The 144,179-nt window shown below is 42.7% G+C and overlaps 3 protein-coding genes across 20 annotated transcripts in view; 2 read left to right on the top strand and 1 right to left on the bottom strand.

Moving 5' to 3' along the window:
* The window catches only part of atp8b4 (ATPase phospholipid transporting 8B4), a 291,004-nt gene extending 279,672 nt beyond the window's left edge, over window positions 1-11,332 (top strand). For all 11 annotated transcript variants that reach the window (XM_041175215.1, XM_041175219.1, XM_041175217.1 and 8 more), the window contains 3 exons: window positions 5,239-5,377; window positions 5,900-6,030; window positions 9,748-11,332. In XM_041175215.1, coding sequence (XP_041031149.1) covers window positions 5,239-5,377; window positions 5,900-6,030; window positions 9,748-10,026 — 549 coding nt within the window. In that variant the 3' untranslated portion in view covers window positions 10,027-11,332. The remainder of the gene's footprint in view (window positions 1-5,238; window positions 5,378-5,899; window positions 6,031-9,747) is intronic.
* Window positions 11,333-34,442: 23,110 nt separating this feature from the next.
* LOC121269935 (NAD(P) transhydrogenase, mitochondrial-like) lies at window positions 34,443-115,398 on the top strand. 3 transcript variants are annotated; one of them, XM_041175086.1, is made up of 22 exons: window positions 34,443-34,634; window positions 39,226-39,418; window positions 51,114-51,343; window positions 57,505-57,722; window positions 59,419-59,506; window positions 61,740-61,828; window positions 62,488-62,675; window positions 71,403-71,536; window positions 71,666-71,857; window positions 74,598-74,751; window positions 76,350-76,511; window positions 77,457-77,567; window positions 78,447-78,592; window positions 80,219-80,414; window positions 88,301-88,534; window positions 89,949-90,109; window positions 91,137-91,316; window positions 92,184-92,343; window positions 94,059-94,140; window positions 94,979-95,097; window positions 99,614-99,729; window positions 115,125-115,398. In XM_041175086.1, the coding sequence occupies exons 2-22, from the start codon at window positions 39,280-39,282 to the stop codon at window positions 115,269-115,271; spliced, it is 3,246 nt and encodes a 1,081-aa protein (XP_041031020.1). In that variant the 5' UTR covers window positions 34,443-34,634; window positions 39,226-39,279; the 3' UTR covers window positions 115,272-115,398. The 3 variants fall into 3 exon arrangements, with proteins under 3 accessions (XP_041031020.1, XP_041031021.1, XP_041031023.1); XM_041175087.1 differs by having other exon boundaries at window positions 34,444-34,630; XM_041175089.1 differs by having other exon boundaries at window positions 34,444-34,634; window positions 39,253-39,418.
* A 19,298-nt stretch (window positions 115,399-134,696) lies between these two features.
* Window positions 134,697-144,179, bottom strand: part of dtwd1 (DTW domain containing 1) — a 12,977-nt gene continuing 3,494 nt past the window's right edge. For 3 of the 6 annotated variants that reach the window (XM_041175305.1, XM_041175309.1, XM_041175308.1), the window contains exons 2-5: window positions 140,861-141,174; window positions 139,689-139,832; window positions 139,011-139,326; window positions 134,697-136,374 (exon numbers count right to left, since the gene is read on the bottom strand). In XM_041175305.1, coding sequence (XP_041031239.1) covers window positions 136,142-136,374; window positions 139,011-139,326; window positions 139,689-139,832; window positions 140,861-141,148 — 981 coding nt within the window. In that variant the 5' untranslated portion in view covers window positions 141,149-141,174 and the 3' untranslated portion in view covers window positions 134,697-136,141. Of the gene's footprint in view, window positions 136,375-139,010; window positions 139,327-139,688; window positions 139,833-140,860; window positions 141,176-142,968; window positions 143,104-143,651; window positions 143,736-144,179 lie in introns of those variants that run through there. The other 3 variants (XM_041175306.1, XM_041175310.1, XM_041175307.1) reach the window with 3 other exon arrangements.

Raw genomic sequence — 144,179 nt, 5'->3', positions numbered from 1 at the left:
TCTTCACCTTACAAATACAAAATGAGGTTATTTTTACATTGGTTCCTTTAGAGACAGTTGGATGCTTACAGCTGCTTTCGATCTCACATTGCTTCTGCTCTACACACACAAAACCATTGTTTTGTTATAGCTAGCACAGCCCATTGAATGTAAATTCTCATTGTATCACCAGCTACTTTGAAGTCCACCTAACAATAAAACCCATTTCATAGTACCAATTTTATTAGTAATATAAACATATTGCTTGGTCTCTACTAGCTAGGTGCCAGAATTCACTCCACTTCTTCAATGCTGTATTCAAAAAATGCAAATACACTCTACTTCTCTGTTTACATCTCAAAACTAGTACACATCAAAGCACCCAGACTAGCTGGCTTTAATCCAGTTAAGGCACACTCACAGACTAAACCTCTATTTTAAAAGAAAAATATTTTCCAATAATTTTATATACATTAATAGCTTCATGACAGGCTCCCTGGGTGCATTTTACCTCCACCTGCTCCTCAAGCTAGTGTGAACGGACCTCACCACTATGTTCCGACATTCTAGCTGAAGATCTAACACCCACCAAGGTGCTGGTTCCTGGTTCAGAAGACACAGGTGCATGTGAAGCCCGGCGGCCCTCTGATGTCAGAGGTCCTCTTCGAAGTCCTCTAAACAAGTGCATGTAGCAAATCCAAGGGAGAAGAACAACATATCATTAGTTTAAATCATCACATTGTCACTGTGCATGCCAGGCACCCTGGTGAGAAATATGGAGGTCTGCATTATAGTGCCATCATCTTTCAATGATCAATGGGGAATCCAGTTTTGAGGGTCCCATTAATGATGAGACTACACAAGAATATTTGCATTATTTGAAACCCTCGCCTCTGCGCGCTGCACTCTCACCTTCGTCTCACACCCCAGTCTCTCCGCGGCCAGCTGACCGAGGTGCGTGGTGCCTCTCCAGCTCCACAGCGCCCTGCTCAAATCTGGATAAGATTAGGAGGTTTGGAGGTCTCCGCCTGTCTGCGACCTTTCAATGTTGTTGTGGGTCGCCTTCTCCTGAAAGGACAGAGGAGCATGGATTAATCCACTCTCTCCCTACAGCGCCATTTGCAACCTGGCCAACCCCACCTGAGGAGAACCTTGCAGGGCACATCCAGGTCGTGGCCCTCGAGCCCAAGAGGCGCTCAGTCCAAGCAGCCAGGGCTCACCCCCTTGGCCAACTCCGGCATCATTGACAGTTGGCACTCAGACTCTAACACCCCTGAGCTCCACAGGACGATGGCCAGCCCATAACACTTCAACACCCTGATCCACGCCAACACGGTACTCACCCATCCCGAGCACAGCAGGTCATTAAACCTTTTGCGGCACTGCACCCATGTGCGCTGCACAATGTCGTGGCTGCTAACTTGCGCTGCCACCTCCTCCAAAGCTCTTTTCATTAGGTGCGAAGGCCTCCTCCTCCCATCTATGGGGACAAGGGAGTACCTCCTGGTAGCCCTCTCCTCCAGGAGGACCGCAAGGCATTCGTTCCAAAAGCAGGGTCTGAGTGCCCACTCGACTTGCTCTCCCACCTGGTACCTTGAGGCCGTAACGTTGGTCTTTGGAATGCTGCAAATATGTTCTTCCCTGGCAGCCTTCAAGGAGCTGCATGCACTGTTTATAAACCACCCGCTGGGTCGCCATTGGACCCGGCAGCCAACAGGCCCCTCCCCCCACCCAGCCCTTCCTGACCATTGGGAAGACGCGTTTCATGCTGGACGGGCCTTAATTGAAATCGCAGTTGTGGGGGGGGTGGGGGGGGGATGTGGGCGGTGGCCTGTTTCCCGATTGGTCGGGGACCCGCCAATCACGTGCACCTGCCAAAGGTAAAATTCAGGCCTTTATTTTTAGAGTTAATAAAATGTCTTATTTGCCTTCTAAATATGTTAAACTTTATAGTCGACTATCATTGCCATTCGACCCCGGCACTGATACATTATACTTACAGAAACTGCTGATTGTAACAGTTTTTTCAGTTGGTTTATGTCGGATTATCTCCTACCGCTTCCTGTTCCCAGGCTGAACCACTTTAGGTATCACAGCATAAATTCTTGGAAATGAATGGCAACTCCTGATCCCATTACTCATACAGCACTCTGTTCCATTGCTCTGTGTATGAAGAATTGACAGGGTGCTGACTTTGTGTACATGTGATTTTCTATTGCAGCAGTTTTAAGTGCCACTTCAAGTTAGACCAGCACACACAACTGTCCATCTCTTGCCCATCTGATTTACCTTCTGTCCACTGTCTGGAGCAGTGGCCCATGTGTCCAACCTGCAAGTGATATTTCTGTATATATTCTTATCTGCCATCGCCTGTTACCCTGATCAGAGCTTCGTGGACATAAGCCCCGATTTTAACCTGACCTGCCTGACAGAGATTTCGCTGGGGGAGTAAAACTGAGTGGGGTGTGAAAAGGGTATTTGACACGAACCCACCTGTTCCATCTGAGCGGGTCGGGTTAAATTTGCGGTTGTGGTGTTTGATTTCGTTCATGGAGGGAAAATTTCACTGGGATTCTCCTGCTTGCCTGGCAAGGGGCTCACAGAGCACCTGTCCCAACTCCTTAATCATCCTTAGATGGATGTTATCTCAAACTGGTGCCCTGTCAATTTTGAGCTTCCCTAATCAATACAAAATGACATTCCTAACTATTTATTATTAATTTAATTCAATACTGAGCACCCATTCACCTGGAACATACGCTTCATCTGCAGGAGTACAGTCTGATGTAAAATTGTCATTCAACAGGTCTGTCACAACCTGAAAATCAGTTTGAATCTGCCTTACAGCATCCTTTAATCTGCCTTACAGCATCCTTTAATCTGCTATACAGTCCTTATGGGTCTTTTGACTTCTAACATGATTAAAAAAGCTTTTGCTATACTGCTGTTTTTCCAGTGATCTCTTGGCTAATATTTGTCTCTTTTAAATTGCATGCAATACTTCTTTCTCTTCTCATGTGAATTAAATGTTTTAAGTGTGTAGAATGCCTTCCATTTAAATCAAATTTGAGTCTCAGGGATCAACATTGGAATGCCTGTAACATTCGATTGGCCAGTAAATGTTATGATCAGAGTTGACCAGATAAAGTGTGATAGAAAAGTGTTACTGGAAGTTCCATTAAAACGTAAAGTCTGATTATTTATCTCATTGCTGTTTGTGAATCCATGATGTGTGCAAATTAGCTGTCATGTGTCCTACGTTACAACAATGACAACTCTTCTCAAGGGCAATTAGGGATGGCCAATGATTGTTGGCCTAGCCAGTAATGCCCACATCCTGTAAATGAATTTTAAAAAACTTTAAAAAATCATTGATTGTATAGGGCTTTCAAACATAGAACTCTTTCCCTTTTCTTTGATATAGGAAAATGCATTGATATGTACTTACATATAATTACTATTGACTAGTCAATGTAAAGAACTCTTTGACCAAGTGTAATTTCCATAAACTGATGCTGAAGTATGACCAATGTACTTCAACAGCATCTTGGTTAAACATCAGCACTCTCAAATAGAACTGTAAATGTTACTTTACATCATAAATATGGATCCATATTTTAATAGTAGGTATAGCTCAGCCAGAGTTGAGAAAGACAATGCATGTTGTAACTTAGTTACTTGTTCCCTTTCTCCCCTCACCTAACCCAAAGACGGCCACTGTTCAAAAATCTGGTACAGCGGTGTGTTACATGGCTGCGCATTAAGGACATTGTGCCATTGTTGAACAGTGGTGGTAGAATGTGAAAAGAAGAATGACTGCATGAAATAATACTCATTTGTGCTTTCGAATTAGTCAAAAAATGCAATTTGGTAAGAAACCAGTACAAAATGGATTTCTCCCATGGTGTTCGCCAATCAGGCTAAGTTTGTAACACAATTTGATGACACAACATGTGGGATACAGTGCAAGAACATTATCAGATTAACAGTCCTCCAAAATCCCTCAATGACAGGATGCTACTGCTTTTATTACAACTGGATTTAAATGCAGTGATCCATTTACCGGCAAATGCACAAGGCATTGTGCTAGTGAATTTGTTCAGGACTTAGTAACATTAATCATATATAGAGGATTTCCTAAAAATTTTACAACTCTGCTGTAGAAATATCTAGCATTAATACTTTAATTATAAATATGCATTATCACTATGTATTGTGTCAAGTTATCTATTACCCTGTTTATTACAAGATTAACACTATCTAGTTATTTTTCTAATAGACGTATTGTAGCTGCGTCATCTATCCATTAATTCTTAAAGCTGATCTTTTATAGATTTGTTAAATTTTCTAGTTTCTAATCCTTTACTTTTCTGATGAGCTACACAGTGTGAATAATTAAAATTCTAGCAGTGTACAAAATAAACCACCAAGCCTACTATGAGCTGATTGATATCAAATGAATAAATTATTTAAAAGGTAATATGATTGTCCAGGGTTAGTGCTGTGGAATTGTTACTGAAGAAATTCTGCATTTAGTTTCATTGTTTGCTTTCAAGCTTTTTTCAAATTGAATTCTCTTGGGTTGTAATTCTGGACAGAATTGTAGCATAAAAGATTGATTACATATAAATGGTACTGTGGTGGTTATGCGACTCACCTAGTAATCCAGTGCCTAACAATTCAGAGAACTTGAGTTCAAGTACCCCAATGGTATTTTGAGAATTTTAAATTCAGTATGAAAAAGGTCTGGAAGTTAAAGAAAAAATGTGTGTATCATTAGAAATGATCATGAAGCTTTTAACTTGTAAAAATGCTAACTGATTCACTAATTTTCTTCAGGGAAGAAAATCTGCTGTCTTTATCCAGTCCAGCATATACATGACTCCAGTGCTGCACCAATACTGTTGACTCTTCAACTGCCCTCTGAATTGACCTAGCAATCCACCCAGTTGTATCAAACCACTAGGTAGCATTTTGTGGCAGCCTCTTTGCCACATGGACTGCAACAATTCAAAAACACTACCCAGTTCAGCCTCTCAAGGGAACTAGGATTGGGCTGTAAAATACTGCAGATGCTGGAAATCTGAAATAAAAACAAAAAGTCCTGGAAAAGCTCAGCAGGTCTGGCAGCATCTGTGGAAAGAGAAACAGAGTTAATGTTTTGAGTCCAGAATGACTCTGCTTCGGGTTGGGGAATAAATGCCAACCTCGCCAGTGATGCCCATATCCTGAGTTTGATTTTTCTGATTCTATTTACAGATTGGCCTTGACACCAGCTACTGGACAGCAGTCAATCACTTCTTCATATGGGGGAGTGTGGCTGTCTATTTCTCCATCTTGTTTGCAATGCACAGTAATGGATTGTTCTCAATATTTCCAAGCCAATTTCCTTTTGTAGGTAAGTCCCTGGAACTTTAACTTAATGGGGTCTTGCTGGACCAATGCAGGCACCAATTAATCTGACTAGTGGCTGGCTAAAATATTTTGTCATCACCTGAACATATTAAGTTCTGAAACTTAATGAATTAGACAACAGGAAGCCCCAAGTACCATCTTGGACATTTAGATTTTCCAGTAAACAATTTTGTTTTCTTCTGTTACTAATCAATTTAGTTTGGAACTGGTTTAGATAGTAATTGTTAAATCAGCTCAAGTTGATATTGATAACTTTAATTTAGAAACGGATCTCTTTGATTAAATTTATTTTTGTGCTAATTTTCAAAAATGGAAAATAAGATATTAAAATAACAGCTAAACCTTCATGGAAATATTGATGCAATGCGCTCAGATTATTTCCACTACTACACTATTCATAAGGAACATGTTTACAACTTTATTACAAATATTGAACACAGTTTAACAACAATGCTTCAGATATTTAAGCATGTGAAAGAATATTTTAAAATACTTGTGCCTCCAGGAAATGCTCGGAATTCCCTGGTTCATCTTACAGTGTGGCTTGTCATAATTGTGACCACAGTGCTATGCATCGTGCCAGTGGTGGCAATCAGATTCCTGACGGTACATTTGAAACCAACCTTGAGTGACAAGGTATGTATTCAGTTCTTTATCTTGGATTGTTGTTTCACTGTGCTGTAAGACACAGACCCTTGCATGTACATTGTAACACCAATCTAATTGAGCTTTTTCCAACCTTGAGACTTTATTACTCATTGAATAGCTGTAATATTTTCCCTTTGTTGCTTCATTAATGTTCTGAATGAAAAACATCCTAATACCTATTGGAAGTATTCCTCACCAGTTCAAATTTATGCCCTTTGTTTCTACTTTTTAAATTTAATTTAGAATAATCTTATGTGTTTATCTTATCTAGATATTTAATATTTTGCACAGCTCAGTTGTGTCCCCATTAACTGATTTCTTTCTAGACTTGAGAGCTTAAGTTTCTCTAACTTTCTTCATACCGCGTCTCCTTTGTTGCCTCTCCATGTATTTTTTCCAATGCATGTAATACTTCATTTTTGTGTTGTTGAATTCAACGCCCTAAAGTGTAGTCTCTCTGGTGCATCGCAAAGGCATGGAATGACTTCTGTCGACTTGCATTATATTGTTCTAGCTGGTTATCTTTTCTCTACCTTCTAGTCTGCTATTATACCCAGGTCCCTTTCTCTCTCTCTCATAACTCAATGTGTTTCATTGTAAATGGTTACCAGCGATGCTTTACATCCCATACGTATGAGTTTGTATTTATCAATGTTAAATTACATTTGCCTTGATACCACCAATCTAAATCCCTTGGCAACTCTATTAATGAGGGAACAGCTTGGTAACCTCAAGCTTCCTAGGCAACTACATCCAGCAAACTCCAACAGATAAGATTGCAATAACATTGACTATACAAACTCCTGCTTTCATTCTGATGGTTCTGCCTGTTTATCAGGAATGTGGAGAGCTGAAGACCAGTAGGCCACCACCAATAGTAATGCAGATGGCCAGCAATTCTTTTATGCCAGGATAGCTGGGCCAGTTTTCATAATGGCGATACCATTGTGGTAAAACCTGGAAAAGAGGGAAACGGCCTGGAAAGCCAGCCTACTGGGACAGGCCAGTAACAGAAACCTTGATGTGTCTAAGTCTCCATTTTAAGCTGTAAACTGCATCAATTTGCTAGTCCCTTGCCGTCCTTTCATCTGAAGTGCATATCCACATAACTAAAGCACACCTGTACAGCTGACTTTTAAAACAGGGTTCCATAAAGTGCCCAAAAAGCTGAGAAAAGAGTCAACAGGACAGATTTAATGGCTGGAATTCGCCGCCCCCTTCAGCCGGCAGGAATTTCCAGTCCTGCCAAAGTGAACGGAAGTTTGAAAGGCGACCAGCCTCTCTCAGGGGTACAACGTCCAGCCTCTCGCCGGGGCACAATGTCCAGCCTCTCGCCGGGGCACAATGTCCAGCCTCTCGCCGGGGCACAATGTCCAGCCTCTCGCCGGGGTACAATGTCCAGCCTCTCGCAGGGGCACAATGTCCAGCCTCTCGCAGGGGCACAATGTCCAGCCTCTCGCAGGGGCACAACGTCCAGTCTCTCTCCGGGGCACAATGTCCGGCCTCTCGCCGGGGCACAATGTCCAGCCTCTCACAGGGGCACAATGTCCAGCCTCTCGCAGGGGCACAATGTCCAGCCTCTCGCAGGGGTACAATGTCCAGCCTCTCGCAGGGGCACAATGTCCAGCTTCTCGCAGGGGTACAATGTCCAGCCTCTCGCAGGGGCACAATGTCCAGCTTCTCGCAGGGGCACAACGTCCAGTCTCTCTCCGGGGCACAATGTCCAGCCTCTCGCAGGGGCACAACATCCAGCCTCTCGCAGGGGCACAATGTCCAGCCTCTCGCAGGGGCACAATGTCCAGCCTCTCGCAGGGGCACAATGTCCAGCCTCTCGCAGGGGCACAATGTCCCGCCTCTCGCCGCGGCACAATGTCCAGCCTCTCGCAAGGGCACAATGTCCAGCCTCTCGCAGGGGCACAATGTCCCGCCTCTCGCCGCGGCACAATGTCCAGCCTCTCGCAGGGGCACAATGTCCAGTCTCTCGCAAGGGCACAACGTCCAGCCTCTCGCTGGGGCACAACATCCAGCCTCTCGCAGGGGCACATTGTCCAGCCTCTCGCAGGGGCACAATGTCCCGCCTCTCGCCGCGGCACAATGTCCAGCCTCTCGCAGAGGTACAATGTCCCGCCTCTCGCCGCGGCACAATGTCCAGCCTCTCGCAGGGGTACAATGTCCCGCCTCTCGCCGTGGCACAATGTCCAGCCTCTCGCAGGGGCACAATGTCCAGCCTCTCGCAGGGGCACAACATCCAGCCTCTCACCAGGGCACAATGTCCAGCCTCTCACCGGGGCACAACGTCCAGCCTCTCGCAGGGGCACAACATCCAGCCTCTCACCAGGGCACAATGTCCAGCCTCTCGCAGGGGTACAATGTCCGGCCTCTCGCAGGGGCACAATGTCCCGCCTCTCGCCGCGGCACAATGTCCAGCCTCTCGCAGGGGCACAATGTCCAGCCTCTCGCAGGGGTACAATGTCCAGCCTCTCGCAGGGGCACAACGTCCAGCCTCTCGCAGGGGCACAACATCCAGCCTCTCGCCGGGGCACAATGTCCAGCCTCTCGCAGGGGCACAACATCCAGCCTCTCGCCGGGGCACAATGTCCAGCCTCTCGCCGGGGTACAATGTCCCTCATCGCCAGGGTACAACATGCCACCCTGGAAAATCCCAGCACATGTTTCGGGTTTCACCATGGCTATAGAATGAAGTAAAGCTGTTTTCCCCCCAAAATATACTGCATCCATAAAATTTGTAGAATTCCATTACATAACAGCTCAAATTTGATAATAGATAAAGTGCTATACAGATTAATTCCTTTCAGTACAGTAGATGAGGCGCTTCACTACACTTGCCATTACAGGTTATATTCATGATGTAAAATTACGTTTCATGTCAAACGTCCTCTGGTGCATGTATTCTGAGAGGTTTCACATAGTTCCCAGATCCTTGGTATTCTATGGTGGGAGGGGCTTAGACACTTGCCTTACCCACTGACCCTCTGCAATGTCTGCCCCAAGCTTTCATGCCTCTCTCAGTACATCGTTCTGGACCATGGAATGTGCCAGAGTGCAATATTCAGCTGGTGACAGCCCTCTGCACTGGAAGACCAACAGGTTTCAGGCAGACCAAAGAGCACTTTCAATCGAGTGGATGTTTGTCTTGGTGTGCAAACCTGGGAACAGCCCAAAGAGCATAGAGTCCTGCGTTATGGAGCTGCTCGGGATAAACCTCGACAGAAATCACTGCGTTTCTCTTCAGACCTACTTTGCGAAGGCACATTACAGAAGGAGGTCAGCAACAGTCTCTTCCCCACGGCAATCGCCTCAGGCTTGATGTGACTGTGAGCATGCAGGAAGGTTCTGCCAGGAAAGCAGAATGAGTGCATTTTAGTATTCATATGTGGATCTCAGTTTCCCCCAATTTGCAATTGGACTGCAGTCTCTTGGTTGTCCCACTCTTAGTAACGATCCAAGTGCTTCATTGTTTCATTCAGTAGAGAAAAGGCATTATCCATGGTATTTTTCTGGAAAATGTTTTGTCCAAATTTTGAAAAGACCCTTCAATTATTAAAATAAATTTCAAGCATGTTTATAAACAATTTCCCAGAAATCCATACAGACTAATGGAAAACCCTGACTAAAAATTGTTTCCAAATATAAAGCCACCTGTTTTGTATTGTGCTTCTAAAAATGATTATGTTTTGTTCTCAGGTACGATACATGCAACTTGCCAGAAGAAAACAGAAGCCAGTGCAGCACCATATGCGGCGTGTAAACCGCACCAGCTCAAGAAGATCAGGCTATGCATTTGCTCATCAAGAGGGCTTTGGTGAGCTCATTACCTCGGGAAGGAACATGCGCTTCAGTAAACCAGCACCAGTGGTAACCGGAAAGTCGATGCCGAGCAGCACCAGTTGGATTGAAAATTTAAGGAAGAAAACAACGGACACAGTAAATAGCTTTGGCAGTGAGAAGAATATTAAACTGTAGAGCAATCGATTTTCGGAAGGAAAGACGCTTTTACTCGCTTAAAAGTTGGCCATAGTTTGCACTGTGCTGTATGTCAACAAAGCTTGAATCACCACTACTTGCTGAAGAGTCACAAAGTAATGCACTCTTGTTTCTGAGCTGTTACATATCAGTTTTGTAATGTTGGACATCTATGTCGGACTCTTTGATGCCAGGCAGCAAGTAAGAAAGAATTTCCACTTACAGTTTCTGTAGATTTGGTAAAAATGTCAGCTTCGATTGAAGTTGAGCATTTTGAGGCACTTGTCAGCCTATTGGCTGATGTCCCTGTTACATAACAAGTTTGTACGTCTAAGCTGTAAATATTTTTTAAGCCTTTGAAAACATTTTTATAATGCAAGAGAGCAACAGTTGCATTGTTTAATGCTGCTCAACTTAAATGGACCTATACAAACAAGATTATAGAACTACATGGGCAGAGCAGCTGTACATAATATGGTTCATTTCTTTCACTAGAGGGACCCAATTATATTGTATTCTGTCTAAGAATGTTATACTGTGGTCCTGTAGCTATGGCCTCATTGAGGAATAAGTGCCTTTGGGTTTTCCTTTCACAAGGAAACAACTTTTTTATTTGAATGGATGTATTTTATGATTTTGAAAACAACACACTGCATTTACAAACACTTTCAGCTTTAATGGTTCTCTGTAACTTCACTTTCTGATTGTCTTTCTCCAGTGAAGTACAACAGCTAACCTTGTATGAATTGTTACATTTGCAATATGTTTTCTACAAAATAACTCCTCTTCATACAGTTATTCTTTATATATCAATGGGATTAGCACTATTTTTCCATGGGGGAACATCAAAGGGACAAAGTCTGTTTTAAGACTTGTGGACACCATAAGCACATCACTTGGCTTCATCTCTGTTCAAATGTGTTTTTAGTACCTCTAACTCCCAGCAATGTTTCTCTGTTTATTTCTCATGAAAGTAAGCTTTCCTCACTTTACTGGGGCTTTGCTGCGCATGTATTGGCTGCCTCATTTTCTCCAGTACAACACTGACCACACTTCATAAGTTTTTTATCAGCTGTGAAAAGCTTTGAGATGTTCTTGATGTTGTGAAAGGCTTTATGTGAGTTGCAAGTTATTTCTATTTTTTGTACATGTAGCCCATTTTTTGGCATTTCATTTCCTGCGGCAAACTTCAGCAAACATTGTTAAAATGTCTGCAAAATACTGTGGGGATGCAGGAAAAACTCAGCAGGTCTAGCATCATCTGTGGAGAGAGAAACAGAGTTAACATTTCAAGTCCGTATGAAAAAGTCATATGGACTGGAAACGTTAACTCTGTTTCTCTCTCTGCAGGTCTGGCAGCAGCTGTGGAGATTTTCCAGCGTTTTCTGTTTTTATATCTTTAAAATATCTCCTTTCTTTAGCATAACTGCCTATTCATATTTGTTACATTAAAAATGCTCAGCGTCCCTGGATTCCAACAGTACTGTGCCTGTAATGTTACGTGGCTTAAGTGCATGTAGGCACACAATGCAATACTGCGACAGCATTTTCAGTGGACAAAGTAAGAAACAAGAAGATTACTCCCCCACTCCTCCCTATTTCCATAAAATAAAAATTCTATCCCCTGTTGACCTGGCCAGTGGCCACCCTTCAATGAAGTAGCACTTTCACCATGGAGCAGAAAACATGTCACATTCGCCAACCTCCCAACAGCAATGAGTTACTCCTATCCCAGCACGTGCAACCTTCTCTGTGGCCTACTGAGAACAAAACAGTCCTCTCAGCCTTTCCACAGGGAGGACAAATCCCACCTTCCAGTCCCATTCCCACTGAGGGCAAACAATACTTTCCTTCCCCCCATTAAAGAAAACTTTAGCTGCTTATGTGTATTCAAGAAGATGGTTCACAACCACCTTCTCTAGGGCGATTAAGGATGAGCAATAAATGCTGGCCCTGCCAGCAATGCACGCATCCTGTGACCGAATTTTTTGAAGGAAATTTGCCTTTCTGACGGGCGTACAATCTTAAATGTTATTGCTAGAACTGTTTCAACATTCTGACAGGTATAATGTAAATAACTGAGAGACTGGGAAACCATCCTGGAAAGAAGGATGCCTTTGATAACTTGACATAGAAAAGATTTGACCTTTTGAGTCCGAGGCTAAACATTGAGTTGTTCTTATTGGATGAAGCTTTTGTGACATTTACCTTTAGTAAGCCTAACCTCTTCAGTTTTGTTGTTGGCATTCCTTTAAACCAATATTTAGTTGCGCATCTCCAATTATCTGGTTTCCATGGTTTTTCAATTTTTAGTATTTTCTGGGTCTTTGAAGGAACCCAAGCTACTCTTCAATGGCTAATGGGACTCTATAACGTTTTTGGATGCTTGCCACTGAATTCCCTTATAATTAACCTCAAGCAGACCATGGTCGGAATTTTCCAGCCCCTCATGCCAGTGGGATCTTCTATTCCCACCGATGTGAACGGAAAATTCAATGGCTTGCCGGGCCCACTGCGGGGGAGGGGGGGTGAGTGCTGGAAAATTCCAGCCTAAGTTTGGGGAAACACCCCACACATGATAAATCAATGTCAACTAAAAAAGATTCCATGTGTTTCTATGTTTAGAGAAAGGGTATATTCGAAGATAGAAATTACATTTAGGTGCAATGGTGAACTATACAAAGCATTAAATTAAACCGATGTAGCCTGTGGCCAGAACTTCACAGGCTCCTTGAGGAGTGCCTCACAATAGCACATAACTTGATTCTCCTGGAATTGAGAATAGAAGCCATTTTTCTGATAGTGGGTTCCAGGCTTTTCATGAAGCCATTGCAATTAATATCATTTTGTTTCTTGATTTCTTGAACACTTTTCCAATCCTGGAACAGTCAGCTACCAGGGACATATGACTTGAATGGTGCTCCCGAAACACATTTGTCTGTTCCTAATGCAGCTTGTCCTGTTATCTATCGCTTTGACTGCACATGAGCTGGCTATCACTTTGTACCAAGACTGATATGTACTATGACTCTTTTCACCCCAGGGACGTCCCAAATCTTTTTTCCACAAATTTTGTAAGTGGTGATACCAATTCAAACAATTAAGAGAGACTCGATTCTTGAACCTTGTCTGTTGTGTGTGAATCAGCTTCATGGTCTCTTCCACAGGACAAGTATGCCATTGAGATTAAAGAGGAAAGATTCTTTTGTAACTCATTATTGAACCCAGCAGCCTTTAATGAATCAAATCCTACCATATATCCTATTAATTAAGAGGAACTAATCCTTTGAACTATGACTAATAAACCTGTCTTGTTTATAATGCAAGATTTCTAACCTACATTTACTGATATTTAATTATGCATTATAATCCTTCATCATATTAATGCAGGTAAATCAACAATTTATAGTAGATTATAGGATAAATTCAACACAAACTGTGCAAAAGATTTAAAATGTGCTATCATGGATTTATGATATCTAAAATCTAATTATATTAGTTCCTTCTCATTCTACCACACATTTGCCTTATATATTATCCTAATAGGTTGTGTTAACTATTTATTTTGTAAAGGAAATTATACTTCATCCCTGTTCCATTATCCTTCACTCAGCAGAGTATTAATGTAGTTGTCTAGTGGGGAAGTTGGATTGACATCATCAGTTTAAAATACTGCCCTGTAGTATCACTACAATTACTGCATAAATTCACTATTCCATGCTGCACAGGAGCAGCAACCCCGAGTGGCTGAAAGTTAATATACTTGGAATGATGTAATTTTGAGGCTCCTTAGTGAAATTAAATCACTTCAAACCTTATTTGTCATTTGATGCCACTTCTTAGATCATTTTGTTCTGTTCTCTAAATTGTATATATTTTTAATATATTCTTGCAAATTCTGTGTTTGGTACCTTAAGTCACTGCTGTACCTAAGTGCATTAGATTCTATCCCACTGGAGCACTTTGTACTTAAGGCACAATGATTTGGGTTGATATCCCCATTTCATTTCATGTTCCTTGATACCTATGAAATGACTTTTCCAGCAGCTAATACCCACGATTGGTGCCTTAGCAGCTGATCTAGCAGGCAAGATCTCAAAGGCTGGGAGCAGAGTCTCAATTTTTTTTTTTGCAGTGCTATGAAGAATCAACTTGAGATTCTGGAAGAATATCCTCAATTTCCAGCAGTCCCACCCTATTCAATTAGAAAATGATATCAAGTGCTCAGTGTGGTGTACCAAATGTGAGGTTTTATAAGATTGTTATGTTTTGGGATTGTGTCTTTAATTTAGGGTAAAATGGAGGAATGAAGGGGGTCGTGTGACCTGTTCTGAATTCTGCTGACACCAAATCTGGGTGGATTGATTGTTGAAGATTAAAGGGAGCCCAGGTTGTTTTACTGGGAAGCAGGTGTAAGGTGTTCAAACTTATGGACAATGACAGAAACATCTATGCTGACAGTAGATGGACTGTTAGTCCAAAGTCCAAAGGATGTGTTAGGAATGTCAGGTTATAAACTGTTATACTTTAAACTAGCTATTAAATTCAGAGATAGAACAGCGTTGGGCATCTAAGGTTAACTAATCAATATGTCTACCTGGGTACAAGACCCATGTGATTCACATTGCCATGGAGATGGGCCTTGAGAGAAGAAGGGTGCATAGGAAGCAATAGTAGCATTGAATTACAAGGTTTTCCTAAATAAAGATTCGTGAATTTCACAGACAGGTAAGTCTGCCAGGATCCAAGAGAGAGGGAGAAAGAGAGAGCAGTCTCTGTAGTTTACCAAGGAGGTGGGAGCTTGCGCACAGATTGAAAAGACCAAATTCAGGAAGATTTAAAACAAGGCTTGAAGATTCACCTAGCTTGAACTAGAGGAAGAATTTCCAGGAAAACTTCATCGTGAAAGACAGTTCTGGGGTTAAAGGTTACCAGGCTGGGAAAGGAAAAGAATAGAATTAAACACTCGAGTTAAGAATCACTTTGGACTGGTTCCAGAAGAATTGAATTTCTCCTTAAGGGTGGTGTAGAGTATAACTGTGGAGTAGGTTTTTTGATTGTGTTAAAAGATAAAGGGGTAAGTTCTGTTCTGTACTTTTATAGTAGGCAACTTGTAGTTTATAGTGTTCAGTCAATGTTACTTTTAGTTGGCTTGTTACAGTAAAAATCTTAAAATCTGAAAATTCGACTCATCCTTTCAGCTATTCACTGGTAGTTTGAAATTCTTTTCAAAAGTTATTGGTCCCTACAGTGATCATAACAGTGGGAAAGACCATACCAAAGATAAGCAATCCAACAGTTTCATGGTCTGATGGGATGTTCACAAAGAAACAAAAATTAGCTTTGATGATCTTATCTCTCCTAAGAGATCTGGATGGAAATAATGCAACCAATTGTATACAGCAAGGTTATGGTAACAGTATTGAGAGACTAAACTAGATATTTTGTTTTATTGATATTGATTGGGGGATAAATGCTGGCTAGGGTACTGGAAGAACTCCCTGCTTTTCTCAGAATAGTGCCAAGGAATGCTTATGTCCATCTGCAAAAACATACAAGACTTTGACTGAGCATCTCATATGAAAGTTGGTATCTCCAACATTGCAGCCTTCCCTCAGTTCTGCGTTCAAATATCAGCCTAGATTATGTGCTTAAATCTGGGAGAGAAACTTGAAGCCACAACTTTCTGACTCGAATGTTGTCACTTCATCGAGACTGATACATATTCATATAAATCAGTTTATGTTTTCTATCCCCATGTATCTTGGACATTAGTTTCCACTCAATTATATCGTAACTGCATAAAATCAAATTTGACTAGCATTTCAAATTGACTTACAAAAAATACAGGAATGTCACAATTATGCATAAAGCTAAATAGTTATGGGAAATTTAATCAGCGTCTTTTCAGCTCCCATCTGCCTGGGTTCAAATATAATACAATTCGAAGGGAGAAAAGTCTTCCCTCTTTGACAGAAGTTAAGGGCTTAAAATTATATCAATCTCTCATGTTCTGTGTCTTACTCACATATTCTCACTATCTCCAAAAAGCACAATAATCAGCACTAATTACACATAAAATTTTACAGTTACCTAGCTCACTCAAAAAGCACAAAACATTGCATTTAAATATTCATGTATAGAAATAATTCATATGTGGTTCATTGTTCATATATTGTCAAGATTGTTACTCAACAAAGCATGAGAATATATATATTTACTAATTTATAAAAAAGATTCATTTTTATTTTCAATATTTAGTCAATTGCTTTTGTCTTTCCTCTTGCAGCATAAACATCAGAAATATACTTTTGAAGTCAGAAATATTAGAAGCCCAAATGTGACTTCTATTATGAAAATTCATGCTTAAAGCAAATGGTTAAGAATTGTGTCTCTGTGCAATAGCAAGGTGTACATTGTGTAAAGATGCATGTTTGAATACCAAAGAGTTTTAGCTCTTTATCTGTAAAATGAAGAAAATGTGTTTACATCTGTAATGTATAATTCCATCATTATATATTTGTTTATTGGAAAATTATGAAGCATCAGCGCAGTTTATAAACATTTTTTCTGGCCACTTGTGTCTTCTGCTGTAAATATATTTTACTATTTAAAACTAAGTGAATGTGAAAGGAATGAACATTTTTGAATGTCTAAATCTGGTTTTGTGTGGTTTTGATTATAAACCAAATTTTCAAATCAGCAGCATATTTAAAATCTCATAATAATTGCACCTCCCTTCCCACCTATATTAAAGAAGAAATTCCTTCCTCCTCAATCTTAGCAGATTTAATACTAACTTTCAAAAGGGAATTGAATATTTACTTGAAGAGTAAACATTTGCAGGGCTATTGGGAAAGAGCAAAGGAGTGGGACTAAATAGCTCTTTCAAACAGCCGATGCAGGCCCAATGGATCAGATGGGCTTTTTCTGTGCTGTAACGTTCTATGATTTATATCTGATTAGTTTCAAGGTATTTACCACAGGCATTTCAGCTCACTGAAACTTTAGTTTAATATTTAGTATAATAGTAGCAGAAGACAACAATTCGAAGCACATACCTTTTGATGACACCTTTGCTGTCAAATGCATTGTGAAGCTAATGTTTCTGAAATAAAGTTTGTTTCAATTCTTTGCTATTTTGGAATTCTATTATATGACAAATCTACTGTAGAAAAGACAGGGATAGGAAATGGCTGTTTGACATATCAAACTTCAACTATCCTAAAGGGTGGTGAACCTGAGCAATTCTGTATCACAGAGGCTGGGGAGGCCAAGTCACTGAATATGTTTAAGAAGGAAATAGATTTCTAGACATTAAAGGCATCAAGGGGTATGGGGAGAGGGCGGGAGTAAGGTGTTGAGAAAGAGGATCAGCCATGATCATATTGAAAGGCGGAGCAGGCTTGAAGGACGAATGAAATACTCCTGCTCCTAGGTTTCTATCAAAGCACTGAAGTGCACTTTGAATATTTCCACTAATGATCTGCATTGATAAATATTACATAACATTGGTGCCACTTCGGTGAAGCAGTCCCTCGTTAATTGCTCTCTTTCTAGCCGGTGAAATTTAAGCAGCTATGATCCTTCCTCCAAGTATTTTTATAATTGTGATCAATTGTATTCCTGTCCTCCATGCTTTCTCCTCTGTATGGATTTCGCTGTTGTGGCAAACTCAAGGCACTAAGGTCCCTTTCTAAGTCACCCTGTGCTCATTCTGTTGCATTTGTTTTATAAATGTGTCATGTTTTAGACCTAATTGCATGATTTATTAATCATCTTTTATATTTATTTGTTCACAGGATGTGGGCATTGCTGGCAAGGCCAGCATTTATTGCACTCGCACTGCTGCAGTCCATGTGGTGTAGGTACACTCACAGATGTTAGGAAGGGAGTTCCAGAATTTTGATCAAGCTACAGTGAAGGAATGGTGATATGCTTCCAAGTCATCTGCCACTTGTACAACTAATCTCTTTAAAATCTGTGCAACCCTTATTTGTAATATTCTTGATATAGTTAACTAATTTTACAAATATCAGACAAAGGATTCCTTAGTTAACATTGATTCAGTCAACATTTTGTTATGATGTTTCTGATACAATAGCTAACATATATATCCCTTTAGCATTGCGATATCGTTATAACATTGTTTGCCAGCAGGGTACAATGAAAATAATTTAAATTTATTGATGAAATCAGACTAACTCTTTATTGAACTGAATGATCACAGAGATTTTAAGATGCAATATTTAAATAATGAATTACCATCAGTGAATGACTGATTCTATTATGTTTATATATTCAGTCTGTAAGTAAAAGGAATTTTCTCCAAACCAGACTGAGGCCCTGACAGGGATAAACACACAAACAACAACCTATTTTATTTCTTATTTCTTTTATAGTTAGAGAAATGTCCAAAAGAATCTAATTCCAGTTTTTACATTTGTTGTAATGGGAACATCTGATTCGCTTAACATTGTTTTGCTTAAATTGCACTTTGCAGGAACACAACTACGACTTTGAGTGGCGAAAAGCTGTACATAGATATTTGATGTACTTAGACACAATGGAAAAACAAGCACCGATCTCTGCAGAGTTCTAATCAATGCTGTCCCCAATCTCACATTGCAACTGTCATAAATGCTCTCTTTCCTGTTACAAATCTAACATGCAAAATCCTGTCAACGACTTTCTGTACAGATTATCAATGATATCATTGGGAATGGACTTATTTATAGGAATTAATGCAAGTACAACCCAAAATGGAAAAATAAAGAATGTTGCAAGCTGAGTGTAATGGAAGGACACTGCTGATCAATCTCGAAAGAAAGCTGACTGGCAGCAGCTCACACTTTCCCTTTAACTGTAGATTCACTCAAAATTTGTCTCAAATTTAAAAGCTCAAAATTTGATACAGTGTGAAGCAGCACTGTTTTTAAAAATGTTATAATTGTAACATTTCACTGCTTCAGCTTTCTGCCCTTAAGATACTTTGCTTGGGGTACAGTTCCCTCTACTAACTCCTGTGCTTATGCATCAACGCTTCCTTTCAGGCAAGAGAGATAAGAAAACATTTTTCTCCACCTGTTGCCAAGGCACTTTTTACCTTGGGCGAAATTGTGTTGGATTATTTCTACTGGTCGATAATATAGCAACAAAAGGGCACATATAAAGGTAAGTTTTGAAAATGAGTTATTACAGAGTTGCTGCAATGTGGAATTCTCTGTCTTAAACCATCACTGAAGCAGAGAGCGGAATTTTCCATGCCCACCGGCGTCGGCTGTTATGGCGGGCATGAGCAGGGAACATGGCAAGAAGGCCAAAAATCGGTTTCACGACGTCGTGAAACCAGTTTGCGATCGTCTCCTCCGCCTGGCAATGGCGGGCCACGTTTCCATTGGACATGAGGAACTTCATTGTAATACATCTGCGTACCGTCATAAGCCCAGCTTGCCAGAATCATCCCCCTCCCCAGACTGGATCATCTGAGCACCTTGGCGTGATTGCATGCTGACGTGTTTCAAAACAGCATTTATAAGGCGTGCAGCTAGTGAGCTGCACTGAACTCAGTGGTAGACGCACAGTCACACTGCACAGCGCCTGTGAGGGTCGCCTGTTGGACTTCCAAGGTTGAGGCGCCGCGCATTCGGGCGAGAGCACAGGCAAGTCATGTTTTCCCGGCTGGCTGTCAGTGCGGTGCCAGGGCAAGGGCTGCATTGTCTGTTGAGGTGAGTTGCAGGGGCAAAGGCTGCATTGTTGATGGTAGTGCACAAGCACATGCAGGGTGTTGTGGGATGGGGGAGAGTGATGTGGCCACGCATTAGGGAAACCTTGTATAAAGCGACCATACCTCCGCAGCTGAGACAGTCTGGAGCAGCCACATTGACATGCTTGGAATGGGGCCTCTAGCTTATCTGCCCACTCAAGCTACACAGAGGCATGAAAGAGCCACCAAATGCTCGAGAACTTCTCAGCCCTTAGGTGCCGACTGCAAACTAATTCGCATTTTAGTGGACTGCAGAACAGTTGGATGACTGCGCACGTTGTACAATCTCCTTGCGAAAGCTGGCCATGGAGTAGTCGCTGGTGGAGGCACTCACAGCTTCCTGCAATGTTATCGTTCAGGCTTGGACCAGCCTCCTGCATGATTCAGGCTAACTGTGCAGGTTAGGAGAACGCCTGCGCCTGAGCTCAGAGCACAGCCTGCAGACCAGTGGGTGAAGCTGCCACCAATCGGTCAGGTGGCGTGGGAGAGAGTTGTGGGGGGGTCTCAGGTAGCCATGCAGCACACTAACCTCTAGCCGGCCAAGTGGTTGCCAGCACTCTCTGGGATGCATTATGGGGCCTTTAGGCTTCACCAAGAGAGGTTCTTAGCACACCCAAGCTAACCCACACGTCTCTGTCTATCATCCTGCAGGACGAGTACATCAGGAGCATGGAGCCTGGTGAACTAGCTGTGTGCCTCATGGCTTACAGAGAGCAGAGACGAAGGAGAAGAGAGCGACGGAGGCTCCTGGCTGGGCAGAGGGAGGAGCAGCACCCTCAGGAAGAAGGGCCAGCTGGAGCTCACACACATGTCGCTGAAGAGCCAAGTGAGCCGTCGCTGGTTGGTGACTAGCTAGACTCAGGGACTATAGATGGTGCCTTCCGTTCTGCAGATGACTGAGAACCAGAGAGAATGCCGGAACTCTGTGGTGCCTGCCCCTGACATTCTGGCAGCAATGACAGCACATGTCCAGGGAACTGGTTGGTCACATCTGCCTCCTGCTGCAGGATTTGGCACCAGAAGGACATGGAGGGCATCCACTGCCAGTGGCTGTGAAAGTGACAGCGGCACTGACTTTTTACACCAGAGGCTCCTTTCAGGTCTCCACAGGTGACCTCTGTGGGATATCACAAGCCTCCACCCATAAATGCATCCAGGAGGTCACGGACACCATCTTCGCGAGGGCAACACAACTTTGTGCATTTTGCCCGGGATCAGGAAAGCCAGGATGCAAAAGCTCTGGGATTTGTCCAGATCTCAGGTGCAGGGTGCCATCAACTGCACTCACATGGTGCTCAGACCTCTGTGGAAACAAGCGGTCAACTATGTCAGCTGCAAGAGCTTCCACTCGCTGAATGTTCAGCTGGTGTGCGACCACCACAATTGCATCCTGCAGGTCTGCACACAGCTTCCAGGGAGTGTCCGTGACTCCTACATCCTTAGCAGGTCCCAGATCCCTGATGTCTTCCTGGATCCACAGAGGCTGCAGGGTTGGCTCCTGGGGGACAAGGGCTACCCACAGAGGACAGGGCTGATGGCACCCATGTGGCAGCCTCAGACTGCAGCAGCGAAGATACAACAAGGCTCATGCTGCAACTCACACCTTGGTGGAGCAAACCATCGGGATGCTGAAAATGAGGTTCTGGTGCTCGGTGGAGCCCTGCAACATGGTCCCCAGAGGGTGTCACCCTTCGTCATCACCTGCTGTGCCTTTACAACCTGGTGCTGCAACGGGGAGAGGAGCTGGCTGAGGAGGAGATGGAGGAGATGCACGTCTCCTCCGATGAGGAGGACATTAACGGGGATGAGGGTGAGGAGGTCCTTGGAGGCGAGGATGACCTCGATGCAGCCATCGCACTGGCCAGACAAGGCAGGTGTGCTCGGGGGACCCTCATAGCTGCTAGATTTGTGGAGGGTGATGACATCATGTAATAAGGAGACATCATGGATCGTCATATTGCATCCAGTCTGACTGATGGCAGTGCATATACCCTCTGTGATAAGGTTCCTGTCACAGAAACGAAGCAGAGGCCCTAATAGTCGTTTGATTCCAGGAGAATGATGATGACAACATGCAGTGAGGACACTCCCCAGATCTTCACATTCCCTCTGAGAATGCCTGACTCCTGTCTGGCTGAGGGCAGCTCACTTGCGCTTTGTGATCAGGGTCACATCGAGGAGACGCAGCTGCATAACTTTAAAAGCACCTGATCCTTTTTCAGCCTTCAGCTGGTCACAGATGCTGAAGAGATGAGGGGCCAGCCCCACCTCAAAGATGCTGAGAGCCACACAGAGAGAATGCCGGAGCTCTGTGGTGCCTGCCCCTGACATTCTGACAGCAATGACCAGCACCATCGAGGTGCAGGCATCAGTAATGTGTTCAGCGAATGTGAGGCCGGACCATCATTTTGGTCTGAAGGCTGCACAAATCACAGGGAAGAGGCCCCAGGCTGAGACACCTGCCTTTATCTTGTGCAAAAACCAAGTTTCACACCTGAGTGACACGAACACTGCTCACCAGAACAAGGAGCCACAGGCAAGGAGACATTCTTGGGATAAAAACATCTGTCGAAGGGTCATGAGGACTCGAAACATCAACTCTTTTTTTCTCTGCCGATGCTGCCAGACCTGCTGAGTTTTTCCAGGTAATTCTGTTTTTGTTTTAGACATTCTTGGGAGTTGTGTACAAATGATTAACCCCCTGTGCCCAGGCCGAGCAATTGACATCTCCTCGATTGCTCTCATCTGAGGCTTGTTGCTGTTCCAGTTGCAGCCTGAGAGTAGGGAGATAGGGTGCTCTGGCTGTCCCAGACCCCCCCGCCCCACTCGACACCCAAGACCACCGAACCCCTGAAGACACCGGCTCGGGGGAAATACAAACATCCGGCCCCGGCTTTGGCTCTGAGCGGGTTCCCAGGGCTGGCGGGGGTGAGGCGCTTGACCCCGAGCCGGTGGTATTGTTAAAGAGGGTGGAGCGTCCGGGAGAGCTGGACAAGGTGGAGGAGGCCTCGCAATTGGAGGTCTCCCCACCCCCCAGCCTACCTCAGGAAGAGACGTCACCCCTCGGAGGAGGAGGGCAACAGCCCAGCTGAAGGGGTTGGGTGTGGCCCCTGCCCCGGTGAAGAGGTGGTGGCATCCCCGCCTTTGAAGTCCTCGCTCTGCCCTCTGGGGGAATCCCAAACCCCTGTAACCCCTATCCCCACGGTTCCCCCCCTTAAGCTTGCTGCAGTCCCGAGCTGGGGTCCCTGAGGGTACCTCCCTTGAGGAGGTGCCCCCCCACAGACCCACTTAATACCCCCGAGATATTATCTGGCCTGTCGGGGGACTGCAGCACCCCCTTTTTAAATTTGTTATCCGGGTCATTGGGTGGCAGTGGTGAAGAAAGCCTTCCTGCTCCCTCCCAACCTTTCGCACCAGGCGTCCTTGTTTTAGGGCAGGAGCGTCCAGACTCAACCGCCTTTACATTTCGAGGGTGTACCGTTGGCATCTGTGCGATGGGTGCCATGCACGGACCACTGTCTGGTGTGGGCAGAGCTCGCTCCGTTCTGCGCTCGGACAGGGTCCGCATTCTGGTCCTTTAACAACCCGCTGCTGGAGGACGAGCAGTTCCTGGACTCGTTCCGTCGTTTCTGGGCCGGCTGGAGAAGGAAGCAGGGAGGCTTCCCCTCCTTGAGGCTCTGGTGGGACGTGGGCAAGAGTCACATCCATGTTTTCTGTCAGGAGTACGCGAAGGGGTCGACAAAGAGACGCAAATCCAGGGTCGAGGAGTTGGAGAAGGAGGTGCTCGACCTGGAGACAGGTCTCTGTCAGCCCGACTCAGACCTGGCCCTGCTGTCAGTGTACGATGTGAGGAAGGGCGCGCTGCAGGACCTAGAGACACGTCTCCGTCTTCTTCTACTCGCTGGAAAAAAGGCACGGGGTCCGTAAGCAGCTCTTTACGCTGCTGGCCGACGACGGATCCCTTGTCTCGAACCTGGAGGGCATCAGGGCCATCGCCCGAGATTACTACATTGCCCTGTTCTCTCGATCCGTCCAGCGAGGGCGCTTGCAGAGTTTTGTGGGAGGACCTGCAGCAGGTCGGCCCGGAGTGCGCCGGAAAGCTCGACTCCCCTATAAGTCTGGGGGAGCTGACCGGCGCACTCGACGGTCTCTCCAGGGGCAAATCCCCGGGGCTGGACAGGCTGACCATGGAGTTCTTCAGGGATGTCACGGGGGGGTGGGGGGGGTGTCCTGGGGGAGAGCATCGTTACCGGGGAGATGCCCCTTTCGTGGCGCAGGGCCGTAATTGCTCTGCTGCCGAAGAAGGGGGATTTCCGTCTTCTTAAAAACTGGCGCCCGGTCTCCCTCCTCAGCATGGACTATAAAATCTTTGCCCAAGCCACGTCTTCCGGGCTCGGCACCGTGCTGGACCACATGATCCATCCTGACCAGTTCTACACCGTCCCGGGCTGCACCATCTTTGATAACATCCATCTGGTCTGATACATCATCCATCATTCCCAGAGGGCTGGTCTGTCGAGCGCCTTCCTGTCTCTTGATCAGGAGAAGGCGTTCGACAGGGTGGATCACCAATATTTATTCGGGACTCTGCGAGCAGTTGGAGGCGGGACGCATTTTGTCGCCCGGATCCGACTTGTGTACACCGCCGCGGAGTGTCTAGTGAAGGTTAACGGGTCCCTGACGGCGCCCCTTCGCTTTGGGAGAGGGGTACGTCAGGGCTGCCCCCTGTCTGGCCAGTTGTATTCTATTTGCCTGGAGCCTTTCCTGCGCCTCTTGTGGAGGAGGTTGTCGGGATTGGTTCTGCGTGGGCCGGGCATCGGGGTGGTCCTTTCCGCTTACGCCGATGATGTGCTCCTAATGTTCACCAACCCAGCTGACCTGCGGAGGATGCGCGAGTGCCAGGAGGTCTACTCTGCCGCTTCTTCTGCCAGGATCAACTGGGGTAAATGTTCTGGACTCCTGGTCGGTCAGTGGCAGATGGATCCCCTACCCGAGGAGCTCAGGCCTTTCACCTGGAGCAGGACCAGCCTCCTCTACCTGGGGGTCCATCTCTGCCCCGCTGAGGAATCCTGGCCGGCGAACTGGCAGGAACTGGAGACGAAAGTCACCGCTCGCCTGGGGTGCTGGACAGGACCGCTCCGAGTGCTGTCTTACCGGGGTCGGGTTCTGGTCAAAAACCAGCTGATCGCCGCCATGCTGTGGTACTGGCTGGTCACTTTGACCCCTCCCCCGGACTTGGTCACAAAAATCCAGAGAATGCGCGTCGACTTCTTCTGGGACAAAAGATTGCACTGGGTCACTGCTGAGGTTCTGAGTCTCCCACTTAGGGAGGGTGGTCAGGCGCTAGTGTGCCTACACACCGAGGTGGCGACTTTCCACCTTCAGACCCTGCAGCAATACCTCTACGTCGAGCCCCCTCCAAGGTGGTGTTGCCTTGACGACGTATTTCTTCTGTCAGGTGCACGGCCTGAATTATGACATGCAGCTCCTGTTTATAGAGCAGAGGGGCCTCGGTGGGGGGCCCTCTACAGAGGTGTCCTCCCGCTTTCCATCGGGGACCTGGGGTGGAGGGGGTTGCACGCAGCAGTCCCCTGTAATCGTAGGATGTGTCGGTTCCCGGACTCCCAGGATACCTGCCCTTTTTGAGGACTTGTGGAGTCCGTGCACCATGTTTATATCGGGTATTGTTGGCTGCACTCCCTTTTCAGTTATTTAAAAAAAACATTTGTTCCTATTTTGTTTGCATTTCAGCCCCACGCTCCTGATCTACGGACGCCCGGTGCGGAGGGGGGGCCGGGAGGGAGGAGGACCTCCTCATGAACCTGCTCCTGGGCCTGGCCAAGTTGGCGATCGAGGGGGTCGTCTGACCAGACTGTCTGCCCCTCTTCCGTGGCTATGTTCATGGCTGGGTGTCCCTGGAGAGGAAGCACGCAGTGTCTGCTGGTACCATCGAGGCCTTCTGTACTCAGTGGGCACCGTGGGGACTGGGGTGTTTTATTGACCCCATTAATCACATTTTGACTTAATGTTGGTAAGTTTCCTTTGCATTTTGACTTTTGTTTTTGCAGTTTCCCTTTAAGGGGCTGCTTTTTACTTTGTCCCCTGATTTGTTAATTTAGTTTATTTGTTTTGTAACAAAAAGATTTACACCTTCTTCACCTTCCTAACCCTGCCGCTGCATCTTGGTGTTCCCTGGACATCCACAGTGTAGACAGAGGCAGCCTGCTGACTGCTATGACCTTGACAGGCGACCTCTGGAGAGCTGAGATCTGGAGGGCCCCAGCCTGCTTTCGGGGTCCTGCTGTCTGGCAGTGGCACCCTCCTCGGCCTGTGGTACTGGGGCTGCTGGGGCTACAGGAAGAGGGGATTCAGATGGGCCAGACACTCCCGGAATCACCTTGGTGGATGGCCCTGCAGTATGGACCTGCTGATCCTCCTCATTTTGGGTGCCTGAAGGCCCCTGGCTGACTCCTTAAGGAGAAAGGAGAGATGGAGTGAGGTTGAGCTGCCCTGCACCCCTCTCATGTTGATACTGCTGGAGGCCAACTATAGCGTCAGCGATGGAGTTCAGCCCACGCAGCAGTGCAGGACCGATGTCCTGGACCAAGGTCTCCATGGCAGCTGCTATCGTACCAGTGTTGACATGCCAGCACTATTGCCTCAGACTGAAAGCGGATGGACTCTTCCATCATGCCTTGAAACCTGAGAAGTGCAGCGGACATCCCTTCCTGATGTTCCCGAGCTTGCCTTTGTAGCTCCATGAACGAGTCCAGAGGCTCATCATCTGACTTGGACTCAGCTAATTTCTGGCCTCCAGCAGTTCTCTTGAGTGCCAGAAACCTCAGAGGTCCCTGCCACCACCTATGTGGATCAGACAGCGCGATGTGCTCACCAGGTTGTGATCCTGAGGCTACTCTAGAACTAGTTCTCACCAAGGTGTGTTTATCTGCATTGGTGGAGGATGTGGGTGAGCGCTGTGACAGGTCTTCAGTGAGGGTACCAGCAGATTCCTGTTCTAAGGTGTCTTCGGTGCTTGAACCAAGGACTTGGGTTGTGGACTCCCTCTGCTGTTTCCAAGATCTACCTGCAAAAGCAAGGAGAGATAATTAGTGCATGGCAGTGGCCTGTGAAACAGGACACATCACTCACAGCATGGTTGTCTGATGGATGTTGCACTGCTGGATCCTCACTTGGTTGAGCACTGCTGACCTCACTGTCAGCACAAGAATGGTCCAGATCCTCGTCAGTCAGCTGGATGATTCTATTTTCAAAGTCCATGAGGACCTTGATGTCGGGCATTCCTCCACCAGTCTGCAACCTCTCCCTCTTGTTGTGTGCCAGCTTATCTTGCATGAATTCAGGTAGAGTGTACACAGGATGCCTGCCAGGCCAAATGATAAATGCGCTTGGCGTGTGTGGCTGGTGAGTGGTGCCATGGATGGGGTTGAGGACAATGAAGGTGTGCGTGAGAGTGAATGATGATGTCCTTTGAACTGGCAGTGAGTGAGATCCCTGTGGATGTGTGATGGGTTTGTGAGTGTGTGAGTTGAGAGTGATAAGAAGGGTGACATACTTTGGCAGAACGGAGGAGATCATTCATCCTCTTGCAGCACTGGTTGGCTGTCCTCTTTTGAAGGGCATTGGCATTGACCACTGCTGCCAACGCCTCCCAAGCGGAATTGGTGATGTTGCTGCCCCTCTTGTGGCCAGAGCGGCATTGAAGACATCACAGTGCACCTCCATAGGTCCAAAAGGTGTTCCAGGGATGAGTCACTGAATCGGGGGTGGGGGGGCTGCAGTCTTCTTGTCTCTTGAGGCCATGTCTTATTTGCAGCAGTCCTGGGCTAGAAACACTGAGCAGTGTGCATGTGACTGCACTTTAAATATGGTGCCCGGCCTGATGAAGCAGCGAGGTGATGGCGTGGCGGGCGAATGACAGTCCTCTTGCCATCGGGGAACATGATTAATGAGATGGAATTGGGATGATGTGACGTGAAAAGCCGCCATTGCGGCCAGCGGGTAAAACATTATTTTTTCCACCCATTACCACACTTAGTGCAAAATTGGGACGATTCCGCCCAAAGTCCATGAATAATTATTTTTCAAAATGGAAATAATAAAGAGCCTGGTGAGAAAGTTAGACTTTGTGGAGAAAGGCAAAAATGAAGATTTGATGTCAGATAGACTGTTTCTGCACTCTAATGGTCTATCATTCTATGACTCATAACTCATGATCACAGCAGCTGTGCAAGAGTTGGCAGTTGGTCCACTAACACATCAAGTTAGTAATTGCTAGTTAAATGTGGAACAAATGTATGTGTTAGCTATCTGATTTAACAACAGAAACCTCTTAGCCCAAGTCCAAGTTGTAAAATTAACAGAGAGATAAAAACAAAAAAACTGCGGATGCTGGAAATCCAAAACAAAAACAGAATTACCTGGAAAAACTCAGCAGGTCTGGCAGCATCGGCGGAGAAGAAAAGAGTTGACGTTTCGAGTCCTCGTGACCCTTCAACAGTTCTGTTGAAGGGTCACGAGGACTCGAAACGTCAACTCTTTTCTTCTCCGCCGATGCTGCCAGACCTGCTGAGTTTTTCTAGGTAATTCTGTTTTTGTTTTGTAAAATTACCAACCTTACTCAGGGGGGGGCACAAAAGATTACTTTTGTGGTGCAGTAAGAATTTGCCTCTTTGTAGTTGAGGTTCAGGTACCTTGTGCGAAGTGCGAAGGGAACTCTGCTTCACAACTGTAGCTGACCAGAAATTATTTGATAATGGAGCGTGCCATTAAGCAGAAAGTGTTCCATTCACCGGCCCTCTGCTTGATGTGCTATAATTTCAGCTAAACAAAATATCTACAACACAGTGGACAAGGGCTGACATTTTAACATGTTATCCATGATTTATGAAACGTACGAAATAAGAAAACATGAGTTAAAACTGCATTTTAGAGCCATTTATGAGGGACCCACATAAACACGTGAGGAAGAAAGGAATATGTTATGCTAATTGAGCCAGACAAAGTGGGAAGAGATGAACATGGGCCAGTTGGGCTGAATAACCTATTTCTATACTCTATATTCTCTGTAACTGATCCATCAGCTGCAAGGAATGAAACATATTGTCATGGCTTAGCTACTGTAAATTAATCAGCATACATTTTAACATGATCAGAACATAATACTCAATGAAAGTTTAACTCTTAACAAAGCAGACACTGCCAATGCAATGAAGATACAATTTAAAGTGTGCATTTTGGGGTGACATGAGCCAGAAGCAACAAAATGGGTTAAATCGATGAAACTTTGACCTGTTAAGCAAGAATAGACATTTAATAGTAACTTAAAATGGATGCTTATTGCTGACTGTTGCCTTAACTAAATGGCACAAATTTGCAATCTAATTTGCAAACATGCCGGGGGGGGGGTGGTGGTGCAGGTGTGATGGTGATGGTGGGGGGTGGGGGGTGGGGGTGGGGGTGCAGGTGTGAAGGTGATGGTGGGGGGTGGGGGTGGAGGCAGGACTGGAAGAAAACACAGAACGAGAAAAAATTAAGGACAATCATTTCACTAAACTGCCAAATTCTCGGCCAATACCCAGTAGAAGCCCACTGACACCCGCAGCCTCTTTGACTATATTTCCTCCTACTCTGTGTGCCGTGTTCAATCACTTTATTCATTCGCCCAGTTTCTCCAGCTCGATCACATCTTTTCTGACGATACTATCTACCACAGCAGTGCTTCCTTGGGCAGAATTTTATATCCCATGAGCGGGCGCGTACCTGACTTGCTCAGACGTGAAATTGCACGAGGTGTTGTCAGGCAAGTGTCTTGACGTCATCTCACACCCGCGCGATATTTCAGTCAGCGGGTGCACATGGGTGTTAGAGTTGCACCCACCATCAATTAAAAGGCCACTTAAGGCCATTAAAAATGCAATTGACCAAGGTTTCACATTGCCAGGGCGAGTTAGCACTCGTCGCACAGGCAAAATGGGCAGGCGAGCAGCTGACGTTTTGTAAAACCTCATCCGAGGGTGAGATAAAAAGGATCGGCAGCATTGCCAGTGTGAGCAGTGAGGAGTATTGCAGATAATTTGCTGCTGGTTGCTTATTGGTACTTGGCAGTTTCATCTCTTTTCAGGGCTTCATTGTTAGCATTTCCAGGCTTCATTTCGGGTATTATTGGTGCCTCCAAGGCCCCCAGAGGATTCTGACTACGTGGACCCTTCCAGGTGCCAGACGGCCTTGTTACCCTGGTAATTAGGATTGTGCTGTTCGCTGGAGGCACCTCCTCTGAGGAGGAAGAGATGGGCAGAAGGGAGAGGAGGCCAGGCGTCCCAGTGCTGCTTCCAGGGCACTGCCCTGGTGGGAGGAGAGGCCCAGGCACAAGGGCCACAGGTAGTCCAAGGTGGAAGGGGCCACAGAAGATGCCACTATCCTGCTGCCAGGGTTTACAGGCAGCAATACAGCTAGCTCAATATTTCCAAGGTGCAATGCCAAAGGAGGCTCCGCCTCTCCAGGGAGACCGTGAACTCCATTTGTCGGATGATTGGGCCTCAGATCAGCTCCAACTGTGTGGGTGGACACCTCATGCCAGTGGCTCTGAAGGTCACAGTGCCCCTCAACTTCTATGCCTCCGGCTCTTTCTAGGGGTCAGTGGGGGATCTTTGTGGAGTGTCACAATCAGCTGTCTACAGCTGCGTCAAGCTGGTGACTGAAGCTCTGTTCAGGTAAGTAATGACATTTATTCATTTCCGTTTGGATGAGGCCTGCCAGGCTGAGTGAGCCAGAGGGTTTGCAGCGATTGCTGGGTTCCCCTGTATATAGGGCACAGTCAACTGCACACATGTGGCCATCAAGGCACCAGTGGGTCAGCCGGGTGCCTTCGTTAACAGGAAGGCATTCCACTCCATGAACGTCCAGATAGTTTGTGACTACAGAACGCAGATTCTGTGTCTGTGCAAGGTACCCCAGCAACTCTCATGACACTTATATCCTCAGATACCCTCAGGTGCTGAGGCTCTCCAGTGTTCCAGCCTGACTGGATGGATGGCTGCTGGGTGACAAGATCTATCCATTGAAAAGGTGATTTATGATGCCTCTCCGCCACCCAAGAACAGAAGCAGAGCATCGTTACAAAAGGAGTCATGTCCCCAAAGGGTGGTGATAGAGAGGACCATAGATCTTCTGAAGATACACTTCCGATGCCTGGACCGTTCAGGGGGAGCTCTCCAATACCCATCAGAGTGGGTGTCACTGATAGTGGGTGCTTGCTGCGCTCTCCACAATCTAGCACAGGCAAGGGGGGACCCACTGGAGGAAGGGGATCTTGAGGCAGCTCCACAGGCCACTAAGGATGAATTCAGTGGTGAGTAGGAAGAGGAGCACGGTGAGCAGAGCACTGAGGGTGTGGAGGCAGACCTCAGTAACATCCAGGGAGGCAGGGATACCTAGGACGCCTTGATCCAGTGCTCCTTCAGCTCAGCTGCCAAAGATCTGCTTCCACCTCATGCCAGCACTGCCGCCTCCAACCTGGATGTCTGAAATGACTCTTTCCTTTGAACCCAAAGTCCACCCAGTGCCTGTGCAATAAAGTTTAGAGCCACTCACGTCCAGCATTAGATACTGACGTACCCGGCACTGAAAAAAAAAAGTGAAGCATACTCGGGCCATTAAGACAAAACGAAATTTATATAATTTTGACACTCACAACAAATGAACATTACCATATCTGGTGTTAATGCCCACACCGGTAAACATACTAACAAGACATGGCAGAACAGGAGATCACCTGTAAACAGTCCCCCTTGTGCTCATGATGCTGTAAACTTACGTTTACGAGTGCTGCATCTTGATGCACCTCATCCCCGTCCCCTCCCCTCGCTGGCAATGGTATTGGAGGCAGCGCGCTGACTCTGCTGTCTTGTTGACCTTGATGACCTTAGTGGTCATCCTCTGGTCAGTGGAGCCTGTGCTGGCCCCACCTGGGAGGGAGCAGCCAGTGCCATAGCTGGCATCTCCCCAGTCACTGCAGCCTCATCGGATGCCACAGTCACTGGCAGAGGGGCGGAGGAGTTGTTGCCATCATCTAGAGCATCCTGAGAGATGCTGGAAGAGATGACAGGCAGCTCATGCACCATGAGTTCGCTGTGGACCTCCCTGCTCACCATTGATGGACAGGCACCTAGCTGGGATACTGGGTTCCTCATCCATCTCCCACACTGGCACTGACCACCTGAGGTCATTAACTGTGTGAGGGTTTGCAGGTCCGAGTGCAACCCCAGAGACTCCTGATTCTGTCCCTGGAGCTGCCTCTCCATGAGAGTCACCACTCTCTCAATGGAGGAGGTAGTGCACTTGGCGATGAGGTGCTTATGACCCACATGGACTCCTCCACAACAGAGACCATGGTACACATGCCCTCATAGATCTTCGCCATATCCTCCCATGGATCCTGTTGGACATCCAGCATCTGCCATCTAATGGACGACTCCAGAGGCTCATCATCTGCCTTCGACTCAACATTGTCCTGGTCTCCAGCAGTCCTCCGACTGCCGGCGCCCTGGGCACTCTCTCACCTGCACCTCAAGCGAGCATGAAATGGCCTCACTGCTATGCACCGACATTCTAGCCGCCAATCTAACACTCACTAAGGTGTTGGTATCTGCACTGGGGCCTGGTCCAGTGAGTGGATGTGACGCAGGTGAATCCAAAGCCCAGCAGTCCTCTGACATCAAGGCTCTTCGGGGTCCTACATATGAATATGTGCTGGCGAATCTAAGGGAGAACAACGACATGCCATTAGTTTAAGTCGTCACACTGTCACTGTGCATGTCAGGTGCCCTGGTGAGACAATGGAGGTCTGCATCATGGTGCCATCATCTTTCAATGATCAGTGCGGACTCCAGGTTTGAGGCTCCCATTATCGATGAGACTACACAAGAATGTTTGCACAATCCGAAACTCTCACCTCTATGCACTGCACTGTTCCCTTTGTCAGAGACCCCTGCCTTTCCAGGACCAGCTGACTGAGGTGGGTAGTGGCTCTCCAGCTCCAAAGTGTTCATTTCAAACCTTGTCATGATTAGGAGGTTTGAGCAGCCTCCATCTGTCCTTGTACTTTCTACGTGGTTATGAAAGGACAGAAGAGCATTGATTAGTCCACTCTGTACATGCAGTACCATTGCAGCCTGGTCAACCCCACCTGAGGAAGACCAGACAGGGCACATCCAAGTCGTGACCCTCGAGCCGCAAGGCACTCAGTCCAAACAGGCACAATCAGCTCCGGCGTCATTGACAGTTGGCACTCAGACTCTAACATCCCTCAGCTCCATGGGGGGACAGCCAGGCCTTAACGCTTCTCCACACTGATCCCATGCCAACACGGTACTCACCCTTGCCGAACGCAGCAGTTCACTGAACCTTTTGCAGCGCTGCACCCCATGTGCGCCTCACACCATCCTGGCAGCTGACCTCGGCTGCCACCTCCTCCCAAGGTTTTTTTGTTCAGGTGTGGTGGCATTCTCCTGCCGTCCCTGGGAATGAGGGTGTCCCACCTGACACCCACCACCTCCAAGAGGACCGCGTGACACTCATCCAAGAAGCGAGGGAGCGGGGCCGAGTGCCCACCCAACCTGCCCTCCTGCCTGCCGCTGGTGAGGCCGTTGCTCCAGACCGAAGAACGATTCCCCCCCCGGCAGCCTCACGGAGCTGCCTCAGCTGGTTTTAAACCGCCCACCGGGTTCCATTGGAGCCGGTGCCCCACCGGCCCCTGCCCGGCCTTTCCCGACCATTTGGAAGACGTGTTTCACGCTGGACGGGCCTCAGCTGACCAGCCAGCGTGAAATCGCAGTCGTGGGCCTGTTTCCCGACCTCTGCCAGGCCCACCGACCGCGTGTGCCCGACGAGGGGAAAACTCAGGCCCAGATCCCCAGCAACGTGGTTGACTCTTAGCTGCCTTCTGAAATGGCCTCGCCAACTATTCAGCTTAAGGCCAATTAAAGGGAATGGACAACACATGTTGGCTCTGCCAGTGATGTCCACATCGCACCAAAGTAAAAGTAAAACCAGACTGCCCCAGGGCAATCACACTGCTGGTCTCGCCGTCAGCAAGCGTGGGCTCAGAACCCCCATCTGGTCCCAAAGCCTGGGAGGAAAATCCATCAATGCAATTTCCCTCTCCAACAGATGCTGCCTGATCTGCTGAACTCCTAGATCTTTGTGTTGACGTTTCGAGTCCTCATGACCCTTCGACATTCTGTCGAAGGGTCACGAGGACTCGAAACGTCAACTCTTTTCTTCTCCGCCGATGCTGCCAGACCTGCTGAGTTTTACCAGGTAATTCTGTTTGTGTTTTGGATGTCCAGCATCCCCAGTTTTTTTGTTTCTATCCAAGATCCTTCCCTGGTTTAACTCTCCATGCCCTTCTGACCAAGTTTGCTTTGACATTGAGAAGCAGGAGTTGATCCAGTCAGTGCAACAGGTTTGGGGGGGTGGGGGGGTGAAAATGGGGGAATGAATGCACCACTGGCTGGAGGTTGCTGCTGAAACCCTAGTGTCTCTCTCTCTCTCTGACACACACACACATACACACATACAAGGCTCGCACTGCTGGGTTCCGCCGCCGACTCGAGCCTTCTTCCTGCCGCAGAATCACATGAGGGTTTATTTGAGGGGAGAGAGAAGCGGTGAGCGGCGTCTGACGTGAGTGAAGGTCACAGGGAGATAGAGAGAGAGAGAGAGAGAAAATCCCTCCCAGTCTCCCGGAAGGTTGTGGATCTGCTGTCCGGCTCAGCTCAGCTCAGCTCGCACCGGCCCGCTCCCACTGAGCTGCGAGCTGTAGGTGGGTTTTTTTTAAAAAAAAATATATTGAATATTATATAAACCCAGACGCGGGTGAATGAGGCGGGAGCGGATGTTTGTGTCTTGTGTATGTGTGTGTGTGTGTGTGTGTGAGAGAGAGAGAGGGAGAGAGGCCGTCCTTACTCTCTCCCCTGTACCCAATGGCCTGATCAATCCAACAGCTGGGCAACTGTGAAGGTTATCGAGGAGTTTCCCTGCAAAATCACTGGATCACTAGATTTAAGCAATTGTAGAAATTTATTTTGCAAAAAGCATCGCATTTCACTGTGCATTTTTCTGTTTCTCTCATTCTGGCCTGTGTTCCTTTGTTTCAGGGCGGATTCTTCCCCCCCCCGCCTTTTCTTTATTTTCTATAATTGCTACTGCTTCATGCTGACCTCAGCACAAAACAACACAGTACCTGCTTTAAAATCAAAATCAACCGAAATCTTTGCATGGAGTAAGGACCAAGCTTTATTGCTTTTTTTTAAAAAAAGTCTCTCCGTTTGCCCTTCCTTGTCCTTTAGTGTCATTGTCGTCCATTGCCCATTAGTCGCTTGTTTGGCCAGGACTGTGTGTTGTGACCCAGTTATACCCTGCTCACTTCGGTCATTTAAACGCCCTGGGAACGCCTGAACTATCGAATGATCATCTGCAAAGCAATACTACTGGAAGAAGCGGCTTCATTCATGCGAGCAAAGGTTATCTGACTCGATTTCCGTCCATGTGTTGGCCACAGGTGGAAAAAACTAGCCGTTTATTTAATTCTTCTGTCTTTTAAAGAAAAAAATAGAGGCAGCTTCTTTCCCATTGATAGTGGCTATCTGGGGCAGATTCCCAGAAAAAGGTTTTTTTTTAAATTCTGGGCATCATTTAAAAGGGAACTAAATTGACATCTCTTGGAAGAGGGATTGGGGTTAGAGAAGTATCAATAGCATTGTTCGGCCTCCACCCTCCCCCTCCCCCTTCCCAGCCCAAATTTTAATGAGAGATCAGCGAAGGAATTTTGCTTCAAAGAACAGTATCATGTGGTGGTGCATAAAGTTCACAAAATAATCACACATGGACTCTGGATAGAGCAGACATGACCCAAATAACCTTCTTGCTTCAGACATTTTGATGTATCCAGGTGTATTGTGACAAAGCTTCCAAGCCAAAGAGAATGAATAAAGTTACAGTTGTTTAAGAAAGTGCAAATATAATCACCTCTGTCAGCAATTAAAACTCTTAATTGCAACTCTGAAGTTTCATATGCCCATCTTCCTCCTTTCCACAAATACCTTAGACACTCCTGAATCTTTAATGATCGCTCTATAGTTTTTCTTGTTTGAAACCACTGCTTTATGATTGTCAGAATTTGTGATAGGTCCTGTCTGTCGTACTGTGCAATCTTGCAATCAGCATCGCATGTGGAGTAATAATCAACTTATTTTTAATAATGTACACATGAGAATGTTCCACTGCATCACTATGCCTGGATATTTCTAACTCCCTGTTTGTGTGAAAGCAGTCACTCCTTCAGAGTCTGGAGGCTCTGAAGCTGCAGAATTTTTTTTGCATCACCCCTGAAACCTGAATAATTCAGCATTTATTTCCAGTGAAGTTTTCACTATTGCGACTAATGAGCTGCTGGTCCACCTTCCCTTTACCCCTCCTTGCCTCAAAACACTTGAAAACAAGATTTCCAACACAGTGAAAATGTAGTGTTCTCTACTATGTTGTCATCGTCACATTCATGCGCTTAGTAAGAACTACACTGAGAGTGGTCAAGCATATGTCACATGAAACTTTATAATTGTCAGCAAGAGCTCATTTTTCAAACTCTCTTGAACTCAAACTCAGGTGCCAGAGGTGAACAAACAGTGTTCTAAACACATTTAGTAAACACAAGGTCAATTTTACTCCCTTGCTCTCCCACATCACCTTAAAAACAGGTCTCATACGTTATTGTGCTCCTCCAGATTTTTCACAAACACTAGTATTAGTGGATAATATGTGCCAAATGAGCCATAAATGTACTTATCTGGGCAGTTTAGCTTGCTGGGTCATTTTCTTCAGCCATTTGTTTGTTACATATCCATGTTAATAATATTTGTCCAGCATTGTAGAAATATATTTCTATAGCAATGCTGTCAATATTGTGACTTGGGCCATATTCATGTTTCATTTTCCCTATACTGATAAATTATAACTAAAACTGCTCACTTGTGATGTGGCAGATGATGTGTGCCAGCTGGACCAAATCCAGGAATGAAATTCGGTTGCAATTTTTGTTTATTACTAGATGTCTCCATTGAATTCAGAAGTAATAAGTTCACCAAGACCTTTAGAGATTTTAAAAGTTAAATTAAAATATTTATTAACAAAATAAATGATTTCAAGCACATACATAGGACTACATTTACTACTATAATACTACATTTACTACTATAATAACTCTTAAAATTCCTAATTAACCTGACCCCAGTTACATTCCCTTTAAGGCAATGGTCCAAAAGTAGATTTTAGATTTTAAACGGGTCCAGCAAGTTAACACAATACCCTGGACAGTGGAATTCCAAATGGCTTGTTTCTAGCTTTAGTTTCAGTAGACAGCAGGTTTATGCACAAATGCTGGAGGCTTCACCAAGGCTTTACACACACCCCTGTTAGATTTTGCATGGCCTTCTGACACATAATCTTTCATTCTCCCTTTTATATGTTTCTCTCCATTTAAGATGTAAATTCTATTGTTCCATACATCTTTGAAACTGTATCTTCCTCATAACATAAAAACTTTCATGCTGCCAATATTGCCAGTAACCTATGGGAAAAATAAATATATTCCTTAGCCTTGCTTATCTGGCTAGTTGTAACCAGACTAAGGTCCCTTTGAAATCCAAATATCCCTTCATTTATCTAAAAAGGCAAATCCCTGTCATCCTTTAATTGCTAAGCCAACATCCATGTTTACTCATTGAGTTAAGGAAGATAACGAGGCAAAATGGAGGATTTGACATTCAAAAATAGGAGAGATAATAGTGTCTAACGGAAGAAGCTCCAATCCAGAAGAGATGAATCATCAGAAAGGATGCAATGATGGATAGAGAAAGTTACTTGCAGTAGCTTTGTAGTAACAGATAGGAATGAGTTTGGGTATAATAATGACTGCAAAGGGCTCTGAGTGATATCTGAGTTAATAGATATGCAAAAATCAATTAGTCTTGGAAATATGATTGTTTAGCTGTATCACAATGTTAAAATTCATTCTCTCACAATCACAGAATCTTTACAGTGCAGGAAGAGGCCTTTGGCCCATCGAGTCTGCACTAGCTCTCTGAAAGAGCGTTCTACCTAGTCCCATATCCTCGCGTTCTCACTGTAACCTTGCACATTCTCTATTTTCAGAAAGCAACCCAATTCCCTTTTGAATACCTCAACTGAACCTGGCTCCACCACTCTCTCTGGAAGCTCGTTCCAGACTCCCAACACCCCTCTGGGTGAAAAAAAAAATTCCTCACATCACATTTACTCCTTTCACCAATTCATTTGAATCTGTGCCCTCTAGTTCTTGATGCTCTCTTGAGTGGGAACAGTTTCTCATTATTTACCCTGTCCATATCGCTCTGGATCTTCAATACCTCCTCTCAACGTTCTCAATTATAATCAGATGCAAATGCAATATCCTTATCTAACTATTTACGACAACTCGCTTTCCCTTCTTTTGAATTCTTGTCTTCTTTCCACATACCTTAGTGTCAGGTCTTTCATTGCTTGCAAATTGCACAATCCGCCCCACAATTGATTATGATCATTTTTTTTCTTTTCCACATGCTGGTTATGCTTTAGTCTTTTAGCTTATTGCACTTTGATTAGGATCAGCTTTTCGATCAATTTAATGATTTATGGACATAACCAACGAGCAAATTCATTGAAATACAAGCAAAATACTGCGGATGCTGGTAATCTGAAACAAAAACAGAAAATGCTGGAAAAACTCAGCATCAGTGGAGAGAAAAACAGAGTTAACGTTTCGAGTCCGTACGACTCTTTTTCAGAGGAGAATGCAGAAGAAGAGTCATACGGTCTTGACGTGAACTGTTTTCCTCTCCATGGATGCTGTTAGACCTGCTGAGTTTTTTCAGCTTTTTCTGTTTTTGTGCAGTGAATTCATTGATCCTGCACTCCCACTGAAAAGCTCTGACTGAAGGGCGCATGGTTTGGAGAAGAGATGCTCTGCTGTTGTAGGCCTATCCCTGACCATGGGATGGTTTGGTGAATTTGTCCATTTTTAACCACAGCAGCAGAATTACAACCTTTAATCTTCAGATGATCAACTTAATCCACCCCATATCGTTAGAACTTTGCACCTTTTCAGTTAAGGAATCTTGACTTTCTCATTGGTTAAAATAAATATTTCCCAACATCCAGCCACCCAACCAGTGCTGGCTGGTGTAAACATTCTATGATATTACAGCACTCTTAATAAAAGCAGCATTGTGATGCCAGATCAAAAAGAATACTGTGTCTGTTAACCATCTGTAGCTGGCTTTATGGGAATGCTGGCTTTCCTGTTATCCACATGTTAAGTTTTCTTTTTCCCTTCTTTCTAGGGTGGCTTGATTTTAATATAAAAATAGAAGAACAATCTTAGCCCGCTATTCATCATGGCCAGTTTATTCCGTGGTGCGATGTGCTGCTCTTTACCGTTGTTTCACAGTGTACCAACTGTGACATTTAAGCGAACGCCTTGCAAACGTTATTTTAGAACTTACCGAGTTTTATGGAACCAGCAAGCAGTTAAAGGTAAACGTTTGTGTTTTTTTATTAGTTCACATGTAGTTTGTATCTCACTTCAATTAAACATGAGGAGCGGGTTGCTTATAGTTACATGTGTTCTTGTTTCCCATCACTTAAAGCCTCCTGACTGTTTTGATATCTTTAACCATCCAGTGGCATTTGGTTTGCTCCCCTTGTGTGCTCATGATATATAACACAAATTTCACTCCATCCTGTTTGTGCAAGCTCATGAAAAGCACAGAGTTTTGCATGCACTAAACAATTAATATAGATGGCTTGATGGATATGGAGAACCACGATTATGTATGCTGACTGAACTGCAGAATCAGCTTGTGCTTTATTTTAATGTCAGTACATGAACAAAAATATGTTTATTTTCTGTTTTAATTTATTGGCATGTAGTCTCCACTTTGTTTTCCATATGGTACTTGCATACAATCAATATTTTAGATGTCAAATAAAGTTGAATGTAATTTCACCATCTTAAAGTTCTTGACTAGCTTTCTTTGTGTCAAAGAGCAGCAGCATTCTTTAAGTTTGACTGTCATGTTCTTGTGCATGTTGTGCTTTCTTGGGCTAAACAGGAAAAGCAATCTTACTGCAGGCCTGACTAATTAGTCAGCCTTTCCTAGGCCCATGTTGGGCAGGGTTCCCAGCAACTGTTTACTAGAATTTGAGACTGCATCCCTGCCAATAAAGGAGTGATATGTGAAACCAGCATGTGTACAGTGAAAGGGGAGCAGCTGAGAGCTGTATATAGTGTTCATATAGAACCTTTGTAAGGAAATAGTCTCTTGTTCCAGGATGTAGAGTAATTACAACATATTGATCAAATTGCATTAAACAGAGATAGTTGCTTGCCTTATTAATTCTATGTTTAAGAGGCAAAATAGAACTGTAGAAGTTTACAAGGATTCATCTCATTGTACCTGTGCCAGCTTTTTGCTAAAGCTAAAATTAATACCCATAGCGCAGAATTTTACGACAGCGGGATTTTACGTTCCTGCTGAAGTCAGTGGGGTTTAGAATGTCTCACCGCATTTTACAGTCCTGTCCCCGCCGAAACAGGGCTGTAAAATTCTGTCAATAGATTTTTTTTTTAATTCATTCTCAGGACATGGCTGGCATCTAATGCCCATTCCTAGTTAACCTAAGGAATGTGGGACAGGACACCTTTCTCTTGTTACGAAATAGAGAGAGTTTAAGTAAGTTATATTGGTATTTGTAGGTGTTAGGAATTAGTTTTAGCTTTAATGTTTAAGCTTGATTTGTATTTCTGATCTGTGTGTTTAGAAAGCTCAAATTGAGTTTTAGTTTCACTTTAAAGAGGTGCCTGCATTTTTTGTGAGAGTTTACGACTGAAGCCAAGCAAACTCAAGGGTAAAAGAAGAGCCAGAGAGGCAGGAACCTCCCACAGGCGCACACACAAGAAGAGAAACAGCAGTTTATTTTGGAAGCTGTTGGAGCTCAGCTGGTTTGGAAGTCAGCTGCCAAACAGAAGCAACCTGAAAGGGACAGATAGCCAGTCCCAAGCTAAAGAAAAACCCCAAAAAATCCACGGGAGTGAAAGAAGGGAAAGTCCAAAGAAGACTTTCTAGTCAAGGGAAGGACAGAAACCTGGGAAAAAGCCCTGTTAAGTGAAGTTAAGAGTGAGGGACAGAGAGAAAGGCTCCATACTTCAGATTTAAAGAGGCAAAAGCTGCAGAAAGCAAATCTAAAGTGAGAACAGCTTGCAAGATGCAAGAAGGTCCAAAGAGACAGCTGAAGGTTGGTAACTCTTTGCTATGGGCATATGAAGCAGTAGTGTTGGTGGCTGAGTTGATGAGAGAGAGTGCGTGGAAGACAGCTTGAATGCATGTGGTGACTCAGGGAAGAAGAACATCAGAGGGAGAGTTTGAAACCCTGGAGGTGAACCCTTGCAGAAGGTAGCTGAGAGAAAGCATCGGTTTGGGACAAGATTCCAAGGCGAGGTCTTGGAGAGTGGAGATGGGAAACCCTTGTATGAGAGATGGAGCTCAGTGAAACTGATTGGCTCATGGTGTGACAAGCGTCTGGGGGGAGTTGAGAGATCCATAGCATCTGGTTGAGGTGGCATCTGTCACTTGGTTTCAGAGTGTGGTGTGTCTGACCACAGGGTGCCAGAGGTTTACATGGACTGTGTATTTACTGTGAACATTAAAGTATAAGATAGCTTTTGTAACTTGTGTTATCCTTACATTCAGATTTGTATCTGTAAAGATATAGTTGTTTGTGAAGGAGTAGTTTAATATAGTTCATCTTTTCTTGTTGAATAAATGTTTATTGTTAAAAGTTCATTAGCTGACTCTGATGACTCTGTCAGCAGCCCCTCCTCACGTATCTAAACCAACAAATTAAAAGTTAGGATCTATCAAGCTGGGTTCCACTCTGGGATCAGGCTTGTCCAGGGGTAACCTCAGCCCTGTCTTCCTCTGCTGCTAAGATTGAAGCAATGTTCCTTTTTAAAAAGATGCAATTGTCAATTCCATGCTGCAGCAAAACTGAACCCTTCTCTTTCTTCCTAGTGATACTTAAAATAGATATCGTTTTTCCATTCACAGCAATAGTATCCAGTTGCAGAATATATTTTAATGTTTCAATGGAAATCCCAACATAGTTCTTAACGTGCAACTATGAGACAAAATATTCATACGCTATAAACATCAGCTGGGTTTTGTTTAAAGTTGTGCTTATTGTGCAGTTGTACATTTTCTTTGTGTAAGTTGTTCATGGGGGCTCCAGACATCAAATAAATTTAAAGTTTTAGCAATTTTAATCTGGCCCAAAGATCACTTAGAAGCCTTGTGTGTCCCATACACTTATGCTAAAAGCAATACTCTGTCAAGCATTGACCAGAGCTGTTGTTGAATACATAAAGTAAATATTGCTTTAACAAAATTAATTCAGTTGTTTACTTATTAATTATATGTTGAAAATGGAAATAAAAGGTGGTGATTTCTGCTTCTGCCCTTGTCAGCCTGCAATTGTCAGGCATTTAATATGGGTGGAAAATAGTGGATTGGTGATCATGTAGAAAAAAAAATTGAATGAACATGTTTTAACACGTACACCAAAGTGTAAATTTACTGTTTATAAAAGTATTGACACTAATTAAGTCCCTGCACTATAAAAAGAAAAACTTTAAATGTTAAAGAATCTGAAGTTGGTGGGATATGAGGAGGCAAATCAACATCTGGGAAAACATAAGGAAAATGTTTGGGATATTACGCTAACCAGCACCCACATAATTTACTTTGTTCATGGATATTTATATGAATTATTTGTAATCTGTCTAACCCCTTTCCTTTTGCTGTCACCCATTATTTGCTTTTATTTTTTTGTCATCATCTGTCAAACATGGTATGTGCTACTGTCGATAGCACTGCAACATAGGAACTAGGAGCAGGAGTCGGACATTCATCCCTTGAACCTGCTCCGCCATTCAATAAGAGCATGGCTGATCTGATTGTAAACTGAACATATTTTGTCTAAAGGGAAGCATCACTCCATGAAACAGACTGGGTCTTCGGTCTCCAGTCTCTTCTATCTTCTGTCATGGAGTATTATCCTGCCCTCTTTCGCTTGACATGATGTTATTTGGCATGCATTGCAAGTTTAAAAGGTGCATTTAAACATCAGTTAGAGTGGAATTTGAACTCATCACCGTCTGGTTAGAAGTCCACAAACATAAAGCTATCAATCCACTCCTGCTTTTATAACTTTATCTATGGTAAAAGTACTGGACCAGTAAGTTGAGAGTTCAAATCCCATGTAAAATATCAGGGGTACAGTGGTTATGTTACTGGAATAGTAATCCAGAAGCCTGGATTTATAACACGGAGAATGAAAGTTCACATTCCACCATGGTGGTTTGAGAATTTGAATTCATATCTTAAAAATCTAAAAATTAAGCAACCTCATCAGTAAGAGTGTCCATAACGCTTTTGGATTTTCTTTTATTCATTCATGGGATGTGGGCACTTATTGCCCACTCCTAGGTGCCCTTGAAAAGGCAATGATGAGCTGCCTTCTTGAACTGCTGCAGTCTAGGGGGTGTAGGTACGCCCACAGTGCTGTTAGAAAGGGAGTTCCAGAATTTTGACCCAGCGACAGTGAAGGAACGGTGATACGTTTCCAAGTCTAGCCTCTGACCTGCTCTTGTAGCCACAGTATTGATATGGCTAGGCCAGTTCAGTTACTGGTCAATAGTAACCTCCAGGATGTTAGTGGGGGATTCAGTGATGGTAATGCCATTGAATGTCAAGGGACGATGATTAGATTCTGTCTTGTTGGAGATGGTCAATGTCTGGCACTTGTGTGGCACGAATGTTACTTGCCACTTGTCAGCCCAAGCCTGGATATTGTCCAGGTCTTGCCTCATTTGGACATGAACTGCTTCAATATTTGTGGAGTCACAAATGGTGCTGAATATTGTGCAATATTTGTGGAGTTATGAATGGTGCTGAACATTGTGCAACCATCAGCAAACATCCTCACTTCTGAACTTTTGACGGAAGGAAGGTAATTGATGAAGCAGCTGGAGATGGTTGGGCCTAGGACACTACCCTAAGGAACTCCTTCACTGATGTCCTGGAACAGAGATGATTGACCTCCAACAACCCACAACCACCTTCCTTTGTGCCAGATATGACTCCAACAAGCGGAGAATTTTCCCTCGATTCGCATTCACTCCTGTTTTGCTCGGGCTTCTAGATACCCCACTCGATTAAATGTGGCCTTGATGTCAAGGGCAATCAATTTTACCATGCCTCTGGAGTTCAGCTCTTTGGTCCATGTTTGAACCAAGGCTGTTGTATAAGTTTGCATGCGCTAATGGTTGACAGAAAGTAAAGGTTGAAAGGCAAGTCACAAGATAATTTGAGTGGTTGAATCTGGATGTGACAGATATTACTGAAGATTTCAGCAACAGGTAGGTAGCGGGGCAATATTACAAATAGAGAAGGTAACGACATTGGAAATACGATTCAAGGTTGAATAGAATGTCAAGTTTGGAAGCATCCTATTTAAGCCTGAGGGAATGGTTGAGAGAGTGGGGGTGATATGGAACCCTTAGCTAGGATACAGAGTTTGCAGTGAAGTTTTCGGGAGACATTGACCTGGATTTTCACTCCTGGATTGAGTGCGCAGTCAGGATGTTTCCTAGCCCCGCACACATGACCTGGAGGCTGAGAAGGGGGTTTTCACTCTTGGGGGAGGGTGGGGCTGCATTAGAAGTTGGGCCCACTGCCCCCTGATTGAGTGTGGAGGCTCCCAGGTGGGGAGGTGAGCTGGATGGAAGGCCTGCCTCTGTGCACCAGTACTTTGATGAAGTTATTGAAAAGATGAACAAAACAGAAAAACAGACCTCAGCCCTCACCCCTCGCACCCCCCCCATACAATCCCCATGCCCCTCTATTCAACCCCTGTGGCCCCTCATTCATCCAATGCTAGCCCATGCATCCCCCCCACCCATCTCATGGCCCTTTATAGCCCCTATGCCCACTCATGTCCCCCAACCCTCACCCTTTGCCCTTACCCCCTCCATGCCAACTCACTTTTTATCTGCCATGGGCAAACCTCAGGAGCCATGCTGACATAGTTATTTATCTATTGATGAATTCACTATATTTTTTTAAACTCTCATTGATTTTTAAAAAAGAGCGTTCAATACTTTGAAATTCCTTCATCAAATCTCTTATGAAACCAAACATTTCTATTCTATAATCACTTGGAGCTGTCAGTCAAAATGCTTGCTTAATAGGCACCATACTGTAATAACGTTAGGTTGTAAAGCCAGTCATATAGCACAAATCCTATGATGATGACCTTCAGAATTATGTCAACAGGTAGAGTGAAATATCAAGCGCTGATTTTTTTTTTAAACTCCACACTTTTTAAAAATTTAAAGCCCGGCATTGTTAAAACCCTTGACAGCTTTGACCCTTTCAATGAGCTATGACAGTTCTTTGATGGCTTGATATTTCCAGTGAGTTTGTGCACTTTTTACACACAATCATGTCTACTTTTAACAATTTCAAAGGGTGCCTTACCTCTGCCTCCCAAAGATGCCCTGGGATTATATCCAAAGGGGTACCTTACCTCTTCAAAAGGGTATCCAAATAAATCCACAAGGTTCAGACCTGCTCCTACTAAGTCTAATCTGCACATGCTGGATTTCAGACACCTATCTCAACAAAATCATACGAGTGGAAGGAGCTACTGATATGGGCAGCTGCATCCATGATCCACAGGTGTGCTATTTAGAACCCAACCCCCCCCAACCCCTGCAAAAATGGCAGAGGCCAGGTTTGGGTTCAGGACTTTCGGATTCAGGCCCCTGCTAGCGTTTTTGTACAGACTGTCCATCTGTGAAAATTCAGGCCAATGGTTTTGGTCATTCCATTGTTTAACTGGAGACTTTTTCAAGAGTGGCTATCGGATGATCAGTCTGACAACGTGGTGGTGGAGAAGAGTTAGAGCTGGGTTTCAGCAGTGTACAGTTGGGCATTGATCTAACACCTGCATATGATCCTGCCACGGAATACCAAGGAGAAGAGGAGGGAAGCCAGTGGTAGAACCTTGGGATAATTCAGAATCAATGTTGTGGGAATGGAAAGAGAAACGTTTGTGGGGGGTACTTTGATTACGTTTTGGATAGGTGAGATTGGAACTAAGTGAGGGTAGTCCGAAATAACTGGACAGTGAGAGGCACTGCAGCAGGATGGTACAATTGACTGTTGACATCCTATCACATCGATACTACTGTTCCGTGGAAAAATAACAACATGCTATTAAGACCATGTCACTTATTTAATCTTCAGCTCCATTGGTGGTGTTATCTAATATTACTTGGTTATTTATATCTCAGCAAACCACTGGGTGGTCTTTCATTTATGCTGCAGCAAACAATCCTCTTCAGTAAACATAAATTGGCATTGTAATAAGTCACTTTTTTGTTGCATCATTTAAAAGATTGGAGTGACCTGATGACACAGCACAGTCGTATACTTGCATGGTGTTCCATAAAGTGGGAGGGTGCAAGGCCACATCCGTGTAATCTCAACTGGGCCTACTTCAGGAAGATGCCAAGTGATGGATGAGGATTCCACACACACAAAGTCAGATACCAAGTCAAATCAGTTTGGCCTAATGATCCTCCCCTGCAGCAAGTTCAAAAACATTACTGAGAACTAAATCCATGTTGCTTTAGAATAAAAGTCCACTTGATCTCATCTTTCCAGGGCACTGTCCCCCTCGCTTTCTTGTTACAGAAACACATTTCTTCAACAATTCCAATCTCCTAGTCTGAGTCACTTGTCCTGATAACCTGTACTGGCTGATCACATATCACCTTCCTGTGTAATGAAATAAACTGTGACACCTGTTCTAAAGTTGTCTTTATCACACCTGTGAACCAATTGTCCCCCTTGTCCCACTGCTCTGGTAGATCCGAAATCATTGATTCGGGTTTACTTCTTCATCCTCTGCATCTCGTACATCTGGAAGGACCTCGCTGAGATATCTTCTCTTGCAGCTGAAGCTGATCAGATTTTCCACATAGTCTGTTCTCTGACACCTGGGGTTAGCCTCATTGCCCTGCCCTACAATCTTTCTAGGATGTCAGTGGGCTCTCTCTCTTGTCACTGATTAGTTTGTAATGGTAGCCAGGACTGCATGCAGTACTCCAGATGTTACCTAACCAGGGACTACACAAGTTAATCATGAACTTTGAGGATTTGAGCCTTGCTGGTTTGACCATATAACATACCATCGTGTTTGCTGCCTTGTATTAATTCAAAATAATGAGTAACAAAATCAGCAAAGCATCAGCAAAATGGAGTGAAAATGTTAGGCAAAACAAAATGTTTTCCTGCAGTTAATGCAGGAAAATCTAGCCAAAATAAAATCATTACTAAAAGATTATGAAAATACAATAATTAAAAGTTTAAATACTGACTTTGGCATAATAAAAGCAATGTATGCTGATAATAGTTAGGGGTAGAGTAAAACATTGGGAATGCTATTTTATCAAGATTATATGATACTCTAGTCATTGTTATGCCAGTTTTCTGGGAGGGAAACAGGAACAAAAATGACCAATTTTGCAGGGTCATGTCCTTTGTCTTAAGGACTTCTGGAGAAATGTCTAATACCAAACTGGCCTCGGGGATAGTCCATCTAAAACAGGTATTATATGCCTTGCATATGCTGACAAGCAGCCAAAAACCTCTTTTAGGATTCCTGTAAGTAAAATTGAGACCCCCCCCCCCCTTGTCCCGAGCGGAGCAGACACTGGGCTTAACCACGCTCAGGTTTTCCTGGTGTGGATGTGGCCTTCAAACAGGCTGTCCGAGAACAGGTGAATTATTTAAAAATTCACTGGGGGCCAGGAGGAGCAGGTACGTTCTTTCCAGGTGCATAGCTCTCCTGACTCCCAGTTGAGTCATGCGCTACCTGCGTGCTCTGGGTCCAAAATAGGCGCAGACAAATTGTCACCCTCTTAATCCTCTGAAAAAGAAAACCGCAAGCAAATGGTTAGAGTAGTAAAAGTAAATTTATGGGTTCTGTGCTAATTTTAGGTTCAGATGATTGAAGAGTGCTCAGATTTGTCACTTACTCTGTCATTATTTAAACCTTTCTATTTGATTACAGCGTCTGTACAAAATGGTGTCCACTCAATCTGAATTGTGGTTACATTGATAACAGTTGATATTATCAAATTTACTATAAGCCATTTACCTAACTTGGCCATGTTGTTGGATCTAATGAATATTTCACAGTTATCCCGTCCACCTTGAAGTTCTGCTCTCTGGGTTACTGGCTTCAACAACTCTTGGATGCTAAAGTATTCCCTGATCCCTCTTTTTCCTTCATTTTTTCTAGGCCTGTCTCTCCATCCAACCTCGTCCACTATCCTGTCTGAGCCTTCCTTTCAGAACCCAAATGAACTGTCCTACCATAATTACCACGTGTTCTCACCTCAGTGCATTTCGTGCTGTACATGATGCTGAGTTACTCTGCCACTGTGCTAGATTCTTTGGTCAGAAGGCTGTTCTCCATACAGTGGACCCTCACTCCTGAACTCAGAATTTCACTCTGCCCTCTTTTTCTCTCTCTCTCTCTCTTGATCTTTTTGTTGCGAACTGTCAGTGTAACATGAGCCATGTTAGCTTCTCCACTCCCCTCATTCAGTCAAATTCATCTCCCTCTGAACTTGAAGCATTCCCTTCTCCTGGGCGCAATCCTGACATTGTTAAACATGCTAACAAGGGAGGTGCTAGTGCTGTAAGGTTAAAGCACTTCTAACTTGTGGAGGCTGAATACTAACTTGTGGAGGCTGAATACTAACTTGTGGAGGCTGAATACTAACTTGTGGAGGCTGAATACTAACTCTCTGGCAACTCCTCTACTTTTCCATCCTCCACTTCTCCATTGACTCTGACCCCACCATTGAATATCAAGCAAGTTTTCTCACCTTAACCACCTCCTTTTCGCAGTGGTTGCATGGCCTCTCTACACTACCATTCCTCACCAGGATAGCACACAGGCTTCCTCCACCTTCCTTGAAAAACAGCCCAACTATTCTCCGCCTGACACCAGGCCTGGTTGAAATCATTGTCACAGGGAACAACCTTTCCTTTAATTTCATTTTTTTCCTCCAATAGACATTGCTATGAGAATTTGCATGGGACTGAGCTGTGCCTGTTTTGTTTTTTTTGTGTGGCGTGTGGTGAGTATTCTCCCTTCCAACCTACCTGGGTCCTCTCCATGACCTAATTCTTCAGCCTGAGCTTGAAGGATTTAACTAATTTTGCTTCTAACTTCCATCCTTAACTTCTGACTTTTCCCTTCCCTCTGTCAACTTTGTTTCCATCCCTGAGAATAGATTGTTCACTGATATCTACTACGAGCCCTCTGACTTCAATAGCTACCTTGGTTATACTTCTTCCCACACTGCTTCCTGGAAAAACTCATTTTCTTCTCCTATCTGTTGCATGTGCTCAGACAATATAACCTTCCAACCAGAGCTTCTGACACGTCTTCCCTTAGCTGGGACAGCACCTCAACCCCCTCAAGCCCCTGGCCTTCGACATGTTTATCCGTTTTCCCATACTTGTGCCTTCAACTCTTCTTCCTCCCAGTATCATGGCTGCATTCTCTTTATTTTCGCCATCCACATACTACCAGCCTCTTTGTTTGGCGAGTCATCACCCACCATTTCTGCTAACTTGAGTACAGTTTCATGACTAAAAGCATCTTCACCTCTTCCCTTTCAGCATTCCATAGGGGCTGTTCTTGTCGTCTCCATCACTCCCTGACCCTTGCTCTTCTTCCTCCATTATCTTCGCATGCAAATTCAGAAGATGTAGTGCTTGCACTTCTCCCCACCCCATCATCCCATCTCGCCACCAGCCCCCCACACACAATCCAGAGCCACAGACAGGCCTCCCGGGTGAGAGAGTGATTTATTTCACTTGTGTCCAACTCCTAAGCTTATATTTGCTGTTCGTGGTTCAATCTTCACCACACTGGAGAGACTAAATGCAGATTCAGCAATCATTTTGCTGAAAATCTCCATTCCCTTTGCAAGTGTAGCACTGAGGTTCCCACTCTGATCTTTCTGCCTTTGGTCTCCTATACTGCTACAGTGAAAGCTGGAGGAACAGCGCCTCAAATGCTAGGCACCTCACAGGCTTCTTGCCTCAACATTCATTTTCACAGTTTAAGATAGCGGAAGCTAATAATTTAAGATGGGTGCCTACGATGCAGACCCCCATCGGTACATGGCCAATGGGGTGATCCACACTTCTGGGGTCAATCTGCCTTTCGTCCACTATGCTCCTGGACTTCTGGAGCCTTCTTAGATTTACCAGATTTCCCATGCTTTGTTCCTCCTTTTGCTATTCTGCTGTAATCATTCATGCATCCTCTGGACACATCTTTTATCGTCCACTTCTGTCCTGAATCCAGTTGCAAACCTCTATTGTTATTTTACCCTTTTTTCCCTGGCTCCATACCTTTTATAAGCTTTTCATCTGCTACGTCTTCAGGTTTTGATGAGAAGTCATTGCCCTGAAACATTAGCCCTGTTTTTGTCTCACCGCAGATACAGCTGGACTTGATAAAAGTGAAATATCGCGGATGCTGGAAATCTGAAATAAAAACAGAAACTGCTGGAAAAACTCAGCGAGCCTGACAGCACCTGTGGCGCGAGAAACAGAGTTAAACAGAGCCCTGAAGAAGGGTCCTACAACTCAAAACGTTAACTCTGTTTCTCTCTCCACAGATGCTATCAGACCTGTTGAGCTTTTGCGGCATTATCTGTTTTAATTACCGCTGGACTTGATGATTTGTTTCCAGAATTTTCTGTTCTTAATGTCCAATTTATGTTTTATATATCATTTTTTAAGATAGTTAATGTCATTGTTTAATCAAAAATGTTTTAATTACCCCATTGTGACTGCAATATATGATGTATTACCTTACGTCATTAAAAGCGATGGAGAGCTACAAATGAAAACCGTTCTAGAAAACTGGCCATAAATTTTAACTCAATGGCATGCAACCAAGTGGAAACTTTCTGGTTCATTATGGAAACACTTGCAGAGGTTGACCCTTTCCATCACAACTTTGATATTACTGCAATTTTTTTAACTGAAATTGTTTCTGTTATTTTATATAGGTGTCCGTTACAAAGATTTGGTTGTCGGGATTCCTAAGGAAATTTATAAGAATGAGAGGAGAGTGGCAGTGTCTCCTGCAGGTGTCCAAGCCCTTGTCAAGCAGGGTTTCACTGTGAAAGTTGAATCGACGGCTGGCGAAGGTGCTAAGTTCTCCGATGACCAATATCGAGAGGCTGGAGCCACTATCAATGAGACAAAAGACGTTTTTGGGTCAGATATTGTTCTAAAGGTATATATCTTATCCAGAAAATAATGTGCTTAGACTTTGTCCTACATGGGACCGGAGGAACTACGGACAGCAAGATTTTGTCACCGGCCCCAGTCCACTGCAATCACTTTTGATGCAGCCTAGGTGGTGTCGCGCTCTTGGGAGGTCCTCCTTAAATGTACTTCACCAGGTCATCTTTGGCCAGCCCCATCACCTTCCAGAGACAAAGGACATGTCCTGTCAGTCGGGTCTCTGTCACGCAGGCTCCTCTGACCAGTCCTCTGTAGCACTTCCTCATTGCTGATACTATTTCTGCATTTGATGCCCAGGACAATAGGCAGCGCTGGGGAAATCTGTCAGCTTATGTGACACCTTTGCTTTAATGAGTAAACTAGTACACGTGTCTAAAATATTTTCTCTGAGCAAGTAGCGTTGAGAGAAATTATGCATGTTTTTCACATGTTGTTTACTTTACTGATTATTTTCAAAGATATGGATTTGATATGCCTTTAGCAGAATTTGAAAGCCTGTGTACTGTTGATTTAATTGAATGCGCAAGCTTTAAAAGTTTACTTCTCTACAGAATGCCCCAATAATAATCTAAACCCCATATTAATATGTTGTGGAGAAACCATATAAAGTGGAATTCATTGCAGCCTGCACAATGTCACACTTTTGACCATGAATATGGTTGTTGCTTTGAGATTTGCAGCTCTTTTACCCCGACACTCTAAATTAAAAAAGTGGTGCAGTGGGTGAGAAGATAAAGATGATGTCATGTGAAAAGCAAAAGTTAAGTCTCCCTTTGCATTTCCCTTGTTGCATGTGTTACTTTATGCATGAACTTGCCATGTCTTGTAGCCATTGTTTTCATTACATCTCACCTGGGCTGCAAGGTAATGGAGCATTCAGCAAGAGATGGAAGAAGGCTTCGCACACACCATTTGATGTAAATATCCCCTCTGTCAACTGAGCGTGGAATGATAATGGTGCTATGGTAATATTCACTGCCACTGTTGCTGTTGTGATGCTTAACCTAGCAACACCTGAGAACTGGCAAAGCTGAATATTATGAAGCCCACTAAAGGGTCAGAGGAACAGAGAGTTCGGGATGAGGGTTTTGAAGGGCTGCAAGAAGTCCACAAAGAGATGGAAGGGTAAACTCATGAAACAAATTTAAAATTAGTGAGGGTTTTGCATTTGAGGCATTGGGAACCAGTGTGATTCAGAAAGAATAGAAGTGATTTGTGAACAGGAACTAAATAATACAATTTTGGCCACTTCTTAAGGAGAACTATGGTGACAGAGAAAGGTTTATAATGTATTTCACAGAATTTGCCTTAATATAATAATAACCGTATACAAGTTCATCCACACAAGCATTGCTTACCCAAAAAAGACTCTCTGTCATCGTTTTTAATAATTGTGCAATCTGTCTTCAATTAAATCACAAAATTCAATGAATTAGTTTGTATGAAAGCCAAGACTGTCTCCAAAAGAGTTTGTAGGAATCCCAGTGCAGTATCTAATTATTGTAATAAACTGAGTAAAGCATTTAAATTGGCAATAAAAATATGAATTATGTATCCATCAAATTTAATCATTTTAAATAAAGCAAACCATTAAAATGTAGAGAGGGCTTTAAACTAAACAAGAGTGGTGAGGGATCAAGCTTGGGTAGAGGTAACAATTCAAGGTATAGAGTCAAAACAGGAGAGCAAAATAGTGATATGAGAAATGAGGATCAGAGAAAGGCAGGTAGGGACAGAGAGAAAAAAACTAAGAATACATCAACAGTCAAGACTAGGTGTTACAAAGGTAACAAAAGGACAAAACTGAAGGCTCTGTATCTAAATGTGTGTAGCATTCATAACAAAGTAAATGAATTGATGGCGCATATTGAATTAAATAAATATGATCTGATAGCAATCACAGAGACTTGGCTGCAGGATGACAAGGATTGGGTCCTTAATATTGAGGGGTACATGACATTCAAGAAGAATAGGAAGCAAGGTAAAGGTGGAGGGGTAGCACTTTTAATCGAAGAGGGCATTGATGCAAAAGTTAGAGATGACCTTGGTTCAGGAGATCAGGATGTAGAATCAGTTTTGGTTGTGATGAGGAATAGTAGGGGGAAAAAAGTCACTTGTGATAGTGGTCTACAGGCCCCCTAACAGTAACCACAGTGGAGAACAAAGTATTCAAGAAAAAATATTGTGTGCTTGTGATAAAGGGATGGTAATAATCATGGATAATTTTAATCTACGTATAAACTGGAAAAATCAGATTAGAAGTAATAGCCTGGTTGAGGAGTCCTTAGAATGCTCTTGAGAGAGCTTTTCAGAACAGCATGTTCTGGAACCAGCCAGAGAGCAGGTTGCATTAAACTTGGTATTATATAATGTGGCGGGATTAATTAATGACCTCAGAGTAAAGGCACCCCTAGGTAGCAGCAACCACAATATGATTGAATTTTACATCCAATTTGAAAGGGAGAAGAGCGGGCCTAAGGCTAGCATCTTAAACTTAAATTAGGGCACCTATGTGGGCATGAAAGCTGAGCTAGCTGAAGTGAACTGGGAAACTAGGCTAGAGGATAGATCAATAGAGAAGCATTGGCAGATATTTAAAGAGATATTTCAGGGTATTCAGAATAAGTACATTTCTATAATAAAGAAAAATTCTAAGGTGAAGACCTACCATTCATGGTTAACTATAGAAGTTAAGGAAAGCATCAAACTTGAGGAAAAAAGCATACAACTCCGCAAAGATGAGTGGTGGGACAGATGATTGGTCAGAATATAAAGAATGACAGAGCATGACTAAAAGGTTAACCGGGAGAAAGAAATTGGAGTATGTGAGGAAGCTAGCGAGAAATGTAAAAATGGAGAGCAAGAGTTTCCCTAGTAGTAGGTATTTAAAAAGGAAAAGATTAAGTAAAGTGAGTATTGGTCCTCTAGGGAGTGACAGTGGGGAGTTAATAGTAGATAATAAGGAAATGGCGGAAGAAATGAACAAATATTCTGCTTCTTTGTTCACCACAGATGATACAAAAAACATTCCAGCAATAGCTGCAAAGCAGGAGGTGAAAGGGAGAGAGGAACTTGATGAAATTGAAACTACTAGGGAAACAGTACTGAGCAAATTGATGGAGTTGCAGGCCGGCAAGTCTCCGGGACCTGATGGACTACATCCCAGGGTCTTAAAAGAGGTCGCTAATGAGGTAGTCGATGTGCTGGTGTTAAGAAGAGTCAGTATGGTTTTGCGAAAGGAAAATCACGCTTAACCAATTCATTGGCGTTTTTTGAAGGTGTAACATGAGCTGTGGATAAAGGGGAGCCTGTAGACATACTGTACTTGGATTTCCAGAAGGCATTTGAGAAGGTGCCGCATCAAAGGTTATTACGGAAAATAAAAGCGCATGGTGTAGGGGGTAACATATTAGCAAAGTAGAAGATTGGCTGGCTGGTAGAAAGCAGAGTGTATGCATAAATGGGTCTTTTTCTGATTGGCAGGATGTGACGAGTGGAGTCCCACAGGGGTCTGTGCTGGGGCCTCAACTTTTTACCATTTATATCAATGACTTAGATGAGGGGAGTGAAGACATGGTAGCTAAATTTGCAGATGACACAAAGATAGGTAGGGAAGTATGTTCAGTAGAGGACAAAAGATTACAGGTGGATATATACAGGCTGAGTGAGTGGGCACAAATCTAGCAAATGGAGTTTGATGTGGGAAAATATGAAGTTGTTCACTTTGGCAGGAAGAACAAAAAAGCAGAGTATTACTTAAATGGAGAGCATCTGCATAATTCTGAGGTGCAGCGGGATCTAGGTGTTTGAACGCCTCTGTCAAATCTCCTCTGTTCTTCAGGAGAACAACCCCAGATTCTCCAGACTCTCTGCATAACTGAAGTCCCTCATCCCTGGTGCTATTCTGATAAATTTCCTCCACACCATCCCCTGGGCCTTGGCATCCTTCCTAAATTGCCAAGAGTTGGACTCAACACTCCAGTCACAAAAAGTTAGTATGCAGGTACAGCAAGTAATTAAGGCTATTGGAATGCTATCCTTTATTACGAGAGGGATTGAACATAAAAGTAAAGATGCTGTGCTTCAGTTATACAGGGCATTGGTGAGATCGCACCTTGAATACTGAGTGCAGTTTTGGCCATCTTATTTAAGGAAGGATGTAAATACATTGGAGGCAGTTCAGAGGAGGTTTATTAGATTGATATGACTGGAATGAGTGGGTTGTCTTATAAGGAAAGGTTAGACAGACTGAGCTTGTTTCCACTGGAATTTAGAAGAGTGAGGAATGAATTGATTGAAGAGTATAAGATTTTGAACGGCCTTGACAAGGTGGACATGGAAAGGATGATTCCTCTTGTGGATGAAACCAGAGCTAGGGGGCACTGTTATAAAATTAAGGGCCAGCCTTTTAGGACAGAGATGAGAATTTTTTTCTGAGCGTTGTCACTTCAGAACTCTTTGCCTTAGAAGGTGGAAGTGGGGTCATTGAATATTTTTAAGGCAGAGGTAGATAGATTCTCAGACAAGGGCATCACAGGTTATAGGGGGTAGATGGGAACGTGGAAATCAAAACACGATCAGATCAGACATGAGCTTATTGAATGGTGGAGCGGCTCAAGGGGCTGAATGGTCCACTCCTGTTGCTATTCCTTATGTTCTTATGTTTATAGCGCTAGAATTATATGTCTGAACAGGACAAATTACCAAAAGAAGGAAAGTTGAACAAGAGACCTTCTTTAAGTTTGTGTAAAAGCAAAATAATACACATGCTGGAAATCTGAAATAAAAACAGAAAATGCTGGAAAAGCTTAGCAGGTCTGGCAGCATCTGTGGAGAGAGAATCAGAGTTAACGTTGTGAGTCCAAAATGACTCCTCTTCAGATCTAGGAGTTCCAAAGAAGAGTCGTATTGGGCTCAATGTTAACTCCGTTCCTCTCTCCACAAATGCTGCCAGATTTCTGAGTTTTTCTAGCATTTTCTGTTTTTATTCAAGTTTTCCCCATTTTGTTTAGAAGTCCCGCACACACTCCACAACAAACATGAGGTTACTCACTTCAAGCTGACCGAATAACTTGTCTGAACCCCAGGATGCTGTGCTTTACCCTGGGAAATCTGGATTCCCAATTTTAAGTGCTTTCTCAGGAACTTTCTTATGGATTGGTTCAGATGCCAGTTGGAATTAACTATCCATCCAATGTAGTTGCTTTATGATACTTCCCATAATTGATACTGTAAGGGCATGCAGCAGGGAAGGAAACACGACCTCAAAAAGGTCAGAAGAAATTTCTGTTAAGACTGTTATTTTCTTCTGTGAAATGTGATGTGGTAGGTATATTCCTTCCCCTTTAAACTACTTGGTTGCATGCCACTTCTTCATTGAATACTTCAGAAAATAGCATTTTAAAACAGAATGCTTGTTTGACCAGACTGTTGAGCCCATACTCAACTCAAACACACAATTCAGTGCTGCTACTCCCAGCGCTGTATGGAGGGAGTGCTGCACTTTTGGAGTTGCAGTCATTTAGATGAAATGCTAAACCGAGGCCCCATCTGCCTTCTCAGGTGCACATAATCCGGTGGCATTACGAAGAAGAGGAGGGGAACGCTCTCGGGATTATGGCCCTCAATATTTCTTCCCTCGACCAACGCCACCAAAAACAAATGACCTAGGTGTTATCCAAATGCTGTTGGTGTGTTTCTTATGTTACAACAGTGACTACATTTCAAAAGTTCATCATTGGCTGCAAAGTGCTATGGGACATCCTGATATCATAAATACAAATCTTTTCTTTTTCAAGCTGGATCTCTATGATAAGTTAGGTGCTTTTGGTGTGGAACTCAAGTACACGTAAGTCACAGTTGCAATAAATTTTCTCCATCATGGTTCTTTGGACACCTCCCCTGATATTTGCTCAATTCCCTTTCTCAGGAAGTGCCAATCATATTTCTTTACATTAAACAGTATCTATATAAATGCAAGTTGTAATGGTTGCCTCATGAGACTTTTCAAAACCTGTCTGGCAAATTCAAATTTGATAATGATGTTGCTTCTATTACAGTGTTTCTGCCTATCAGAATATTTGTTACTTTGGCACAGTTTCAAGTGTTTATTATTAACCACTTAAATGTTTTTGAAATTTTTTTTTGCAGGTCAGAGCTCCAACCTTCAATAACACCTTGGGAGCACATGAAGCAGACCTACTAAAGGAGAAAGCCACTCTTATCAGTTTCATCTATCCAGCCCAAAACTCCGACCTCATGAATAAACTCGCTCACCGCAAGGCTTCAGTCCTGGCGATGGACCAGGTCCCTCGAGTTACGATAGCTCAGGGATGTGATGCTCTTAGTTCCATGGCTAACATAGCAGGGTATAACAAACACTTTTGTTTTTTTCAGATAATGAAATTGGGTTTTAAAACATGTCTTTATAGCTGTTGGAACGCATTAGCATTTGTAAACCCAGTGCCCCATTGGTCAGTACTCAGGTCTCTTTGCTTCTAATCTGTCTTGATGAACTATTTAAAAACGCCATGTATATTGGAACTAAAGGGGTGGGGAGGAAGAATTTGAGCCTGTTGAGGCAGCCGAGGAACTACAAAAGGATCTAGAGAAAAATTGCAATTGACAGAACCATGGCAGAGAAAATTCAATAAAGCTAGGTGGCAAGTAGGCTGTGTAGACTTTTGGGAGGTTGGGGAGGGACATATATGTACTCAGTTAATGGTGCTGAACTAGCTAAGGGAAAGGCTAACGAGAGGTGGAGAGTGATAGTTGGCTCAGTACTTACCCACGTCTTCCCTATCGCATCAATGCAAACAGCTAACAACAAAGGAAATAGAATACTGAGTTGCATTGCCTGCTCACATGGATATAAAATACCTCATGGCACTATTTTGAAGCAGAGCAGCGGAGTTACCCTGAAGTCCTGACCAATATTTACCCCTCAATCTACATCACAAAAACAGATTTACCTGGTTCATTATCTCATTGCTGTTTGTGGGAGCTTGCTCTGCGCAAAATGGCTGCTCAGTGACCACTTCAAAAAGCACTTTGATTTTAAAGCATTGTCAGTGCAATCTGTTGGTCATGAAAAATGCCTCCTAAATGCAAGGTTTTTTTTACAAGCTTGTTCTTAGGATATGGTGGTTTAGCGGATTTGGTACTGTATTAGCAATTTACAGGGTGAATTCAAATCTAATCATGGCAAGAAGTGAAACTGAATACAATAAATCTGGTGATTTGTGGACTGGCACCAGAAAAATAACCATAAAAGCTGCTGGATGTTTGTAAAGACCCAATTCAAACATTAATACCTCTCAGGGAAGAAGTGCCCACCCTGCCCGCCTTATCTAGCTTAAATGTTGTCTCTATCCCACTCAACAACATTGACCCTATATATGTCCTCAGGGCAACAAAGGATGGAAGTCATTGCTGTCTTGCCAGTGTCACTCATCCCAAGAAAAAAAAGAATTACTAAACGAACAGTACTGAACGTAAGAGACACCAGTAATTAATATAGCACATGTCCCAAAGCATAGAGCGGAATGTAGATTTTTCCCTTCTTTGTGCTTTGTCTACACTATGCTTCAAATAATGAGTGAAACCTGAGAAAGTCTGTCGAGATATCAATAGGGTTGTTCTCTACAGGCAAAAATAATCCTCCTTCAGTATGATGTTGCATTGAATGTTACATTTTATGAAATAATTTGCATATTTGTGGATTCCATGTTATCATTTTAAGTATAGAGGCCTAGGTGTATGAGGAATGACAATGCTGGCCATTGGTGGCTGAGCCTTCAGTTGCCTTGGCCCTGATCTCTGGAATCCCTTCACTAAATCCTTCCAACTTTACTTCTCCCTTTAAAAGCATTCTTGCCAAAACTTCTTGGTCACCTCCCCTAACTCTTATAGATTATTCAGCATCTGTCCCTCTGTAAAGCTGCTTGCAGTGATTTTCTAAAGATGCTAGATAAATGCAATCTGTTATTGGTATCTTATTTTACAATAACTATCCGTTCCTTGCTGAAAATGTTCTCAAATGTATATTGTTAACTTTTTTTTCAGGTACAAGTCTGTTGTCCTGGCAGCTAACCATTTCGGTAGATTTTTCACAGGTCAGATAACAGCTGCTGGGAAAGTACCTCCTGCGAAGGTAAACATTATTTACCGAACTCCGCTATGTAATTTAAAATTCAGTACAACCGTCATAAAGTGATGCTGACTTGTGCATGATTCCAGTCCTACTATACACTCTCCCTCAGTCTGATAGAACCCATCATCCTATATTCTGACCTTTGAAAATGTGTCCTCTTAAATAATGTTTTTTTGAAGCTAAAATGATGACTCTCATTGGTTGACATTGGTACACGTTGCACTGCAAACCTCTAATGATAGTAAAATTAAACAGCATTCTTGCATGGGTTAGACGTCAGTACTTCCAAAACATTCAGAGTTTTTTCCCAGCCCCTGTATCCTTGTGAGTTAATTAATTGAAGGAAAGTTTGTGGCAAACTTCCCTGCTGAATAAAGATGAACTGTGCACGGTTTGCATGCAAGACGTTAGCTTCCTTAGGGTTAAGTGTTTGAGGAGCTAGACCCTCGTGCGAGATAATGTTAACCGTCAAATTGTTCACATGGATGTAAATCCTTCATCAGACAGCAGCAACTCTGCATTACCTTCAGTGCTGGAGCACTGCGACATGTGTTCTCTGAAGTTCAAAAGAGAAGTGAGAGATATTTGCTGCTTTTGTTCAGATGAAGGAAAATGCAGGATATCTTCAGTGGGTCAATCTGTCTGACAGCAAAAGGAATGTCAAGTGCCAGGCACCATTTCTGGTTGTAAAACCTGTACCTTCAAGGCAATAACCATCTTTTCTCTTTCAGATGCTAACAGACCTACTGTACATTTTGAATGTTTTCAATTTGTAGCATTCATAATTTTCTTCCTTTAACCTTATTGAAGACTTCATATTTTCAAAGCACTTTTTGCTGCTTCTATTCTTGCTAGCTTGGTGATATTTTACTGCCGTTTGCAGACAAACTCTTTTTAATGACTTCACTAGTACAGCTTATGTTCCAGATGAAATTGGTTCTAACTATCCAATCATTGAGGTTGATGCTTACTGCATTACCAGGAAACTGGTAACAACTGCTGTGGGCAAAATAGTGATTGAATAGTAAGGATGAAATGGCTAAAAAGTATACATACACAGTCTTTTTTTTTTGTACAGGCCTTGGACTTTTTGCATCATAAACTAAGCAAATTTGATTAAATTATTAGATAAAATCATGTTGGGGGATCTAGGAAATGTCAGACATCTGCCTTCCCTTACTGTGGAGGAACCTTTGCCCATCGAAAGATATCCTAGACTGGCTAAAATTGACTAAGGTCCTCATAATAAGTCAAGAGTTTCCAATAATGGGCAGGTTTGGGTTTCAAGTTAGTTGCACATTTTTAAAAATTATTTTCTCCATATTAGCGGTTTCAGGGCTTAAATTATAGTTAATAATTTTATGACGGCATTTTTATAATTTCCACTCCCCCAGAAGTGAAACTAATCTTAAATCATTACACGATAGGCTTCACATTATATTACAATGTGGGCTTCACATTATATTACAGTGTAATATTGTAATTTGAGCATCCTGCTGCTGCTGATGATGATGCATTGACTGACTAAAAGAGCTGTCCAATTAGTCCTACACACTGCTTCCCTTTTTCCATACTAAATTCAGATACCAAATTCCCTAATAGCAATGTGGGTGTACCTACAGCACAGGGACTGCAGCGATTCAAGAAGGTGGCTCACCACCACCTTCTCAAGGGCAATTAGGGATGGGCAATAAAGGTGGCTAGCAATGAAAAAATAAAAAAATACTGCTTCCCTTTTAAAAGCTATCCTGAATACTATTTACATGGCTGCTTCTGGAATGTCTTATAAACACTCTGCATAAAAATAAAATACTTACCAGCTTTTTTATTCTTTGAATGTTTACTGTAAATTTCTGCTGATGCACCATCCTGTGGAAATAGATTGTTCCCAAGTTATCATATCAACTCCCTTCATATTTTTGAATGTCTCTATCAGATCTCCTCTAAACTTTATCTGCTTAAATGAACGAGTTCTTGTTCTTTTAGGCACTCCTCATAGCTGGTTTCTCATCCCTGAAATCATCATAATGAATCTGTTCTGAATCCTTTCCATGGCCTTGGCTTCTAACCTAAAGTAGAATACCCAAAAATGGACACTGTAGTATAACTGTGGCCGAATCTGTGATTTGTACTAACTGAAGTTTGTCGTAGGTGTTAAGCGCGTAACCATTATAATTACTAATGGTTTTCTTCAGGCTCTCTCTTTAAACTTTCATAATGTGTTGTACACCAGGTACTGGTTATTGGTGGTGGTGTTGCTGGTTTAGCTGCTGCTGGTGCTGCAAAATCGATGGGAGCCATAGTTCGTGGCTTTGACACGAGGTAACATTGCTTTGTTGCATACAAGTAGGCTAAAAATTTTGTTACTCGGTGTAAATATTATTCTATTAAATAGAAAAGAAAACTCAAAAAAAATACAACAATGGTAAGAAATACTTTGGTTATTGTAGCCAGAAAGTTTGAATTTCAATCTCCAGAGGGAGATATTCAATTAAAAGTACATAGGTTAACTAAATGGCATTAGACACTCCACCAAAAGTTATTGGGGTAAATTCATGGAGACCCTGCTATCAATGCAGAGTAGTTCTAAACAGCATTGATTGGAGAATTGAATGCAGGGGTCAACATGCTCTCCCTGCAATACTTTCTAAATTGGTAATGCTGAGAGTGGAATCCCAGGTAATTTATCCTGTTTCAGAAAGTTATTTTGGAAAAAAAAATCTTGATTAAATGTTTAAACCGAACTGATTATGGTGTGTTGAGATTTAAATGTTGGGTTTAAGGGGATTGTTGAAAAGCACTTTTGCTAGCCATTAGAGAGAAAGAGAGAGATAAGTTGGACAAGTTCATGAAGTTACTGAAGGCCCTCATTGATGAATTATAACTAAATGTTCCAATCATCATTGTATCCTAATTCTTTACAGAAACTGTTTCATAAGCTGTTGATCTAAGGCAATCTATCTTGTATAATTCTTTTGCAGAGTGGCAGCCTTGGAACAGTTTAAATCATTTGGAGCAGAGCCACTTCAAGTTGATGTGGAGGAATCGGGTGAAGGGACTGGTGGATATGCTAAAGAGATGTCAAAAGAATTTATTGAAGCTGAATTGGCGCTGTTTGCCAAACAGTGCAAGGAGGTGGATATTCTCATTAGCACTGCTCTTATCCCAGGTGAGTGATTACAGATTTGAAACTCAAAGCATTAATAAGAGTTTTTACATTCTAGTTGTCATTTTATTTGCAAATTGCTTTAAGATCCCAAAAGATTCATGACTTTTTTCCCACTGGGAAAAGGCCAAAGTCTACTTTTCTTATGCACAGTATTTATTTTGTCTCAGCCCATTGGAAAGCTGGTGCATTTGTTTTAGTTCCAATGGCTTAATGAGGACTGATGTTTGTTTATTCAAGCCAGATATGCTTGAATAACTGAACAGAGTGCAACTCTGATTATCATTGCTTTCTTTTGGTGTTTATTTGACTATTGTAGCAGTGATAAATTTCCATGGTCCTAAATGTTACCTGCAGCACCTACAATATTTTCAAGATGACATGACCTAGTGTTTATTTTTGTATGTAATGTTCCTCACTTCCTACTGATGCTTTTACTCATACCAACTGGATCTTATGAAAACAAAGATAGGGTATAGTTCTCCTAGGTGGGTTTGACTGAAGGATCATTGAACACATTTTGAAATACTCCAGCCTTAGTGATAGAGTTCTGGGTGACCAGAAGGTGGCTTGGAGTGTGCCTGATACAAAGTGGTGTTTGGTTTCCCTCTTGCTAATCCTTGTGTCCGTTGCTGGCTGTCTAAAGCCAATCACTAACCACCTGGACAAGGTTGGCATCTCTCTTTGTGCATTTCAAGGTACAATATGAATAGGAATCATGAGATTTTCTGAGAGAGACTTAGCTGTAAAGATATAAAATGATTTTATTTTATTTTTATTACATTTTAGGTGGGCAGTCAATACATTCAGCGTTTGGATTAAAACTGATTAGGTTAATTTTTTTGTCTACAACACCTGGTTATGAAGCATTATCTGAACACAACACAGGGAAGAAAATGGATGGATTGCATTCCACTAACAGAGCCAGCCTGATTTTCCTGCCACTTGATTAAATGGACTTTATGGAGATTACTGTTCTGTGGCATGTGGCCTCAGTTTCTCTAGGCTATGGGTAGGAGAAAATGTCGGCGGGTTCCCGTTCCTGATTGTTATCTAGTGACTGCTTCTGGAAAGTGAGTGCATGTATAAGTGGGGACAGAATTTGGATCAAACATGTTGTCCTTATTGAGGAACAACTTTTTTAGCAAATAAGTATAAAGAATGGTGATATATCTGAAATGATACATATCTCACTGGAGAAGAAAAGCAATGCATAGGTATTTGAAACTGAGTGTCTAGGATATTTATCTGGATGAATTGCATCCTTGCATTCTAAAAGAACCTAGGGAAAAGATAACAGAGGCAGAATCACATCTATCAATTTGTGAAATAGAGGGATAGTGTGACTGGTGGATAGCTAACATTTTTCTTTAAGAATGGAGATAAAACATGTTCAAGGAACTAAGAATCAGCCAAAGGAGAAAATAGAACAAAAATCGAAGCTGAGATTTTCCACAGTGGGCCGAAGTCCGGTGACGGGAACAGGAAGTTGGAGGGCCTCCTACTGGAGAGCTGGGAGGTGAGCACATCAAATCATGTGCTGCTCACCTCATTAATTATGTAGCCGGGAGGGTTATGTTGCATCATGGTTTGGGGTGGGCAGGGAGTCGTACTCCCTGTCGTCTTGTCTGGGTGGCATATTTAAAAGGCACCTGGACAGCAAGTAGTTCATCACCCCAACGCCAGGAGTCCAGGACATGGAGATAGCTTCCAGAAAGCAGCAAGCACCAGCCCCACGGTTCGGTGGCGCCTCCCTGGAGACTCTCCTTCAGGCCGTGGAGGACAGGAGAGACATCCTCTTTCCCAGGGATGGGAGCAGGAGGCCCTCCTGACTCACCGCATCGGCCTGGGAGGAGGTTGCCAGGGTGGTGAGTGCCACAGGGGTGCAGAGGAGGGACCGCCCTGCAGTGCAGGAAAAGCATGAACAACTTAATCTGCACCACCCAAGGTAAGTGAACCTTCTCTCCCTGCCTCTGCTGCCTTTATCCTTCTAGCTGCTAGTGCGCGTGGGTCTGGAGGGGCTGCCACAATAGCCTTTGGGTCTAGCAGCAGTGAATGGTTTACAAAGCAGCTGCCAAAGGGTTAGCAGTGGAGGGACTAATTGTTGAAGGTGCTAGATGGGCTGTCAGTCAAGCAGCCTGTGTGGTCCTGGATAGTGCCCAGCTTCCTGAGTGCTGTGGGAGCTACACTTATCCAGGCAAGTGGATAGCATTCCCTCGAACCCCTCACTTTGTGCCTTGTTCATGGTGGACAGGCTTTTGGGAGTGACCAGGTCACTTATCAGTCACAGAATTAGCAGCATGTGACATGCTCCTGCATCAGAAGTGCTCACAATCCATCTCTCTATCTTTACACAGAAGAAGACAGCGCCCAATAGGTGTGAGAGGGAGAAGACGGGAGGGGGCATGCCCACCGTTTGGCCCCTCTCAGTGGGTTGCCGATCGGGCAGGGGAGGCCTGTGACCATGCATGTGCTGACGGCGAGGTTGGCCTCCCCCAATCATCCGTGAGAGAGCACGCTTCATCTCTGCAAATTGGAACTTGAGGGTGAGGCCCTGTGTTATGTAGTAGGCAGCCTAGGATGGAACTCATTCTCTCCTCTTTCCATTTTAGGTGCCAGGAGGAAGAGAGTCAGGCCTGACCCACACCTGAAATCAGCCCCAGCACGTAGGAAACCTCAGAAGAGGACGAGGATGATCTAACACCTGTAGAGCCATCAGAGTTGTTCACCTGCACCCTCCACCAGCCCAGAGACACGCACCTCGATGGTTCACAGATCTAGTTTAAGCTCAGGCTCACACCCTGGTGGTCACCTCACAGACACGTGTCTACAGCAGGAGGAGGCAGTGACAGCCAAAGTTGCCAGTATTAGGAGGAATGCTGGAGAAGAGGCCTTTGCCTCTGAGACAGATGATGAGCCTCTGGGAGTGGTCATGGAGAAAATACTGGACTATCAGCGAGACACAGGGGAACATTAGGCAGGGGTGTCAGAGGCTCTCAACAGCATGGCACGCGAGGTGGAGGAGCCCTTCTGCATGCTGTCTGATGTAGTGGTTCTGACATGTGAGCGCATCGAGGTCTCCATGGGAAGAATAGCAGACACCATGGAGTATCTGATCCAGCAGAATGCCCAGTTTCTGCTGGAGATGCGCTCAGACCTGCGCTTTATCGCTGTAGACATGGATGAGCTTTCACAGTGGCTACGCAAGAAGGGGATGGGGCACCTCAACCTTCCTCCAGGCGCCCCTTTTCCTCAAGGAGTCAGGGAGGGGCCCTCAAGGCAGCCAAAGGGAGGAGGAGTGTCAGGCAGACACCAGTGGGGCTTCCATCCTGGACTCTCCAAGGGTGTCCATGTGTGCCAAGTCCCCTCCCTCTGCCTGTGACCCCATCAGCTCCAGCCTCTGGGACCGCTGAGGGTGCACCTGACCTAGAGCAGGAGACCCAAAGAAAGCCGGGGTCCTCCAGGCTCTGCACTTCCTGGTGATGCCTGCCAAAGTCATCAGAGACAACTGGGCTTGGTAGTCAGCAGGCTGCCTCCAGCTCTACTGCAGATTTCGGGAAAGCACCTGGACGAGCTGGTAAACAAGAAAAATGAAGACTTATTAGGTTTATATTAGTGGCACAGGTATAGCCATTGCACCTTTTATAAATATATTAATCACTGTACTTCACGGAGGTCTCCTGGATTTCTTGCTTGCTGCTTTTGTTACCTGAACACCCTCTCCACCACCTCCCCACCCCTTCCAGGGGAAACCCAGGCTGGGTCTGTGTCACCCGGAATGATGTCTGTACTTGGAGCCATCGTTCTTTGCCATGGCTTTTGCAAGCCATATGTGAGAAGCCTCCGGGTCACACTATTTCCTATCCCTTCCGTGCCCTTTGGAGTTTGTAGAGAGACCTTTCCCTGTCAGGATAGACTATCAGGGTTGTCCTTTAGTTGTCCAGTTGAGCTGACCATGAAGCTCCTCCCACCTAGCATTTTTTAAGCTGGATGTCAAGGGCGTTGACACCCTGATTTGCCTTCGACTGAGGATTGCGTGCTTGATATTCCAAACTATCTCCACCTTTTACCCTATTCCACCCCTAACCCCTACCACCATAGACCCCCCCTTCCCCTTGGTTACCTTCACCCTCCCATTTGTCACCCTTGAACCTCTCCCCAGCACCTACAGCCCTTCACTGTCAGAATTGAAATGCCTCCTCTCCACAATGAGCCCACACCTGCCACAGTCCTGATGCCCACTCTGATCCTGCCCACTCCCAAGGTCCGTGTTAAACTTTTTATCTTCTCTAATGACCCAGATAAGACCTACACCTGCCACAGATGCACCCTTGCCCTCCTGCCCTCCCACCCTACCACTTCTTGCTGTCCCCACACAGTTACATTGCCCTCCCACCACCACCCTCAGTTTGACCCCAAGATTCCAGTGTCGACAGCACAGGCCCCTCCCTCTGAACACCATTCTCCCCCCTCCAATGCTCCCTGGCTTCTCACCTCTTCCCACCTAGCCACCTTCAAGGCACCCTGGTTTCTTCCCCCACCCCCAAATTTGTCTTCCAGTAATCCCCCCCCACCCCAGGTTGTACCACACCTTACCTCCGTGAGTTCCTCTGGTGATTCAGGCCATGGCTTTTCAGGTAAGTGCCATCTCACCACGTGAAAGCCACATTGGTCCAGCCGTGAATCGGACCAACGTGATTTCCTGCCGGCAGGGTGCAGGATTTGCTGCAGGGTCGGTGGTGGTGGGGAGAGAACATTCCAGTAGGCTACTTATTTCCATAACATCAACAAGGTGCTAATCCGGTTCCTGACAACCTTTCCGGGGGTGGGGGAATAGCAGTCTGCCTTTTTCCTGTCATGACAATTCCTACTGTCATTTCTCACTATCATTCCTCCCCTCATATTCTCCATCCCCTCCCACCATGAACCCCACCACTGGCGGGAGGAGAAAGTTCTGGCCCTAGAAATCAACAACATAATAGTGAAGATGGGTTTCAAAAGGGAAAGTCTTCCTTGACCAACTTAACTGAATTCTTTGAGAAGGTAACAGGCAGAGTTGACATGGGTAATACTGGAGATATAGCTGTCCAAAAGCCTTTGATAATGTACCACATAATAAACTAATAAATAAGATCAAAGCATGCGGAGTCAGGGAACAAGTAGCAGAATAGATAGATGGTTGGCTGAAAGACAGAAAGAAAAGAGAGGCTGTAAAGTTGACTATTCAGAATTGTGGAATCATCATAAGGATCCGTACAAAAATAAAACACTGCAGGTGCTGGAAATCTGGAATTAAAACAGAGAATAGCCACCAGATCAGGCCGCATCTTTGGAGGGAGAAAGAGTTAATATTTCAGGTCAATGATCTTTTTCCTGAACTGAACCAATTCTGATGAAAGATGCACACAGACAGCTTTTCTGATACATTTGTGTAAATTCGGAGCAGACAAAATGAGTTGCAGTCTCCTTGTGCTAGAATTCAATGTTCCACTGATCAAGTACCTTCCCAGCCCAATTGTCTAGGTAAATACATAAAGAATGGGCAAGTGAATGAGGTACTACTGAACTCCCCAAATCAGGATAAAATATCCCAGAAGGGAGTTTCCCTTTGGAGTTGAGATTTAATGGGACAGAGAAAGAGCATTAGATATTATACAGAAAATAAGATTATGGTGTAGCACCCATTTGCCTTAAATCGAGCAGAATATTATTGTTTTGAGCTGACTTACTGCTGGTATGTGGTATACTTGCAAAAGGATGTGTACATGCATTTAGGTTTTAGGTAGTGTTGTTTTCTGCTGGTTTTATAAAGAAATAGAAAATATACTTTTACACAGTGCTATGCTTTTGAAATTGAACATAGGATATCAAGAGTAGCCATATGATAGGACAAAGTATTCGAGAAAATATCGTGTGCTTGTGATAAAGGGACGGCAATAATCATGGGTGGTTTTAATCTGCACATAAACTTGGAAAAATCAGATTGACAGTAGTATCCTGGATGGGGAGTTCTTAGTTTGCTTTTGAGAGAGTTTCTTAGAGCAGCATGTTCTGGAACCAACCAGAGAGCAGGTTATATTAGACTTGGTATTGTGTAACATGACAGGATTAATTAATGACCTCAGTGTAAAGGCATTCCTAGGTAGCAGCAACCACAATTTGAATTTTACATCTGATTTGAAAAGAAGAGTGGGTCTAACACTAGTATCTTAAACTTAAATAAGAGCAACTTTGGGGGATGAAATCTGAGCTAGCTGAAGTGAACCGGGAAACTAGGCTTAAGGATAGATCAATAGAGAAGCAGTGGCAGACATTTAAGGGGATACTTCGGAGTATTCAGAATAAGAACACTTCTGTTATAGAGAAAAATTCTAAGGAGAGGACACACCGTCTGTGGTTAACTAAAGATGTTAAGGAAAGCATCAACCTTAAAGAAAAAGCAAAGCTGAGTTGCTGGACAAATAATTGGACAGAATATAAAAAACTGCAGAAGATCAATAAAAGATTAATCAGGAGAAATAAACTGGAGTATGAGAGGAAGCTAGTGAGAAATGTAAAAATGGATAGCAAGTGTATTTAAAAAGGAAAAGAGTAAGTAAAGTGGTGTTGGTCCTCTAGAGAGTGACAGTGGGGAGGTAATAATAGATAATAAGGAAACGGCGGAAGAAATGATCAAATATTTTGCTTCTGTGTTCAATATAGAAGGTACAAAAAACGTTTTAGTAATAGCTGCAAATCAGAAGATGAACGGGAGAAAGAAACTTGGTGAAATTGAAATCACTAGGGAAATGATACTGAGCAAATTGATGGAGCTGCTGGTAAGTCTCTGGGTCCCAAAGGACTACATCCTAGGGTCATAAAAGAGGTGGCTATTGAGGTAATCGAAGCACTGGTGTTAATTTTCCAAAATTCGCTAGATTCTGGAAGGGTTCCATCAGATTGGAAAGTAGCAAATATAACCCCTCTATTCAAGAAGGGAGGGAGGCAGAAAACAGGAAACTATAGGCCAGTTAGCTTGACATCTGTCATGGGGAGTTTATTAGAATCGATCATTAAGGAGGTTATAGCTGGGCACTTAGAAAAGCTCAGGGCAATAGGTAAGAGTCAGCATGGTTTTGTAAAAAGAAAATCATGTTTAAGCAATTTCTTGGAGTTTTTTTGAAAGAGTAACATGAGCTGTGGATAAAAAGGGAGCCTGTAGATGTACTTACTTGATTTCCAGAAGGCATTTGATAAGGTGCCACATCAAAGATTATTATGGAAAATAAAAGCGCATGGTGTAGGGGGTAACATATTATCATGGATAGAAGATTGGCTGGCTGGCAGAAAGCAGAGGGTATGCATAAATAGGTCTTTTTCTGATTGCCAGGATGTGAGGAGTGGAGTCCCACAAGGGTCTGTACTAGGGCCTCAACTTTTTACGATTTACATCAACGACTTAGATGAGGGGAGTGAAGATATGGTAGCTAAGTTTGCAGATGACACAAAGTTAGGTAGGAAAGTATGTTCTGTAGAACTCTTGAGGAGGTTGCAGATGGATATAGATAGGTTGAGTGAATGGGCAACGATCTGGCAAATGGAGTTTAATGTGGGAAAATGTGAAGTTTTTCTCTTTGGCAGGAAGAACAAAAAAGCAGAGTATTACTTAAATGGAGAACGGCTGCATAATTCTGAGGTGCAGAGGGATCTAGGTGTTCTAGTACATGAGTCACAAAAAGTTAGTATGCAGGTACAGCAAGTAATTAAGAAGGTTAATGGAATGCTATCCTTTATTACAAGAGGGATTGAACATAAAAGTAAGGATGTTATGCTTCAGTTATACAGGTCATTGGTGAGACTGCGCCTCAAATACTGTGTGCAGTTTAGGTCTCCTTATTTAAGGAAGGATGTAAATGCATTGGAGGCGGGTCAAAGGAGGTTTACTAGATTGATACCTGGAATGAATGGGTTGTCTTATGAGGAAAGGTTGGACAGACTGGGCTTGTTTCCACAGGAGTTTAGAAAAGTGAGGGGTGATTTGATTGAAGTATACAAGGTCCTGAACGGCCTTGACAAGGTTGACATTGAAAGGATGTTTCTCCTTGTGGGTAAGTCCAAAACTAGGGGGCACTGTTTTAAATTAAGGGGTTGCTCTTTTAGGACAGAGATGAGGAGAAATTTTTTCTGAGGGTTGTGTGACTTTGGAATTCTCTAACTCAGAAGATGGTAGAGGTGAGGTCATTGAATATTTTTAAGGCAGAGGTAGATAGATTCTTGTTAGGCAAGGGAATGAAAGGTTATCGGGGTTAGGTGGCAATGTGAAAATCGAAACACAAGAAGATAGAAACTAAGAACAGGAGTAGGCCGTTCGGCCCTTCGAGCCTGCTCCGCCATTCATTATGATCATGGCTGATCATCCAACTCAATACCCTGCTCCCGCTTTCTCTCCGTACCCTTTGATCCCTTTCGCCCCTAGAGCTATATCTAACTCCTACTTGAAAGCATACAATGTTTTGGTCTCAACTACTTTCTGTGGTAATGAATTCCACAGGCTCACCACTCGCTGGGTGACAAAATTTCTCCTCATCTCCGTCCTAAATGGTCGGCCATGATCTTATTGAATGGTGGAGCAGGCTGGAGGGGCCGAATGGTCCACTCCTGTTCCTCTTGCTTATGTTCTTATGTCCTAAGAAGGAAGGGTGACCCACTTTGCTAATACTTGTATAATCTTTTGTTTGTGTGCATCTACAGGAAAACGTGCACCAATCCTTATCACCAAGGAGATGGTGGAAACAATGAAGGATGGCTCAGTTATTGTTGATCTCGCTGCTGAAGCTGGTGGAAATATAGCAACAACAAAACCTGAAGAAATTTATGTACATAGGGTGAGTAAAAGACTCTTAGAAGTTTGTTTTCTGTTGTTGCCATTTATGTTCATTAACAAAGAATACAGTCTGATTTTATTTCTGTGAATTTCGACTTGTCTTTGTTAACTCGCTCCTCTCATTTGTTAGGGTGTGACCCACATAGGTTATACAGATCTGCCAAGCAGAATGGCCACACAGGCCAGTAGCCTGTACTCGAACAATATTTTAAAGCTGTTGAAGGCAATCAGCCCTGACAAAGAATACTTTTACTTTGAGCCAAAGGATGAATTTGGATATGGAACGGTTGATCATGTTATCCGAGGCACTTTAGTAATGCAGGTGGGTGTTCTTGTTATACAGATCCCTGTTTCGAATTTATTCTGAAAGACGTCGGACAGAATTTGAGTACGCAAGTGAAAAAGGTTAAAACCTCGTGTTAAGTAACGTAAAATATTAACTTGTATTTTAATTTTGTAATTTTCATTAAAAATGAGGTGTAGTTGGGCTGTGCAGTGTTAGGATAACCCATTTAATGTTCATACACTATCAGTCCTTTATACAAGGAGTAGCAACATGTCACTGCATTGCTGGCAACTGCTGCTCCTTGTCTTCATATTTAAATGAATCCTATTTCAATCCAGATTCCCACTAAAATTGGAGGGGAACTGTAAAATCAGGAGGGATAGTTACTAGTAAATTATCACAATACTGGAGGAAATGAGGAAGTTTAATGGTTGAAATGGGGAAGAAAATGTATTTGTGGGTGCCAGCCAACATGACAATGAGCATTTTGGTGAGTTGCATTGTATGGATCTCTTTGCGTTTTGGGTGAAACTGTTCATAATCTCAACATCCTATTTGACCCCAAACTCAGCCTCAGGCTCCTTTAACATCTCCAGCTTGGAGTCCGCCTACTTTCGTCTAGTAACATTGCCCTGTCTCTGTCCTTGCATAAACTGCTGAAACCCTCATCCAGATGTTTGCCACCTCCAGAGTTGACTACTCCAGTACTCTCCTGGCCAGCTTCCTCATCCTCTGTAAACTGTAACTCATCAAAATGCTGTTGCCTCTATCCTAACCCCATCAAATCATTCTCACTGGCATACATTGGCTAGTGGCCCACCAGCATCCAGGCCTGAATTTTCTGCTCCTGTTGGTGGCGGGCATGTTTGGCGGCGTGAGTGGACAATATGGCGAGAAGGCCAAAAATCGTTTTTTACGCCGTTGTGAAGCCAGTTTGTGATTGTCCGTCAATGGCAGACCGCATTTGTCACTACAGCACATCAGGAACCTAAGTTCAATACTTCAGCATCTGCATAAGCCCTGATTGCCGTGATGTGCAACTGGCAGGCTGAGCCTCGCTTGAGATTTTGAGGATTTTTTTTTTGCCTACCTTGCTTCAGGCAGCGCTCGTGGTCATCAGTGCCAGGCTTCATAAGCAGCACCACATCACCTATAGGGGGGCTCACAGGCAGGTCTCTACCTACCAGACCAACCGTAAGGCCGGGGGGCTTTTCAATGGCTGCAGGGTTAGGGCTTGTTTGGGGAAGGGGGAGAAATGGCTTCAGGAAAGGGAAGGGGCTGCAGGATGAGGGCTTTACTGGGGAAGAGGGATGGGTATCCTAGGGTGTGTGTGGGGGGAACATGTAGATCTGTGCAAGTGGCCTCAAGATAGTGAGGGCTGAGGAGGCAGTCTCCAAAGGAGATGAGGCCAGATGGAGATGCGAGGGTGTGTGAGAGAGACTGAATGGTGATTTCCCTTGAGCTGGTTGTGATTGAGATGCCAGTGAATGTGTGATGGGCTTGTGAGTGTGAGTTTAGAGTGATGAGATGGTTGCTTTACCCTGGTGGCATGAATGAGATCATTCATCCTCTTTCTGCACTGGATGGCCGATCTCTTCTGTGCAGCGTTGGCACTGACCACCACTTTCATCACCTCCCAAGCCAATAGAGGTATTAGGAGGGGGAGACAGAGACACAAAATTTGGTCAGAGAAAAGCTTTTTCAGGGATTGTCTTAAAGAACGACAAAGGAGAGGCAGAGGTTTAGGGTGGAAATTCCAGAGCTTAGCATCTGGGTAGCTAACGGCACTGCCAGTAATGGTGCAGAGGAACACAGGGTTCTTGGAGGGTTATAGGGCTGCAGGAAGTTGCAGAGATAGGGAAACCATGAGGGTATTTGATTATGTGAAGGAGTGGGGAACTTGCTGGACCTCCTGCGGCCAGAGCAGGGGGTGGGAGGACATCATGGTGGGCAAGTCTCCAAAAGGCATTCCAGTGACAGGTCACTGAACTCTTCTGGCTTTCAGGGCCGTGTCTTTACTGGAGCAGCCCTGGGCTGCGGGCATTGAGGGGCTGTGCGCGGTTGCCATTTAGATATGGCGCCCAGAATGAGGAAACGGTGAGGTAGTGGCATGGCGGGCAATTCAGAGGCCGCCCACCAGCAAGGTGACATGTTTCCTGTGGCTGCATAATTACTGAGGGCAGGAGGCAGATGATACAGTGCACAAACCCGCCAATGTGGTTGGCTGGTAAAACCACCATTTTTCACACCCACTACCGCACTTAGTGCAATTCTACACCCCTAGAGTTTTTAAATTCTCATTCACATAATCAAATACCCTCATGGTTTCCCTATCTCTGCAACTTCCTGCAGCCCTATAACCCTCCAAGAACCCTGTGTTCCTCTGCACCATTGCTGGCAGTGCCGTTAGCTACCCAGATGCTAAGCTCTGGAATTTCCTCCCTAAACCTCTGCCTCTCCTTTGTCGTTCTTTAAGACACTCCCTGAAAAAGCTTTTCTCTGACCAAATTTTGTGTCTCTGTCTCCCCCTCCTAATACCTCTATTGGCTCAAGGTTAATTTTCAACTGACTATTGCTTCAGTGATGAGCTTTATGTTAAAGATGCTACATAAGTGCAAATTTTCTGCACAAATTTGTACCAACAGAGTTGAATCGTTCAATTGATTGTGTACTCCTTGACTAAGAAACTTCAAATTAGAAGTGAAAGCTAAGTCATTCTTCATTTAATAAAAGTGATGAAATTATGAAGCTTAACACTTTCCACCATCGCACGCAGGAAGGCAAGAATTTATTTCCAGCACCTCAACCCTTAACTGTTCCAGTGAGTGCACCTGTTAAACAAAAATCAGTAACAGAACTTGAAGCAGAAAAGAAAGCCATGATTTCTCCCTTCAGAAAGACAATGACTTCTGCTGGTATCTATACAACAGGTAAGGCCAAAGGGAAAAAAACGCTTGCTCTTTAATTGGGCCAATAAAATTGATGCCGAAGTTCTCCAGTGTCACTGGGCAAAAATCCCTTTTCAAAGGCTGCCAATGAACTATAATCTAGCTGGGGTCCAATCAAACAGAAAGAAGTTTAAAATAGAAACAGAAAATGCATCAAAGATTCAACAGGTCTTGTCAGCGCCTGTGGAGAGAGAAGTAGAGTTCATGTTTCCAGTCCAATATGACTCTTCTTTGGAACGTTTGACTGGAAATGTTAACTCTGTTTCTCTCTCCACAGATGCCCCCCCCACCCAAGACCTGCTGAGTTTTTCCAGCATTTTCCGTTTTTATTTTGGATTTCCAGCATCCGCAGCGTTTTGCTTTTAATTTAGAGGGAAGTTTAACGTGAGCTCGATTGAAATTTTGTTGCCTTGATGCTTGTGGATTCCATTCCCACTCCAATACCATGTGGCAGTGGACAGGACCATGGATGAGTGATGAGCAATCAGAGCAACCCTCCCTGCTGGTTTCTGCTGTGCCATGACCTTCCAATCTGGACCCCTGTCCAAGTACAAAGTGGGCATGACACTGCTTAGCCTCTAAGGTTAGATAAGGTCACACATTTTCAGAGAAATATGGCTTTGGGCAAGATGTTCTGCAAACAGCAACTGACTTGTTTGTTGCTCTTTAATTATCATCTTGTACTGTGTAAATCAAATTCCCATTTGATTCATAGTTTCCTTAATCAGATCAAAGTAATTCAATTTATTTAAGATTATTGACAATAAGTGTGTGCTAATCCTATCAGAGCACTTTTTTGTTTAAGACGATTGACTTATTGGGCTGAATTTTCAGGGGCCCCAAAGACGGGAAGAGAAATGGGACAGAGTCTCCGAGAAAGGACGATGCCGGCTGACGTTGTCATTCTTGATGGTGCCGGCCATTTCGGGGGAGGTGAATTCGAGCACTGGACAGGTTGCCTGTCCCCCATGAGGCAGGAAGGCAATTAGCCTCATTTAAGAGCCTGGAAAACTTTGTGGGGGGGGGGCGTCAGATCAGCTGCCTGTAGACAGGCACCCAGCGGGAGATGGGGCTGCGCTTGGCAGGCTGAATAACTCTCCTGCCTCCAAGAGTGGGAATACAGCCAAAGACCCCACCCTGTCGAGAGGGATTACCCTGCACCCCCACCCGATGGCTGCTTTTTCTGTTTCAGAGTTTCTAAAAAGTGGCTCAGGGGGCACCACCTTGTTGAAGTGCCCTCCTGGTTACTTTGTACTGCAGCTGGGTGCTGCTTTGAAGCTGGAAGAGCTCTGAGTGACCACCCCCCCTCCCACCCTCAGAACTTGTGTGCTGCCCTTAGCTGGACAGTGAACCTACCTAGATGCCAGTTAAGGGCTCACCCAGTTGAAAATCTTTAACCAGTTTCCCGCTGGTTCTCTGGCCTGAAAATAAACCCGACTTCTCTTTTCCTGTCTCCATGGTGAATACCCAGTTTGTCTGGTTCCGTTAGAAAAATATAAACATGTACTTCATGCTAACAATAATTAAGTAGCTCATCAAGTTTTATTGCGGAAGTAGCACTAACCAATGTTGATTCACAGGTTTGGCTGGAGTTCTCGGGTTAGGAATAAGCTCTCCAAATGCTGCCTTCACTCAGATGGTTACGACCTTCGGTCTAGCGGGTCTGGTGGGATATCACACAGTGTGGGGCGTCACTCCAGCTCTGCATTCACCACTAATGTCAGTGACGAATGCCATCTCGGGTAAGAATTTTGCAAAGTCACACTCAAAATTGTAATGTATTGGCATAACCTCTATGAAGTGCAAGGAAATGTTCTCCGATCTGGATGTATTTATCTCAGTTTTTGCATGTCTTGCTTTTCGAAATTATTTACGTGAAATAACCTGCAAACCTGAGTGTGTAAATGCAGAAATTCCTAGAAGGTTTTTTTCTGTGTAAAGTGTACTTTTTATTAAAGTCACATTTCTGATTTTACTTTCACCAGACTCTACGGCACAAGAATTGAGTGTCCTGTCCCTAGTCTCCCTCACTGACACTTAGCCAATCCCCAGACTGATGACTACGAGGCTCCTTACCTATGCTTACCTCTGATTTAACATTAGTGGAGTATAGGAGCGGACTCCTGTCCTGTCATTCTACAAGCACTTTCACATTGAGTGAAATCAGTACATTCCCACTGCTGATGGACTTTGTATAACAGCTTGGCCTACTGAGACTTAGTATTAAAAGTTAATACTATTATCAGCCTAGTGAGAGGCCATTAGGTTTGCCACTTCAGCAATTGAATGGAGCCAAATTTATTTTCACTTTAGCTGTGAAAGTTGTGGGCCTGGCTTCTCACAAGGCTTGATCAGGAGTGATGACAGCATCTGCTAAAGTGAATGAGGAGGCAAAACGTCTCCATACACTGGTCCACTTATAAGTAGTAATTAAAAAATAAAGCTTTCTACTCAGGTGCTACAAAAATGTGTTGAAATGTGGAACCACCTTCAGTAATCATAAAGTTTACTCCAGTAAAATGTAACTTTGTAAACCACCATTGTCAAAATTTTGTAGAAATGCAATTGAAAGACTGTATGGCCTTGAACGTTATTTCAATAAAGCAGAAAGAGAGGAAGACAGATCTTTAAAAAGCCTTTTTCCCTTCACTGTGTAATTTGCTCTTGTGTTTCTATGCACTCTTCAGGCCTTACAGCTGTAGGTGGTCTAGTCCTAATGGGAGGAAGTTTCTTACCATCATCTATTCCTCAAACACTAGCCCTACTGGCTGCTTTTATATCATCGGTTAATATAGCAGGTAAGTTCTGTGGCAGTGATAGGGTGCCACTGTTACTTGTACAAGTGAAGATGAGCTGCGGATTTGGGACTCAACAAATCTATCCACCTGGCTATATTAATTGATGGGATTCAATTTCCTTTCCCTCACTGTGTTATGTTCTAACGTGGTCAGCTCGCACAGATGAAACTAATGCTGAAGCTTGTAAAAATGTTAGCATGCTGAGGGGAGGGCAAGAGCTGATGAATGAGTTTCTCCATAGTTACTTTTATTTGCTGAGTGAGCAATGATTGCAGTTTGTTCTTTATTCATCACTTTTATTTTGAAACCTGCAAATCATTCGAGACACCCCACCCCTGCCTTGCCCACATTAGAATCTATCTTTTCTTTTCTCAGAGAATTTATGTCCTGTTTCTCAATGGGGCTGAGTGAACACAATTCCAGCTCAACCCCCAACATTCTTCACTAATTTTTGAAGTGGTCCTAGAGTCCGTTTTATTACCATTCAGTTTTCAGGTGAGGGGGCCCAAGCTTTACCTGTGACCCAGCAGTAAGGTGGTCTGAACCTAAACTCCCACACTCCCCAAAATGCCCTAATGCCCTTTTCACTGAGCAGCTTGTCACGTCTCTCCTTAAAGGATTAGTGCCTCAATGCGTGCCATTGAGCTGATCGGAAAAGCAGTACAGTTCACCGTATAAACATTGACCAAGCAATTTCATTTCCTCATGTTTGGGAGTTACTCATTTTAAACTGATTTTGGGTGGAAATGGGTGCTTTAAACTTATAATTGACATTGATGTTTTTCATTCTTGTTGATTAGACATTCTTGTTAGATCAATTTAATTTAGGTGTTTGCAGTAAAGTAAAGAATGTTTGGACATGTACCTTTTTAATTTCAGGTGGTTTCCTTATTACCCAGAGGATGTTGGATATGTTTAAACGTCCCACAGATCCACCTGAATACAACTATCTGTACGCGCTACCAGCAGCAGCATTTGTTGGTGGCTACGGTGCTTCTTTGGCCAGTGGATACAACATAGAGCAGGTTGAGGCTACTTCCTCTCTGTTTACTTACCTTTCCAGTTCATTTTTCTTAAGAAAAGATGAAAACATGTTTGAATTATTAAGTTCAATTATTTGTGTTTCCTGCCTTTGGGATCACAGGCTGCCACTTCCTTATAATTTCGCACTAATTTTACCTTGCCCCCTAATTGGCTTAATTTTTTTTCAATCAAAAGTATCTTTTTTATTATAAATTGTGGCATTATATTCTTAAAAATTCAAACAACATGGGGCTTAATTTCCTCTGTGCATTGTTAGTACATTTGCACAAAGTTACTTTTATGGGCTTTTTTAAAAAAATAGTAATTAACACATTTGTTTTAAACAGTTTAACACTACTTTAAAGAGCATATGAAGGGATTTCATATGAATGCATTAAGCAGCATACAACCAGAGGAAATTTAACTCCCTCCAACACCCTGACCCATTATTTGATATATCTTGAAATTGTTTATATTGGCTAACAGTGTTGTGAATAATAAGTTGATATGCTATTCCATTTGTTCTTTTCATTCATCATTCTGATGCAGAGAGTGAAAAGGCAACTTGTGCTGAAGGGGCAAGCTGGTGGAGTTTAACACCTATAAAGGGATTTTACACTTTCCAGTTGCTAACAACTCTCATGTAACAATAGTTGAAAGTTAAAAACGGATCCAAAATTCAAGTTATCAATTTAATGGTTAGCTGTCAACATGTAAATGCTAAGCTTTTAAACTTTCTCAAAACCCCTATGCCTGAGCAGATTTTTAGTCACCTCACCTTATCCCTCTATTGGGCTTGGCAATGATATTCCTTACACCTCTTTGAAGCACCTGGGTTCTCTTTTTAACACACAGGATGCTATGTATTCATGATTTATTGTTTATATTGGGCACTACCCAGGACTTGGTTTTAAGAAAAGGAGAGTACCAGACCTGATCTCTGAATCAGGTGAAAGTGATCACTTGTATCAATCCTAAAATTTCTGATATGCCTAAGCAAAGCCCAGACATCCTGAGGTGAGCAGTTTTAATTATTGATTCTGGCTTTCAAGCATTCTGAAGGGCTAATAAAATCCAAGAAGGGTAAAATTAATTATATGCATAGCCAACACAGAAAAGCCTGTCAAGCCAGTTCATAAGTCTTCCCCATTCTGTGGCAATAAGGGAAAACCAGGCCAAAACATTTCTGGACAGCAATTAATAATGATAGTGCTTAGGGTGGGGGAGCAAGACCAAATATCAAGGCCATGGGATAAGTGAACCACTTTTTGAAGCACTTAGAAGTCTTTTATAGCGACATATTATTTCATTTTTCCATAATATCCACTTGGCTTACCCACAATATGTGAAGAAATAAATGAATAACTGCATTTAAATAATAGTTATAAAAATAGCTATATGTAAAGCAGAATCCTTATTTTATAGTACAAGGTATTTCTAAGTTTAATTGGGAAACAAGTTCAGTTTTGCTGTACTTAATTGGAAAAAATGTTTAACGTTTTTTATTAACTTTTAAAGTTTGAAATATGGAGTTTAATATTTCGATGGACGTTAAATTGTAGCTGAGCCAATGTTGGTAACATGTTGAAATTTATGGTTACAATGTAATAAATGTGTTGCTCTTGCAGATGATGTACCTTGGTTCAGGCCTGTGCTGTGTTGGAGCATTGGCAGGACTTTCTGCACAAAAAACAGCCAGATTGGGAAATGCACTGGGTATGATTGGTGTAGCTGGTGGTTTGGCTGCCACTTTAGGTGCAATTAAACCCTCGCCAGAACTTCTGGGTCAGATGTCTTCTGCCATGGCAATGGGTGGAACCATAGGTGAGCAAGTAAATCTGGTTAATATGACCATCGACACATGTATCTAGTGCAGATTAACTTGGAATACGTTCAGCATTGAGTTCTACGCAAAATGGCTTGAGGGATCTTAAATCCCAGGACTGTTTGTTCTCTATCTGCCTGTAACAGCTTGGCTCACAATCCTCCAGATTTTTTTGATCTGTTGGTGAATAGGTTCCTAAAAGTGGTGTCAGTTTTATAGAGTGAAAGCATAAAGTCATAAAAGGGAAAAATATATAGAGGCATAATTCTGGAACGTTCCACAACTGAGAATGCCTGCGCGTCAAGTAAATTAGGCACCGTTTATCTGCCGGCTGTAGCTCAGCTTAAATACATTGCTTAGCCACCTGATCGACCTTCTTAAAAGTCAAACGATTGTTTGTTTAAGATCAGGATCAATAGTCACAGGGATATGTTTACAATTAAATGCTGCGTAAAACAGGAGGAATCTTGAGCTGCTGGAACTATGTATGTGCCATGCTGAGGGAAGAATCCAGACTAAGGTAAATAATGTGGGTCGCAAGGCAGATATCCTGGATGTTAAATTTCCTACTGAGGCCCAGACTGAAACCTGGCAAACTCTCTCATCAGGTGATAAAATAGATTGAGTAAACAATATGAAAGGCAATAAACACCCATCCCAATGATGAGTAATATTGTGAAAGCTGTAAAACTGCTTTAACAATTTACCGTTAATCATCTCAACATAAGAATGTGTTCAGTTGCCCAGACAGTTTTGTTCTGAATTTGTGCTCAGTTGGTAGCACACTGGCCTCTGAATCGCAAGGTTCTGGGTTCAAGTCCCACTCCAGATCTTCAGCATAAAACTCAAAGCTGACACTCCAGTGTTGTGCTGAGGGACCATTGCATTGTCGGAGGTGCCAGCTTTCAGATAAGATATTAAACCAAGACCCAGAGCTGGATTTTATGCTCCCCCCTTGGTGGGTTTGAAGGAGGGGTGGAGGAGGTGGCACGTGAAATATAGCAGGTGGCCCTTTACTGGCTCCACCTTGTCTGAGATTTTACAGGAGTGCGGGGGAGGTCCTTAGGTGACCAGTTAGTGGCCGCTTAAGGGCCTCACCCCACCCCCATGGGTGTTTTACTTAACCCACGGCAGTGGGAGGCCAACACCATGTAGGAAGCCCAGCAGCTTTAGCTGCGCAGGCTGGCCTTGGGCAAAGGGGTGTTGTTGGCGGGGAACCTCCTTTGCACGTCCTCTGGGCTCATCAGAGGCAACCATCACCCTCGAGGTCATCCTCCCCCCGACCCCTTGATCTTGGCCCCCTACCCCCTTCCCCTCCTCGTGAGACCGGCAACACTTGGATTTAGCCTGAGCTCTTCGGCACATTGGGGCTGCCTGTGGTCCCAGCAAAGGCCCCTGCCCCTGGCTGGTGGTGCTGGTGGCTACAGAGCTGCCAGCCAATTGCCTGATAGCAGAAAGCTCAGGACTTCCTCCTGAAAAGGGGGCTGAAGTCTTGCTTTAAAACAATTAGCGCTGCTCACAGCATTAACGCTGCGGGGCAGCTGTTGAGGTTGTGGGTGGGCTACCCCCTTGACCCTTTAGCAAGGGTTGGGTTGGGGCCAGCTGATGGCAGGATCACCAGGGTCCCAGGCCTCGGCTGAGTAATGGAAGAATGGGGGTCACGATGTGGGGGTCATGAGGGAGGCTGGAGAGGGGTTTTGGCAGCAAGAGCAGGGGTGCGCTCTGTGAGGTAGCCCATCCCTTACTGGGGCTGGGCCCCTTGATCAGGCACTGAATGTCTTTGAATAAGGGACCCTTCCAGAAACTCTTAAGTAACCCTGACAGGGTTTGCTTTTCAGGCTTCCTGCATGGTGAGCCCCCTACCTGTCGCTGGTTGAATACCAGCCACGCCAGGATGAGGCCCTCAAGTGGGCCCTAATTGTTCAGTTAAGGGCTTCAATTGGTGGCTGGGCAGGAAGGCCGTCCACGAGATTTCCTGTCCTAGGCTTAAATTGGGACAGCGGCAAGAAGGTGGCATGGTTCCCACCTGCCTGATCAAATGGCCTACAGTCGCCAAACCTGTCTCGGGGGAGGGCATTAAATTCTGCCCAATGATTCAGAGATTCATGGTGGCGGAAAGGCTGACCCCCACCACTGTTTGATCCCAAAGTAAATTCAGGGCGAGAGAAGAAAGTGGAACATGCTAAAGGTAGGGGGTAATGGAAGCCAGAACTTTATGCAGATGTTTGGTTTGTCAGTAATGACAGGCATCAGAGAGATGGCATTGAATTTTCCAGCATTAAGCTGGACGAAATTTGGACTCATCCAAGTTTAAATGACAAGACAGACAATGGGACAGTTTTACAACGGTCTTAGAATCAATGGAGAAGGCAGAGAAATATAGTTCTGTTGAAGGGTCATGAGGATTCGAAACGTGAACTTTGCTCTTCTCCGCCGATGCTGCCAGACCTGCTGAGTTTTTCCCGGTATTTCTGTTTTTGTAGAGAAATATAGCTGTTTGGTGTCATGGTAGATATGGAAACTGGTCCTTGCTTTGTCAATGACATAGTTGATGCGTAGCATATAAATGTGAAGGATGAGACAAGATGATGTTTTTTATACCTTAGAGGGGACTGTATGCAGACTTGACGTACTTGTTGGAAAAATAAAGGGTAAATTTGTATTCCATTAATTAAAATAGATGAAAACTCCTGTAAAATGACACCTATAATGTTTGTTATGGTAGGTCTAGGTGGATAGAGCAGTGCCAGAGTATTAGTGATTTTCAAACCTTTATCTATAGGGGGTGCTGTTGGTCAGAAAACCTAACAAAAAATCTTTAGCAATATTTGCTATGTACTTAGGCCACAGTGACAATTGTGTATTATTTTATTTGTATTGCCTACATAGTCCACAACAGATGGAACAATTATTTGACATTTTACCTTTTATATGAAATGATGTCTAAGGACTCATTTAACAATTAATCGGCCCGTATGGTCATGTATGTTGGTCATAGATGAACTGTTACAAATGAGTTAGAGATGAGTGGCTGTATACTTGAAAATCTTTTGTACATTCAAGCTCAATGAGGAATCTGATAGCCATAGCTGATTTTAAAACCACGGCCTGAATGTTGCCTTTGGCGGGTGGGCGCGGTCAGTGGGCCTAGGAGAGGTCAGGAAACGGACCGCCGACCGTTATCAGCCCCTGGCTGCAATTTCACACCGGCCGGCCAATTAACAGCCAGCCAGAGTAAAACCCATGCTGCAGCGCTGCTGGGGTGGGAGCACGAGGAGCACAAGCCCTGAAGTTCACGGGAGTGCGCACTAACCTGAGGCACAGAGCTGTCTCAGGGAGCTGAAGATCTTTAAGAATAAAAATAAAGATATTTAAAATCATGAGAACATGATCCCTCATGTGACTCTGCCAAATGAGCAAGGACGTGATAAATAGGCGTTTAAAAAGTTTTTATTTTTTAAAAGTCACTGGTCAAAACCTCATCTCGCCAGTGGATGAGGTTTCACCAAAAAAGTAAAGGCCGCTTGGCCTTTTTGCCCGTCCGCCAATCGAACACTGGAGGGTCAGTGAAAAATTCTACTCAATTAATTGATCAAAAGTCTTAACGGGCCGATTAATTGTCGGCAGGTGCGCTGCCGACCGAAATATCGCGCGATGATGTTGGGGCACTCGCTCGAAATCATCGCACATCATTTTACGCTTGTTCGGTTTGGCCGCACACCCACCCGACAAGAGAAAAATTCTGCCCTTTGTATTGTGCTTCTTAATGAATTATAAAAGGCCAGGTCATACCAGCTCAGATTTAGAATCACCATATCTTTGTTAACATTGTAGTGAGTTCTGTAACCAAAGTTTCATTGCTCAAGGGCTTTACCCTGCAGTATGCTGTACACCTGGGATAAAATCCAACACAATTTTGCAACTCTGGCTGTCAGATGTCAGCAGGCCATAAGGCACCTTTAATAACGTAGTGGAAGGAGCATTATTCTGCACTTGATTGTGCCGTGACTCCTCTTGGTGGTGCTTGATGCTGAAAATAGGTGCTTTAAATGGGAGGTATTCCACTTCCCAGGATTAACATCCTTATCCTGATCAGCACATAAAATATATTCCAGTGTTGAGACAGTGTTTTGAGAAGGGCTCATACATCATACTAACCAAACATTAAAACTCAACCATTAAAACTCAACCATGGTGACCTCACAAAATAATTCAGCAGCAGAATAAGTTTGTAATTCTCACTATGCACGATTGATATGGACTTTACATATCACTCCAATTATTTTAGAATGTAGAATTTTTATTTTGGCTATTTGGGAGCAAGATCAGATGCATAAAAATAAATGTGAGCAAAAGAGATAATCTTCTATGTTAACATGGTACCTATCTTTTAATATGCATGTTGCTGAAAGAATATCTGGCTAAAAAAAAATTTGTTCAGGCACCAATTCATTAATTCCTTCCAATGTGCCAGGATGTTTCCCTCATTGGAACAATCGTGTAAGCAGGCTGCTTTTTGTAATCAGGATGCTTCACTAAGAAACTTCATCCCTTGGACTGCTTGTTGAGATAGTATAATTGTTTTGAAACTCTCCCTCGTTGTAATTATTATTGACTAGCTGTAATGATTTTTAAAGGAGCCCAAGGGTCTTGTAAAAGTTCACTATACAGGCAGTTTATGCAACAGGAGTTAACGATGACCGAAATACAGCATGTGCTTGCATCCATTAGAAACCCAATACTTGCATCCATTAGAAACCCAATACTTTAGCCTCCAGCTTTTTGGAAAATACCATTGTGAAAATGTCACTTTGTATATCAGTGTTATGAAATGTATTTTTGGTGTTTTATGCAAGTTAACCGTTTAATCCCCCGCCATTCCCAAACTCCCAATCACGCAAACCAACATTCAGGGCAGCTGGCAGAAGTTCAGGCACGATCCAGACAGTTACATGAGGATAGGTTAGCACAAGGTCATCAGTATTAGAATTCAAATATCACTCACATATGAGTTCCATTACTGATGTACGTTGCTGAAAACAGAATTGAAGACGTACTTGGAAGGCTCAGGGTTCCGAAACCTACTTGAGAATCTGTACCCAGGATATCAGCAGCAGTGGGTCCATCAAACCCAATTTGCACCTGCTTTGTTTTTTGTTCTGCTCTCCTTAATTGTAGTTTTTCTTTCCATTGGTTCTAAGTTTTTCTTTACCTCATTTCACTTACCTTTTCCCTCGCTTGCACCCCCTGCCACCCCATTCCCACAATTTTCATTTGTCCCTACCTTCCACTGCTCCCCTCCCCCACCCACACATCTCACAGTGAAATGAGTGGTAGTCAGTGTAGCAATAATTTACAACAGCTATCTCAGGACACACACGGAGGCAATGAGACCCTGTGCCAACTAAGATGAGCAGCAGGGCATTGCAGTGTATCTTCGATACATCATGAAGCCAGGTAGACAAATCAGAAAACCACAGAAGAGAGATGAATGTACAATTTCAACCTACGTACAGCTCACACAGTGCTTGAAATCAGGAGATGGTGTGCTGATATACATTGGAATAATGAGACATGCATTGATAGTACAATTCATCATGTGTCAAATTGTTGGACGTGGTCACACTGCTGAAGAGAAGCAATCTGTGGAACTCAAATGCTTCCTAACTTATTTTAGGCTAAGTTCCTCTGGTCCCATGTGGAACAGTGGGCAGGAAGACTTCGCCACAGCCCCAGTCCATCGCAATCTCTTTGCTTCAGCCCAGGTGGTGTCCTGCTCTTGGAGGTCCACCTTAAAGGTACTTCACCAGTTCTTCTTTAGCTGACCCGGTCTTCTTTCCCCTAGTGGTGTCCATTCTACTGCCACCCTGGTAGTACATGTCCTGAATGTCTCCATCAGGATGTCCCCCAGGCATCTCTGACCAGTCCTTCTTCATTAGTGATGCTGACTATCCATGTAGTGCCCAGGATCTTACATAGGCAGCGCTCTTGAAAAATGTCCAATTTATGTGACACCGTTGCTGTTCTCTTCCATGCCTTGCTGGGCATATATTGCAGTTGGTACTACAATGGGCATGTAGAATCGCAGCTTCATAGCCATGTTGACGGTGTTGGATGACCAGATTGTGTGGAGCATTTGGAAGACCAATGCTGCTTTGCCCATCCTTGTGTGGATATTGATCTCTACAACACCCCTGGCTGGGAAGCAGCACAGCTAACAAGGAAGTGGTCAGCACCCTTTTGTTTTGTTGCCCAATGGTGATGTGAGAGCCTTGTTGCCATCTAGTCATCATTGTCTTGATCTTTGCGCAGCTGATGTGTAGACCAATCTTGGCTCCACTACTCTCGAGACTGGTGGTCATGCCTTGCAGCACGTACAATTCTTTGGCCAGCAAGGCGATGTCGTCTGCAAAATCCAGGTCCATCAACTAGTGGTGTTGCCATGGAATACCAAAGTCTGCACCCACCATCGCTTCCCAACAGGGCAGGTGAAAAACAAGATACAGTAATCCACTCATGATTCTCGCACATAATCTGTCATCCTGTTGAAGAAAGCTGTAGGGCCAGGGATAAGATATGTTGTTCAATAAGATGGGGACAAAACTGAAAGATAGAGAGAGACATGCACACGCACACAGACACACACACATAGACGCTGTTGCTGTACGTGGGGTGCTTGAAAGGTAGAGCTCAGTGTCATTAGTGTAGATGTGGAACCTGCTACGTATTGGCTGAAGCTGCTAAAGGGTAACATGTTGATGAGGAAGAAGGAGGGCAAGGATGAGTCTTTGGAGGGGATTCTAGAGTTAATGATACAGTGGTAAAAAGCAAAGAATTCTGCTTGTGCTGCCAATCACAGATAGCATAATGTGTAAATATTTATTGATCTTTGAGGGCAGTGAACACCTTTGCCCATCGTGGCCTTAACATGATTGTAACTGACTCTTAGGGCTGAATTTTGCTAGCCCCCCCCCACCCCAGGTTGGGAGAAACAGAGGCAGATGGGGTAGATGCAATAAAGCAGCAGAGAGCGACCCCAGGACTGCTCCCCATTGCTGTCCCACTGCGAGGGGAGTTTCCCAGTGGTGGGCAGGGGATTGACTATGATCAGCTGCCCATTTCATGTAGGCATGCAGCCAATTTGCATAATTTAGAGTCCAGTTACGGGCCATTTAACGGGGCTGCTGGCATTTTGCTGATGGTGGCATAGCTCTCTAACCACGTGGAGAGGCTGCTGGCTTCTTGAGGTGGCCTCTCTGTGGCTGGTTGGGTTGGGGACAGGGGAGCTGGAGGCTCCATGCCTCAAGAAGGGTGTGGATTGGGAAAGCACCCCCGCGGCCTCAACAAAACTTCCCCGGAGGGATTGGGAAGGTTCCCCTCCATCCCGAGGGATCAACTGCCCTCAACCCTCTAAATTTTAATTTTGCTATACCTGTCTGAGGCTGCTTTCATTTTGAGGTGTCTTGAGGCCTCTTACCTGCCCCCAGCAGTATTCACCTCTCCCGGTGGGGCTGCTTCGGCTCGAGGGCAGCCTGCCTTCCGATTGAGCCGGCAGCATCAGGAGCCCTTAAGGTTCGCAAGGCTGCCTTTGTGGTAAAATTGAAGGTGTAGGCTCAAGACCCACTTTTCAGTCTGATGTCAGGATGCAAAAGCCCACAATAAAATTCAGCCCTTAATTGTCCTCGAGGCAAATCGAGATGGGTAATAAATATAACCTTGCCAAACCTCAAAAGTATATAAGTAAAGTCATTTGCTTACAGACGAATGGTTGGATCTGGTAGTCTCCTTTTCATGCTTGAGGTGAATGGAGGAAGGAACCCTGCATCCTTGTTTACTCTGACTTTATATTTTCTGTTTGATTCTAAATGGCATTCTTGTCTATTAGGTCTCACCATCGCCAAACGCATCGAAATATCGGATCTTCCTCAGCTGGTTGCTGCCTTTCACAGTTTGGTTGGTTTGGCAGCAGTTCTCACCTGTGTTGCTGAGTATATGATTGAGTACCCACATCTTGATGCAAATCCAGCAGCAAATCTTATTAAGACTGTGGCTTATTTGGGCACGTATATCGGTGGTGTGACATTTAGCGGTTCCTTGGTGGCTTATGGAAAGTTACAAGGTAATGTTTTGCTTTTACTTTCTAGAACTGATTGTACTAAACTACCTTGTTGCTAAAACATTGAGGTTCAATCTTTATGAATATAGTCTAATTTTCAATACTTTAATAGTCAAGAAACTAAATGTACTGGTTAATAACATGTTGTATATCAATTCTATGAATTATAATAATTTTAATATTATCAAGCACTAAAGGCTGGTGCACCCCCAAATATAAAATAATTTTATTGCCAGTCCGAACTCAAGGGGATGATTTTCTGGTCAGCGGGGGTACAGCCGAGTTAGCTGTGTGCCCGCCGACCTCTCAACAGCGTATTGAGGCCATTTGAAAAGTACTTAACCTCATTAATGGACCTGCTCGTCCAACCTTAGAGTTGGCGGGCAGGCCGGGAGCCTGGTGGGCTTGAGAAAAAGCATGAAACCTCGTCCACGGGCGAGATGAGGTTTCACGAGGGCTTTAAAATATTTAATAAAGGCTTCAGTAAAAGTGATGGGCATGTCCCAACTGTGACAGTGTCACGTGAGGGGACATGTCAGGGAAATGTTGCTATCATTTGCTTAACATTTTTAAATTTGGAGTCGATCTCCCTGAGGCAGCACTTAGCCTCAGAGATCAGGGCATTCTTTCGTGCGCATGCGTGAAAGAGCGCACTCTCGGCTGAGGTAATCTCCCATCCACACAGGGAACGCATAGCGCTTCTGACGGACACCATGCCTGCCCGCGCCCACTCCTGCACCCCTCCCCCTCCCCCCACACCCAACGGAGGGGAAACTTCCCCCCATGAGAATTTAAGCTCCATAACTGTCTGCTACTTGGGGGGAGAAAAAGCCCTGCATTTCGGAGGGAAAGTGCACAGTCAGAGTCTGGAAAACAATACACGTATTTAGAGGGTCAGCAAAGTGATTGGGCCCACGAAAGGTTTTTTTTTTATTTAAAACAGTGATATTTTTGTAAGCTAGCCTTGAGCGATGGAGCTGCCAGATTTCCAGACAGTATATGAGATAGCTCATGCTGCTTAACCTTAGGAATTTTAAAAATTATTAAAAATATGGAGGGATTTGGAAAAAGCTACAGCCTTAGGGATTAAAAAGTAATGTATCTATTGCAGGTGAAAAGTCACATAAGTAATGGTATAGACTTTACCCTCACATCTGCTCCCCTCAAAGTTTAATTTGTGTGGCTGGGGGGGAGAGGCAGGGTAATAGAAGGAGAGATATGTGACTGCTAACTACAAACTGAAGACTATTGTTATTGTAGGCCCTATATTGATTTTGATTTTCAAAATTCACATTTTAAAAACAATCTCAAATGCTTCCAATTTGCTTTAAAACTGATTAACTAAAAGCCACTTCAGTAAAATAACTATTTTAACCTATTTACCAGTGAATAGCTAAAGTTCACTTCTTTCTTACAGGCCTACTGAACTCCGCTCCACTTATGTTACCTGGACGGCACTACCTAAATGCAGGTCTGCTAGCGGCCTCAGTGGGTGGAATAGTGCCATTTATGCTGGATCCCAGTTATACCACAGGCATGACCTGCCTATTAAGTGTCTCTGCTTTGTCAACAATCATGGTATGAAAAGCTTAAATCTATTTGTGAATGAACTAATATGATGATGTCTTGTTAATTGTATTTGGGGGGAAAAAATAGCACTGTCATTGATTTTATACAAGACAGGTGTAAGACCCTGTCATCCTTTGCTGTAAAAGATATTCAATATTTCCACAATGCTTTATCATTCTCCCTGGGTTTCTTGGGTTAAAACTGTAAGACCTTTTTAAACTGGAAGAATTGATAAACCAATATCATTCCATGAAAGTAGCCTGGGTGTCAGCAAGCACCACCATTTATAGGTCACAAATTATCTAGAGCAGCAATCAACGATGCAAACAGAAGCTTGAAATGCCCAAATCAAGAGGGTAAGTTAGAGCAGGTTTGTCAAAAATGTAGATGCTCTAGAAGACTTCCCCTTTGTAACATCAGGGTCTCCATTACAAAACAAAGAGGTTCACAGAAAAGTCAGAAAGCTGTCAAGTGGTCAAATGACGATTGGAGAAACCAAGATGACCCTTCAGCTTTGAAGATAAAGTAATTCTCCAGATATACTGCTCAAAATTAAATAGAATAAGAGGCCTGGGTTCAAATGGCAACAAGTGAGTTTACAACTGGTGCCAGGAAGAATTTCTTCACAAGGAGTGTTCAAAATTTGGAATAGACTTCTGGACTGGGGTAGTGCAGCCAAAAATCTTGAGGACATTCAGGAACCAAGTATCATTGATTGTCTTTCTGAACGGATGAACAAAAGTAATCCAACTAGCCTGCCTTAGTCTGTAGATCTTGCAAACTGTGAAAATATGAAATCTAATTGTCAACTGATTTGATGATATTTAACAGCAATAAATTATAAAGTACAGTTTTTGAAATTCTAACTTGAACAATGTGTTAGCAAGTTGCAGTTTTGTTTTCTGACTCTATTCAATGCTAGTCACTGTTCTAGTTACCGGTCACAGCAATAATCATTGCCTGTATATATCAAAGAAACTTAGTAGTGAGGAATACTACTGCGTTATAACACTGTTGTAACTTGTTTTTTGCTTAGGGAGTGACTCTCACAGCTGCCATTGGTGGAGCTGACATGCCTGTCGTGATCACTGTGTTAAACAGTTATTCTGGTTGGGCCTTGTGTGCAGAAGGTTTTCTGTTGGACAACAATTTAATGACAATTGTTGGTGCTCTGATAGGATCTTCCGGTGCTATCCTCTCTTACATCATGTGTGTGGTAAGGTATTTCTTTAAAGAAAGCCTTGGAATGATGCTGCTTCCCAAATTATGGATTTAAACTTTGAGGGCGTTTGGAGAATTTTTATATGGAAATAGCTTTTGATTTTGGCAGATTTCCATTTTGAATCAAAAAAATTCATAAATAACTTTATTAAAATTTAAAATGTTTCTTCATCGAGCTACATTTAATAGTTCCAATCTTACAATGCCTTGTAGACTGCTTGCTTGTGAAGAATGGATCCAACCAGTTTTCTTACAGATACCTGTCACAATGAATCGTTTGGGAAGCATTTCTAAATTATTTATACTTAACCTGATGTGAAGCATTGGTGTCTACTGAAGTTCAGGAACATCTATAAAAACTCATACCATCTTTCAGATCTATTTGTCACCATTGCGCTGAATTTCAACAATTTAATTTTTGGCTGCTGGGTTGATAAAACTTAGCAAACTGTCCTGTTGCATAATAAACTGAAAAATGGGTCTATGTTTCTCACCTTGAGCACAAATACGTAAACGGTTATTTATGATACGATGGCTTGTTCAGTTCTGCAAAATCTACTTTTCGTAAAAATATGCAAAAAGTCAGTGCCCGTTATGCTTAACAAAATCTCTGAAATTTTGTTTTTTGTTCACATGTGGAAAACTGTTGTAGCCTTCCAAGGGTCCTCAGTAGCTTTGTACCACCAACCAGGCAGTTACAGAATATAACTTAAATAGAAAGTATTACAAAAGAGGAAATCCAGTCATTTATTAGTCAGCCACAAGAAACCATTAAGCCAGTATGAAACTTCTTTGCTTCCTATCTACTTTAGTATCTTCAGTACACTGAATATTTAAGTTACCTGGCTGCTTTACACTTAAGGCTATGAATCGCTCACTACCCAATGTTATCTTGGGAGGATATGGAACATCATCCACTGGCAAAGGCAAACCCATGGAAATTGTTGGAACTCACACTGAAGTTAATGTGGATCAGGCTATTGAAATGATCAAAGAGGCCAACTCCATCATTATTACTCCAGGTAAGAGTTTCTGGAATCAGTGGTTTGTAACCCATGCGAGATTTTAACCACCAAAGCTGGAAACAGGTATTTCTATCTGTTCATTAAAATATGACCATGTCTGAAAATAATTATTCATATTGTATGAATTTGTCACTAATTAAAATATATTTGTTTTTTGTTTAGAAAAATAAAATAAAAATATATGGACTTTTTTTTTTAACTTTACTTCAGGTCAGAAGTCCTACAATTGTAGGCTAGCATTTCTTTAGAGATAAATTATCAATGATAATAGATAGTGATTATGGAGGAAAATAAAGGTAAATGTGAAAATTGGTAATATAATCAACATTTTATGAACCGTTAACTTATCAGAATCTGCATAATTATGCTATCATCATAATTCCCTTGACTCAGTGGAAAAGCAATAAGCAAAACATTTTTTTGATTTAGATGCCAAAATTATGAAGGGCTTTAACAGAATAAATGGGGAGAAACAGTTTTCACTGTCAGGAGAATTGGTTACCAGAAGATACAAATTGAAGCAAATTGTGACACCAGAAATTTGTCCATTTATTGCTCTATTCCACCTTGCTATTGATAAAATATTTTCTGTAATAATGTTGGGCACTAATTTGGTGTCCACGTTACTAATCTTGCCCTCATCGTGTAAACACTGGTTGGTGTAAATAATACTTTATTTGATTGTCATCTTGTCTATCTCTCTTTGCCTGTCAGATAGTCCCTTAACTTTTGTCTAAAACTGCCTGTTCCATTCCTCTCAAAGTCTTAAGTTTCTCTTCCTCCCTGTGACATAGGAGAGCTATTGCCCAAGGGTGTGCTACATCTGAACAGAGTATGGTGATGCAAATAGACAAGCAAAGGGCTATTAAAATGAGGAAAGAGATGGAAAGTCTCATCTTTTTCTCAAGTGCTGAGATTCTGATCCTCCCACAAATGAGATACTTGGATCTGTTCACCCAATTCAAAACCTGGTGCTGGAAACTCTCATTTTATTGGAATGATATATCACAGTACCCATGCTATGTTTTTGCTTTGGTTTAGTCTATTTTGCTTTATAGTTTATTTACATGTAGCGATGGCTACTCTACTTAGCACCACCTTCCCCACTGTGCACCTCACATATTTCCACTCCAAAAAAATTCCATTTTGGAAGTCACTATTCTCACACTGTTCCCACCTTCTCCCACTACCAGGTCATTTCTCTATAAGAACAAGTGGCATAGTAGAAGCATTGGTATCACTATATCTCTCAGTTTACTCAGGAGTTAGCAATTGAACTAAAAAGCAGCAGTTGCAGCAAAATTCCTGCTGGGGTTACGATCTCTTACTGAATTGATAGAAATTTTACAATGCCCTGGTGATAGCCCAAGTTGGAATTGGTTTAGTAATTGCCACCTAAAGTTAACATCTGAAATTTATTATTAAGGAATTGCTGTTTGGGGTTTTCCTAAGAATCTAGCTGATTAACTAAAATTGATTATTTTGAGACGGGCAGCAGCCATCACCATTGAATATTAAATCCAGTAGCAATTTTCAAAGTGGCTACTTAGACTGTCAGCAAATATGTGAACAAAAAGAATTCATTTTAATACTGGGATTAACCCCAGGCAAACACTGATGCTATTGGTTAAAGTTCATGCTGTTGTGCCCTAAACTGTCACCAGTCATCAAAGCAATAATTTAATTTGTCCTCAATATATTCTATAATACAGGCTGGGGCTTATGTGCTGCAAAAGCTCAGTACCCAATAGCTGATATGGTGAAGATGCTTGTTGAACATGGGAAGCAGGTCAGGTAAGGTCTTGATTATTCTCCAACATTGTATTACAGTTTTCATTATGGGCAGAAATTGATTTGCTAATTCCATACTTAGTTTTCAGGTGCCAGCCCACAAATGAGCACAATTATTGAATTCAGTTGCACAACCTGCCATAGTCAGATTTGAACTTGCCACCTCTGGATTGCTAACCCATACCACCACGACACTACCGTACCAGTTAGCCAGTCATTGGACATTCAAAACACTGTTAAAGGACTCCGCACCGCACGCTGGCCAGCTGCCTGATACATCTGGCAGGAGGCCCAGTTCGTTTTGAGGACTGGCCTTCATTGACATGCTGCCAGAAAGCTGCACAAGTCAAATAGATATGCCCCATTGCAGCTTGATAGCTCCATGTTGGCACAATATTGGGCGGCCAGTAAACTGACTCTACTGGCAGGAATGTTGGCCTGTTGGGGGACAGGATCATGGAGGGGGTGACAACAGCACTGCACCATTAGATCTAACTGAGTGGAGTGTGCATGGCACATACTATTCCGTATTCCTGCTTTCAACCCTTGATTTAAGCGACATAATACTTAATTGAATAGATGTTACAAATACAACAACAGATGTCCAAAAAGAAATTAACATTTCTGAAGTCAACTAAACAATCTTCATGATGGAACAAGCCAGTTCTTTCACTCCAACAAGTAATGTTGCCAATATATTCAAGGAAACAAACTAATTTAGTTTGTCGATGTTGGCATGGTTTGACCTTTGAAACAAGCAATTGAAATTTTGCGACAAGTACTTATTGTATTTTCTAACATTGAGGTTGTTTTCAGTAACTGTTGGAATGAAATTTTATAGGTTTGGAATACATCCTGTTGCAGGCCGAATGCCTGGTCAACTCAACGTACTTCTGGCTGAGGCCGGTGTGCCTTATGACATTGTTTTAGAAATGGATGAAATAAATGAGGACTTCCCAGGTGAGAGCAAGACCTTAATTCAGAGGCACTGCCAGAAATTTATGCAGTGTCTTTTCAGTATTATCTCTGGTTTTGTTGCTGAAAAGAGATATCGTTGGAGCTTTAGTTTTGTACTCATCAGGACAAATGCAAGAATGCCAAATTTTAAATGATCACAACAATTTATACTACAGGAGAAAAGGGTGCTGCTTGGTTGGCAAGTCGACCCTGATTGGCTGAGGCATTGCTATGGAGAAACCAAGCTCCTGAGTAATTCAAAAAAGCACAAGTCTTGAACATATTCCTTTTGTTTGCAGAGAATGGGTCCTTGTATATGAATGTGTATTGCATCTAGTAAGCATAACTACAGTACGAGCTTGACTGACTAGTTTCTCCATTGCTTGCTCTATGGCAATTAGAGTAGAGTTGACTTGCCATCCAATCAGCACCCTTTTCTCCTGTAGTATAAATTGTTATAATTGTTTGAAATTTGGCGTTCTTGTGTTTGTCCTGATGAGTACAAGTCAAAAAAGTTCAGCCACATGTCTCGTCTTTTTAGCAATATTCAAGTTCCGTCCTACCATGTGACTTTCTCTGGTTTTATTAATGATTCCGTGTTCACCCCCGTTAACATCACATGTTTATAGTTTGACAGAAAGTCACATGTAAATACTCCTTAAATAAGTTCAGCTTAAATCTCTATTGTTCAAGCAACCAGTAAATTGGAGAGGAGGACAGAAAACCTGAGAATACTGGATATCAGAAGTAAAACCAGGACACAATGAAAATAAATAGCAGATTCTCCCCTCCCTGCTAACTCTGGGGAAATAAAATAAAACTCATTTTGCTCCTTTTATTTGCAGTCAATCATTGTCAAGTTTCTGCACCTTGACCACATTATCAGTCACCTAATACACAGAGAAAATGTGCAACACTCAAGCATGAACTCAAAAATTATAACATACACGTACATTGTGCACAAATTACAGCATATGCGACCTCTGAATTGATAATCCACATCAGAACTGTACTACTGTATCCATTAGCAGGTGATTAGCTGTTTAAAATATGCTGGAAAGCTCTCCGCAGCATGCTTTTTTTCCTAGTTTTGGATTTCTGCTGGTTTAAAGTTTGTTGATCTCACTATATATTTAAATACCAAAATTAGTTGAAGAAGAAACTTGTTGGAGCTTTCTCCAGACATATAACAAACTCCTCTTCCTATCTCCTATTTGACATACATTTGAGTTCTTCTCTTGCTCATTCTACTTCCCACCCAGCCCCTGTTGCTTTGACCCTCAAACTGATTTCTTTTCCTGCCTATTTCCTCCCTTGCCCCCTCCCACCCAGTTTGGAGAGAGCATAAACCTCTTAAACAAGTTTCTATCAATTACTTTCTAACAAGTGGTCCCCTTTGCAGATACAGTTAAGTGTTGAAGAGTAAGTGCTATATTAAAAGAGAGAGAGAATGTTTGAATTTTCTGTATCCTGACTTAGTATATAGATGTCTGCAGAAAGCAATGTGATTCTTTTTGTGTGAGTGCTATTCAATATGTCAAAACTTGGTTACTTCAAAACGGAGCTGTATAAACTGTATCTGACTGCATGACTAACTTTTAGTTCTGTATAATCTGCATTTTGAAAACAAGAAGGATTAAGTACAGTTGTGATGGCCCATGTACTTTTTGGTGGAAAAAAACCTATATTTGTGTTGGGATGAGGGTCCCTTTAAGAACTAAGTTTTTGTAGGATCTTATTTCTGGTAAGGTACCTGGCTTTCAGTAAATAATCATGACCAGGTTGTCTCAGAGATAAACAATAGAAGAATAAAAGGTCAATGTAAGTTAATTATAGGGGTGTGATTCTGCACAAGCTGCAAAAGATAAAACATCTCTTTCAAACAGAGTTCAGTTAAAATTTTGTGTGTTGGCTAAAAGAGTTTAAACTCTTAACTGAACTCCTAACAGTGAGTTGTATTTCTGGGATAGTCAAGCTGGGAGAGAATTTGAGAGAGTTTTAGATGCCAAACTCCACAGTTAAAGATTATTAGAACCAGCAGAGTTTTGACCTGAAGTAGCAACACTTAAGACCCTAGTAACTCCTGTGTTGAATGGGGAATTTGCAGCTGTAGGACGGTTGGAGGAGGTTTGAAGGGAAAAACTTGATGGAAGTAAGCGAAAGCCTAAGAAATCTCAACCTTTATACAAAGCTTCAAACCAGCACTGGGACCAAGCGGTTAATCTTCCAATTTTTGATAGGTATCTGACTTGAGGTTATTGGGGTGTAAGCCTAATGACTGTAGAAGGAAAGTGGATTTAAAAGAGTTTGGTTTAAATTACAAGTAATTGAGTTCATTATACTTGTATTATCCTTAATGTAGCTGACTATTTAACATAGTGTATTTATTAGTGTTCATGTTCTTTGACTTTAGTGTGGGAAAATTCTTTTGATTTAAACAGTGAACCTTGTGGCTTCATGACTTCAGTAAATACCTGGGTTTTTTGGATTCTAAAAGGAATGGAAACATTACTGGTCTCTAACGAGATCATAAAACAGTTCACTATCTTTTTCAGTTTGCCGCATTCACTTACAATGCAAGTTACTGTAAAATTCTCTGGGACCTGGGTTCGAATCCCACCACAGCAGATGGTGAAATTTGAATTCAATGAAAACCTGGAATTAAAAATCAGACAATGACCACGAAACCATTGCCAGTTGTTGTAAAGACCCATCTGGTTCACTAATGTCCTATAGGGAAGGAGATCTGCAGCCCTTACCTGGTCTGGCCTACATGCAACTTCAGGCCCAAAGCAATATGTTTGACTCTTAAATGCCCTCTGAACAGGGCAATTAAGGATAGGCAATAAATGCTGGCCTAGCCAGCAACACACACATCCCATGGACGAATAAAAAAAGACCATCATAAATTACCACAATTATGTTTCTATCCTAAACAATTCAGCAAGCATGGTAATATATATGAAAATTGCCAGTGGTGTAAGAGTTAACACTAAAATAACATTTACGCTTAAAGTGCTAGTAACGAATACGTGCATGGAGGTGGCAAATAACATTTGCTTGGAAGTAAGTGCAAGGATTTATTTGTTCATATGGCAGCAGGCACTGAAAAATAATGGCCCCTCGTGTATTTGCTGTTTTAAGGAGAAACATATGTTTGACATTTATTGGGGTTATTGTTTGCCTTTAATGGTTTGAATGCAGAAAAACTGATCAGACAATATTGATAGCAACTGAACTGGTAGTACTTACACTCCCCCTTTGATTCACCACCACAGAGTAAGTTTCCAGTGTCATCTAAGGATATCTGGAGAGATGCTTAGTGAAGGTGAATTGTTCCCCAGTAGGAAAGAGGGAGCAAGGGGAGATCAGAAAGGAAGTTGACATTTGTCATTCCCGAGCATATCCTAGCAGCCAGTTGTAAGTGGCACTGGCAAGAGCCTAGGAATTAGCTACCTGCCTCACCTTTCAATTGGAGAAAGGTACATCTGGGTATGCCTCTTGTAGACCTGTGGAAAAATAAATTTAGCAAATACAATGTGGACATAGACAGCAGAAGTTTTACGGAGCTGAGGTTTATGGAGGGTGGAGGTTAAGAGGTTAGCCATTGAAATAATTAAGTCTGGAAGTAACCAAAGCAAGAGTGTACCAATGGATGGGCTTGAGGTGAGGGCAGAAATGGCCAATATTAGAGGTGAAAACAGACAGCCTTGGTTATGGAGAAGATACATGGTTGGAAACTCAGCTGCGAGTCAGATTGGAAGCAAGGGTTGTGAGCAGTCTGCTTTAATCTCAGATAGTGGCCAGGGAAGGGGGTGCAATTGATGGCCAGTGGACAATCTTTGTAGCAGGGGCCGACCGAAGACTATGGTTTTGGTCTTCCCCAATATGTAGCTGGAAAAAAGTCTGCTTATCCATTGCTGGATTTAGGCAAACAGCATGAGACATTGTCCTTTGTAGCAGGTCAGACCAGTCATTCAGTCAGTAGATGGATTTCCCCACCCCGGCTCTTCCAGCCCCACATTGACTTCAGTTTTACAAACGATCTTGTTCAAATGTTGCCTTGATGAGAAGAGATGCTGCTTTCGCCTTTCTTAGACTAAGGCTTTGTATACAGAGTCATGAATGAGAATGATCAACTTGACTCCTTGGACACACATTATTTAAAGTCACGATGTCCCAAATAAATTTTGCCCTGTGGATGATGTCAAGTTCCTATCTATATGTGGGTCAGGAGGCAAATTAACATTTCAGGCTTTAAAAATGCTAAGTCCAAATGAGATGGATCCAATATGATGATTCAGAGTCAGATTGTGAGTCTGCAGTCTCTGTTGTAATATTTATTGTAACAGAAACAAATAGTCCTTGATGAGAATGTTCCGTACTCTTATAAAACAAATGGATTTGAATTAAGATTCAAAATTAATAAAATATTACTGTATAATATTATTTACATTTTAATTAAATATGTCTTTAATAATAAAAGAATGACTTCAAGCTGTTGTTTCTGTATCCTTAGAAACTGATTTGGTTCTGGTTATTGGTGCCAATGACACTGTAAATTCAGCAGCACAAGAAGACCCTAATTCCATAATTGCAGGAATGCCTGTTCTGGAGGTCTGGAAAGCCAAGCAGGTGAGCACAAGTATTTAAAAAAAAGCACCTTATAGAATAAAACGGTGGTTGAAGCAGTACTGAGATAGAATCATAGTAGCTGTTTGTTATTTCATGCAATGTAATTGCTTTGTGAACAATCAAATTTATTGTAATAATTTACTCTGGTTCTAGGTTGACTCTGACTAACTAATTGGAAAGGCCTATGATTTTATATTTTTAAAAAATGGTCTTTTGGTTTAATACAACATTTGGAATCCTGGGCCAACCATAATCTTGATCCAAGCACAATATTTCTTGGCAAACGATAAATGTGTTCATTAGCAGTCAACCATAGAAAGGCTAAGGTTGGTTCTTAGGAATTTTGTGCAAATTGTGTTTTTAATACTGTGTTCTCCCCAAACCAACCCACCAAAGAATACAGAATCTCAATTAGATCATCAGCAATAGAACAATCAATTCCCAGTGGATACAGACCAAGTTAGTATTCCTTTTGACCTTAAGGGAGGAGGTTTTGTACATCATTCTGTCCCTCTATAGTGCTGTGTTCTGGGGTTTTGAGACCAATGTTATTGTACAGGCATTCAGGAAGCAGCCCAGACATTACATTTTTGTTCATTTCCAACTCTTTATGCCCTGAGTTTTTCAGATGGCGGGCAGAGGCGGTGACGGAGCTGATTGCCGCCTGCGATCGGTTCAGCGCCACCATTTTACGCAGGCCCACCCAGCGTAAGACATGAGCGGTAGTGCTCAGCGCTACCTGTGCAGGCAGGGGGAGGAGAGAGAGAGTCAGGACTAGTGCTTCCTTGTGCATGTGCGCAAAAGTGGGCTTCAATATCCCTGAGGTGTGGAGCTGCGTCAGGGAGATTGAGTCGCTATTGTAAATAGTGAATAAGAGGTGTAAAAATTTATTTAAACATGTCCCCTCATGTGACATGTTTTCATATTTACGAAAAAAAAATATTTTAATTAATAAAAGCTTCAGGAAACGTCATCCCGCTCGTGGATGAGGTTTCCTAAAAAAACAGGAAGGCCGCTTGGTCTTTTCACCTGCCCGCCAACCTTAAGGTTGGACTGGCAGCATTAACAATTATTGTAATCAGTTCCTTAATGGCCTCAATGGGCCTTTTACATATCATTGGGCACACAGCCAACTCTGGCGTGCACCCGCTGAACGAAATATCACAGGACTGCACGATGATGTCAGGACGCACGCCCGATGTCATCGTGCGTTGTTTTATGCATCAGTGTGTCGGGCCCACCCCTGCACACCGACTGACAAATCCTGCCCTTTATATTTTTGTTGCCTACACAACAACTTTATTTACAAAGCAATTTTAACATCTCAAAGCAGTTTACAGAAGGGCTTTCAAACAAAAATTAACACTGAACCACAAGGAGATATCAGAGCAGATGATCAAAAGCTTGGTCAAAGAGGTAAGTTTTAAAGAGCATCTTGAAAGAGGAAAGGGGGCGGAGGTAGAGAGGTTGGGGGGTGCAGATACCAGAGGTTGGGCAAGGCTGCCGATGGTGGATCAACTAAAATGTGGGGGGATGAAACTAGAATTAGAGGAGCACAGATATCTCAGTGGGCTGTGGGCCTGGAGGAGATTACAGAGGTAAGGAGATGTGAGGTCATGGTGGAATTCGAAAGCAAGGATGAGAACTTTAAAATTGAGGGGTTGCTTAACAAGGAGCCAATGTACATCAACATGCACAAGATTGATGGGTGAATGAGGCTTGGTGCAAGTAAGGATATAGGTGCAGAGTTTTGCACGAGTTTACAAGTTTATGGAGCATGGAAGATGGGATCTAAGATCAGTCCTTGGAATAGTCAAGTCTAGAGATAACAAATGAGGATTCAGCCGGAGGTGAGATGGGCAGAGGTGGGTGGAGTCAGTCATTGATATTATAGCTGTGGAAGTGGGCAGTCTTGATGACCAGATATGTCAAAAGCCCACCTTGCATCAAATACAATACCTAGTTTGCGAATAGACAGTTAGCAGGTAAAGGGATGGAATCGGTGTCTAAGGAATAGAGTTTGTAAGAGGTGGGGGAAGAGTAATTGGGTTATGGTTTTGACAGAATAGCACATGTGAGTATAAAGTCACAATTAAGTTTTTGATCTGCTTTTTCCATTGAAGTTCAGACACAAGGTTTTTAGTTTATCAGGGGTCTGGATGGAGAGAGTGCTGCATTGTCGGAGGTGACATTTCTAGAGGTACCGTTTTTTTCAAATGAGGTGTTAAATGAAAGTCCAATCTTCCTCTGGGGTGAATACAAAATATCCCATGCTACTGTTTCAAAGAAGAATAGGGGTATTATCCTCAGTGTCCTGACCAATATTTAGACTTTAATCAACATCACAAAAACAGATTTTCTGGTCATTATCATATTCCTGTTTCTGGGAGCTTGCTGTATCTGAACTTGCTCTGCATTTCCTACATTACAACAGTGACTACACTTTGACAAGTAGCTGTAACGTGCTTTGAGACATCCTGAGTTTGTGTAAAGTGCTATATGAATGGTTATCAACATAATTTATTATTTTTAAACAAACAAAAAAAAATCTTGTATCTAAGTGTAAAATCCCCCATTGTTTAGTTGGAGAGCAGGTGACATTTGCTCCAGAAATCTCTCACCCCTGTTTTTACCATTTCAGAATGTAGACACCTGACTAATTCTTATTTACTCAAAGCCTTTGCATGACAAATCTAAAACCATATTAGTCTTTTCATTTGGAAGGCCTTGCTTCACTCCCATTAGATGAGACAATTCAGGATAATGCTGAAATAGTCAATATGTTAGAGAGAATGCGTTTTCCCATCTTAGTGGCAAGATGGTCACATATGATTTGGCAAATGACTGAAAAGGTCGGGCCAGCTCTGTCAGAATTAATTTGAAAATACAAAAGAAAGATGCCCAGCCTCTCACTACTGCCTAGTTTTCAAGAGCTTTGGGGTTGACAGCCCCTGTTGAACCTTTCAAATATGTTTTTCACAGTCTTTGCTGCAGTACACGTCTCTGGCTTGCCCGTGGTGGAAACATCATTAATCTTCCAAACTCTTGAACTCTGTTTTTTGTTCTTGTTTCCTGTGCTACTGTTGCTCAGCACAATAAATGTTAATACAACAAAAAAATATATATTTACAAAGCTAAGATTTAGTTTCAGTTGCTGCACTTCATAGAGGAGCTATAGGTATACTGGACTTGCATTCAAAAAAAGAGTTTAGCTTTTTATATCCAAGGATAACATTTCTTGGCCAAAGAGTTATATAATGAAGCATTATGACAGTTGAGGTGGATTCTTGGAAATTGTGTGTATATTTTTACTTATTATTTTCAACAAAATATCCAGTGGGATAAAGTCAAACACAGACGTTTAAGAGACATCAGTACTTAGGAATGTAAATTTTTTTTCTCTATTTCTGGCATCCAGCATCAGCATTGAGTACACCGAGGCAGATATTACAGAGCCAAAGGCAACACCCTATCCAGTGTGTTCCAACAGTATTCTTTAAATAGTCGTTTGGTGGTACAGAACTTCGAGTATTGCTGCAAAAAGACATTTTGTCGAAGCTTTTTGTCTTGCATTCATCAGGACAATCGCAAGAATACCAATGTCAGGGGAAGCAACAGCTTTATACTGTATGACAAGAGAGTGCTGATTGGTAGAGGCATTTCTATGGCAACGTGAGTGGACACTGGTAGAGGCATTTCCATAGCAACACCTCTACTAGATGAGTGCAAGACAAAAAGCTTCAACAAAATGTCTTTCCTCAACAATATTCAATATCCTTTAACCTTAACTTGAAGATAGTGTCTCCCACAGCATCAGTGTGGAATTTCAATTTGCAATGTAAACTATGGGCAGGATTTTCGGACCTCGCTGAGGTAGAGAATAGAGGTAGGGAACTACCTGACTGGCTTGCCGGTTTCCCGACCCCATTCCCCGCGTTGGCTGCTTTGTCTGAGATGGCTTTGGGGCTGGTAGTGCTGCCAGCCCCTGAAGCAGGCAGACGGTTAGGCTCGGTTTGAACATTGTTAAGATTAAGTAATGGGGACTGACTGAGATTTTCCAGTCGGCCTCCAGTTTCCCATGCAACGAGGCGGCAGTTCAACTGCCTGGAAGTGGACACCCAGCGGCAGGCTGAGGGTCTAGCATGTCAGGCATGCCTATGATGCTCTTCTCTACCTCCTTAGGTACAGATGCAGTCAAAGGTTGCCTTGTAGAGAGATCCCACTCCTCGTCCCATCACCCCCTCCTGACCCCAACTCCTTCCAAGCCCGTAATGATGGGCTGGCTACTTTCTCTATTTTTTTAGTCAATTTTTTTTTTAAAGTGTCTGGCAGGGCACCTTCATGTTGAAGTGCCCTCTCAGTTACTTACCCTTTAATGCGGCCTGCTTCTCCTCTCAAGCGAGAAGGCCTCTGGCCCTCCAACTTCAAGAACCCATCTTCTGCCCTCATATGGACAGAGAACCTGTCTCTGTCAATCAAGGATATGCACCCTGGTCAAAATTCCAACGAGGGACTGTTTTCCTTTCCCACTCAGCAGCGTTTCTCCACCACCCCCCCAAAAAAAGGGGGTGGCTTTTAGACCTGGAAACAGACCCAGCTCCTATTTCCTGTACCAAAAGTGAAAATTCAGCCCCTGCTTTGTGACCTCACTGAGGCTTAATTTAATACCAACAGGTGCCATGTTGTAGGTGTTGCACACTTACTTAAATGCAATTTTGCTCCATGCTTATGTTACAGACACAATTGGTGTTTTCTTTACTGCCTGTGTTCAGTGTGTTTTGTATGTGAAGGGGGCGTGTTCTCTTACCTTAAGAGTGATTGTCCCAATTTAAATAATTCCAGCAGCAAGTTTTTGTATAAAAATGCGATGTCTCACCCATGCCAGCACTCTCACAAAGATTAGATACAAATGAGGGGAAAAAAATACAATTGCAATTTATGATTGTCTCAGTCTCTTTAGTGGCAGGCCTGTAATATCTTAGATGGGATGATACTTTGACTGAAGTGAAGTTTTGTAAAGCAGAGGATTTTCAGTAAACTGTGAAGCCTCTTGTAGTTGACTTTCCAGGAGGTTGTTTCTTAGGTGAACTTGAAGTTGGAACAAATTGGGGAAAGCCCTTCTAAAGGTATGGCTGTTTATTTTCTTGGCTACTTAGATGACTTGCAGCTGCTTTGATATCTTTCTGAGGGATTCCTGTCCCTGAACAACTTCTTGCTGCTATTTTAAAAGCAGTCCACAAAATGGCTTTCTCATCATGTGACTTGTACAAGTTGTACAAGTTCCTAAAAAAAAAAGTGTGTATTGATTACACCTGTGTTGTCTTTTGATACTAATATGCACTCATTTGAAGTTGGGTGAGATATCATCGTAATACAATGGAAGGTTGATGGGGATCCATTCGCATTCATCGAACACACATTGAACTTTGATGTTTCTTTTATTCATGATGAAATTGAAAGATGAGCTGGCTGGAATGCTATGGTTCTTTTATTGACGGTCCATCCATAAACAAAGGGATGTGTGAATTCCCCATATGGTTGTGAATGCCCATATTTCACTAGGTATTTGTTTGAGACTTAAGGCTGTCTGAAGCTCTGAAGCCAAAACATCACATGCTTTACAGTGGCCACTTTAATGGACTGTTTGTGTTCAAAATTTTTGGAGTATTGACTGAAAGTTCATAATATGCTGGAACATGACATTTGCCGCTTTTGGCACTCAATGCATCTTTGTTAGGGTACAACAGTAGGAAGAACTTTAATGAAGGCTATGTCGATTGATTGTCACTTTGCAGTAATTAAAAAATAAGACGTTAAAATAAACAAAATTTGGCCCACAAAGCCTGATACTTCCACAGAATTACAATTCCCCTCTTTTGTGAACTGTACCCAGAGAAGTAGTCACACAGTTTTTCTTGCTGCTGCAAAGGTATTCACAAGAGATTGGAGAATAGCCATTGGGAGATGCAATGTGTATCCACCCTTAATTTCAGGGGAAAGTATTTGCTGAGTTAAATTGGTAAGAACACAAGGGTGAGTCACCTGGTTCTCTTATGCAACATCTCTTTGGAATGCCTCTTGAAACATTCAGTTAGTGATGAAACTGTATGGGCCATGAGATATCCAAAGTTAGGCTAGTCTTTGTGTTATGTTTTGACTATGGGTCGCTTTGCTCGCAAACCCGTTGTGCGCTTATCGGTCGGCAGCTGAGTCAATTACAATGTACAGCAGGCGCAGAGACTAATATGAAATGAAGCACGTGCTATTTATTTACACAAACAACAGAGCATTAACATGATGTATGCTTCTCCAGCCAGACCCTATCCTAGACTAACATTTACATAGTAACCCATGCTACACAGCTATTGGGTCTTGCAGTCACATGGTCAATCTGCTCAGTCTCTTAAAGGTATATTACACCTGAAATTACCACATCCACTCCCCTTTTACTTGAAAGCACATTTTGCAATATGTTGACTGTTTACAAAAATGATCTATTTACAAATGTAGTTTCTCAGGAGGCTTTTTCTAACGTGTCGACCGTTGTAGTTCTATGACTTCGGATGGTTTATCTGAGGCCTCCCTCAGGCGTTTTCTGTCCACTAGGCTCCCCAGTAGGAACCTGCCAGTTTGCATTTTTGACTCTCTCAGGCTCAACGGGTTCTGCAGGTACTTCCAAAGGAGGAGAGTTCCTTCCACCTATGGTGTAGACTCCAGCAGGAATGTTTTCACGCTGTTTCGGGCCACACCGCATGCACTTCTGCTGCCCCTACTCTCCTAATTCAACAATATGACAGGCAACTGTCAGGCAGGTTCTGAGAATTAGGATGTTGGGCAAGGCAAAATGCAATGCAAAATGATCAGCTTCCTGTTGTGTAAAAAAAAAAATTTCAGGGCCTTGTTAGTAATTTCACTTCCTCTTTCTATGTGCCTTCTTTTGATGGGTTTTCTTCTTGGCAGCGCTGACTCTCATCCCGGCTTCCTCTTGGCAGCGCTGACTCTCATCCCGGCTTCCTCTTCAACTTCCCTATTGGCCAGACTAGGCTGAGGTATGAAAACTCGAGTGAACTCGGTGGTTGAGTCTTCCAGTATTTCCTCATCTGTCAGCTTCTTTGAAAACTCTATTTTTAAGGCTGCTTGGCTTCTGCGTAGCTGGTTCTTCAGCTCTTCCATTTCTTTTTAATATTTGTTAGTCGTTTCCTGGAGAATTAAGTATTGTTGCGCTTTCTCTGCTAATTGATTCTTCACCTCAGGCAGAGACATGCTGAATTCTTCCTGTTCTCCCTCATACCTTTTTAGTGGTACAAATTGGGATCTAAGGGAATCATGCAATATGTGAAAATCCTTCAACAGGTTTCCTTTTTCTTTTTGGGGGTTACTGACTTCAGTCCTAACTCTGTCCTGAAGCATCAGCTCCTCGAGTTCCTTTTGTTGAGTCTTTACACGCTCCTTTTTCCAAACAGCAACATTTCCTCCTTCTGATTGAGATCTCAGTAATCTCTCAAGATTGATCTCTCTTGATCAGTTTCTTCCGAGGAGACTCGGTCCTCTGCCTGCTATCACCATGTTGGGCAGATTTGCAGACTGACTTTCGTATTGTACTAGAACCTTGCATATGTCTTTAGTCGGGCATCTGAGTTTTCTAGCTTTAGTGAGTGGCCTCCTCCATTCACACACTTAAATGTGTGTTTCCCCTATGACTGTTGTGGGATGTTTCTGTATCCACCTCCATTCGAATGGGTTTTCTGTTGACTTCTACTCTCACATGGATTGACTCTGTTTTACCCACTTTTAAATTGTGCAGGGAGTGACTATCTGACCCTGTTTGCTGTGGCTCCTCCATTATATAAATTTCACAACTTCTGCCTTTTTGTTTGAACTATGACCTTAATCTTTCTTTACAATATTGTATAATATGCCCATTGTGATGACAGTAGAAGCACCCGGTTCTTTTAAATTGTCGCTCGCTTGTAGGCTGTCTGGTTCCAATCCTATAATGTAAGTGGTTTTTATCTGTTAAGCCATTGCTTTTTGCTGGTCTGTTAATGGGTGTCTGTTTCCCGCCTTTCTGCGGAGCCCTGCGCTTCCATATCATTTCTAGCTGGTGCCTCCCTTCCGACGTGAAGAATGCCACCCTTGATTTCTTCTGAGTCTCTGACCACACTTTCCATTGCAAGCGCCAACACCAGGGCTTTACTGAAATCCAAATTTGTCCCAGACAGCAACGTTTTTTGAATGGCGTCTTTGTTAATGCCACACGCTAATCGGCCTCTTAACATGTTGTTAATCGATGTCCCGTACTCACAGTGCTCTATCAATTGTTTTAAAGCTGCTACATAGCAAGAGACTGTCTCTCCAGGGGTGCGACACCCCAAATTGAATTTAAAGTACTGTGTTGTTACTTAGGGTTTTGGTTGGAAATGACCTTTCGCTAGATTCACCAACTCATCAAAGCTTTTGGAATCTGGGGCATTGGGTGCTGATAGACTACGAATTAGGCCATCCGTTTTACTGTTATGTGTTGATAAAGTGATTGCCTGCCTCTTCTCCTCCCCCAACATGTCGTTGGCCAAAAAGAAAATGCGAGTCTTTCAATATAATGTGGCCAGTCATCGGTGGCCTGATCAAATGGTTCGATGTGGTCAAATTGTGGCATATTGGAGGGTGATGGCTTCAACGACTACAGTGAGGGTTTACAATTGTAATGTACTTACAGTTGGCCTGCAGGCACAGCTACTTCAGTACAGTTGAGTTTTGGCGCCTTTCCTTGGTGTCGTCAACTGGTGATGTTTATCCCCGTTGCCAGCTGTTATGTTTTGACTATGGGTGGCTTTGTTTGCAAACCAGTTGCAGGCTTATCTGTCAGCAGGCAAGTCGATTACAATATACAGTAGATGCAGAGAACAATATGAAATGAAGCACTTGCTATTTATTTACACAAACAACAGAGCATTAACATGATGTGTGCTTCTCCAGCCAGACCCTACCCCTAGACTAACATTTACATGGTAGCCCATGCTATTGGGTCTTACAGTCACGTAGTCAATCTTCTCACAGTCTCTTAAAGATGTATTATGCATCAGATTACCACACATTGAGACTGGAAGAATGTCAAATCTAATTCACTTCATTTCAAGCAAGTTTTTTTGTCTGGCCAATAAGCAATGCAGCAATTGCTCCAGGACCCAAGTTGCAATGCCCAGGCTCCAACATTCAAGTTTTACTCCCAGCCCAATGTATATTCTATCCTGCTGTCCAAGCCTCCTTGGGACCAGAGCTCTCCTCCAAGCCCTGAGTTCCTCTCCAGCCTCCATCAGGTCTTGCAATTTCTTCCCGATCTCATGATCTGTGCCCAGTCTCCTCCAAATCTTGAACTGTTTCCCTTGATCTGAGGTTTCCCAGGCTTCCTCCAGCTCCTGAGAACCTTCACTAGTTCAAGCTGTTATGGAAGCCAAATCACGATGAAGATTGTATGGTGCTGTGGCAGTTACTATAAAAAGACTTATGTAGGCGTTATTTCTTGCCTGAGCTGATTTTGTAAATAAATAAACTAGTCTGTAGCTCTTCAAAGGAAAGAACCAAGTGAGTTTAGGCCTGAATGTTTGCAAATCTGGAAGAGCTGTACCTTAGCCAAAATGGCACTGGGTGCCAATTCCAGAAGTCCTGCCTCCAAACCTGGCACCCACCATTTTTTTTTACCAGGGGTGAAGGGGAAAGGGATGAGAACTTTTTTGCACACCTGCGATTCATGGAGGCAGCTGCACATGTGAAAGTGCAGCTGCATTCAAACACATGCAATTTTCATTACTGGAATTTCCAAACACGACTCGTAGGCTTTAGACATTTGAGGAAAAGGTTTAAAGCTGCTGGATCTATTTGGAGAGGCAAGGTACCCTTTTGGAGAGGCAAGGTACCCTTTTGGAGAGGCAAGGTACCCTTTTGGAGAGGCAAGGTACCCTTTTGGAGAGGCAAGGTACCCTTTTGGAGAGGTCCACACACTCCCTTTTGGAGAGGTCCACGCACTCCCTTTTGGAGAGGTAAGGTAACCTTTGGGATAGTTAAGAATATGCATTAATGTGCATAAAAAGTGGATAAGCTCAGTGGAACTGTGAAGCTGTCAAGTCATTTAAATCCCCAAGCCCTTAGATTTGAGAATAAAATCAACCTGCTGTGACTGTACTTGCAATTTCAATAGTTGTCTCTTAGCATATCCGTGAGGTTTATCATTATAGGATTAGTGCTGCTTGACTGCTTCCAAAACCTAACATTATCACAGTGGGGAGAGGGGCTGTAAATTCACAGTTTGATTGACAGCTCAGGTGCTTATAAAGAGATTTGCTGTCTTTGATGTAGGGCTATGAATATAAATGTTGGTTTTCAGAAGGGATTAAGCACTTGAAGGAAGTGTTTGTTTTTAATAAGTTATTAAATATTTGAAGGAATTTAAGTGTCTTAAATTTGTTATGGATGGGAGGTGGTTTAATTTAGAACAGCCCTGATTTCCCCACTCTACCCGTCTGTAAGCGCAAAGGTGTTTTTGATTTTTGATTTCCCCCTTTATAAGTGTTGGCATATTTTCCCCAACCCTTCAGTTTTAGGGTGATCCAATCCTCTGTTAAGAACCCCACAGCAAAAGTGAGATAAGGTAAAATAAGAGGGGTAATTTATTGTATACACACACAAAACGCAGGAAGGGGTTTCACAATGTCCGCCCATTTTGCATTCGTACAATAAGAGTGATGGAGGAAAGAAAGGGGTTTGGGGCAAAGACCACAATAAAAATAAGAATTATCATTTCACGTGAGTCCAGAATCAAAAAGTCCAGTGGCACATTCCGTAAGGGGTTAGTAAGCTGAAACTATTGCGGCATGATTCGCTTTTCCAGAAGCTATGACTTTCACAATAGAAGAAGGCACGTGGAGATGAATTCATCTTCCAGGCACAGATACAGAAGTTCAAGTGTCTAAATTGTTTGCTACTGGAACAAGGGCCAGGTAATTTAAAACCTGGACAGAGCCCTGGTTCTGTTATTCCTCTTGTCAGATGGTAAATGACAGACAGAGGCAGGCTGCTGGCCTGGAGTCTAGTTTTCTCTTCTGAGGTTAAATTACAACTGAAGATGGAATCCAAAAACTGTAGAATTAAAGCAATTCAAATAGCTCAAGTCTTGGTCATGTGACAGAGTGGTTTTCAGCTGAGCCTTTCAGTTAACGAGGCTCTTTGCTAGAACCCATTGTGTTTTGAACAGGTAACTGTGGAACCAATAGCACAACGTTGGAGATGAGTCACAAATAGCTCTGCCTTTGTCCATAAGCTGGCTGGTGCAGATGTCTTGTCTACAATCCTTAATGCTTGGCTTGGCTGGAATGTGTATCAATGCAAGGAGTGTTACATTCAAAGGGTTTGATGTGTTAGCCTTCACTTTTCAGCTGCTCAGAAACTTCCAGTACTATTATTATGTGGTCCACGGCAGCCATTTTCTCAGTCCGGCCATTTTCTCAGTCCATCCATTTGTCCATTCAAGAAAAACAGAATTTAAACAAGAGAAGAGAAAAAAATATCTTTTATATTTGTTTTCCATGTCTCGGCAGCACAATTTTTTTTTGGAATGAGCATGTTTTTTCTTTAAATGATGAAGCCTACAAGATGCACTTTGAACTTTATTTTATTTCATCTCACCATGGTTCCTGAGGTCTGCCTATGGTGGATGCTGCATGGATTGGCATGGAGGGTGTAAGCGCAAAGGGTGTGGGTAGAGGGGATGTGACGGCATGAGTTGGCATGGGGAGTGTGTGAGTGATGAGGGCTGTTTTTGGTTTTATTGCTTTTTTTACAACAGGTACAAAGTCCTGGAGCACCGAGGTCTGCCTTTTAACCAGCCGCCTCGCCAGGCAGCCCCTGTGGCTGTCTCCAAACTCTTAACTGGAGCGGCGGGCCTGACTCCAGTTATCATCCTCCCCTCCGGAACGAAATGTGCTCCTTTCTCCAAAGTCGGGTCATGGTTATAAATTTTCCTGACTCTGCGCTCCTGAGCAAATATTTGGCCCTTATTTAGGTATCTTAATTTGTTTCACAAACTTTTACTTGTAGACATGCCTTCCTAGTTCATTGAGAGGACCAGGTGCAGTATATTAGACAATTGCTTTGCCTCTCTTTGACCTGCATTCAAATTCAGATTTTAATGAAGGGAGGATTATTTTCTCTGTGCTCAAGTTAAGGTGTTTAATGATGTGGATTTTTTTTCTCTTGCTTCCTATTCCAATGTAAACATTTTTGTACATTTTAACCAATCTGCTTTTCCTAAACCCAGCAGTTTAATTGATTCAGATCTCTGATCGCAATCAATCTCCTATTACACATGTCACCTGGCTAAATAAATAGGGGGCCTTCAGAAAATTACCCTATTGTGCATCATAATTGAACATGAGTAACAGAAATAGCACGTGACCAAGAGAAGATCCTCCTGAAAGATGACCAGTCATTGCATGAGGTTGAGCTTTTCCATTCATCAGTATTTTCTGCTTCTTATCACCAAGCCAATTTCCGTCCAATGAAAGATTTTTTTTTTGCCATTTATTCCATGATATGATTAGGTGACAAGGAGTCAAAAGGCTCCCCTCCTTTCCCTTTCCTTATTTTCCTTTTTGAAAGGATATAGTTGCCAATTCAGTGAGTGTTGAACTGTTTACATGCTGTAATCATTAACCAATCGGACAGGTCTTTTGAGGTTAACAAAGAAAGAGGTTAGGTTTATTATACTTAACTGCTCTAAGAAAAATAAATAAGCTCTGACTTCACACATACAGTTCACAGGCCCAACAATAGATCAGGGTGAGGAAGGATAGATTTGTCACAGAGTCCAGTCCAGGGAAATAATGGGGTATACAGTCTGTGGTTTGATTTGGCTGGCTTCAGGCTGAATTTGGTGGTCTTGCGACTTTCCTTCGGTGGTCCCGATACTTCGGATTTAAAAATACATTACGGCTGATTTGGTTGTTCTCCAGGAGACCGTATTGCTGGGTTGAATTCTTAAGAATTCTCTGTCTGCAGCAGAGGCATCGCTGGGTGGTCTGGTCAGCAAACAGGGTTTGAAGCTTGCAAGGTGGGTTGGTGAAAATGGGAGGAAGGAGGGACCCCACTCAAATGTTCTCTCGTCTGCGTCTCAGCTGCTTGTCGTCTCGCTGTAGGGAAGAAGTAATTTAAACACAAAGGGTGGGACTGTCACCCAGTGATTCAAACATGGTTGTGACTGGGGAATTTCACTTGTAACATAATCAGTTCATATTTGGGAACCCTCTCAGCCAGTGCCCTATTGTTCAAGTGATTGGGTTTAGCGTATTCATATTGTAGCTTGATGAGTTCCTGTCGGGAACCCTCTGTTGAATGTCTTAGGTGATTGCCGTGATGCCTTATTAATGGGGACAGGGTGTGTGGCTCACTCATATTCTCCTGAGGCCATTGTTTTTGATGGGTCTTAGCAGACACAGTGTCTCCATCTCGGAGAGTTGCAATGTGGAGGTAGAACAATGCAAATTGGGTAGCTATCTTTGTTGCAAGCACAAATCACACTTGTAGTCTGTGTTTTACAAAGTCTCTGCTTTTAAAAGTTGTTTGCATTTCCAGCCGATGGATTAACAGTCATTATTTGACATAAAGCTCATTGCCACAAAAACATGCTTTGTTAAAATCTAGTGTGCGGAACTTTATGGAACTTTTTCTGAAAATCCAGATAAAGTATAACCACTAGTTCCATATTGAAAAGAATTGAGTTTATGATGTTTAGTTCCCTGGGTTCATATCTTATTGTTTTATTGAATATTCTGTGCCCCGCCCCCAGTACTGCTGTTGTTTTATGTAACTTGACAAAAATACTCCACAGTACAGCATCACCCACCTGTCTTGCTTTCATTTTGTTTGAGACACCTAGAATATATTTGCCATTATTTGTCACTCCTTACTGTTTAATCTTTTACCTTTTACCTTTTTCAAACTTGGTAACCATCTGTACTGCAAGTCTAGGGCGTTCACCTTGGTTTTTCCATTTTTCTTGTTAATATTTAATTCTTTTTGTTTCTTCATCATATATACTTTAATGTTCCCCTCATATACAATATCACACTCTTTGGATAAATTCAATTACCAATGATTTTGTTCACAGTCTGCCATTTCCTGTTCCCTAAAATATTTCTGGCTTATTGAGCTATCACTTAGGGCATTTTTGGATCCCTTCTCCTACATTCACAAATTCCTTTGGTTCTTGTTGAAACGTGTTTTTCTGAATTTTTTAATCCATCACATGAAGGTTACTATTTCTGGAGAAGAGGAGGAGATACATTTCAGGTAGCATCCCGCAAGTATATCATTGTTGAATGCAGAATAAGGCCATTGTTATGCTGCCCTAACAATGGGTGGAATTTTACAGCCCTGTCGTGGTGGGGGCAAGGCCTTAAAATGCGGTGAGCCTTTCAAAAGTCCATTGGCTCAAATTTTTCACTCGGCGTGCAGGCACACACCCGACACGCTTCTTGAGTATAAAATGATGCGTGATGATGTCGGGCGAGCATGCCAATGTCATTGGGCACTCGTGCAATATTTCAGTTGGCGCGTGGGAGTCAGCAGCATGCCCACCAACAATTAAGTTGCCTATTAAGACCCTTAATCAATTGACTAAGTACAATTTTTCGCTGCCTGTCTAACTGTTTGGCGGGCGGGCGAAAAGGCTAAGCGGCCTTACATTTTTGACGAAACCTCATCCACAGGCAAGATGAGGTTTCAACCAGTGGGTTTTTTTAAAAAAAAAGACTTTTTGCACTCCTATTTAATATGTAACATAGTCACATGAGGAGACATGTTTTCATTGTTTTTCATTTCTTCATTTTGAGTGCTGCTGCTCCCATCCCACGAGGGCAAAATTCTGCCCATTGATTTCGGCAGGAATGGAAAATCCCACTGGAGGGAGGGACCGTAAAATTGCTCCCAATCAGAAAAGAGCCCTCCACCAGAGTGACATTTCTTCACTTTCACACCATTCGACTGTGGCAGCCGTGAGGTTATGAATTAGTGCTGTATTAGGGAACTTTTTACACACATATGGTTGTGATGTCAGAATAACTAAATACATGTTTGCCAAAATTAGGTTTGATTTTCATGAAACCAAATTGGTACAAATATTATTAACTATATTTTTTCAAAATGATGTTTTAATTCACAATCCGGCCAGTGATTGTGACTTTACTTAGAACAAGTAGATGATGTGAAGTGACAAGTGAAGGTAACTGAAACTCAATGTTTATTGTAGATATTTTAACTTAACCAAAGAAATTCCAATGGAAAGTAAATTTGTGCATAAGCGTTTAATGAAGAGCTATTTATTCAGAATGTTCCTCTTCCTGCAGGTTATTGTGATGAAGCGAACCCTTGGAGTTGGCTATGCTGCAGTTGACAATCCTATCTTCTACAAACCTAACTCTTCAATGCTGCTTGGAGATGCAAAGAAGACATGTGATGCTCTGCAGGGCAAGATTAGGGAGATGGAAAAATAAACATTGATACAGAAATGTTATACTGAATAAACCTGCTATTCTGTTCCAGAATTTCATGCTTTGAAGATTACAGAAACTAACAGAACACATAATCCTGGGGAAATTTGAAAATAAATATTTTCCTATATGATTTGCATTCATGTTATCTTTTATTACTGGTATTGTTTTCATGGAAGTTCCAGTCATAGTACTTGCATCAAATTACAATAAATTAATTCCAGGTTAGATCAGGAAAGACTAATACTTGCATCACAAATGGGGATAAACTCCTATTTTTGTTATTCGTGGATTTTTCAGTATTTTATGTTTAATTTTTTGTCAAAGTTTCAGTTTTATTTTGGGAAAAATTAATACAGCTGAAAATTAGAGAAATAAATTAATTAAAATGAGGGGGAATTCCAGAATGAAAAGGTATTTAGTTTCACTAAAGGCTCAGCAGAAAGATTTCCAATTTTGCTTTCATCGTCTTTAAATGTTTTCCCATGTTATTTTATTTCCAATGGATGATTTGTTTTAAAAGATTTTGTTTTACAAATGTTTTATTTCCCCAAATAATATGGAAGGAACTGAAACCCATTTGCCATCAGAAGCACTAGCTTTTGGATTAGTTGCAGCAACAGCGGAGGAAACAGGAGGATGAAGGTGGTAATAAAAAGGAGAAGAGATCAGGAATTTTGGAAGAGAAACTAAGAAGGTGGTAATCAAACAGTCAACAGAAATAAATTCTTTAAAAAGTCACTTGAGTGACTGGCTTCTGATAGTGTGCTGGGAAAAGGCCCCCATCTCCATAAGTGATGGCAAAAATTGTGCAATAGTTTGTGAAAATCAGATTAGTAGGCAGATCTGCCAAAACTTCATGCCAGCATTAACTAATATGTTAAATACAAAAATATATTTAATGTTGAATCGCACCGTGACCAATGTTGAAACACACCATGACTAATGTTTCACCATATTTGAGAGATTTTATTATGAAATATGGTATACAAAAGTAGATTATCATAATTTCTTTTAAATCTTCCCTCAGGGTTCATATTACCAACTGTATGTGAGTATGAATGATACTGTTTTGCTGGGAAACAAACTGTAAAAAGAAAATGCTGGAAATCTAACTTAATAATGGGAAATTTATAAACTGCGTGGCAGTTTACTCTTTATTGGAGGAAAGACTGGTGATCATTTTTGCATGGAGCTTTTCAATGGAAGAGAATTGTGATGTTGTGATCTTCCATATTCTAGCAGAATCAGATTGTTAGGTGGCTAGGGGAGACAATATTGTGCCAAATCAGATTGGAAAAATGAGGACACAATTATAAACTGAAAAGACTAAACTTATAAAAAGGAGAGTTGTACATAAAGTTGTCTTATGGAAAGAGTAATACCGTATGATCATTGCGGCATTTTTAAAATTGTAAATAAATGGCTTGAGTAGACTTTGAACATGTGCTTCCATATTGTATTTTCTATATGAATGAACAGCTAACTACAAAGTTTTGTAGAACCTTTTTTCTGTTGTCATTTAACATTAAGACACAAACCAAAGGGAATTTATTGAATACAGATCTTATTGATGAATACTTTAAACTCAAAGAAGCTTCATTTTATTAGAGATTAAATGGGAAGATCAAAACGCAAATGATTAACAACAATCCAAAACCATAGAAAGCCAAGCAGATGTTGCACATTGTTCATAATTACTTCTTTGCTCCATGACTCACCAGTGCATTTGTTTTACATAACGACATTATTGAAGAATATAATGATCCAGATTTTGCAATAAAAATAATAAGGCTATCAGCAGTCAACATTATTTAAAATAAAATGCACAACAAATTCTGGTGACCAGACATGTGCAGTTAAGTACAGAAATCAGGAGCTGTCCAAGTTCCCTCCATCTCCAGAGGCTTCACTATAACAGTATCTCAGAAAGGATCAGTTGAACACATGGAACAATGTGAAGTTGCTGTACTTAATCACCAAATACTCAGTAAACATGCCAGATTTTGTCCATTTCAGTGTAGGTGACTTTTTAACAGTGTGGTAAGTCTTAGTTACTGCAAAACGATGTTTCTGACACAAAATTAACTTTTAGAAGTGTAAAATCTTGTTCCTCTAGGAGATTATAAAATATTTTTTGCTTTCCTTTCTCTTATTTTGCTTTCTGTACATGATATGCCAATGAATTATCTATTCTAACACTTCCTGTTTGACTATGCGTTGCTCAGCAGTAATTCTTTAATCTGGTTAAGGAAATGCACATTTGCTTGTCCTGTTCACACAGGTCCCAGAACCCCTGTAGAGGACACTGCACAATATAGCTTTTGAATTACATCAAGTTCCAACTCCATGGAAAGTCTGTGGATATGAGTAACGAACGCTGGTGCCATTCTTTTATCACTCATGGTAAAATCTGGCCCAATGTCATCAATAGGGATAGTATTTAAATTCTGCAGCTACACAATGGTGCCTGCACAGTTTTATAAACAATTACCATATTCCTTGAACACAACACAATCTTCATCCAGTGAGCAGAATGTATAATAGGAAGAAACTTGGTTATTTCTGCTTGAAGCTGGTAAACAGAATGTGACAGTCAATCCATATGTATTTGAACCATGTTGAAATAAAAATTGCTGGAAACACAGCAGATGTGCCCCTATCTGAAAAAGGCATTTTAATGCTTTAGGTAGAGACTTGAAGTTTCTTAAAACGATGTATAATAGGTGTTAGCTATTTATATATTTGGACCCAAACCCATGACATTTCCACCTCTGATGTTCCACATTGAAGAGTAAACAGCTTTGCATAATTTCTATGAGAAGAAGATCTGTCAAGACAAGGGTTAAAGCAACTGGGGGAAAAAAACTAAAAAGACAAGATTCATTTATAATCTCTGGTGTTATCCATATTTTCTAAAACTGTTGAACCCTGAGGAAAATTTTAGATCTAAATTGATCCATAATGCTGAGCATGGAGGACCTCTAATTCACAATGGATTTGGGTAATAAAATTGAAGATGTGGTTTAACAGTGGGATTCATGCATCAGAAGCGCTAAAGAACAAAACAGCGACTTTCCACGTAAAAGCTTTTTAGCAATGTGTCACTTTATCAAGCAATTAAGATAAACAGCCAGACAAAACTACAAGGCATTGTGAATTAAGCAGTCAGCTAAAATATATATCTTGCATTTTAATCTGCTACAAACACTGATTAAAAACTGTAATGAAACAACTTCCCAAGAAACATAGTGCAAAGTCAGGCCAAGGAAAGCTGTCTATCCTATTTAATAGCATAATATTTTTACCATGGAAATACCTTAATTATTGTTGTCAACTAACCATACTAGTATGCACCAGAATTATATTGCATCCAATTAACAAAAACAGCCTTTTAATGCTTGTCTAATTCTATTGCCTTTGACTAGAAAAAGCCTTCACACCAAAGCCAGATGAAAAACTATTGTTGGTTTTTAATCATTACCACTTGCATAGTTTTTCAAAGCTACGGGGAAAAAAATTATTCAGGCCCGAGTGGCTGTAACCCAAGTTGGCAATCCTAAGTCATTATTGCTCCAAATCTACAAACTGAAGTACCGTCAGATTTGTGGCCTCAATCCAAACTGCATATCTTCAGACAACACAGTTCCAGATTTGATGAAGGGTATGTGCTGGCCCTGGTTGCCACAATCCTCCGAGATCCCAAATGGAAGTGAGAAGCATTCCTAGCATGACTACTTCCAGAAATCCTTCTTGCTTTGTTTCTGCTGGTCCTTAATTGACTGACTCCATCGCCAACTCCACCTCAGTTGTTCCTAATTTAAACTCCCATCTAAAACCACAGTTTGTTTCCTCACTCTTCTGAGCCCTGCAGGAAATGTCATTACAATAGTGTAATTTGGGAATAACCTGTGTAAATCACTACTATAACTAAGAATTTCCAACAATGTTTTTCTTTTAACTGATATGCCATTGTTGCAAATGCATAATCATATATAGATGCATGGGTTGCCAATAATATTTTGTAACACTTAAACATCTACTATATTTTTCATTGCATTGGATTGAATTTGATTATAAAGACGTTAACTATTAGCTTAAGAACTAAGATTAACAATTTTCCATTTTTTTCCTGTGTTGTTCCTAAGATCTTTAATTTATTGCTGCAGATAAATGAATCTAAATATTCTTTGCTAATGTTCAAAGGGAAAAAGTCTGCTTTAATATATGTGCCTATACATTCCTTTGCCATTGGTCAGTGTTGCATTTAAGGGTCTTATTAATTACCTCTCATGCTTAATGCCCAAAGAATATTCCTATTAACAAGCCTTCTATTCTCTGCCAACCAGAGTATGACTTTACGTACATATTGTTTGCAAACGTAGTACTACCCAGGAACTGAAAAAAACCCTATTGCTGTACTTACTGGCAGAAAATCACTGGTAGCAAATTGGCTGCCTGTGTTAGACACTGAGCTCCATGGTATGGAAAATCAGACAGGGCATACATTGGACAGTCAATCCACTACAGTCCAAATGTTAAAATCACCCTCTAGACTTAATGATTTGGAATGTGATAGATCCCCCTTTGTGGTTTGTTTTGATTTTTTTCGCATACTGTAGACTAAAGTATGGAACTTGTCATGCTGAGTGGACCAAAAAGTGCCGAAAATGTAGAACATTTTTAGAAGGTGATGGACTATAGCAGCACCAAAGATATGCATAAATTAAGGGTGAATACTTACCCTGATTTGTGGCATATTGACAGCTGGAATAGTCATTTCCTAAGTTCAACATCCAGGTTTATAATCAGTTTAATTGACATTCATAGTCATCATTCTTCTACAAGGGTGCTTTTCAGTGCAGATGGGTCATTTGTGGTGGAAAAGAAAACTGATTAAGGACTTCCCTAATCTGTTCAGGTGTGGCTCCTGCTAATTTATTTCGAGTGGTGTAGAACAGGCTTGCAGCAATGTGTATAGACGGTCCTAACTAAACTGGATAGCATGGATGGGAAAAGAAAAATAATAGAGAAAAAAAGAAAGGATATTTTGCCTGTAGAGCTTTGCTAAACATTACCTCATTGGAGCATAAGCATGATACTGCACCAGGGCTATCTATGATATAACTTGACGTGGGTTTAACACCAAGAAAACATCTCAAAATTATATCAGAACATTTCCAGACCTTGGTGATTTTATTACCTATTTCAAAGGTACTAAATGTATTTTTGCAGCAGTAAAAGGTAAGTGCCTGAAGGTGTACCTTTTAGAAACACTGAAAATAGGAGCAGGAGTGGGTCATTCGGTCCTTTGAGCCTGCTCCGCCATTAAATATGATCATGGCTGATTCAATACCATACTCCCAAACTCTCCCCATATCCCTTGGCACCTTTAGAGTCTAGAAATCTATCTATTTCCTTCTTAAACATATTCAGTGACTTGGCCTCCACAGCCTTCTGTGGTAGAGAATTCCATCTGTTCACCACCCTCTGAGCAAAGACTATTCTCCTCAACTCAGTCTTAAATGGTCTACCCCATATCCTGAGACTGTGACCCCTTGTTCTACATCACACAGCCAGAGGAAACATCGTCCCTGCATCCAGTCTGTCCATCCCTGTCAGAATTTTATACGTTTCAATGAGGTCCCCTCTCATTCTTCTGTATCACCTGAGTGAATACAGGCCTACTCGGCCCAATCTCTCCTCATACGACAATCCTGCCATCCCAGGAATCAGTCTGGTGAGCCTTTGCTGCGTTCCCTCTACGGCAAGTATATCCTTTCTTAGGTAAGGAGACCAAAACTGCACACAATACTTGGTCTCACCAAGGCCCTGTACAGCTGCAGTAAGACATCCTTGCTCCTGTACTCAAGTCCTCTCGCAATGAAGGTCAACATACCACTTGTCATCTTAACTGCTTGCTCCACCTGCATGCTTACTTTCTGTAATTGGTGTACAAGAACACCCAGGTGCCTTTATACATCAACATTTCCCAAACTAACACTATTTAAGTATTACTCTGCCATTCTGTTTTTCCTACTGAAGTGGATAACTTCACACTTATCCACGTTATACAGCATCTGCCATGTATTTGCCTACTCACTCAACCTGTCTAAATCACTTTGAATCTTCTTAACACCCTCCTCATCGCTCACATTCCAAGCAAGTTTTCTGTCATCAGCAAACTTGGAAATATTACAACTGGTTCCCTCATCTAAATCATTGATATATATTGTGAATAGCTGGGGCCCAAGCACTAATCCCTGCGGTACCCCACTAGTCACTGCCTGCCACTCCGAAAAAGACACGTTTATTCCTACTCTCTGTTTCCTATTTGTCAACCAATTGTCAATCCATGTCAATATATTACCCCCAATCCCATGCGCTTTAATTTTACACACTAACCCCTTATGTGGGACTTTATCAAAAGCTTTCTGAAAATCCAAATAAATCACTTTTCCCTTAACTGTTCTGCTAGTTACATCCTCAAAAAACTCCAATAGGTTTGTCAAACATGATTTCCCTTTCATAAATCCATGTTGACTTTGTCTAATGCCACTGATATTTTCTAGTCCTGTAATCACGTCCTTTATAATAGACTTGAGCATTTTCTCTACTACTGATGTTAGACTAACCAGTCTGTAATTCGCTGTTTTCTCCCTCTCTCCTTTTTTAAATAGTGGGGTTATATTTGCCAACCTCCAATCTGCCAGGCCTGTTCCAGAATCTACAGAATTTTGGAAGATGACAACCAACGCATTGACTATTTCCACGGCCAGCTGCTTTAGTACCCTGGATGTAGATTATCAGGCCCTTGGGACTTATCAGCTTTCAGTTCCATTAATTTCTCCAGCACTATTGTTTTAGTAATACTAATTTCCTTCAATTCCTCTTCCTCACTAGACCTTTGGTTCCCTAGTGTTCCTGAGAAGTTATTTGTGTCTTGCTCTGTGAAGACAGAACAAAAGTAGTTATTTAATTGCTCTGCCATTTCTTTGTTCTCTGTTATAATGTCTCCCATTTTTGGACTGTATGGGATCTACATTTGTCTTTACTAATCTTTGTCTTTTTACATACTTGTAGAAGCTTTTACAGTCTCCTTTTATGTTCCCTACAAGTTTATTCTTATGCTCTATTTTTTGCCTCTTAATCAATCTCTTGGTTCTCCTTTGCTGAATTCTAAACTGTTCTCAATCATCAGTCTTGCTTCTTTTTCCAGAAACTTTATGTGACTCCTCTTTGGATCTAATATGATCCTTAATTTCTTTTGTTAGCCATGGTTGGGCCACTTTTCCTGTTGTGTTTTTGTGCCAGAAAAGAATGTATAACTGTTCCAATGTATACATTCGTTCCTTAAATATTAGCCATTGCCTTGTACATTCTCTTGTAAATGCTAATGATAAAAATGATTGAGGCCACATATACCTCTCACTATTCGTTAAAGATATATGACATTATTTGAAGAACAGAGTTGACCTTTTTTTATTGTTTTTGTGGAATTGAAGTACATGCAAGATGGTTGCCAAATTTGCCTGCTTAACAAATCATTGCCCTTTTAAACAATTTGTAAAATTCATTCATGGGATGTGGGCATTGCTGGCTAGGCCAGCATTTATTGCCCATCCCTAATTGCCCTTGTTCAGAGGGCGTTTAAGAGTCAACCACATTGCTGTGGGTCTGGAGTCACATGTAGGCCAGACCAGATAAGGACAGCAGATTTCCTTCCCTAAAGGACATTAGTGAACCAGATGGGTTTTTGCAATGATCGACAATGGTTTCATGGTCATCATTAGACTTTTAATTCCAGATTTTTATTGAATTCAAATTCCACCATCTGCCACGGTGGGATTTGAACCTGGGTCCCAGTATGTAAAAGTTTCAGAAATCTCAGAGAATGTTGCATCAATTATGGAACATTGTTTGTGGTTTAAGCGTTGAGCATAAGGTAAGTAACTAGGTAATCTGATTTAAAAAACGCCATGATAATAGCTGATTGTGGTTGTTTACTTCAGTATTAGAAACTATACCATGCTCTGTACTATATATGGGGTCACCTGAGCTGGGGGTTGAAGGTCATGGATAGCAGGTGTTGGAGATTATCTTGATAGAGTTCAGCCGCTGCTGATATGTGTTCATGTTAGGAAAATGTGTGATCAATAAAGTTAGCTCAGCTACAATGTCGATAGCCTGTGTGCATCATTTAAAAAAACAAGACATGGTGTCAGAAGTGAACTAACGCAACAATGGAGGTTCTGAAACCTCCGACAGAGCTTAGTTTGGAAGGAAATCTCACTGAAAACTGGAGGAGGTTCTAGCAACAATTCAAGCTGTCCCTCACAGTGATGGGCAATGATAAAAAGACCCTCAGGTACAGTCTTCCATCCTTCTTCATGTAGCAGGGGGAGAAGCCCTTGAAGTCTATAACACATTCACATTTGGAAGTGATGAGAAACAAAATGACTTGAAAGAAATAATGGAAAAAGTCGAAACCTACTGCAGCCCTAAGAACAACATCATGTATGAAAGATACCGATTTTTTAAGTGCATACAAGGCTGTGACATTAGTCAGTATGTAACTGAGCTGAGCTGAATCATGTGAATCATTCATCCGAGATAGAATAATTTGTGGGATTGCAAATGAATCTCTGAGAGAATGGCTTTTGAGAGAAGATAGTCTCTGGAGCGGAATCGTGTGAATCATTCATCCGAGATAGCAAAATTTGTGGGATCGCAAATGACCCTCTGAGAGAATGGCTTTTGAGAGAAGTTGGTCTCATTCTGGAGAAAGCAATAAATATCTGCAGAGCAGCAGAGACAACAAACTGCCAGATTAAATAGATGACAGAAAATGATAAGCCACACATTAGATGCAATTAAACAGAAACAGCCTCTGCTCAAACTGAGATAGCAAAAGCTGAAGCAGTACCTTAATCAAGGTGCCCAACCTCTGACTGACCTGAATGTGGGAGAGACAGTGAGGATTCAGCTTGAAGGGATCTGGAATCCTGCTGTTGTCACAGGAATCACAGGAGAACCAAGGTCCTACATAGTGCAGACTCCAAATGAATAACAGTACAGGAGAAACCAGAAATTCTTATGGAAAACAATTGAAATGCAACCCTGCTCTGAACCAGAAAGTGTAACTGAATATCAAAATCCAGAACGCATCAGTGAAGAAACAGATAACCAGACAAAGCCCAAGTGTCCTGAAAACTATCCAAGGGGTGATAGTGACACAGAACTGGAGAAGGCCCCTTGTCCTTCACCTGTGTCACCATTCAGAACATCCAGTGGAAGAACTGCCAAAAAAACCACAGAAGTACAGAGAGGAGTAAAAGGCAAAACAGACTGATCAAAATAGAGTGAGAAAGAATAAATTCTATAAGAATAAATATAAGAATTTGTGTACTTGAGTTGTATATAAGTATTATTTAAAATAGAAATGTCATGATAATAGCTGATTCTGGTTGCAGACTCCAGTATTAGATACTATACGGTACTCTGCACTATATATGGGGTGACCTGACCTGGGGGCTGAGGGTCAGATAGCACATGTTGGAGTCTGTCTCAATAAAGTTAGCTCAGCTGCAATGTCGATGGCCTGTGTGCATCATTAAAAAAACAAAACAAGATACAAGACAATCAGGAGAATCCCTGTGCATTCTTGAATTGTGCATGAAATCTTTTGAGTCCATCTGAGCAGGATATTCAGTCTTTGGGAACATTGCAGATGAGTTATCTCATTGGAGCTTAACAACATTCAAGAAGCTTGACACCATCTGGTACAAAGCAGCCAGCTTGATTGGCACCTCATCCACAAACATTCACCCCCTCCACCAGCAGCGCACATTGGCTTCAGTGCGTACCATCTACAAGACTCACTACAGCAACTCAACAAGGTTGCTTAGACAGCACCTTCGATCCCACAACCACTACCATTTCAAAGGACAAGGGTGGCAGACACATGGGAACACCACCGCCTGGAACTTCCCCTCCAAGCCATTCTTCACTGCTCTGACTTGGAAATATATCGCCATACGTTCCCTTTCGCTGGGTCAAAATCCAGATCTTCCTTCCTAACGGCACTGTATGTGTACTTATACCAAATAGACTGCAGCGATTCAAGAGGGCAGCTCACCACCACTTTCTCAAGAGGAATTAGGGTTGAATTAAGGTTGGGCAATAAATCCAGAGATAAAAACAAAAAACTGCAGATGCTGGAAATCCAAAACAAAAACAGAATTACCTGGAAAAACTCAGCAGGTCTGGCAGCATCGGCGGAGAAGAAAAGAGTTGACGTTTGGAGTCCTCATGACCCTTCGACAGAACTAGGTGAATCCAAGGAAGAGGTGAAATATAAACTGGTTTAAGGTGTGTGTGTGGGGGTGGGTTGGGTGGGGGGAGAGAAGTGGAGGGGGGGGTGTGGTTGTAGGGACAAGCAAGCAGTGATAGAAGCAGATCATCAAAAGATGTCACACACAACAGAACAAAAGAACACATAGGTGTTGAAGTTGGTGATATTATCTAAACGAATGTGCTAATTAAGAATGGATGGAAGGGCACTCAAGGTATAGCTCTAGTGGGGGTGGGGGGAGCATAAAAGATTTAAAAATATTTAAAAATAATGGAAATAGGTGGGAAAAAGAAAAATCTATATAATTTATTGGAAAAAAACAAAAGGAAGGGGGAAGAAACAGAAAGGGGGTGGGGATGGAGGAGGGAGGTCAAGACATAAAGTTGTTGAATTCAATATTCAGTCCGGAAGGCTGTAAAGTGCCTAGTCGGAAGATGAGGTGTTGTTCCTCCAGTTTGCGTTGGGCTTCACTGGAACAATGCAGCAAGCCAAGGACAGACATGTGGGCAAGAGACCAGGGTGGAGTGTTGAAATGGCAAGCGACAGGGAGGTTTGGGTCATTCTTGCGGACAGACCGCAGGTGTTCTGCAAAGCGGTCGCCCAGTTTACGTTTGGTCTTTCCAATGTAGAGGAGACCACATTGGGAGCAACGAATGCAATAGACTAAGTTGGGGGAAATGCAAGTGAAATGTGGCTTCACTTGAAAGGAATGTTTGGGCCGTTGGATGGTGAGGAGAGAGGAAGTGAAGGGGCAGGTGTTACATGTTTTGCGTGGGTCAGGACTGTCACTGACCTCATCTCCTCTGGGGATCTTCCTCCCACAGCTTCCAACCTGATAGTCACCCAACCTCGGACAGCCCGCTTCTACCTCCTACCCAAAATCCACAAACAGAACTGTCCCGGTAGACCGATCGTCTCAGCTTGCTCCTGCCCCACAGAACTCATTTCTCGTTATCTTGACTCCCTTCTCTCTCCCCTTGTCCAGTCCCTTCCTACCTACATCTGTGATTCCTCTGACACCTTATGTCACATCAACAATTTCCAGTTCCCTGGCCCCAACTGCTTCCTCTTCACCATGGATGTCCAATCCCTCTACACCTGCATCCCCCCCAGGATGGTCTGAGGGCCCTTAGCTTCTTCCTCAAACAGAGTCCAGAACAATCCCCATCCACCACTAGTCTCCTCCGTCTGGCTGAACTTGTTCTCACACTGAACAATTTCTCCTTCAACTCCTCTCACTTCCTCCAAATAAAAGGTGTGGCTATGGGTACCCGCATGTGCCCCAGCTATGCCTGTCTCTTTATGGGGTATGTGGAACATTCCTTGTTCCAGTCCTACTCCGGCCCCCTTCCACAACTCTTTCTCCGGTACATCGATGATTACTTCGGTGCTGCTTCGTGCTCTTGTCGGGACTTGGAAAAATTTAGTAATTTTGCTTCCAATCTCCACCCCTCCATCATTTTCACGTGGTCCATCTCTGACACTTCCCTTCCCTTCCTTGACCTCGCTGTCTCAATCTCTGGTGATAGACTGTCCACCAATATCCATTACAAGCCTACTGACTCCCACAGCTACCTCGACTACAGCTCCACACACCCCGCATCCTGTAAGGACTCCATCCCATTCTCTCAGTTCCTTTGCCTCCGTCACATCTGTTCTGATGATGCTACCTTCAAAAACAGTTCCTCTGACATGTCCTCCTTTTTCCTTAACCGAGGTTTTCCACCCACGGTCGTTGACAGGTCCCTCAACCGTGTCCGGCCCATCTCCCGCGCATCTGCCCTCACGCCTTCTCCTCCCTCCCAGAAACATGATAGGGTCCCCCTTGTCCTCACTTATCACCCCACCAGCCTCCGCATTCAAAGGATCATCCTCCGCCATTTCTGCCAACTCCAGCATGATGCCACTACCAAACACATCTTCCCTTCACCCCCACTGTCGGCATTCCGTAGGGATCGTTCCCTCCGGGACACCCCCTGGTCCACTCCTCCATCACCCCCTACTGCTCAACCCCCACCTATGGCACCACCCCATGCCCACGCAAAAGATGTAACACCTGCCCCTTCACTTCCTCTCTCCTCACCGTCCAAGGACCCAAACACTCCTTTCAAGTGAAGCGACATTTCACTTGCATTTCCCCCAACTTAGTCTACTGCATTCGTTGCTCCCAATGCGGTCTCCTCTACATTGGAGAGACCAAACGTAAACTGGGCGACCGCTTTGCAGAACACCTGCGGTCTGTCCGCAAGAATGACCCAAACCTCTCTGTCGCTTACCATTTCAACACTCCACCCTGGTCTCTTGCCCACATGTCTGTCTTTGGCTTGCTGCATTGTTCCAGTGAAGCCCAACGCAAACTGGAGGAACAACACCTCATCCTCTGACTAGGCACTTTACAGCCTTCCGGACTGAATATTGAATTCAACAACTTTAGGTCTTGACCTCCCTCCTCCATCCCTACCCCCTTTCTGTTTCTTCCCCCTTGTTTTTTCCAATAAATTATATAGATTTTTCTTTTTCCCACCTATTTCCATTATTTTTAAATATTTTTAAATCTTTTATGCTCCCCCCACCCCCACTAGAGCTATACCTTGAGTGCCCTTCCATCCATTCTTAATTAGCACATTCGTTTAGATAATATCACCAACTTCAACACCTATGTGTTCTTTTGTTCTGTTGTGTGTGACATCTTTTGATGATCTGCTTCTATCACTGCTTGCTTGTCCCTACAACCACACCCCCCCCTCCACTTCTCTCCCCCCACCCAACCCACCCCCACACACACACCTTAAACCAGTTTATATTTCACCGCTTCCTTGGATTCACCTAGCTCTGTCGAAGGGTCATGAGGACTCCAAACGTCAACCCTTTTCTTCTCCGCCGATGCTGCCAGACCTGCTGAGTTTTTCCAGGTAATTCTGTTTTTGTTTTGGGCAATAAGTGCTGGTCTAGGCAGCAACGCCCACATCCGATGAATGAATTTTAAGAAAAGAATGAAGTGCACTGCTAAAAATGTCAGTAAGAAAACTTGAAAAGTGATAATGTTTCTTCCTGTTTAAAACTGTACTGAAGTCTGAGTGTATTGCACTGAAGTATCAGTCTAGGCGGTGTGTACAATTCTCTGAAATGGGGCTCAAACCCCAAACTTTTGCCTCAGCAGTAATAATAACACTAATGCCCCATGACTGTCTTAGGGGCAGGTAAAAGTGTAGATTTTCTGATTGTGCGTAAGCCTGTGGTTGGGAGCTTACCCATCCACGAGCGGGAAGTTTCCATAGGATCTAAAGGTTTTAGAAGTTTGAAGAGGCAAGTAAAGGAGAACCTAGATTAGGCCTTTTAGGCTTCATAAAAAACCCAAGAGATAAACTGCAAATTCCAATCTAGTTTTCTGATGCATATATATAATGGTGAAGAGGGAGGGGGGAGAAGGTTCATCTAACTCCCTTCCCTTAATCTAAGTTACATCATGGAATTTCCATAAATATATTCCTTGCATGTTGTATTCTTTAGTGTTAATTCATTGTACAAGCTCAAAAATATCCTTGTATATAATGTCGCTAAATCTTTCACCTAGATGTCATGACACCCACTATGGCCTGTTATACTGACACCTAGGGCGAAACTTTCCCAAATTTGCACTAAGTGATGGTGGTGGACGGGTAAAATGACGTTTTACCCACCGGCCGTGATGGCGGGTTTTCACAAGGTATCGTCCTGAACCTGCCTCATTATTTATGCACTCCCTGGAAACAAGCCATCATCCGTTGCTGCATCACGCCGGGGGCCAAGTTTAAAATCCACTTGCAGCACACATCTCAGTGCTTCCAGCTCACCGCTGCTGCAAGAAAACACGGCCCTGAACCTGAAGAAGACTGCAGCCTCCAGGTTCAGTGACGTGTCTCTTGAGTGGCTTTTGGATGTCTTGGCGGCCCACGGGGATGCCCCCTACCCCCACAGGATGGGCAGCAACAGCACTAACCCTGCTTGGGAGGTGGTGGCAGTGGTGGTCAGTGCCAACGCCCTGCAAAAGAGGACAGCACCCAGTGACGCAAGAGGATGAATGATCTTCTCCGTTCCACTCATCTCATCACTCAACTCACACGCTCACAAACCCATCACACATCCACAGGGCCCTCACTCACTGCTGGTTCAAGGGACATCACCATTCACTTTCTCACACTCATCGTCATTGTCCTCATCCCGTCTATGGGACCATTCATCACCCAAACAGACCATCTGGCCTGGCAAGTATCCTACTTACACTCTCTCCATCTCTATCCATGCAGGATAAGCTGGCACACAACAAGAGGGAGAGGTCGCAGACCGGTGGTGGAATGTCCAAAATCAAGGTCCTCACGGACTTTGAAAACAGAGCCACCCACTGGCCGGCGATGACCGGGACCGGTCCTGAGCTGACGGTGAGGTCAGCGCTGCTCTACCAAGTGAGGATCCAGCGGTGCGACATCCATCAGACAACCATGCCCTGAGTGATGTGTCCTGTTTCACAGGCCACTGCCATGCACTAATTATCTCTCCTTGCTTTCACAGGCACAATGGCCAAACAGCTGACAGAGTCCATGACCCGGGGCCTCCAATCAAGCCCTGAAGAAACCTGTGAAGAGAAATCTGAAGGCATCTTCCCTGAAGTCCTGTCACAGCGCTCACCCACACCCTCCACTAGTGCAGAAGCACACACCCCGGTGGGACCTAGCATTAGAATAGCCGCGGGATCACAATCTGGTGAGCACATCGCACCATCTGACCCATTGCAGGCAGGGACTTCCCAGATGTCCGGCACTCGGAGGACTGCTGGAGGCCAGAACGTTGCTGAGTCTGAGTCAGATGATGAGCCTCTGGACTCCGTCATGTCACAGTTGCTGGAACTGCAAAGGCAAGCTTGGGAACATCAGGAAGGGATGTCCGCTGCACTCCTCAGATTGCAAGGCATGATGCCTTCAGTCTGAGGTGATAGCGCTGGCATGCCAACGCACTGAGGTCAACACTGGTAAGATGGCAGTCACCATGGAGACCTTGGTCCAGGACTTCACTCCTGCACTGCTGCACGGGCTCAACTCCATTTCTGATGCCATAGTTGGCCTCCAACAGTGTGTATACGAGACAAATGCCGGGTGGCTTGCTCTCAGTCCAGCTACACCTGTTCCTCAAGCAGTCAGCCTGGGGCCCTGGGCACCCATGGGGAGGGGGATCAGTAGGTGCACACTCTGGGCCCACCTGTCCATGTGATTCTGAGAGTGTCCAGCCTATCCTGCTTCCCTCTCCATGTGACCACACCAGCTCCAGCTCTATAGGCCGAGAAGGATGCCACTCCGTCACAGCAGGACCCTGAAAGCAGGCCGGAGCCCTCCAGGTCTCAGCCCTCCAGAGGATGCCCATCAAAGTCATCACAGACAGGGAGTTGCAGTCAGCAGGCTGCCTCCACCTCCGCTGTGGATGTCTGGGGAGCATCAAGACATAATGTCAGGATTAGGAGAGTTAAGGAGAATTAGTTGCACAGCCTGGGCATGGGTGTTAATCACTTGTACATACTGTTCACTATTGTCAATAAACTCCCAAGAATGTCTCCCTGCCTATTGCTCCTTTTGCCGATGAGCAGTGTTCTTGTCACTCAGATGTGAAACTTTTCTGCACAAGATAAAGGCAGGTATCTCAGTCCAGGGCCTCTACCCTGTGCTCTATGTAGCCTTCAGACCAAAGTGATGGTCCAGCCTCAAACTCCCTGGAGACATTACTGATGCCTGCACCTTGTGGTGCTTGACATTACTGCCAGAATGTAGTGGACAGGTGGCTCAGAGTTCTCTCATTCTCCCAGTGTGGTCTTAGCACCTTTATGGAGGGGCTGGCCCCAATTTCTTCAGCATCTGTGATCACTGTGCTCCAGTTCTTGAAGGGCTCAGGTACTGAAGGCGGATGAAGCATCAGATGCTTCTAAAGTTTCATGGCTGCGTCTCTATGGTATGACCCTGATCACAGAGCATAAGCAAGCTTCCCTCGGCCAGACAGGAGTCAGACGTTCTCAGAGGCTGTGTGAAGATTTATGGAATGTCCTCAATGCATGTCACCATCATCCTCCTGCAATCGAATGACGATTAGGGCCTCCATCGCAACTCCATGACAGGAGCATTCTCACAGAGGGTATTCGCGCTCCCAAAAGCCAAACTGGAGTAAAACGTTCACAAATGCGATGTGAGGGACAATGGGATCACCTCACTGCATGTCGTCATCATCCTCCACAAACCTAGCAGCTATGAGGGCCTCTCGAGCGTACCTGCCTCATCTAGCCAGTGCGAGAGTCTCACCCCCGTCATCGTTGCCTCCGAGGACCTCCTTAGTGTCATCCTTAGCTTTGTAGAACTTGCTGGCACTTTGATATCTCTGCTTTGCTTGAGTGGGCAGATAAGCTAGGAGCCTGACCCCAATTATATCAATGTGGCTGTGCTGAACTGTCTCAGTTGCAGAGGAATGGTCAGTATCTACAGGTTTCCCAAATGCGTGGCCGCTTTCCTCGCCCACCCTACACCGAATGCTTGTGTTCTATGCTCAACGGCAGAGCTGCCCTTAACCACCATGCTCTCCCCCATCAGTTGTCTCAACGGCAAGGCTTCCCCCGCTCACCCTCAAAAGTCGGCTCAGAGGTGGGGCTGCACTTGCCTCCTGATCCCCCACCACCACCCAGCGCCCCTGAAGCCTGCAAAGCAAAAAGCAACAGGCGACTCAGGTGAGCTCTGCAGGACGTTGCTGTGCACTCACCTCCAGTTCAGGCCAAAGTGCAGGCTGCCAGGTGCACGTCGCCTCTGTGCAGTTGTGAGCACACTGCTATGCTCTCCCACCAACCTGGAGCCTGGCGGGGTGGCAGATAATTGCGACCTGCCTTCCCGCCGTTGTGAAACTGATCGCACCTTATTGTCCACTTACGCCACCCCTCACGCCCACCGCCAGCAGGCACGGGAAATTCTGCCCTTAGATATCATGTCTTCTTGATGATTGGAACTTGTCACTAATTTAGTTTGCAGGAGGAAACAGCTGGTACCAGTAGAAAAGACATTTGCAAGAGGAAGATCCTCTATTTAGACCACAAATCCTAGGAAGGTAATTCCTAGAGGGTGCCAGAGATCAAGATTTGCCATCAGCTTAGATTTCATCACAATTTTTTGATTCTCTTCTCTTCCTATTCTTTAAGTTACATTTTGCAGCCTTGGTTCAGCAGTAGCGCCCTTGCCTCCAAGTCGTAAGATTCTAAGTTCAAGCCACGTTCCAGAGACGTGAGCATATAATCTTGGCTGGAACTTTGCTGCAGTACCGAGAAAATTCTGCACTATCAAGAGTATCTCTTTCCAGAGAAAGTAAAACTGAGGCCCCATCTGCCTTCTAAAACTGCCCACGACCCAATTTGAAGAGGAGCAGGTTCTTCTGGTATCAACAGTTATCCCTTAAGCAACATCACTAAAATTAATAATTTATTTTCATGCTGCTTTGGGACCTTGTGTGCAGAATGTCGTGTTTCCTATGTTAGAACAGTAACTGCACTTCAAAAAGTATCTCATCGCCTATAAAGTGCTTTGGGATGTCATGAGGTCGTGAAAGGTGCTGTGCATATGTGCACAAATCATAGAAGGTGACAGGGCAAGTTGAGAAAACGGATAATAAGGCATTTGGGATCTTGGGCTTTATAATGAAAGGTATAGAGTACAAAAACGAGGAGGTTATGGTGAACCTTTATAAAACACTGCTTCTGCCTCCATCGTAGTATTGTGTCCAATCCTGGGCACCACACTTTAAGGACTATGTGAAGGCATTAGAGAAAATGCAAAAATGATTTACAGAAATGTTTCCAGGAATGAAAGACATCAGTTATGTGGATAGATTGGAGAAGCTGGGGCTGTTCTCCTTAGAGAAGACTGACAGGAGATTTGATAGCAGTGTTCAAAATCGAGGGGTCTGGCCACAGTACATAGGGAGAAACTGTTCACATTGGCTGAAAGGTCAAGAACCAGTGGACACTGATTTATGGTGAATGACAAAAGAATAAAAAGTGATGAGAATTTTTTTTTTTTACATGGAGTGGTTAGGATTTGCATTGCATTGCCTGACTATGATGGAGGCAGGTTCAATTGTGGCTTTCAAAAGGGAATAGGATAAGCACCTGAAGAGGAAAATTTGCTGGACTATGGGGAAAAAATTAAGGGGAGTGGGACTAGCTCAATTGCTCTTGCAAAGAGCCAAAACAGTTGCAATGGGCCAAAGGGCCTCCTTCTGTGCTGTAACCATTCTATGATTCTATAAATGGGAGTTCCTTCTTTGACAGCAAATCATACAGATAATGAAGCTCACATGCAGCAAGAGAACATCATCCAGGCTGATCTTACTTTGTTGCTCCTCCATCATCTAACTTAGATTTTTTTTCAAGATAAATTTCAAACGTTTAGTCCTTGGATTTAATACAATTATGAAATGTTTGTGCAGGTTTGAAATCCTTTTTGTATTTGTTTCGAAGGATACTGCTTAGCCGAAGCTGAAAGCAAACTACTCCTTGGTCTATATGAATAATGCTTCAAGTCAGCCACCAAAAGATGCAAAGTTGTGTTTGAGATGGGATTTTTATTTGAATTTTTCCCTTAATTTACAGGGGCCCAGCTGCTCTTTGCTAATCAATCCTTCAGCTTTTGAGATTGGCAACTCAGACTTGTGTTTCTCTCCTTTTGGGTCCCTGCCTATAAATTGTTTCTTCAATGTGCTGCACCCTATATCATTCTTTCCATAAATTTCAAAGAAAGTAATTAAGCATTGGAAAATTGTGCCTATCCATCTTCATGAATGTTGAAGGGCATAATAGGCCTATGATAGAATAACATAATCAAGATAAATTTCAGATGTCCACATGAAAGTGTTGCAGTGTGTGTGTGAAGTCTGTAAACAGACTTTGGCAGAGAGTGCAGCACTGTGGGCAATTAGTCCTTGGCTTCTTCGCTAACCATTCTGCCAGAAAAGAGTGTCATTTTGGAAATTCAAGGTAAACAACTAGTACAGAAACTCACAAAACGTCTCAGCAAAACATGTCACTCTTTAGCTCTGGCTTATATTAAATTTGCAATGCACTTGTAATAACAATGTTTTTTATAATGAAAAAATGAAAGAGACCTTTAGCCACAAATTGTAACACACAACCAACTCCAAAATACAAAGTGAACGTGGGTGGTCTTAACACAAAGCAGGACAGTGTGGAATGCTACTTTATGCCAACATGCTGCTTCAGTAACACTGATTTAATAGAATAACAACAGCCTTGCATTAGTTTTGCAAAATTGACAACATAACCTGTTGCATCATTCCATCCCTCATCAGGTTATTTAGATTCTGGAAACATAGCAAATGCCTAGAATGCCCTTAGCTGTTGAGCCGTTGCTACAGTAGCAGATAATTGCATTGGACAGACAATCTTGTTTGGTGGTCTGTGAGTTCAAAATGCTACTACATAAGCATTGGCTATTCTCATGTTAGTTTCAATCCAATTTGAGAGGATACAGAGTGGCAACTACCAATTACCACCTATCAAAGATTGAGAATCTAAATCTGCCTTGAGCAGCGGGGAGAATTAGAGGTAATCTATTCCTATGGGATAGCCTTACCAAATGACTGAGGTTATGACAAAAGACGAGTTATAATAGTCTGCCCATTCCAGTACAGCAGCATTAACACTGCTAATCAGCAAGACAAAATACCTAGTGGGTGAATTTTCATGTGGGTTCTTTTGCCTGTCCATCATAAGTTCAGTGGCAGAGCCATGTAAACCCTAGAAAAACCTTGTTCGCATTATTCAGTCTAGCCAACTGTATGTGTGTGTGTATCATTAATGAGAAACTAAATATAAATTTAATATATGAACGCAGATTAGAATCAGCATGATTGTTCCTTTATATGATCAATATAGATCCTTTTTCTCAGACTGTTGTTATTTTTTAAAAACTGTTTTTGTTTCATTAACCCCGTAGACTTTGAAATGCCGTTCATTTTGCTCAATAGTTCAGACTCAATGCTTTTCAACCAATCCTGAATTTACATCAAATTCTGGTTTATAAACCTACATTAATGATAGGAAGACCATTTCTATGAGGAAATTCTACTAGCTAGTTTAATAATGTTAAGATATTGCAAACAAGTTTATTTTTATTTTGCAAAAAATTAAAATGAAGAACTTAAGTGATGTCATCTCTATTCCATGTTACTTTCTGCTTTAGGGAGGAAGAAGACATTTATTTGAAAAACATACAGGATAGTGTATCTCTTTAAAGAAGACACTGACTGGTAAGTACTTTCTAAATGTTTAAATTCATTAAGGTTCAGAGACCAATAGATAATTAAACAAACTGTACAAGTTTTAATCATTGCTATTTAGATATCAAAAGGCAGAATTTACTATAAGCTTATATATATAGTCCTAGCTTACAAATTACAGTGTCTTAATGAAATGTGAAACTGTAGAAGTATCACCAGTGACTCCAGTTCAGTTCAGTTTTCCGGCTGCATGCTTAGCTTTGTTGATTAATCTGTACATGAATGAATAGAAAAAAAACAGGTTGTCATATTCCCCATTGTAGTTCTCTTTTAAAAGCAATCTATGATAATCAACTAGAAAGTAGTAAATGGCCTCTATGGTAGCAAGATATGTGTCTGGTTTTCCTTTCTGGCGACGCCAAAAATGTGTCTTTCGTGTTCTTAGTTCGACATGAAGTAATTCTGCAAAGAGAAGGGTACAGGAAAACATTTAAGCTATTTGAGAACTATCAGCACTAATATGCACTTTTGTCAAGTCAGCTTAACTCGTTCTTTTAGAATGATAGTTTATTACGTCAATCTTTTTGGTGCCATTATGTCAATGCTATAAAATTTTCCCCGTCCTTTTTTAAAACTGTATTCTTTCATGGAGTGTGGGTGTCACTGGTAAGGCCAGCATTTGTTGGCCATCCCTAATTGCCCTTGAACTGAGTGGCTTGCTAGGTCATTTCAGAAGGTGTTTAAGAGTCAACCATATTACTGCAGGTCTGGAGTCACATGTAGACCAGACAATGCAAGGACAGCAGATTTCCTTCCCTAAAGGACATCAGTGAAACAGATGGGTTTTTACAACAATCAGCGATAGTTTCGTCATCACTGTTACTGAGATTAGCTTTCAATTCCAGATTTTACAAAAACATTTAAATTAAACTTTGCTGTCATGGATCGGTGTTCCCAGAGCATTAACCTGGGCCTCTGGATTACTAGTCTAGTGACATTACCACTGTGCCACCATCTCCCCCTGTTCTAAAGATGCCAGCTCTATTACCAGCAGTAGCTATTTTTCATATATGAACCTATACAGGTTGTGTTAGCCTGATATCAGGCATCAAAGCCAAGCCTGACTGTATCCTAACTCAGCATTCATGCACACTTTTAATTAGGATTGTTGGATAATGATCAGTAGCGGGAAACCTATGGTTGATTTTATTTGATTTTAAACTGCAATATTCTCAGATTAAAATGATCAGAAAAATTAATCTAATGTTAAGGCTGGCCACCTTTCTCTTGAGAAGAAAAAGGCTGAAGAATGACCTAATGGAGATCTTTAAAATTACAAGAGGTTTGATCGAGTGGTCAGAGCGTTCCCACTTGTGCAAAAGAGCACAACTATGGGCATCAATATAATGTAGTCACCAAGAAATTAAATAGGCAATTCAGAAGTAACTACTTGACCCAGAATGGTGAGAATTGGAACGTGCTAGCAGAAGGAGTAGTTAAGGTGAACAGTATACATGCATTCAAGGGGAAGCTAGATAACCCTATATGAGTGAGAAAGGATTAGAGACTTAAGCTGACGAAGTTAGATGAGGGAAGATGGGAGGTGGCTCAAGTGGAGCATAAACACTGGCATGGACTGAATAGCTTGTTTCTGTACTGTATATTCTATGTCATTCTATGTAACTTTCCACAAAGACCAAATACATTTAAATATAAATTAAAGGAATAACAAAAACCAAGGTCATAGAACTAAATAAGATAATTAGATGATTATGACATCAATCTGGAAACAATTGACAACAGAGAGACATTTTCAAAACAAAACTTTGCTCCCATCTCACTTTGCTTTCCTTTGCGTGATATGACTATGGGGTTATACGTCAATCAGGTTAGCAAAGGCTTCATGGCAGGGAAATGTTAACCAAAGCCACAAGCTACATCTTTGTGACTATGGTGCATTGTGTTGCACATGCATTTTCATTATACCCATTTGTGAAGTGCCTGGGGACTCTTTTTTTACATTAAAATTGTGTTTATAAATGCAAGCTGTTGATTTGGATTTTAACTGTTCCAGCCCCTTTTACATCCCGTCCAATTCTGCTTTCTATTTTCTCAGCAGCTCTATTTTAAACAGGGAAACTCAGAAGCACGAAATCAAATACTCTAAAGACCTTGAATTATATAGAATATACAGAGCGTGAAAGTAAGTGAAACACAGTTCTGTTACCAGAATACACATGAGCTGGGTTGGTGGGGTACATATAAAGCAACAGCTAACAAAGTAAAGATTAAGATTAAAGATTAAACGATGTGAAGAGTGTAAAGATTATGGGCAGAAATTTTTCATCCAACAGGCAGACATGTGCCCGACCCGAATGGGAGTGAAATAGTGCACGATGATGTCGGCGGAGCGTCAAAACGTCATCGCGCACTCTCGCGATCTTTCGCTTGGCAGCCACGCACGAGAGGCAGCAGCGCGCCCGCCAACAATTAAGAGGCCTATTAAGGGCCTTAAGCAATTAAGTAAGTTGCATTTTTTACTGCCCGCTCAACCGTTCAGTTGGCAGGCAGATGAATAGGCCAGAAGGCCTTTGCATTTTTTGCAAAACCTCATTGACGGGCAGGATGAGGTTTCCAACACTTACTAAAAAAAGTTTAAAAATTTTAACCTCCTTTTTTACATGTCCCACTTCGCGTGACTAAGTCACATGTGGGGACATGTTTATATCATTTATAAAAAGTTTATTTTTGTATTTAAAATTCTTCAGCTCCCTGAGGTAGCTCTGTGCCTTCAGGGAACTTTCAGTGCCGTTAATTGGCCAGTCAGCGTGAAATCGCGATCAGGAGACTGACGAGGGGAAAATCCTGCCCTATGAGACAGAAAAACAAAATCATTTAAGTGCAATTTATCCATAGGTGCATTGCAGCAGCTTTGAAAGACACTGAACTGACTAGTTTTAAAAAGTTTGTGCCAATGATTTTATCTAATCAAATACTTATTAGGCAAATCAGAATATTTAGTGATTTTGCATCTGTGCAAGGCAGAAACGTGTTGATGGACAATGTTTGTTCATTTAATGTTCTAAGTTACACAGTACCTTGAAGACGTTCATCAGTAATGATTTTGTTGGTTTGATTCCAGGTACTATCAATAAATATCACCCTTTTTAATGGGGCCATTTTTATCTTCACCTCTCCAGCATCCTGCTCTTCTGTTGGATTTTGAGTATCCAAACTACAGTGGTCAAGTTTTGCACGTTTAAGTTCTGGTCCTTCCAAAGGAATGTTCTCATCATGGCTGTGGACATTCTTGGAAGGTCTTGTGGGAACAGATTTCTTATCTGCAATGTTAGATAAGTGCTTAGGAAGATCTTCAAGGGAAATCGACTTCGGACCAGGGAACACCACTACAACCTAAAACAGAGAAGTTATGTATCAAATAAAGACGGATCAAAACAACACACTAAGATTACAAGCAACTCAAAATGATGAAACAGGATGATTCTTTTAAAAAAAAACCTTCAGTTCTCTAGATATTCTAATCATACAATTTCCTACAGCTGAGGAAGGTATAATGTGAGCCAGGACTATACTATCTTACCTTGAACAGACCTAACACATCTCTTACCATCTCGTGAGAGAATGACACTAATAGAGAAATTTAAAATAATTTGCCTAGGCAAATGGTATGTGGTACCAAACTAACAACAGACAGTTAAATAATTAAAGGTATCATGTGGTCTTAGTTAAAGAAAGTGTGTTTTTTGATAACTTACTTCATGTTTTTCCTCCTCATTATCTGGCATGCAGGGGTACGTGTAAATATTGACATCATCTCGAGCCAACAGCTTTGCATGCACAGCAGTACTTTTGCCATCAGTTTCATTGGGATGTTTGATAATATCAATCTTCAAAGGGAGCTGGAAATGGAAAATATATTGTAATCTTTTTACCAAGGTAAAGATGAATAGGCACAATATAATTGATAAGAACAAACTTGCACTTATACAGCCTTTGTCATGTTCTTAAGATGTCTGGAGGTATACCTTCTGTTGTTTTGCAACAAAATGCAGCAGCCAATTTGCACACAGCAAAATCCCATTAAACAGCAAAAGTTAATTATTTTTAAAATGTGCTCCTGGGATGTAGGTATATTTGTATCCTTAGATGCTCTAAGAAGATAATAATTTACCACTAGGAATTATGCAAGGCTACTTCGGAGGTCATTAAAAGTCAACTGTCTAATGTGAGATTGAAGTCATGAATACAAGGCTAGTTCGAGGTGGCGCTGGTTGAAGAATGAATGAATAATACCTATCAGAAATATCTTTAGTGTGGGCATTGTAAATGTGCAGGATCAAACTCAGCTGTGATTCCACATGGGCAAATTACCAATAAGTGACTGCTTTCATGATTGAGCAGGAAAAAAAATCAGTATACTCAAATTCATGATGAATCACAGATTTTCTAATCTCCAGCGTTGAAAATATGATTTTCCAACCAAATGGCAGATAGTCATGTTGTAAAAGCAAAGCATTCATCCAGAATCATGAGCTCATGACAGTGTGAATACATACTGTTATTTATTTATTTCTCGTAATTCAAAAATATAAAGAAATAAACACTATGAATGATAGCACAATTACTGTATAGTCATTATGGCTATGTTTCTATTTGAATGGAAGAGAAAGAACTCTGTCATTTTACTGCAACCCCTCAGGTCTTCTGAGTGCCAGTATACAAATTAACCCTTGTTAAAGGGTGGGGAAATAGGTTACAATTCCTTTTCATTTACTGTATCAGAACAATAAAAAACATTAGCATTTTACATCCAGGTGAAGAGCCGGGATTGTGTAGCTAGCTGAAAGAAAGTTAACATGCTCATCAAGGTTCTGAATATTGGAAATGGTACAGCAAATTCTGTATTATTCTACCCCTAGTTACTAACCTTAACCTGAGGTATCTCATCAGAATTCACACCATCTACCAACAGGCAACATGAGTAACAATAAAACATCCTTGAGCTCTGGCATTTTGGACATTTTGAGCGACCATTTTGTTGGAGTGTTTCTAGTATTGTCTGGGAAGCTAGTTTCAAATCTTTAAAAGAATCAGAGACTTCTTGTTTGTCAGCTTCACTTGATTGGGTGCACAGTCTATCAGAACTTTCACATTTACTTGCATCGGTGTGAAGTGCGTCTTCAACTCTCATGGTTCTTTCCAAGCTCACTGACATCCTGAGGAATGGTTACAGGTTTATCCCTGAAATTAAGAAAAAAAAAAATACAATTGGGTCAAGTGCTGGTTAATTTCAATCATAAGAATAGTTTCCTAAGTACTTCACTGTTCACCCTGTGACAAATATCTAGGTAATGGTTCATATTAATATTTCAGAGGTAAATTTTCAGTTCTGGGAAGGTGGGTGTTGTGAAGGTAAGGTAACTAAAATGCTGGGTTTTAGAGATTGCCAGAACACCTAAAAGAAAATTTCAATTCAGAAGGTTAGCCATGTTTGTTTAATTGAGTCAGGATAGAAGAGACAGAGACATAAAACAAGAGGTGGGCTTACTTAGTGGAGAACTGGAGAGGTGATGTCTAACTGCTGGCAAAGAAGTGCAGTCCAGTGAGATATTTAGTCTTTGGGAGCTAAAGCTAAATTAATTTAAAATCATTAAGTGAACCTTGAAAGGATACGTTGTCATGGAGATGGGTGGAGCTTGGTTTCAATTTATCTGTGAATGTGCAGAGAGAGGGGATTGGCTGCAGTTTGGACTTCGTGTGGCTTGCAGTTCACAGAGAAGCCCTGGGAGCTGTTAGCAGGCTCCAGACAGTTAGGGCTCAGAAAATTCCTGGGAGCTATTTATAGCTCAATGCAGGCAGGAGACTGGAGTTTGGAGAAACCCAAGGGTAGTGCCAGCTTAGTGAAGCTAGCAGTTTGTGGACGAACTGGAATTGTGCCAGTAATTAGAGGCAGGAGTTTAGCTTTGTGAATTCCGAGGAGTGCAGTCTCAGGGGAAGAGTTTGACCATTGGGAGGTGCGCAGTTGTTGAAGCATTCTGATTACAGCCGCTTTTGAGAAAATTCAAGGGCTAGATCTTCGAAAGTGAAGAGCTGAAATCCATCGTGAGGCAGAGTTTTAATGAGATTTTGTGATTCACACTGGTTACTGGATGTTTGGGTGGGTTGTTAAGAAATCTGTGGGATCTGCCTTAGTTGCATCTGCCATATAATGTGCAATATGGTGTGTTTGACCACAGTTTGCCTCTTAATTCATTTTTATCTTCCGTTAATTCTGCAAGTTAGAGTATAAGATGGATAGTGTAAATTATTTTACTTCCCTAACTTTTAAAGTTTATTTTGTTTGTTCAAAACCACAGAATCTTGTGGCATAATTCTCCTAGTGGATAACTGGGATTTCAAACTTTGTTTACTTTAAACAAAAAGTTACTGATCATTAAACAGGTTGCAACAACTTAAAATGTCCAAAGACGATATCTGAAGTTGGCACTTTTGTGGAACTTAAAAACATAGGGACAAAATTTTGGCAACATGGCTTGAGTTCATCAAAAACTTTAATCTCCATAATTAATGCTTCAACATCAATGGATACAGATGGCACAACAGTGGATTACAGCCCTGAATTACTTACGGATATATTGAACTTTTTAAGAAAGATGTGTTTTTTAAAAAAGACATACAAGCAAAGACACTGAGCAAAAGATGGCTGAGAATTTTGTGGAAAACTCCTATGTGGACTATACTTGACCAAGTAATCCCGAGAGAACACAGAATGTCACACCTAAAAAAACATCAAGGCATGCTTCAGACAGAGACACTCAAAAGGAAGAGATGAAATGCAAAAGACAACTTTAATCTCCTGTGTTTGTGGAGACTGATTGCCACATCTCAGATGACATCCAAAGCCCATCTCCTGTTACATCTCAGAATGTGGAAATGGTCTGAGTTGAAAGAAAATGGTCTCTGGGCAAAAGATATGTTTGTTTTTTACCCTTCCAGGAATACACATGCAAATGGGTCAGAAAGCTAGCTGCATACCTGGTGTGTGTGTGTGCTAGTGTACTGTGAGAGTGACAGCAGAAGATCATCAAACAGGTGCCCCTGCAGCTTGCAGGCAAAGTCTCTTTCTCTCTCTCAGTTGCAGGAGGAAAGTCAGCGAAGCCACAATCAAAAGGAAATAGGACAGCTTCTTCGGCCAACCTGCAGAACCCCAAATGTCTCCAAACCAACTGCTATACTGCCAGAGTCAGCACTACTGGAATCACCCAATTTAACAGCTACGACATATCGATATCTACGCTTCACAGATAAGCAAAGACTGATTCAGATATCTTTTTTAACTTTTATTTGGACTCAACTTCTTATTTCTGATGTGTGTGTTAAGTTTTTATTATTTTTTCTTGGGTTTTTAGTAACTAATAAACTTACTCTTTCTTTGACTCAAGAAAGCCTGGTTAAGTTGACTCCTTCTGAAACATAAATACATTTGGACTGGGAAAAGTATCCACGGGGGAAGGAATCCCTTTTAAATTAACCTTGTTGTGACCAACTGAGGGGGTTGAATATAGAAGGTGAACCAGTTCATTCCTCCTCACCTGGGAACTTAAGAAAATTGGGATCCCATTCAGGCAGGTAACAAACTGGGGGACCTCTCCCGGGGACTGGTCGTAAACACAGAATGCAAAAATAGTTTACACTTTAGGATTGTCAGAATAACCTACTCATAAATTCAAAGCTCCTGGATAGATAAGGACCATACAGGATCCACCTCAGGAAGTCTTGCGCCTGCTTTCCAGTCTATATGTCTATTTTTCAAAACATAGATGAAATTCAATTGTGTTAATATATGAGAGTTCTCCAGAAATGATTTCCATTTCTGTCCTTCCATTGTTACCTTTGGAGTTCGTCAAGGATCCATCCTTGACCCATCCTTTTACCTATCCACATGATACATTGTCCCAATATATGCATTCAGCTCTCACATAAATGCCACCATCACCTCATATTCTCAACCGCCTCTATGTTGTCAGACCGCTGATCTGACATTCAGTGTTGGATGAAGCATAATTTCCTCCAGTTAAACATAGGGAAGATTGAAACCATTGGGCCAAGTTTTTGCTACCGAGGCAGATAACTCAAGTCAGGAAATTTTCTGATTTGGCAGACTTGCCTCAGTTTATAGGGCCTTGTTAGTTCCAATTTTCACTCCGAGGAAGGGAGGACAAGAATAAGTTGGGCCTGTTGACCCC

This window comes from Carcharodon carcharias, chromosome 26 (genome assembly GCF_017639515.1).
Source record: "Carcharodon carcharias isolate sCarCar2 chromosome 26, sCarCar2.pri, whole genome shotgun sequence".
Lineage (NCBI taxonomy): Eukaryota > Metazoa > Chordata > Chondrichthyes > Lamniformes > Lamnidae > Carcharodon > Carcharodon carcharias.
Note: the sequence above shows the minus strand (reverse complement) of the source record. Positions and strands in the feature narration are given on the sequence as shown.

Excerpts from the sequence above, each read along its gene's own strand:
- LOC121269935 (XM_041175086.1), top strand. The coding sequence starts at position 39,280 with ATGGCCAGTTTATTCCGTGGTGCGATGTGCTGCTCTTTACCGTTGTTT. Across the intron at positions 51,344-57,504 it reads GGTCAGATATTGTTCTAAAG|GTCAGAGCTCCAACCTTCAA; the intron begins GTATATATCTTA and ends TTTTTTTTGCAG. Across the intron at positions 78,593-80,218 it reads GTGGATACAACATAGAGCAG|ATGATGTACCTTGGTTCAGG; the intron begins GTTGAGGCTACT and ends TTGCTCTTGCAG.